This window comes from Maniola hyperantus, chromosome 21 (genome assembly GCF_902806685.2).
Source record: "Maniola hyperantus chromosome 21, iAphHyp1.2, whole genome shotgun sequence".
NCBI lineage: Eukaryota > Metazoa > Arthropoda > Insecta > Lepidoptera > Nymphalidae > Maniola > Maniola hyperantus.
In genome coordinates, this window is record NC_048556.1 from 920,630 (window position 1) to 1,043,955 (window position 123,326).

Sequence of the window (123,326 nt, forward strand, 5' to 3'; positions counted from 1 at the left end):
TCAAAGCCCTATTTCACTCCTTTTGGGGTTGAATTTTCAAAAATCCTTTCTTAGCATCTACATGCCAAATTTCAGCCCGATCCGCCCAGTAGTTTGAGCTGTGCGTTGATAGATCAGTCAGTCAGTCGGTCAGTCATCTTTTCCTTTTATATATTTAGATCATGTTCATCTCACCACCGTGAGCCGAACGCTGCATCCTTCCGTCCGACACGCCGCACTGCAGTGGTGTGCGTGCGTGCGCGAGTGTGCGCGCTGTAATAGAGCGATGACGTGATTTCCTGAGCTGAGTTATTGCTACTGTACCGGCGCTAAATGCCTCGCTCGCTGTGACTTTGTAAGGACGTACAGACGGTACAATTACTGAGTTTATCACCCTACTCATGTACCTCCAGTGAGACTGTACGGTGCAGAGCTGGTTAGGGTGCCTAAGTTCACATACCTGGGTCATGTGGTTACAGCAGACATGAAAGATAATTGTGACATTGATAGGGAACGGAGGGCGTTGGCGGTTAGAGGGAATATGATAGCTCGCAGATTTGCTCGTTGCACAAAAGAAGTTAAGGTCACTTTGTTCAAGTCCTTTTGTCAGAGCTTCTACACGTGCAGTCTGTGGGTTGACTATACCCAAAAATCTATAAACGCCCTTCGAGTCCAGTATAATAACATCTTCAGAATAATGTTGGGACTGCCTCGGTACTGTAGCGCGTCCGGTATGTTTGCGGATAACTGTGTAGACGGCTTCTTCGCAATCATACGGAAAAGGATCGCCTCAATCAAAAGTAGGTTGGAGAGAAGTCCGAACATTATCCTGAAGGTGATAGCAGACAGACAGGACAGCGCTCTCAAGGCGCACTGGATGTCTGCATTAGTTAATAAGTATATTAATTATATTAACTAACATAGAATAAGTTTCTTACTAACATACATTATATTATAATATAGTTACTAACATAGATTAAGATGGTTACTAACATAATATTGTGGGCCTTTGATGTCTGTGAAATAAAGATTATTTATTTATTTATTTATTTAAATAAATTAATATGTAAATAAATACTCATTTATTTAAGACCATAGCGCAAACATAGTACACAGTACAAAACACAACAAAAACATACAGACTTTAAAAAAAACTAAAATAAACTTTTAAAAAAACTACTGACTATTATATTACTCAGATATGCCCCCCAATTGTGTAAGAAAAACGTATTATTCGTTCATTTAACGTAGATTGCACACGGCTGTAGGTACGGTTTTAGAAAGCACCTTCAGCAATCAGCCGTTTGTGGTGTCACTAGCATCGGGCGTGCTGTATATTTGGCGATTGAAAAATCGGTAACCGATAAATAAGTTTGACATTTTAGCAGATTCCAATATGAAAACTGTCAAAACGTCAAAAATCAGCAACCATTAAGCATATTGACAATTGAAAAATCGGCAAGAGATATATTTAAGCAAAGTACCTAGGTACTTAGTAAAAGTTAGATTGCATTTTCAAATTAGATAAGGCCACGGAATTGCTGATTTGTAAACAACACACCCGTGTATTGCTTATCAGAAACCAATTTTTATAATGTTGTACCATAAATGATACATTATCTAACTTAAGTGATTATTCAGACGGACCTCACCATAAAAGTACCATGGCTGCAAAAATCTCGTCAGGCTGATCATGTGTCACTAGTCTCGCTGAAGCTGTCTGAAGTTGCATTGTAACAGCAACTATTAAGCCTTTTATAAAAAAAACACGTAGTTAGCATGCGTCAAGATGTCAAGAGTCGCGATGTGGTCTGCTACTTGTGTGCGTGTGTCGCAAGTGGTTGTGTTGATTACAACGATGCAATTACGCAATGTCGTAGGTATTGACCAAAAGTTCGTGTAAGCTGCTGAACATGGCTTCAAGTTGTGATACGTGTAAATGGACTGCTTCATTGTTCTAGTGACTAGCTTAGGGATGATTTATGCGAGACCATGCCGGGCCCAAGCCATGCCACGTCTGAGGCACGGCCGATGCGCAGACGATCCACAGATTGCAAGTTTGTATGAAGAAACGGATGAGGCTCGGAAGACTCGGACATGGCATGGTCTTGTGATCTCATACATTTTCCGATCTGTGTGTCTCGGACGTGGCACGGCTCCTCGCCGGCATGGTCTAGCACAAATCATGAGGTCCCAGGTTTGAGTCGAGCCAGAGTTTTGTCACAGAATTCTAACAGCCCTGAGATATAAAGTTGACGATGTTACGTCCCCATTCGTCCAGTACCTGATGTATTTCCGGTCGCATCGAATTTGACGTCCCATCAGACTATGAGAGTGGTGGAACAGACAGTGTATCTATGTTTGGATTTGCCCATAGATTAACGAACTATGTTTGGACACACACTTGAGATTGGCGTGGCTGTGATCAGGAGTATATTATTACGTGTGAATGGAACTACGTGATTTCATACAATTTTGTGCCTGGTGTTATTTTTGTCGCTGTAGTGTGGTTGTGGCGCGTATGAGACGACACTAAAACTGATATCAATTGAACGATTTCTAATTACTTATATCTTTCGTGGATTGGTATGGTATTGAGGTACTTGTCCAATGTTGATATCAATTTGGTGTTTCGATCATTTGGATAAGATATATTAATTTGATAAATATGTAACTTTAAAACATTATGTTTAATGACGACTTCAATTACTAAAATACAGAAAAATTTCGCTGACTCAACTATTGGCACATTAGCAAACAACCATATTAATGAAAGTTTCTATAAGGTAGAGTATAAAAACTGTACAATGTTTTTACGTATAACTTAATACCAATATCTTACTAAGCTCAGTAATTAATACTGATACGCTTTTTATTAATACCTAGGCTAGAAAAATTTACATAATGCTAATTATGTGAGAATTTAGTTCAAATAATCTAATCTTCAAATAATTTAATATCCGTCTATAATAATATTATACAAACCGTTACTTACAGTAATTCATTTGTCTATATCTGACTGTTAGTCTGCTAGCTTTTCACGGCCCATCCTTTTGATATTTAGTACAGAGATAGCATGCATCTCGGGGACGGACATACTATGCTATTCTTATCACGAAAAATCAAACAATTCCTACGGGATTTTCAAAGAATCTCAAGACACGTTTGTAGATAAAATATAGAAAACTTATTATTTGGTTATACTTGAAGAATAGTTAGTGTAGTTTGGCATTTTAAACCTTTGTATAAATTGTCAAACTACAATAATTAAAGTCCTACTTTTGAGATTCAATACATTATCTTGAAAGAAATTAGACAAATAACTGTTTCATGACAATTTAGTCAATGTGTTCGATTGTAATTGATTTAAGTCCTAGTTAATTTTGTTGGAATGATAATTATGATGTATTTTCGTAATAGCTATCTTTTTATGTTACTTTAATCTTTATTATATTGAACGTCGCGTCGTGCAAAGGTTACGTCAGCCGCCGCAACGAGGGGTGGAGAAGGCAACAACTCATAAAATTAAGCGATTTGGATGTGAGTTAGTCTAACTGTGAGGATCGTCGCGTTAACAGCTCTGCCGCTCATACAAGCGGGCTCACCCACACGCTTACACCCGCTCATTCGCTCGAGCGTCGTATTTTCGCTCGCGGGCGGTTCCGTGAACGTCCATTGTTCCCGCCACAATGCGTTGACATTACGAGTACGTTCGGAAACGATTAATTGACGCGATATTACCGCTGATTGTTTTTAAACGTTCCTTAATCTGTGACCTTTTTAAATTGGGTTCTTTTTAGTGAATTGTGATTGGATACGGATATATAACCGGTCAGGTGAGCTATTAATTCATTAGATTTAGTTTTTTATAGAGCATTGGTATTGGGATATTACATTAAAGCATTTTTTTAAATTAGCTGCATACACTTTCTTAATTTATATTTAGTTTATAAAAATAATAATCTACTTATTTACAAATAATTATGTTTATTATTTGGTACGTAGGTAGGTATATTTACATAGGTACTTAATTATTTTTATCTCAATGGCGAATAAAATAATCAGAATTCGGAAAGAGATAATATTGGTCAAATACAGACGTTATCGGGTAATCAAATTGATTGATTTGTTGTTAATTAAATAAAATTAGGAATTATAAAAGATTAAACTAAGGTAAACAAGTAAGTATTTTTATTTATTAAAAAGATGTTCTAGGTGATCTAGGTACCTTTGTATATACATTATATACAATTAAAGGAAATAGGGTAGGTACCTAATCCCCTTTTGTAAATAATTATCTCATGTTCTGTCAGATTTTCGCGGAAGAATTAACTTTTATCTGATGTTTACCAGTTTACCTACCTATATCATAGTAGGTAGGTATAGTTAATAAGCAGTCTTTATATTTACTACTCTTACTTTACATTCTTTAAACACTTTTAATGCAATTTTAAGGCAAAGCGTGTTAATAATAGCAATAATAATATACACTTTTATTCTCTAGTGCGGATAAAGTGAGAGCGGCAAAAGCTTTGGACGCTCTTTTCTATAAAAAATCTAATAATATAAATGCAAAAGTGTGTCTGTCTGTCTGCCTGTCTGCTAGTTTGATTTTACCGACATTTGGTATGAATCAGATATTGATGTCGAAACCACCTAGGTACCTACCTATAGATAAATGCAGAAATAGCACTCTTTGGTTTTAGGGGATTGTCTCCATTCCAAACAGCCAAATCCCTTCAGCAGTTTTACTGTGAAAGAGTAACAAACATACACACATACAAACTGTCGCCTTTATACCTACTCAAACTAGCTTATGCCTGCGACTTCGTCCGTGTGGACTACACAAATTTAAAACCCACTTAGGGGTTGAATTTTCAAAAATCCTTTCTTAGCGGATGTCTAGGACATAATAGCTATCTGCAGATTCGTTCAGTAGTTTGAGCTTTGCGTTGATAGATATCAGTCAGTCAGCTTTTCCATTTATAATACTTACTTAAATAAAATTATCTTATACTTATAGCTAGATCGCAATATAAAATGTGGACAGATAGGTATCTGCAGTGGCGTGCACAGGGTTTGAAGCCAGGGTAGGCATTAGTTAGGTAGGAACCTGTTTACTGGCAGGTCATAATGTAAAATTTGCCATGAGCTACTACAACTGGGGTAAGCAGTGCATTTATGCCTCTATGACCTGCACGCCACTAGGTATCTGATTGATAGAAAGTTGCGAAAGCCTACAAAACGTTTTTTTTTTTTTTTTTTTTTTTCCTTATTGTTGAGTGCCAATTAGCTACTCAATTATATTACGATCTAGCCTAATGTATGACTAATAAGTAATTTTATTTTAACCTAAACTTATAAATTATCTTATATACTAAGAAATTGTCCACTGACGCATCTTAGTCTTTCTTGATTTGAGATATGACACTTTGTTCACGTGTTCTTTCAGCACTTACACTATGTACACTATCACTAATCACTATACACTAACTCAAAATTTATGCCTCTATGACCTGCACGCCACTAGGTATCTGATTGATAGAAAGTTGCGAAAGCCTACAAAACGTGTAGGTTAAATTTTATGATATTGATGTAACTGAATACCGTCGCTTCTCGGCTCTATCGACTGAGCATAAACTTACTTTTTTTAAAAATAGAGATAGCGATCAAACGAGCAGGCGGGTCACCTGATGTTAAGTGATTACCGCCGCCCATGAACATTTGCAGCACCAGAGGAACCGCCGATGCGTTGCCGGCCTTTTAGGAATCTGTATACTATTATCGTCTGAGGCAAATATTAGAATCTCATTTCTAATCCGAACCGCTAAGATTTGGGAAACGCTTCCAGCATCAATTTTCCTCTCCAATTATAATATGGATACCTTCGAGACAAGAGTGAATAGGCATCTTCTAGCCTAGGCAAGCGCGCTCCATCTTGGGCTGCATCATCACTTGCCAACAGGTCTGATTGCAGCCAAGCGCTAGTCTGTAAATTAAAAAAAACCGGCCAAGTGCGAATCAGTCTCGCGCACTGAGGGTTCCGTACTACAGTCGTATTTTATCGACATTTTGCACGATAAATCAAAAACTACTTGCTAGAACCAATTATCGATGGAAGTTTGCATGGTAATGTACATCATTTATATTTTTTTAGTTTTATCATTCTTTTATTTTAGAAGTTACAGGGGGGGGGGAACACATTTTACCACTTTGGAAGTGTCTCTCGCGCAAACTATTCAGTTTAAAAAAAAAATATATTAGAAACCTCAATATTATTTTTGAAGACCTATCCATAGATACCCCACATGTAAGGCTTTGATGAAATTTTTTTTTTTTAGTTTCAGTTCTAAGAAAGGGGAACCCCCAAAATTTACCTATTGTTTTTTTTTATATTTATGTGTGAAAATCTTAATGCGTTTCACAGAATACATCTACTTACCAAGTTTCAACAGTAAAGCTCTTATAGTTTCGGAAAAAAGTGGCTGTGACATACGGACGGACAGACAGACAACAAAGTGATCCTATAAGGGTTCATTTTTCCTTTTGAGGTACGGAACCCTAAAAAAAGTGAATCTATGTACGCGACAAGTAGAGATGGTAGGGAACGCCCCGCTCACCGCAAGGCCCCCGCGCTAACCCGGTGCGGGCGAGCGCGGGGGACGTGCGGGGCGGGGCGTCCCCCCGCCTCATAAGTTAATCATGATCATGAATTGCTTTCGTAAATTAAAGCAATGATCGTGTTATTAAAACATGGCGACCTAATTGAATTACGAGTTACGAGACGAAATTATGACGTCAATTGAAGTGCGTCGTCAGCTAAATGTAAAATACATGCCTATTGGACTAAGAGCCAGCGCGTGCCGGTCCTTCGTTATTTTATAAAAGCTGAAAGTTTCTCTGCGTATTGTCCCCAACACAGGGAGGAACGATCAGTATGCATGACGTGATTTCTAATACTGTTCCGAGGAAAATATAAAAAAACTAGCTTATTCCCGCGACTTCGTCCGCGTGGACTACACAAATTTCAAACCCCTATTTCACCCCCTTAGGGGTTGAATTTTGGAAAATCCTTTCTTAGCCGATGTACCTACGTCATAATAGCTATCTGCGTCCCAAATTTCAGCCCAATCCAGTAGTTTGAGCTGTGCGTTGATAGATCAATCAGTCAGTCAGTCAATCACCTTTTCCTTTTATATATTATTTAGATAGATTAGACTTTATACTTGGACGTAAGATTTTGTACGCCTTTGTTACCTGTTATCTCTCAAAGCCACTAGGATCCAAACTTCATAGTCGCTGATCGTTCCTCCCTGTGTTAGTGACAGTTAATCAGAGAAACTTTCAGCTTTTATAAAACAACGAAGGTCTGGCACGCGCTGGCTCTCTCTCTATATACTGTAGGGCAGGTAAAACGCAAACAAAACACTTTTAAAGAGGTCTCATTAACATTAATAGTGGCGCTGAAAAGCCGTGATAGCTCAGTGGTTAAAAGGTCGGCCTTCCAATCCAGGTTCCGGGGGTTCACTTTTCGGTGCTATGTGCGTTTTAAGTAATTAAATATCACTTGCTATAAGAGAAAGGAAAACACCATGAGCAAACTTGCATGTCTGAGAGTTCTCTATAATGTTCTCGGCGGTGTGTGATGTCTGCCAATCCGCACATAGCCAGCGTGGTAGAATATAGTCTTTCTAGTCTCCTTTTCATGCTGATAGGCAACCCGTACTCATTGGTAGTTAACATTAACTCCCTTTTTCTTGCGACTTTTTCGCGTGGATTTAAAGATCCTGTGGGTTTTTAGGGTTCCGTACCTCAAAAGGAAAAACGGAACCCTTATTGGATCACTTTGTTGTCTGTCTGTCTGTCTGTCGGTCTGTCAAGAAACCTACAGGGTACTTCCCGTTGACCTAGAATCATGAAATTTGGCAGCTAGGTAGGTCTTATAGCAGACATTCGGGGAAAAATGAAAACTGAAACCATGAATTTGTGGTTACATCACACAAAAAAAATTAAATTGTGGTCATGAACAAATATTGCTATTTTCAACTTTCAAAGTAAGATTATTATACCAAGTGGGGTATCTATCATATGAAAGGGCTGTACTTGTACATTCTAAAACATATTTTTATTTATTTTTAGGCATAATATCATATCATAAAATTTGATTTATCGTGCAAAATGTCGAAAAAATACGACTGTAGTACAGAACCCTCAGTGGGCGAGCCTGACTCGCACTTGGCCGGTTTTTTTTCTTAGTGGCGTCTGGCGTCTACGTGAGGTGACGCAAATTAGTACTTAGTTAATTGTTATGCCGTGTAAATAATTTCGGTAATAGTGATTATTAGGCAAAATTTTATTAAAATATCTAGTTGCAATAAAAATAGCAAAATCTTAAGTTTTAAGACTAGAGTTTGAGCTGTACGTTGTCACTAATTGTCAGTCAGTCAGTCAGTTGCATAATAACTGTCCCATTTTCTAAATACCTTTACAAAATACGAAGTAGGTAATTAAAAGTTAATATTTTGCGTATATTGACATGGCATGTTTTTTAAAATATATTTTATTGGTAAAAGATAAGTGAAATGTTTAAAATAATAATAATTAATCAAAATTGTTAATCTTATCAAAACATTTTGTAATTAAAGATTACATAAAACGATTAATTCCGTATTGTTAACTAGTCTATGAAAATGATTAGGGTAAAAGGGGTTATAATTTACTAGCTAATGCCCGCGACTTCGTCTGCGTGGACTAGGTACACAAATTTCAAACCCCTATTTCACCTCTTGAGGAGTTGAATTTTCAAAAATACTTTCTTAGCGAATGCCTTCGTTATAATAGCTATCTGCATACCTTTTTATGTAAATTTTTGATGTAATAGTTGGTTAATAAAAATCCATTAATTTCTTATGTTTTTTAATGTAATTAAAAGTACCTAACGTAACCTCGTAGTCACATTATCAGTCTTCTCTTTATCATTTGGTAACGGGACTGCAGCCAAGGTCACCAAGGTATAGACAAATGGCGCCAAATTTAAACAAAAACTGAATTTTCGCATTCGCGAATGTTGGCAGTAGATATTCGCATTCGCATCCGCGAATGAGTGTTTTTTTTAGATTTAAGTTTATTAATAGTTTATTTGTTTCCATCTTCAAGTAATTATTAAATATTAACAAATTGTTATAATCAAGAACATAACTAATCATATTTTGTTGGTTCGCTCTCAGATCTCCGGCCAGACATCCTGTCGGTTGTCCCCGAACCAAATTAAATGTTAAATAATAAAAATCAAAGAGGAATATTAATAAAAAATTTATTAATCCAGGAAATGTAACTATTAAACCTAAGCTTTGAAAATGTCATGAAACCAACGCGTTTTGGATTCGCTACTCTTGACTTCCGTCGTCGTCTATTAAAATTATTATCACATCAAATCTAATTTGCTTCTCATTTTATAATAGGAGGACTTTATGTGAAGGGGATAAGGTATGTTTTGGTGCTTGTTTCGGTTTGTGGGTGGCATTTTGAGCTTGGTCGGTAATATCAAAGGGCCCACACACGTCGTGTACGGATTTCCGCAACATTGTACAACGTACGGGCAGTATCGATTAATATTATAATCTATAGGTATCGATAGATATAGGGTTCCTATTACCTACCTATTACCTATAGGTACGGATTGTTTAGCGATGCTATTATGTAAACTCCACACCTCTCTCTCTCATCAAACAAATCTCTTTTCCAAGATAGAGCTTTTTTCATAAAATTACTTAAAAGATAAGGAGTTTACGTAATGCACTCCAGTCTCCAAGCAACCGAAATAAAGTTTTGAATTCCTACCTACCTAGGTATTAACCAAACTCAATGACATTTTGTAGATACGTTCTAGGATCTAATAAATGTGTTGGTGGTTACCTGGATTTTCGTGAAAATATTTAGTTTGAAGGACTCAAGGGTTTACATAGGTAGGTTCAAAATATTTAAACCCGTGTAATTTAATTTTTTTTTACGGAAATATGGCAAACCACATACACAGATATTATTAGTTACTAGCTAATGCCCGCGACTGTCCGCGTTTCTAAAAACAAGTGGGAACTCTTTGATTTTCGCGTATAAAAAGTAACCCATGTCACCAGTGGCGTGCACAGGATTTCAAGCCAGGGTATGCATTTAGGTATGAACTTGTTTTACGGCAGGTTATAATGAAAAAGTAAGCATTGATTTTTTACAATGAGGGTAAGCAGTGCGTTTATTCTTCTATGAGCTGCACGCCACTGCATGTCACTCTCCAAGTCCTTATGTCTATAACCATGCAAAAATCATGCCGATTCGTTTTGCTCCTATGCGGCGTGATTGAAGGACAACAAACCAACAAATCAACCTGCGGAAAAGGATAAGATTGGAGATTGTGTACAAAAGAATTGGCCACAGTGTGTCAGCTATAAAAAAATTGTAGAGTACGTGCCTACCATCTACCTACAATAGAAGTAGATCTGAACTGTGGATGTCATTCTGTCCGGTGTAATATCCGAGTAGGTATTCCAATATTGTGTCGAATGTATCGCTCGTCGTGTGCGGATTGTGATGCGATGCCTCACAGCCCGCTTTGTTTCAATTAAGCTGCACTAGGGCTGCCATACGTGGAAGAAAACGGGATTAAAAAACCTAATTCCACGCGGACGAAGTCGCGGGCATCAGGTAGTTTTAAATTCATATGTCATTTCTCGTTTAAAGAGCTGCAGGGCGATTGTCTAAAACCTGCATCAATCATTATTACAATCTCAATTGTTCTGATTGGCTGAATTTGTGCGATTCTTGTTGCAACAATGCATTGTGGCCAATAGTGAGCGAGCATTAACCAATCAGAGATGATTGCGATTGATGCGTTTAAACTACCGTGAGTGATTTCCATTATAAATACTATCTGTCCCGGCTTACTCACGTGTGTAGTCGACGTTAGCCCGACTAGTTTCGAACCCATCCGGGGTCCTTTTTCAAGGGAGTCTGTCCGCGCACGCGCCGCGGTTTTGACTGCGGGACGCACGTGCGATCGTGAGATGATTGCGATCGTGACATTGTAGCTGTCAAACAACCGCGGTAGGGCCACAGCATCGTAATATGGGCCTTTGAAAGTAGTTTCGATAGCTGCAAAGTGTCGCTACTAGATGGCATTAACAGTCGCTTCAGTACTTACTGAGTGAACATACATATCACAAATTTCGTCACTGGCAGCAAGCGAGCCGGAGCTTAGTGGTCAGAGAGACGCGGGTTCGATTCCTACCGGTCCGCAATTTTCTAACAAATCATCGAGGCAACCGTCTAATGTTACCTACATTTGACGCTTAGGCTTTGAAACGACTAGGTTTCTTTGGTTGCACGTCACCCATAGCCTATTATTTGACAGATCGATAAGTCAGGATCAAACCGAGAGTTTTCTCAATTCAGTTCACTGCTATGGACCTCATAAGAACCCTCAGAGTCACTCAGAGAGCGATGGAGAGGACTATGCTTGGAGTTAGGAAAGGTGTGTTAAGTCTGGCATTCCGCATTGCCGGACTAAAGCCTAAACTCTCCTGTGAGGGGACCCGTGTTTAGTAGTGGGCCGGTGATGGGTTGATTATGATGATCAGAGCTCTCAACTTCCTGACAGAAAATAAATTAATTTAAAAACCAACGTGCCAGTGCAGCGTGCCAACCCTATGCCACCAATAAAAATCAATCAGCACTCAGTTATGATATTGTACATGTTTGTGTGCGTGCGATGAGCGTACAAGTCTAACAGGGTTGGCAATATTGTGATTATCATCATCAGCCTGTCGATGTCCACTGTTGGACATAGGCCTTCCCTAAAGAGCGCCACTACACCTGGTCCTCAGCCTTCCTCATCCAGCCACTTCCCGCCAGTCTCTTTATATCGTCGGTCCATCGTGCTGGAGGGCATCCCACACTACGCTTGCTTAAACGCAGTCTCCACTCAAGTACTTTTCAGTGACCTTGGTTCTCCTGCGGATCTCCTCAATATTGTTTTAAACCATGCCATTTAAGTTTTTTCTCAATCTAATTTATAGGTAAAATTTCTTTTGCGGCTACGATATCGGTACATAAATTTAATAGCCAAATAACTTATCAGAAATAATAAAAAACACTCAAGCTATATTTTTCGAAAATTGCCTAAAATCATAACCATTTTAAATAGCAATTACAAACAGATAGGCCCATACTCTACTCTTTGATTGTGAATTGTTGAATTTGTATAATCATTACCAAGCTTTCTTATCCTTTAAATAATAAGATTTTTTAAATACGTTTATGTTTCATGATTTTATGCTTATTTCGTGGTTTAACGACATATTTTAATGTAGATAACGGGTACATACCACGATTATTTTAACGTTTTTATTTGTCGCTATTTCAACCCAATTGCACGGGTCGTGCTCACGACGGGACTGCGGTGCTGCAAGAGATGAGATTCGAGCTGTCAAGGGTAATAGCGAACTACCCTTTTTCTTGTTCTTTTCGCTAGAACTTTACGAGCTGTCCGGCAAAATACACTCACTACCCGTAGTACAAGATTTTACGTCTCACCAAACCAAACCAAATTCGAGAGTCGAAATACTTCCGTGTTACAGTAAAATGGACCTAAACAGCCTTGAATTGAAGTCAAATATTCAATGCCACTGATTTTAATTTCGCAATGTTTCCGCTTGGAGCGCTGGCTGTAGAAGTGTAGACAAACTTGAGCTTGAAAACAAGGCATTTAAGATCCAGTTTACTGTAACGCGGAAGTATTTCGACTCTCGAATTTGGTTTGGTTTGGTGAGACGTAAAATCTTGTACTACGGGTACAGAACGTCACTATTAACTTTCGATGTCTCTCGCAGCACCGCAGTCCCGTCGTGACCACGACCCGTGCAATTGGGTTGAAATATTGACAAATAAAAACGCCAAATTAATCGTGGCATGTACCCGTTATCTACATTAAAATTTATGTTTTATGGTTTTCACGTTTAATGATTTCCCGAAATTTACGTCAGAATGAATTTATTATTTTGTTGTGGCAACCCTAATATACAGTGTACAGGGTCGATTGGGGGTGATCCAGGGACAATTCGAGGGGTGAATATTACGTGAGCAATGAACGGATAGATAGGGCACGTCGGTGGAGGAAATAGGGATTAGGGGAGAGATACTTTCATATCGACGACTCTATTACAGGCAAGAATCGCCACATTTCAGCTTTTGTTGTGGTTATCGCGAATTAATTTTCCAATCTGTCTCTAGCCAGTACCCATTATAAGTGCAAAAGTGTGTTTGTTTGTTCTTTAATCACGATGCAATGGATCAATGTGATTTTTTTCATGGGTAAATACTATAGTTAAAGACCGGGAGTGACATAGGCTACTTTTTATCCCGGAAAATCAGATCGACACGGGCCAAGTCGCGGGCAGTCAGCAGGCAGTTCTGAATAACAAAATTCTCAAAGAGTGATTGACTTAATGAACGTGTCGTATAAAGGTCTTTGCACATTACTCGTCACTTGATGCCGACTCGACTCACAGTCATGGAAATGTGTGCTTTATATCGTGATTCTTATTTCTCACAGGGAATTTGCAACATGTGCACGACGCGTAGTGCCTACTCTTATCCACATAGAAAGTTTAGTCAGAGTGGAGTCAGAGTAGAGTCTGTGTAATATGCGAAGACCTTAAACCACTAAGCCTAAAAACTCGTAGGTTCTCTCTGTAAGATAGACGATTTTGAAAATTCCACCTACCCACTGATTTTCTCCTCCCGAGCAAAGCTGGAGGGGGTTCGCTAGTGAAGTATACAAGTCTTACAACTAACACACCGCAATCAATATAATACACAAATAGGTCACAATAAAACGCCAAACACATGCACCAAACCGAAATAGCCAACACAGCCCTGCCCAATAACAGCTTACTCACTCAATTACACTCAAATCGTGCGTTTGTTGCAGGAAGCGGCCAAAACACGAGACTTCAAAGCGTCCTCCGACATCAAACGACGAACTAGTCAACCCCGAGTGGCTATTAAACGTTAATTCAATCATAAAAACAAACATGAGATATTTTAGTACGATTCGCGGTTAAAAGATACACATGAACGCAGACCAAGGCAACCAAGAACCGATAAATACTAAAGAAGACACTGGAGACATGCAAACTGTAGTGTCAAGTTACATGACTCCTAACTTAATTACGCAAGCGGACAGACTAATCGACTCTCATAGTTATTCTACTGATACGTATACGGAATACTATGGTGAAGACATAGATAGGTTTTCTCATGAAGGTAGAGATGATGTAGAAGAAAGAGATGAGAATATTAATGTCGATGAGGATGATAAAGAAGAAGAACTCGTTATTGCTGATGATGTCACAGATGATACAAATCTCGATATTGATAGAAGTTTTGAAGAAACTTCCGTAACCCAAGATAATTATAATGTAAATAGAAATCAGTTAGATAGAGGTGTAGAAGAAAGTATTGTACAAGCACAAAATAATGGTATTTCAAATAGCGATAGAAGTGAAGAAAGTGGTGAGCCGTCATGGCATCCACATGTCTACGGAAAACCTCCGAAAAAGCCTACACCACACACAATAGAGTACATACTAGGATTATCAAAATCAACAGTAAAAGAACAAAAGCGGTCGACAGTGAGTCAATTAATGAACGTGAAAAGAAACTTCGATACCAAAAAGACGTTTACATATCAGGAAAAGGGTACGCAAGTGCCAAACTTGGTAGAGAGGAAGGTATGTCTAAGTGTTCATAAAAACAAACTGCAGGAACAATTGTTGCAACGTGGTGTGAGAACTAGTGATAGTGATTATGACAAAGTGTTCGGGTTTAAGACTGACGACCAGCCGCTGAACCTGTCTGTGCCAAAGTCCAAAGACTCGACTGCCTGGAGTCCAAGTGTGGATGAAGACAAGTTTAATAAAGGTACGTAAATTAGTTTTAGAAAATTTAGAGAAACTGAATTATAAAATTTCTTATTAGAGTTTAGATACGAAGGTTCTATTTATTTAAAACAGGTTACGAAATTCTCGAAATTATCAAGATAAATTATTCTCAATAATTCTCTATTGCCGAATACTTATGAAACAGATATACATAGTATATATGTATAAAACTAGCAATCATAGTTATCAACATTTATTTAAATGAGAGTAGTTTTTTTATACTTTTAAATAAAATAAAAAATATCCTAATTAATTCCTAAGTAAATTGAATACTCAAGTTATTATACGACCATTCCAAAGTATTGGACATCGTTAGTGTTCAATCGATGACCTATGAAGTGCTTATAGCTCTGTTATAGCTTTATTCGCCTCCAGTTAATCGCTTCAAACGGTTCAGTTAATAAGCATTGCGATTTACATCAAAGCGAATGCGTTAAGGGATTACTGATATTTATAAACAACATAATATTATGGTAATTACGTATGTATTAGAATGTAAGCTGTGATAGCTTAGTGGTTAGGACGTCCACCTTCGTTTCGGGAGGTCGGGGATTCGACAATTAAAATATATCTTGCTCTTGCCACTTGCTTTAACGGTCAAGAAAAACATCGTGAGGAAACTTGCATGTCTGAGATTTTTCCATGATATACATAATACAATGAACTAAAAGCCTAATTTGCTATAATCCGCTGAATCACATAAAATCTGTATGGTGCAACATGCAGCATGCGATATGCACCGCCCGCCCTCCCACTGCTAAACATGCAGGAAAAACCAGCTACCAGGCAAGCAATACGCACTACCACCCACTCAGCACCACACAAATCCTAAAGCACACTCGACGCACGTTTCGCCCCGACACCGGAGGTGACCAGAGCATGCCTGGTAGCTGGTTTTTCCTGCATGTTTAGCAGTGGGAGGGCGGGCGGTGCATGTCGCATGTTGCACCATACAGATTTTATCTGTTTCAGCGGATTCTAGCAAATTAAGCTTTTATTTCATTGTACATGGCTTTCCGCAAAGTAACGCCTGCTTCTATAATCTATACACACACACACACACACAGAAATCACACACGTACACACACTCACTCTTATCTATAATTTTAGTATAACATTAGGTATAGTATTAGGTGAGGTATAATATTAGGTTAGTTTTTAGGAAACTTGTAACTGCCTTTTTGCAACACAGGTTTTTTCCTAGTGCAGAGGGTAGGAAACTCGTTCTCTTACCTATAATTTTAGTATAATATTAGATATAATATATTAAGTCCTTAGTTTAAAAAAAACTTGTAACTGCCTTCTGCAATACAGGGTTTTCCTAGTGCAGAGGGTAGGAAACTTGTTTCTTGTGTCTAAATTCTAAATTCTAAATTCAAAATAAATTATTCTTATTCTTATTCTTATTCTTATACAACAGTTTTCCATAGTGTTCTGAAAGGTCTGTGAAATCTGCCTATCCGCACATGGCAAGCATGGCGATCTATGGGCAAAATCCTTCTCCTTCTGAGAGGAGACCCGTGCACACTGCACGGGTCTATTTAACCGACTTCAAAAAAGGAGTGTTCAATTCGTCGGGATCTTTTTTTTATGTAAGTAATCAAGAGTGAATAGGTATCTTCTAGGCTGGCGCGCTTTATCTTAGGCTGCATCATAATTTGCTAGCAGATCAGATTACAGCCAAGCTCTAGTCTTGTCGATTCGGGGGATCTGTACGGAACCCTATAAAAAGTTAACAGTATGCTTCAAAGTTCAAACAATTACACCCCATGGGCTTAAACGTCGATATAATCATCAAAAAATCCCACACACGCAGACAAATAAACAATCATTCCACGAACCTTGCGGTTGGGAGGTCACCATTGGACCAACTCAATCCATAATCACACATCTCCAAAACACTTTCAATGTAAAATGTAACCTTTGTACTTAATTAGAGAGCTCATTTTTGTAGAGTAATGGTATAGATTTATGTTCGCGGGTTTCAAAGCAGATGGGCTATAAAGCGGAGGAGTTGTAAATCACAGTCAATTAGTCGAAAGAACTATAGATGTGGTGCTCATGTATTTTTGGCGGTGTAATGATATTAATATACATTGGATGCATGGGGACTAGGGATGTCAGGGTGGCTTTATCGAAGTCGAAGTCGGGACAAAAAAGGACCCAGTTATGTCAAAATGTACCAAGCCACATCCCATTTCCAGAAAATGACGTTTAACTTGTGGCTACTCGTGGTTCAACTAAACAATTATTATCAGACTAATATTAATAATGGGGCCGATTCTCTTGTACACAATCTCTAAACTAAACTAAATTAACAGGTCTAAATCTAGTGCTATCCTTTTCCGCAAGCAACATTATGAAAGGCATAGCAATATATTTAGACTTGCCATTTTAGTTTAGTTCAGAGATTGTGTACTACGGAATTAGCCACATTGTCATATTAAAGGCGAAAGTTCGTATGTTTGTTACTCGTTGACGCAAAAACTACTATTATAGACTAAACACATAGGCTACTTTTTATCCCGGAAAATAAATAAAAAATCGTGGACGAAATCACGGGATCATCTAATTACTTATTAATCCATACTAATATTATAAATGCGAAAGTGTGTCTGTCTGTCTGTCTGTCTGCTAGCCTTTCACGGCCTATCCGTTTAACCGATTTTGATGACATTTGGTACAGCCATAGATTGCATCCCGGGGAAGGACATAGGCTACTTTTTATCCCGGAAAATCAAAGAGTTCCCACGTGATTTTTAAAAACCTAAATCCACGCGGACGAAGTCGCGGGCATCATCTAGTATTAAAATAAAAAGATTCCAAAAATAAAAGATTTCTTTTCACAGCCCATTCATTTAAATAAAAAAAGTATGGCTGATTTCAGCCAGTAGTTTTCTGTCATAGTCCAATGCTGGGTACATCATTAGTAGCTGGCACGTGGTTTGTTTGTAGAGAATTGTTTATGCTTTGTAATTAGTTTTATTGATTGGCCGTTTAAAGGCCCGCCGTTATATCATCGGGCTTCAAACAATTGTGACTGTAAAATGTTTTACTGTTGTTCCCGGTTATCTTTTATTGTGATTTCCAGCTGGTGTTATTGTGGTAGCTTAAAAAGCTGTGCACGCATCTCTAACTTTTCGGAGTTATGTGTAATACGGTATTTGACGACTAGTCAAATCAGTAACTTTTTATCAAACGTCAAAACGCGCGCTTAGTATGCGAGATTCTATGAAATACCGGTGTGTGACGTCACAACCATTTGACGTGCCTTTTTTATTTTAATCGATAATTTGAAATGGTTATTACACTTAAAACCAACAAAGGACGTGGATTTTACGTATTTTGGAAGACCCTCTATTTAATAATTACTGAGAAATAATTTATATTTGATGTACCTAGTCAAATACCCAATTAAATATCAAGTGCTTTAACGGTGAAGGAAAACATGGTGAGGAAACCTGCATGCCTGAGAGTTCCCCATAATGTTCTCAAAGGTGTGTGAAGTCTACCAATCCGCACATGGCCAGCGTGGTAGACTATGGCCAAACCCTTCTCACTCTGAGAGGAGACCCGTGCTCTGTAGTGAGCCGGCGATGGGTTGATCATGATGATGATGATTACTGTGGTTCTTTATGTTTGATAGCGATGTCGCATACAGCCGTTCTGTTGCTATCGCCATGACTCATCGTCACCGACTAAGGTTGCTTTTCCACCAGAGATGTGCAGCTGCGTAACGAAGGGAAGGGATGCCCGCGAGTTCGCGATGCACGTGAACCCCTATTTTCCTCCCTAGGGTTGAATTTTCAAAAATCCTTTCTTAGCGGATGTCTACGTCATAATAGCTTTCAGTACCCGTAGTACAAGATTTTACGTCTCACCAAACCAAACCAAATTCGAGAGTCGAAATACTTCCGCGTTACAGTAAAATGGACCTAAACAGCCTTGAATTGAAGTCAAATATTCAATGTCACTGGTTTTAATTTCGCAATGTTTCCGCTTAGAGCGCTGGCTGTAGAAGTGTAGACAAACTTGAGCTTTAAAACAAGGCATTTAAGATCCAGTTTATTGTAACGCGGAAGTATTTCGAATTTGGTTTGGTTTGGTGAGACGTAAAATCTTGTACTACGGGTACTGCATGCCAATTTTCACGACGTTTCAATTTTTTCAATTTCACGATGACCCTTCAAAATAGGGACCTAACCTAACTACCTATGTAGTAGGCCAATTCGGTGCGCACTTGCCGCACTATTGCCTTGTCTAGACTAGACGGCTTCGTCGAACCTCTATATATCATATCCTTACTCTGTCTTTTTGTCATGGTAATCCTACCAATTACATAGGCATCTTCTAGGTAAACGCGTCCCATCTTAGGCCACATCATCACTTTTCATCAGGTGTGATTGTGGTCAAGCGTTTGCCCATAATGAATAAAAAAAACATCTTCTATCTAAATTCTAAACTGCTGGACACATGGATCCGAGACATGGTCGCTAACTATGGGCCTCATAAGAAAGCTCAGAGTCACTCAGCGGGAGATAAAGAGAGAGCTATGTGCGGAGTTTCTCTACGTGATCAAATCAGAAATGAGGAGATCCGTAGCAGAACTAGAGTAACCGACATAGCTCAACGGGTTGCGAAGCTGAAGTGGCAATGGGCAGGGCACATAGTTCGTACAACCAATAGACGTTGGGGTCCCAAGGTGCTGGAATGGCGACCTCGCACCGGAAGACGCAGCGTTAGAAGACCCCCCACTAGGTGGACGGACGACATCAGACGAGTCGCAGGGAGCCGCTGGATCCAAGCGGCGCAAGACCGTGGCGTGTGGAAGTCCCTACAAGAGACCTATGTCCAGCAGTGGACGTCTATTGGTTGATGATGATGATGATGATGATGGACACATGTCTCTTTTCGGTCACCCTAAGGTCTCATAGCGTAAGAGTATAACGTCACCGTCAGCCTCGTATTCTGGGTTCCAGGGTTTCTTTCCGAATATCTTGCGTAAAAATGCTATTCGCAAAGAAGTTAATACTATTAATACTAGCTTATGCTCGCGACTTCGTCCACGTGGACTACACAAATTTCAAATCCCTATTTCACCCTCTTAGAGATTGAATTTTCAAAAATCCTTTCTCAACGGATGCCTAAGTCATAATAGTTATCTGCATGCCAAATTTCAGCCCGATCCGTCCAGTAGTTTGAGCTGTGCGTTGATAGATCAGTCGGTCAGTCAATCCTACTTAATATTATAAATGTGAAAGTGTGGATGTTTGGATGTTTGGATGTTTGTTACTTAATCACGCAAAAACTGCTGAACGGATTTGGATGAAATTAGGAATGGAGATAGGTTATACCCTGGATTAACACATAGGCTACTTGTTATCCCGGAAAACCAAAGAGTTCCCGCGGGATTTTGAAAAATGTAAATCCACGCGGACGAAGTCGCGGAATATTTAGACTTACTTATTATCTACTGTACAAGAATAAAGTACGTACTTTAGCTCTAATAATTATAGCAATAACTGCTTGAATAAATAAGAAAATGTTACTTAAGTTTAGTTAAAACAAGACAGAGCTATATCTCTCACATAAATCTGTCTCGTTTTAACTTAAGTAACGATTAGCGACTCTGAGTACGGCAGTTAGTGCAGTATTTATTCCAAACTCCAAAGATAACACATCCAATAGGGTTGCCGACCCTCTAAAAGTAGACCCACTTTAATCTCAAGTCACTTGCATTTATACTGTAGCGTTTTAATAGAGTCCAATGTAATACAAACATACAAATTACCGTCTTGGAACCGAGTTTATGTTCGATTTGCACCCTTATTTGCCTGCGATAATGACTTTGATTGGTTTTATGAGTGGTTATTTATGTTTGCTAAGTATAATTTGAACGTCCAAGCAATAAGCTATCGGCTTACAGCTGCGTCCGTCGGTAGGGTTGCCAACTTGCCAATTTATTTTTAGAAAATAGATTTATTCGGATTATTCGTGACACGCTAACGTGGGATCATTGCGTCAATCGAATGCTCTCTGAATTAGGGCCACTAATGTGGGGCGCGTGCGCTTAGAGCTAATAGATTAATATTAATTGCTCTTTAACAACGTGCCTACTATCAGTTAATGCGTTTAAGATGTTAAAGTGTAGGTAATATCTTAACATTCCGCCTAGTCTTTATTTATTTATTTAAACATCTTTATTGCTAAATGCAATAATACAAAGGATAAAAATAAAGGACGACCTTATCACTACAGTGATCTCTCTCTTTGTTATTTTTATATCACTAAAAATAATGTAATATATTGTCAGCAACACTGACTAAATTACTAGTTATTTTTAGCTTATTTTAAAGAATTGGTTTGAATTCAAAGTAATGATCAAGATTATCAATTTATTTATTGAAGTTAGTTTAATGAATTGGACATTATTTGACTCATCCGATGTCACGCGATTTGTGGCAGGGCAGCCATTTTGAATCGATTTGTATAAATGCGGGTGTTTGACCGTTTTGAAAGCAGTCTCGCTCTGACTCGAGACTCGACGACTATTAAATACTTTTTGTGTTTAGGTCGTTATTTCAATCAAGTGGTTGAAATAGCATTTATTCCCCGATCAAGTTAATATTTCAGTTAGGTTAGTTAAAAGACTAAAACTCTCGATAAGCCTCTACGCGTTGTGATCCATATCCACGCGCAAGTTTAATATGAGAAGACATTTTAACCAAACTCATCTAAAAATACCGAATAATTCGCCTGCTTTTCTGACTGACTCTTTCAATATTCTAATGTTTTTTTTTTCTACTTATCATCGCGTACCACTTCCATTTAAATTTTAGTAGCTCTTCTCATTTCTCTTTTCTCTTTTATGAGAGAAATGAAATACATGTGTTGTCCTTGAGAGTTGACCTTTGCCCAGTATAGGGATTTGGGGCATTACCATAATATTATTGATTGGTTATTTATAATTTATAACACTTTGCACATAGAACTTATAGTATACCACCTATTTTATAACGTCTACATATTTGCAATATATAAACTATGATGAGGCAAAGGAACTAACGCTTATGCGACTCATTCGATTCTTTTTGAAACGAAGCTTCAAAAAGAACTTCGCAAAAAGTGAAATAAACCTTTTCGTTGGCACGACACATTGTAGACACTAGGTACTTATTTGTTGGATTAGCTTTTAAGGAATGTTTTTTTTGTAAATATTTGTGTTTATCGTGTGTTGGATCAACCAATAAATGTATTTCTATTCTATTCAATTCTTCTATAAACAAATGTGGCCCTAAGACATTTTAAATAAGACTTTGTATATGAATAATTTTTAATTTTCTTTTCCGCCACGTTCTTGTTTATATTGTAGACATCTTGTTCTATACTAGTTGGCAGCCCTGACATGGGGTAGTATTTGCTCGCGATCAGAAGTTTCGCGCCAGTTAATTTGTCCGCTCGTCTTGTTTATACTGGACTTAGCAGCTCCAACTTTAGATCGCCATTCGCCACTCAACTCCATCTTGTTACTTTTATTACTATTCGACTGTGTTCACACTTTACGTAGTTGAATACGAAATGTTAATGATTCGACTTCAGTGGCCCTACCGCGGTTGTTTGACAGCTACAATGTCACGATCGCAATCATCTCTGATTGTTTAATGCTCGCTCACTATTAGCCACAATGCATTGTTGCAACAAGAATCGCACAAATTCAGCCAATCAGAACAATTGAGATTGTAATAATGATTGATGCAGGTTTTAGACAGTCGCCCTACAGTTTCAACTTACCAAAAATCAAGTTAGTACCTACCCACTGTAGAAATTTCAGGGAGAAAATAGTAGATTTTTATTGAGGTAATATAAAGCCAAAGAGCGCTCGCTCCTTACTGTCTTCATTAAAAACCCTAACTCAGTCTTTCTTTTGAAAACGCGTCCTAAATCATTTTTTAAAATTCAGTTAAAATTATTTATTTATCAGCTGTCACAAATCACTTATGTGCAAACTGTTCAACAAAGTGCAGTTTCCAGAATAACGCGGCATTTACACATCAGTCTATATTTACCGGAACACTTAAGCCTGGCTTTCAGTGCGAGTAAATCATTACCGGCTTATACCGGATTACGTGACGACTCATGACATGATTTGTGCTTCTGAATCGATGCTCATGACGTTCTGTGGACAAGTATAATGCGTACATTTTGAGACAGGACTCGCCATTTTATCTTCTATATGTATCAAAATGGGTCAAGTCAATGAATGAAAATGAAAATCTTTTTGATTCGTATAAACTTTTACAAGTGCTTACGAATAGTCGGATGCATCTACCACTGGTTCGGAATGCCTTTCCTGCCGAGAAGAACCAGCAAGAAACTCGGCGGCTGCTCTTTTCAAATATTTGATACAGGTACAAGATTATGCCATGTATAAAATAGTATTTGCAGTCTTGTGCGTTGCTGGAACGAGCTGCAGGTCAAATCCACGCTCTTTTATCATTTAGATAATCTTCAATTGTGTAATATGCTTTTTTCAATAGTAGGATTAGTTTCCTTAATTTAAGAGTGCACCGGACCTACTTTAGACGTAACTGGTGTCACCACGGACGAGTGAAATAAGGATGACACATAGAGCAAATATTATGGCTAATGAGTTCTCCAATGCATTGTTTAACAAAGTGCAGTATCCAGAATAACGCGGCTCTTACACATCAGTCTATATTTACCGGAACACTTAAGCCTGGCTTTCATTTCAGTGCGAGTACATCATTATCGGTGGCCCTACCGCGGTTGTTTGACAGCTACAATGTCACGATCGCAATCATCTCTGATTGGTTAATGCTTGCTCACTATTGGCCACAATGCATTGTTGCACAAGAATCGCACGAACTCAGCCAATCAGAACAATTGAGATTGTAATAATGATTGATGCAGGTTTTAGACAATCGCCCTACTGATTACGTGACGACTCATGACATGATTTGCGCTTCTGAATCGACGGCCATGATGTTCTGCGGGCAATTATAATGCGTACATTTTGAGAAAGGACTCGCCATAGGCTCTAGGTACCTATGTGTCAAATTTACTGTCATGTCAAAAGTGTCACGATTGACCGCCCCTAATTATCTGGCCGCCCTAGGCCCGGGCCTGCTGTGCCTTAGGGCAAATCCGCCACTGGTCGTCAGTCCACATAGGGCGGAACAGCCAACACTAAACTTGTGCTGAGTTATTTTGTGATGCGCGGCTTTTCTGTGCGATGTTGCCGTTTTTAGCACTTTGGAGCCACAAAATCTTCAAGTTACAGATTCTATCCTGTGACACAATTTACCATCTATCTATCTAAACTAAAGCAACTTTCATTTCACATTATAAAATATAACAAGATGGCCATTTAATTTTATAGCGTCTTGCTGATAAGTGTGAAAGTGCACTGGAGAGGTTTAATGATGATTATTTAACATCCTCCTGCGGTCGGAAGCTGTAAAATGGTAATTACCTATGCGTTGCTGACGTTGGGACAGTAAATCAATCATCATCATCATCATCATCATCATCATCATCATCATCATCATCATCATGACCAACCCATAGCCGGCTCACTACTGAGACCAACGTGACTACGTAAAACGTTGCAGTAGCGACAGGCGACAGCAACGCGACATGCGACAGTTCATTTGCTGTGTCTCTTCTTCTTCTTATTTTGCTTTGTGGCTATTGCTGTCTCTCTCTAGCCGCTGTTACGTGTGACGTTTGACATTTTTGACCGTTTTTATCCCGGAAAATCAAAGAGTTCCCATGGGATTTCGACCCATGGGATTTCGACCCATGGGATTTCGACCCATAGGATTCGATTCATGGGACAAAGTCGCGGTCATCATCTAGTATATTATATAGTAGACAGGAGAGAACTGCGTGATCTAACACTAAACTAAAGAAAAAAACCACTAAAACAAGGAAAGAATAAATTTCTCTCCAAGATTATGCGCTTAAAGATGAAATGCAGCCGGTGCTTTTGCTTTTGGCAAGTTTACAGCGGAAGTGTATCCGTCTCTTTCTCTCATTATAGTGTTTGGTGAGTAAACAGCATGTCGATATCACCATGTGTGTTCCAGTGTCCCTGGATTGGTTCCGCGAAGGACATGTTGTGGTTCTGTGTAACCCTTTTATAATAGACATGGTATAATGGTTCTGCTTAAACGGTTCTGTTCAAAGAATTTGTAAAGCAAAGATTGTCTGTCAAGGCTTAGTGGTCTGTGGTTGCCTGATAAAAGAACGGCCAAGTGCGAGTCAGGTTCGCGGACCGAGGGTTCCGTACTACAGTCGTATTTTTTCGAAATTTTTGCACGAGAAATCAAATGATGCATAAAGATAAAAATATGTTTTAGAATGTACAAGAAACGCTATTTCATAATGATATACCCTACTTAGTATAGTTATCTTACTTTGAAAATTGAAAATACTAATTGTTTATTTACGAGCATATTTTAATATTTTTTTGTAATCACAAATTTACGGTTTTCGGATTTATTCCTTTACTTGTGCTATAAAAAATACCTACCTACCAAATTTCATGATTCAACTGGAAGTAGGTACCCTATAGGTTTTCTAGACAGACACGAAGGATAGACGGACAGATAGACAACAGAGTAATCCTATAAGGGTTCCTTTTTCCTTTTAAGGTACGGAACCCAAAAATATGCCTATGTTACTCTTTAGGTTTAAGACTATAACCATGCAAAAAATCATACTGTTCCGCTGCCCTGTTGCGACATGATTGACGAACTAACCAACAAACCAACCAACGAATAAAGCAACAAACCAACATACTAACCTTTCGCTTTCATAATATTGCGAACTAGCTTATGCTGGCGACTTCGTCCGCGTGGACTACACTATCAAACCCTTTCTTACCGAATTTTCAAAAATCCTTTCTTAGCCAATGCCTCCGTCATAATAGCTATTTGTATGCCAAATTTCAGCCCGATCCGTCCAGTAGTTTGAGCTGTGCGTTGATAGATCAGTTAGTCAGTCACCTTTTCCTTTTATATATTTAGATGATGAAAGGGCCTACACAATATTACACAAGAAAGCTTAAAAGAAATGAAATAAAACCATCACCAACCAAAAAATATTTAGCCACTCTTATTATAGGACTACAAACTACAGAACCCATTATTTTCCCCATCAAGCTTGTTTTCACAATCCTCGAATTAGTCGTCCATTAAAGTGCAACATAAATAACAATTAACACGAGAATCTAAAACAAGTGACATAAAGTCGACCGCGCACATCAAAGCTCGCTTCGCTCACGATTTATGGGCGCTGGGAAAAGTAAATAATCGCAGCGATTGATGCTGGTAATGACTATTGGGCTATTAAGCTTTTTTTTGTTCTGGATTAGTTTAATGGCTTTATTTTGTAGGTTATACCTACCTACCTATGTTTTATTCAGTCTCAGGTTTGCGTTGGAATGAAACTGAATTACTGTTTAGTGAAGAAGAGTCTGAAAGTGAAGTAAAATAAGCTTGTTAGATTTACTTATATAATAACAGTTTTATAGATTGCAAGCTTAAAATTCTGTTGAACTAGCTGATGCGACTTCGTCCGCGTGGATTCAGGTTTGTATAAATCCCGTGGGAACTATTTGATGTCTCGGGATAAAAAGTAGCTTATGTCACTCTCCAGGTCTTTAAATATAGGTAGGTACCAAGGCATTCCGAACCAGTGGTAGATGCATCCGACTATTCGAAAGTACTTGTAAAAGTTTATTCGAATAAAAAAGATTTTTATTTTATTTTTATTTTATTTTAATGCGAAAAATCACGTCGATCCTTAGCTCCGTTGCGACTTAATTGAAGGACACACCAACAAACAAACACACTTTCGCATTTATAATAAGGGTATTATAATAAGGGTATTATATAATAACCTACTAATGTATAGCGCAATTTTCAATTTAAAAAAATACAGAAATTGACAAATAAATGACTAGCTGTCATTTATTTGTCAATTTCTGTATTTATAAGGTATAATACCTACTTCTGCAAGCTTTATTGCTATTCCTTATCACTTACCATCAGGTGCATTCGTGGTCAAGTGCGAACCTGATACAAAACGAACAAAACAACAATAAGGTAAAGTGAGCTGCAGAGTTCTGTAACAGTATATGAACCTATTCCGAGTATTGTAATTATATCGTACAGCGACGTGCGATTCTTAAATCGCTAGCGTCAGTGATATGATGAAACGACAGAGGTTACGTGTATAAGCGGAGCGTTTTTAGGGTTCCGTACCTCAAAAGGAAAAACAGAACCCTTATAGGATCACTTTGTTGTCTGTCTGTCTGTCTGTCGGTCTGTCAAGTAACCTACAGGGTACTTCCCGTTGACCTAGAATCATGAAATTTGGCAGGTAGGTAGATCTTATAGCTGACATTTGGGGAAAAAATCTGAAAACCGTGAATTTAGGGTTAGATCACACAAAAAAAATTAAATTGTGGTCATGAACTAATAATTAGTATTTACAATTTTCTAAGTAAGATAACTATATCAAGTGGGGTATCATATTATGAAAGGGCTTCACTTGTGCATTCTAAAACAGATTTTTATTTATTTTTATGTATCATAGTTTTTGAATTATCCTGCAAAATGTCGAAAAAATACGACTGTAGTACGGAACCCTCATTGCGCGAGCCTGACTCGCACTTGGCCGGTTTTTTTTACATCTTTATTTTAAGAGCTTGGTCGCTTATACGTCGATCTGTTAAAGGTTAAGGTTACATTACAAAGCTTAGGTATATTATAATTTATTGATGCGATTTATTAATTTTTTTCGACTGAGTTTACATTTAGATTATTCTATTCGTAATACAATCACGTAGACGTAAAGATGGACCACCAAACTCGAAGATGTAGTAAAAATAAAAATGGCGAGCAAACGAGCAGGCGGGTACCTGTGCCCGTGAACATTTGCAGTACCAGAAGAACCACCAATGCGTTACCGGCATCGATGTGTTGCCGGGCTTTAAATCAAAAGGCCGGCATAATAAAAAGTAAAGGTAAAGTGTATAAAGCGTAAGCGAAAAGCAATGTGTCCTCACCCTAATGACAATCAACCGCTCACGACAATCATCGTGCTTTTCTCACGCAACGATACACCGCATTTCAGCGGCTATTATTTCGTTAATTAATCATTAATTAAACTAGCTTATGCTCGCGACTTCGCGTGCGTGGACTACGCAAATTTCAACCCCCTATTTTACCCCCTTAGGGGTTGAATTTTCAATAAATCCTTTTTTAGCAGATGTCTGCGTCACAATAGCTATCTGCACGCCAAATTTGAATTTGCCACGGGAACCGTCTTTTCTCGTGAATTTTCTAAAAAAAACTTTCCCCAAAATCTCAGAAACACGGCGGTGTAAGTTTGTCTATTGATATTATCATGATCAACCCATCGCCGGCTCACTACAGAGCACGGGTCTCCTCTCAGAATGAGAAGGGTTTGGCCATAGTTTACAACGCTGGCCATGTGCGGATTGGTAGACTTCACACACCTTTGAGAACATTATGGAGAACTCTCAGGCATGCAGGTTTCCTCACGATGTTTTCCTTCACCGTTAAAGCATTTATGTGCGTTTTAAGTGATATTCAGTTACTTAAAACGCACATAACTCCGAAAAGTTAGAGGTGCGTGCCCGGGATCGAACCCCCAACCTTCGATTAAAAGACACCTGTCTATTGATATGCTATAAAGTTTTTAATACAATTTTAAGTACATAAGTAGGTTTTAATCGTGTTAGTTAGTACTCAATTGCTTTGAAGAAACCCGACTTTACCTGGGTATGACACGGTACCATTTTAATTAGACTGTTTAATTAATCCTATCGTATTAAAAGTTAAGATAAGATAAAGTTAATTGGATTTATCACTTCAGTTTAAGTAGGAAAATAGGTTTGACTTCTATTTAATACTTAATCGAATTTTCATGTTTAACAATTAATTTATCTAATACATAGTTACGGATAAGTATTTTTTATAGCAATTAAGTAAATCGAATCATTATTGGGCGATTATCAGATTTAAAATGACTCGTAAAGTTTGATGGAGAGAGCTATGCTTGGAGTTTCTCTACGTGATCAAATCAGTAATGAGGAGATCCGTAGGAGAACTAGAGTAACCGACATTACATCCGACATACCAGTGGCGTGCAGGCCATAGAGGCATATAGGCACTGCTTACCCTACCACTTGGGATCTACAAAATCATACTATGTACCTAAGCCTTTTAAAAAAAAAAAAAAACCATTTTTTTATATCTAATTAGTATTACATAATTCTAAAAACATAACATTATGATAAAATTTGAAATTTGTTTATTTTGTACAGTTAGCGCCCTATTGAGGAGCGGACCGCCCCAAAAACTTTTCAGTTATCTCAAGTACTAACTAGATGGCAGCTGTTTAAAATTTATTTAGTAGCGTGCAGGTCATAGAGGCATAAATGCACTGCGTACCCCAGCTGTAATAGCTCAATGCATATTTTTCATTATGACCTGCCAGTAAACAGGTTCCTACCTAACTAATGCCTATCCTGGCTTAAAAGTAGTGCACGCCACTGCGACATACTTTTCTTTTTTAAATTTGTAGATTAGCGCTTGGCTGCAATCAAATCTGGTGGTAAGTGATCACTATTAAAGATCACCACATCACTATTAAAGGGCCGTAAAAACAGACAACACAAGAGACGTCATTTTGGTCTTCAGCATTAAAAATGGACTATAGATATTTTATAACACCTACATACATTGTAGGCATGAATGGGCCTATATTATTATCCCAGGTTCTATCCTGGGCGCACTCGATATGACATAGTTGTTTCGTCGCCAAATATTTTAATTGCCGTCGAACGCGCGTTAAAAGGGCGGTTTGACTTGATAGCGCTTTATCGCTTTACTTTTACTAGTAGGGTTGGCGACAGCGTTAAATCTAAAACTTTGCTCCAAAGTCAAAGTCAAATCATTTATTCAAAACTAGAGGATGCTGGCGACTTTGCGTGGATTTAGGTTTTTCAAAATCCCGTTAGAATCCTTTGATTTTCCAGGATAAAAAGTTGCCTATGCTAATTTCCGGGATGCAAGCTACCAAATTTCATATAAATTGGTTCAACGGATGGGCCTTTAAGAATCCCGTGCGAAAGCCTTGATTTTTCAGGATAAAAAGCCTATGTCCTTCCCTGGTACGTAAGCTAACTCTGTACCAAATTTCATCAGAATCGCTTAAGCTGTTGGCCCGTGAAAAGCTAGCAGACAGACTGACACACTTTCGGATTTATAAGATTAGTATGGATAGGTAACATTGTACACTTTTAGATTGTCACTTGTTGAATTTGTAAGATAATGATAACTAAATGGTGATAATTAATTACGTAAACTTAACACTAAATCTACAACTTACGAGGGTTCCAAACGCGCCCAGGTCTCTCCTTTTTATTAATCACTTAATAGGCGTAAATTAATGTTTTCTTAGGATAATAACTAAAGATAACAATTTCTGGACCTCTAACTTTTCGGAAAGCATCGTGAGAAAACCTGCTTGCTTAGTTCTTCATCTCAAAGGTGTGGATTGATAGCCGCACTTAGCCAGCGTGGCGGTCTATGACTTAAACCTTTCTCATTCTGAGAGGAGACCCATTTTCAGTAGTAAGCTGGCGATTGGTTGATCATAATGATGATGGTATGGCACTTAATAGTAACTTTGAGTTGCGACATCCCTAATTTCCAGTGCAAGGATTTATCGAGTGTTTACAGTGGTTAATTACAGCTATTTCGCGTGCTTTCAAAATAGGGGTGTCTTATTGATGTTTGAGTTACTGTTATGATTTGGCGGCGTGGCGCGGATAAATTTGCGTAATGAGTTTAGGAATAGATATTGCAAGAAATTGAACGATATAGATCACAGGGTACTTGAAAACTGTCATAATATTTCATTAGAATGTGATAGTCTGGATAGTGGTTAGTTACTAAGTGACTTGCTACTTGCTAGATATCGTGGGTAGATACTTAGACGTTGGTGGTGTGTTTATGAAAAAGACTGTATTCGAGGCACTGGTATATTTGTAATTAACTTTATAATAAACTGTATGACGTGTTCGCCCGTTGCACCGTGAATGAATTCTTCTTTCGACGCGAAGACAGATGTCGCGCGGGCACCCCGCGCCTCCCGCCGCCGGCTAGTTGAGTGCAGTTGCACTAAACAACGTTATTTGCAAAAAGGAAGATACATACCTAATAATTTTATCGTTGAAGAACTTGAAGATATAATCTTGTGGTAGACTAGAACTGATTTACTGTTGATTTTGTTTTCAGCTATAAAATAAAAGAAAAATATTTTTAGGGTCAAAAGGAAAAAAAGGACCCTTTATAGGATCACTTTGTTGTCTGTCTGTCCGTCTGTCGTGTCTGTCGAGAAAACCTATAGGGTAGGTACTTCCCGTTGATCTAGAATCATGAAATTTGGTAGGTAGGTAGGTCTTTTAGCACAAGTAAAGGAATAAATCCGAAAACCGTGAATTTGTGGTTACATCACAAAAAAATGTGTTCACAACAAATACACAATTAATATTTTCTGATTTTCAAAGAAAGATAAAGTACCAAGCGGGATATCATATGAAAGGGCTTTTCCTGTACATTCCTAAACAGATTTATTTTTATTTTTATTCATAATAGTTTTTGATTTATCGTAGAAAATGTCGAAAAAACTGAATGTAGTACTGAACCCTCGGCGCTCGAGTCTGACTCGCACTTGGCTGGTTTTATTACTAATAAAAGCATCCTATTCCAGATACAAAACAAATGAAACGCAAGAAGTCGACCGACGACGTCCGTTCTCCACTGGGCGGAGAAGGTTCCATGACCAGCGAGGAAGGCGAGGAGCTGGGCAGGCGCAAGAAGGCGCGCACCACCTTCACCGGGCGGCAGATCTTCGAGCTGGAGAAGCTGTTCGAGGTGAAGAAGTACCTGTCTTCGGGCGAGAGGGCGGACATGGCTAAACTGCTCAATGTTACGGAGACTCAGGTATGTATTCTTTTTTACTAGGTGATTGCGAGTCGTCTAAAGGCAATAGAATTGAACACATATCGACTCGGAAAGGGATCATCAACCTATCACATAATTCTTTGTATGAAACGACTCTTCTTCCTGCGTCGCTCCCACAATTTTGAGGATCGTGGCTCCCTTTTGATATAATCTTTGCTACGATGTTTTTCCATTTTCCTCTGTTTCGCGCCGCGTGGATTGCATTGCAGATAGGTGTGTCGACCGCCTCTTTTATTTGGTCTACGCAACGTCTCGGGCTACGTCCGCGGTGTCTCTTTCCTTCGATCTTCCCAGTGACCATGATTTTTTCAATATTGCTGGCGTCTTTTCTTGCGCTGTGACCGAAGTACTCGAGGGTCCTCCGCAGACAGATGTTAGATAGCCTCATTTTTATTTTTAGCTTGTTGAGTATTGAGACGTTGGTTCTATGTTCAGTCCACGATATGTTGAGCAAGCGTGGCCAACACCACATCTCGAAAGCATCAATTCTTTTCCTATCAGCGGCTTTAAGAGTCCACGTCTCAGCTCCGTAAAGAAATATGGAAAACACAAGAGTTCTTACTAAGCGCATTTTTGTCCGTTGTGATATGTTCTTGTCCGTCCATATTCTAGAGAGCTGAGACATAGCGCTCTTTGCCATGCCGATGCGACGGCGGACTTCCTGTTCGCAGCCACCCTTGTTGCTAATATTGGAGCCTAGGTAAACACAATCCTCAACCATTTCCAGACCTGTAGCGCCTCTGAGATCCAGTTTGCCTGTCCTATCCACAACCATGACTTTGGTCTTGGACCTATTGATAGAGAGCCCCAGAGCGTTGCTAACCGTCTCCAGTCTCTTCAGAAGAGATGCCATTTCATTTTCATCACATGCTATCAGAGTTGTATCGTCAGCGTAAGTTTGTTAATCTTTATATTATATATAATCTTTCTGTATGAAACGACTAACGAGAGTTAAGTTTTGTTATTTGATTTTTACACGACTGATCACATACGCGACGATAAGCTACGCTCATGTACCACTTCTAGGTATTCTGGATTCCGTGGACGTAAGATGTAGCACAACAAACAAAAGGTTTATCATTAAGATTACCAAGAACAAGTCCCGACCAACAAGTCTTTATTCCCAACTCCTAATACACGCCGTGTTGACAAATTCCCTCGCGCGAGTCATTAATGGGCCGAGTTCGGAGATTCCTCGAAATCTCCTCCAAATTAAGTGCTTAGCCGCCAGCTGGAAACTTACATGCTCTCTCAAATTTTAATTCGTAAGCGCCAGCGGGTTCGTTAAGTGGTGGTTGGCGCCTAGTGCCCAAGTTTAGGCACCCGAGTAAATATAAAGTGCACTGTTTCTCTACTAATTTAATGCGAGAACAATACCTATAGGAAATCGCATAATAATGATTAAAAAAAAATCGATTTTATTAAAATCTTAAGAGGCTTAGTAATAGGGTCCGGTTGTTCATTTGTTGTGATTGGCTGAATTTGTGCGATTGTTGTTGCAACAATGCATTGTAGCCAATAGTGAGCGAGCGTCAACCAATCAGTGGCCCTACCGCGGTTGTTTGACAGCTACAATGTCACGATCGCAATCATCTCTGATTGGTTAATGCTCGCTCACCATTGGCTACAATGCATTGTTGCAAAAAGAATGGCACAAATTCAGCCAATCAGAACAATTGAGATTGTAATAATGATTGATGCAGGTTTAAAACAATCGCCCTACTGAGGTGATTGCGATCGTGATAGTGTAGCTGTCATTCTCTCGCAATCGCGCAGCAGGTTACAATTAAAAAAAATCAATATGGCGGCTGTAGGGCTGCATTTTCAAATGTGATTTTTTTGCTTTTTAATATTGCAGGCGTGTTTTTAATTTTTTTTAAAATAATTAGTTTGTGTCGCCAGTCGCTTGTGGCTTGCGCGACTTGCGCAGCACAACGCGAGATAATTATACTATCCAAGGTGGCGTCCCCCGTGACGCGGCGCAGATGGCGACACTAATGACAGCGCGTCACCAGACTACGACGCGCTACACCAATTAATAGCTGGGAGCATGCAGCTAGCGATCTTTGTGACACCACTCCATCACCACCGACCCGTCGCCGGCTCACTACTGAGCACGGGTCTCCTCCTTGCGGAGCATGACGCGAGATTTACTATCAAAGCTGCGCAATACTATGCAAACGATCTTTGTAACACCACTTAGGTAGAGCATTGTGTCTCAACCATTTCCACTAAGGATTTTTGAAAATTCAACCCCTAAAGGGAGACGCAGTTCGCACCGGAAGACGCAGTGTTGGAAGACCCCCCTCTAGGAGGACGGATGGCATCAGACGAGTTGCAAGGAGCCGCTTGATTCAGGCGGCGCAAGACCGTAGCAGGTGGAAGTCCCTACAAGAGACCTAATGCAGCTCGGTTGATGATGACGATGAAAGGGAGTGAGATCGCTAGTCCCATTGACTTATGTATTACTTAGTATGGACAGGGCTATTGAACAAATAAAATGGCACCTATTCAGTGGTGCTTTAGCACCAATGCAACCTCAGTGACGTCTGGATTTCAAACGGGTCGTTCATTTGTATCTAAGAGGTGGCGCTGATTTATTTGGTTCCATAACCGTGGAAAAATTTGTTCGCTTGGGCATATCTTGTCATTTATATCGATGGCTAGTCCATAATAAATATTTAAAAAAATGTTTTTTTTAATAATCGTACCTACTTAAAAAAAACCTGAAGCAGCTTTAATGGGATTGCAAATCGTTGTATAAACTAAATCATACTAAGTGGAAAGTACAAAAACTTGTCAAACTTCTTGTAAAGTTTTTGCGGCTTTTGGTGGGTTTCCGGTGTTCGTTTTGTTTTGTTAATAAGATGTCATTTAAGAGAGTAAATTATGACACGTGCTACACGTGCTACTGTACAAACAAGGACTTATCAATGGGAGCTAATACCAGCGATATTAAGCAAAAACCATGCCATAAGTGCCTTGGTAAACCTTGCTTATACTTGAAATACTCGCAAAATACTTCTAACTCGCAAAGTAAAAACTTCTCTAGTAACTAGTTTTCTACGAACATAATGTACTTAGATAAGTTAAAACAGACTATAGAGTGATCAAATCAGAGATGAGGAGATAAGTAGGAGAACCAGAATGAGTGACCGACATAGCTCAACGGTAGACGTTGGGGTTCCGAAGGTGCTAGAATGGCGACCTCGCAGCGGAAAGCGCAGCATTGAAAGACCCCCCATCTCATAGCTCTACCACCGGTTCGGAAAGCAATCCTACTGAGAAGAGTCACTAAAAAGCTTAGCAGTTCAGTTACTCTTTTCAAAACGCGATAATATCAAAAAGGCCGACATCTAAATATATAAAAGGAAAAGGTGACTGACTGACTGACTGACTGACTGAATGACTGACTGACTGACTGACTGATCTATCAACGCACAGCTCAAACTACTGGACGGATCGGGCTGAAATTTGGCATGCAGATAGCTATTATGACGTAGGCATCCGCTAAGAAAGGATTTTTGAAAATTCAACTCCTAAGGGGGTGAAATAGGGTTTTGAAATTTTGTAGTCCACGCGGACGAAGTCGCGAGCATAAGCTAGTCTAAATATATAAACCGAAAAAAGGTGACTGACTGATTGACTGACTGATCTATCAACGCTCTACTGGATGAATCGGGCTGAAATTTGGCATGCAGATCGCTATTATGACGTAGGCATCCGCTTTGAATCCGATTTTGAAAATTCACGTTTCATTCAATTCAATTCTTAGACCCCTAAGGGGGTGATATAGGGGTTTGAAATTTGTATAGTCCACGCGGACGAAGTCGCGAGCATAAGCTAGTTTTTTATAAAGTCTAATGTTAAGTAAGTTAATTCATCAACAATAACCGTTTAGCTACATTACGAATGGCACTTGTTAATTTGCGATCATATTTCCAACCGTTTGTGTGTTTGTCTGCATCTAATGTTATCCTATACACCCATTATTACGACGCTAATTGACTCACCCTATACTTTTACACCAACCAAAACACTGCACACAAAACTGAACTTTATGTTATGTAATGTTAGAGTGGTTTGTGTTGTGCTGAAGAGTTGCACTTGTGTTGTTTTGTTATGATTTAGAGCGCGCAGTCCTCTGGGATTGAAACCTACTGGGGTGATTTTAATTTGATATGTTTTTGTTGACTTTGTTTCTACAAATTCATTGACTTTTCTTTTTAAAAGTGTGCCTACTAATATTTTTACCCGCGTCTTTGCATAGAATTTAGTTTTTTTGCATGGGTATAGATAAAGACCTGGAGAGTGACATAGGCTACTTTTTATCCCGGAAAATCTAAGAGTTCCCACGGGATTTTTAAAACCTGACTCCACGCGGAGGAAGTCGCAGGTATCAGCTAGTTATTTTAATACATCTTTCTGTTTTTTCCCGGCGAAATAAGAAAATCTGCCCATGATATCATTATCATGAATCATTTCATTTCATTATTAAAAAGTAGGCAATGTTTGTCTCCAGAATTGAATCTACGAATAATTTAATCACGCTTTTCATCAATATTAATTCAGAGGTTATGCCTTAAAAAGGCTAAGAGATAGGTTACAATGAATAATTCTACTTACGTTACAAACCTTCAAAGATTTGTTTCTAAGTAGGGTAGATACACATTACACACCCTTTTAAAAAGTTAATATTACGCGTATAATCTGAGAAAGGACTCGCCATATTATGGCGAGTCCTTTCTCAGACAGTAGGCGTAATAGTTCAATTTCACAAGTACAGCTAATTAGAGTGGATAAATACATATTATGATTGTTATCACATCACCCCGTATATAAGAAAAAGCATATGTCATACGTATGGCCGTTGTTTTTGCTGTCCCCCGCGGCGAAATGCTCTCTTCTATTTATCCAGAAAACTATAGATTTGTTTCTCGACTCCGCTCTGAAACTAGGGTCAATCAAGTGGCCTAGCATCAACATTGTGATAAGTAGGTTTTTTTTTAAATTCAGATACAAGTTAGCCCTTGACTGCAATCTCACCTGGTGGAAAGTGATGATGCAGTCTAAGATAGAAGAAGAACCTGGGAGGGGTATGGCAGTTTTTAATAAACCCATAACCCATGGCCCCTTTGGTTTCTACACGGCATCGTACTGGAACGCTAAATCGCTTGGCGGCACGGCTTCGCCGGTAGGACTTTAACTAGCCACGGCCGAAGCCTCCCAGCAGACCAGACCAGAAATTTAAAAATTCCAAATTAAGATTTTACATATTTGTTACAACAGGTAACAAACTAACCTGTTATCTCCCAAAGCCACCATGATCCAAACATACATTCCTCCCAGTGTTGGGCACAATACAATCAATCAATCAATCAATCAAATATTCTTTATTGCACATGTGGGTATGTATGTATATACAGATGTTACACTTATTATAGTTTCACCACAAATAGCCATATTATGGCATGCAAAAAAATAAAACTAACTCCTAAAAACTAAAACCAACTTACTGACTTAAATTACAATTGAATTATCTATTATTACTATTATTTAATACAGTTAATAATTATATTTTATACATACCTACTAGATTTAACAATATAATACAATACAATTTAAAGACTGCTAATAAAATAAATAAAAAATGCTACAACTTATTATAAATTTGTGTCTGTTAAATACTCTTTAATGGAATAGTATCTTTTATGTAGTAAAAATTCTTTAATTTTATATTTAAAAGTTTTAATGTTTAGCTTTCGGTCAGCCAATGATGCTGGTAGTTTATTGTACAACTGAGGTGCCATATTAAAGATACTATTACCAAAAAGTGCGGTTGTATGTTGCATAGGACACAGTTTATTCTGTCTACGCTCATTCTCAGAATATTTAAACAATTTAACATTTGTTTTAATGAATACAAGTACTTCATAAATGTATAAACTTGGACATGTAAGTAACTTAAATTTATCAAAATATGGTTTACACGAATCTGTGGAGCTCAAATGACATATGGCTCTTATACACTTCTTTTGACTTTTAAAAACCCTATCTTTGTCAGTCGAGTTTCCCCAAAATATGATACCGTATCGAATATTTGCTGTTACGTATGCATTGAAAGCTATTAACACTGCTGTCTGGTTTACAACTTTAGAGAGCATGTGTAGTGCAAAAGAAAACCTATTTAACTTCATACACAAATTATCAATATGGATTTTCCAATTTAAACCGTCGTCGATATGTAACCCTAAAAATTTTGTGTGTGTTATTTCTGATATTTTTTTACCTAAATAATTGATGTCCAATGATATTTTATTACGTCTATTTACAAAAGTCATTATTTTAGTTTTGTCCAGATTTATGATTAAATTGTTACATGTTAGCCAGTTTATAATATTTTCTATTGTATTATTAATATCATCTTCAAAAGTATTTAAATTGTCACCTATAAATATCACTGTGCTGTCATCAGCAAATAAAATCATCTGATGGTTTGTTACCTTGGGGAAATCATTTATATATGTTATGAACAGCAATGGACCCAATATACTTCCCTGCGGTACTCCAGTGGTTACGCTTTTTGACTCCGATATATATGCTGTTTCTGTTCTGCATGCTAATCTTGTTATTTGGGTCATTTGTTGCCTACCCATCAAGTACGAATTAATAAGTGATAAACTGTTGCCTCTAATCCCATATACACTAAGTTTATCAATCAATACTTGATGGGCCACATAGTCAAACGCCTTAGTAAGGTCCATATAAAGAACACATACATGTTTTCGTTTATCGACACTGCTCATAACGCCTTTTAGAAAGTGGTATATTGCCAAATTGATAGATTGGTTTTTCCTAAAGCCTTTTTGTTCTTCCGTTAATATTCCGTTCTTTTCAAAATACTCGTTAAAGTTGATAAAGATGTACTTTTCTATTATTTTAGAGAAAATTGGTATAAGTGACACTGGTCGATAGCAGTCCATATCTTCCTTATCGTTTTTTTTGAAAAGTGGCTTTACTATTGAGATTTTTAATTTATCCGGATATACACCACTTTCTACACAAAGATTTGTAATATAGCTTAAAACCGGCGATATTATTTCCGACACATATTTTACGACTTTGGTATTAATTTCATCGAAACCAGTGCTATTTGTATTTTTTAGTGATTTTATGATATTGTTTATTTGTGAAGGTGATGACGGTTTCATAAAAATTGAGTTAGATTAGAATAGAATACGCAGAGAAACTTTCAGCTTTTATAAAATACGAAGGTATGGCCCGCGCTGGCTCTTAGTCCATAAAAGTAAAACAAATAAAACTTCCGTAAACCGTAAACTAAACAAAATCACTCGACAAAATCGTGTAACGACGTGAAATTACGTGTTTCTAGTTCATGCGATATTAGACCTAATGACTATTAACATAAATCACATTACCTATCGTGTTTGTCCGCAGCCCGCGTCGCATCGGTAGATATTATAATTTCATATTCTGTTCGTAATACTAAAACAAATATAATATGGGCATTGGAAAGCTGCTCGTACATTAATGCTGTGAAATCTTCTAATCTTCTTCTATATATATAAAAAGAAAAGGTCACCTTTTCTTTTTACTGTCTGACAGTACCCGTGGTATAAGATTTTACGTCACACCAAACGTTGCTAGAATTCGAGAGTCGAAACACTTCTGCGTTATAGTAAACTTGATCTTAAGCTCAAGTTTGTCTACACATCTACAGCCAGCGCTCCAAGCGGAAACATTGCGAAATTAAAATCAGTGGCATTGAATATTTGATTCAAGGCTCTTTAGGTCCATTTAACTTTGATGTTATTGTGTATCGATTCTCGAATTCTAGCAACGTTTGGTGAGACGTAAAATCTTATACTACGGGTACTGATCTATCAACGCACTGCTCAAACTACTGGACGGATCGCGCTGAAATTCGGCATGCAGATAGCTATTGTGACGTAGGCATCCGCTAAGAAAGGATTTTTTAAAATTCAACCCCTAAGGGGGTGAAATAGGGGTTTGAAATTTGTATAGTCCACGCGGATGAAGTCGCGAGCATAAGCTAGTTGTAGATAAATGTGCGAACAGCATAATCCTAAAACAAATGGATAGGCCTTTGAACCGAATTTCACAAATAATTCCTATTAACTAGATAATACAATCAAAATAACACTTTATTTCACAATAATAAAGCTTATTTTGGCTCGGATAGCAATCGTAATGGATTAATAACACGAGTGATCGAACACAAGCTAAGCCAGGGTTGCCACGCGACGGGAATTGGTTTCTATATAACTTGCTACTTGATGTAATATCATCTTGAGATGGATGGAAATTTTTATATGAATAAACAGTATAATATTACCTTCATCATTATCATGATCAACCCATCGCCGGCTCACTACAGAGCACGGGTCTAGTCTCAGAGTGAGAAGAGTTTTGGCCATAGTCTACCACGCTGGCCATGTGCGGATTGGTAGACTTCACACACTTTTGAAAACATTATAGAGAACTCTCAGGCATACAGGTTTCCTCACGATGTTTTCCTTCACCGTTAAAGCAAGTGATATTTAATTAGGTAATTAAAACGCACATAACTCCGAAAAGTCAGAGGTGCGTGCCCGGGATCGAACCCCCGACCTCCGATTAGCAGGCGGACGTCCTAACCACTAGGCTATCACGGCTTACATAATCTGTAATATTACCTTGCTAGCTACAAAATCCATATCCATACTAATATTAAAAATGCGAAAGTGTGTCTGCCTGTCTGCTAGCCTTTCAGTTCACGGCTCAATCGATTTTGACGGAGTTTGGTACAGAGATAGCTTCGGAAGCAATCAACCGCGATGTACACTTTCTGATTGTCGATTGTTGAATTTGTAAATGATGTAGTGGTGATAAAACTAATTTAATACGTAAACTTAAAACTAAAGCTATGAGGGTTCCAAACGCACCCATGCCTGAGAAGAGCCCACAACGATATTACTTCGTATGGACAGGGTTATTGAACAAACAAAATGACACTCAGTGGTGCTTTAGCACCAATCTCAACTCATCCTCAGTGACGTCCGGATTTCAAACGGGTCGTTCATTAGTATCTAAGAGGTGGCGCTGATTTATTTGGTTCCTAAATAAATTTTGTTCGCTTGACCATATTATTATCTTGACTGTTGCATCTTGAAGCTGCGATAGCCTAGTGGTTAGGACGTCCGCCTTCTAATCGGAGGTTAGGGGTTCGATCCCGGGCACGCACCTCTAACTTTTCAGAGTTATTTGCGTTTTAGTTAATCAAATATCACTTGCTTTAACGGTGAAGGAAAACATCGTGAGGAAACCTGCATGCCTGAGAGTTCTCCATGTTCTCAAAGGTGTGTGAAGTCTACCAATCCGCACATGGCCAGCGTGGTAGACTATGGCGAAAACCCTTGCCACTCTGAGAGGAGATCCGTGCTCTGTAGTGAGTCGGTGATGGGTTGATCATGATGACCATAATATCTTGTCATATTATAATATATCGATTGTCTATGGATATTTAGGGCCAGGCCGACAAGATTATATTACCAGGTGCGTGGCAGCCCTGAGTTACGGTTAGTTAGCCAACTACCACTAAATGGGTCGTTGAATGGTCGATCGGCCATTGGAGACCCAATATAAATTAATAAACACCAATCGGGTCGGCCGCTGCTTAATGAAATGCCTAATCGAAATGCTCACTAAAGAGATCATTTACATAATCTGTAATCATTATCGTAATCAGTTAAGTACCTACTTATATTATTATTTTGAGTGTGGTTGGTGGTCCCACCAAGAGCCGTGATGGCCTAGTGGTTAAGTCATCCGCCTACAATTCGGGAGATCGCGGGCTCAATCCCGGGCACGCACCTCTAACTTTTCGGAGATGTGTGTGTTTTATTATATGTGACCTAGATAAGTGCAGTTATAGGAGTGCGTATAACAGCTGATTAAAACTGTGAAAGTTCCACTATATGCAGCATAAAGCGTTAATTGAATTCACAGAAGAACTAATAGCATTATAATAACTCACATGTGCTCTGTTAAAATGCAAACATTTGAAAGATACACTTGTGACCTTTTATTCAGAAAATAGCTGAGTTAGAGTCCACAAATGTACTTTATTATAGCTAACAGTGCTAAAAATTGCTAATAGCTGAATAACATGACCTGTGCACCTGCTAGTAACGCTCGCAGCATTACAGCGGTGCCTTCGTGGTGCTTAATAAAGTCAATATACAGGCGAAAGCGTAATATTAGGCTTTTGCAGTGACGGTGGACTCTAATAACTCTTCATAAACGCTTAAAGTACCGATGTGGACCTCATGTGACATCTTATAATGCAGTTTTGTGTTACTTGGGTCATCGTGAGACTGGGGGCACACGATGCGTTGCGGCGCCGCACCGCAAAGATTCACCGTATCAGCGGGCACACGAGCGGTGCGGCGCCGCAACGTTGTTATGTCGCATCGGCGCCGTAGCAGCGTTGGACAGTGTCCTTCCTTATGACGCATAAACAACTGAGCGGTGCCGCTCCGACGTCGCAACGCATTCACCCCTCCCCGCCTCGTGTCGGTGGTTGCAAGTCCGGTGCGGCGCCGGAGCGCATCGTGTGACATGCCACAGATATTTCTATGTGACGACGCAGCGACACCGCTCTGCCGCCGCAACGCATCGTGTGCCCCCGCTCTGAAAAAACCTGTATGCCTGAGAGTTCTCCATAATGACTCAAGGGTGTGTGAAGTCTGCCTATCCGCACTAGGCCAGTGTGGCAGACTATGGCTGAAACCCTTCCTAATCCGAGAGGAGACCTATGTTGAATAGTGAGCCGGCGCGCGGCGATGGGTTGATCATGATGATGATGATTTTATTGTGATATTAAGTGGCATTTTCCCGCGGCGCCTTCTTGACTCCCTACAAAATATTTTGTCTCTACCTTATCCCTTATGCTCACTCTCCCCCCTTGGGGGCTAGACGTCCGTCTCGACGTGTATCTCATGAACCGTAATAGGTAGAGAGTTGAAAAACAGAATGTGTAAATCTATTGCCGCTATAACAACAATAATTAACAAAAATTTAAAAATAGCCGCCATGAAAATTTTAAAAATTAAAAAAAAAAAATGTTATTTCTTGTACGATGGTACGGAACCATTCATGCGCAAGTCCATCTCGCACTTGACCAATTTAGCTTAGCGTTATTGTTTGGGTACAATGTGCGGTTGTCGACAGCCCTACATAAGCGAGTACTTTGTTGTATAACCGCCAAATCGTCGATTACGGCGGCCATTGGATACGTAATTTGAATTAATAAACATGCCGCCATTAAAGTTTGATGGATGGAGAGGCGATCGGGCGATCGGGCCGCGCCGTCAAACGGGACCGCCTCACTAAACGCACTCTCAATGTGGGGTGACCACAACTCATCCTAATCCTAATCCTACTATCCTAATATTATTATAAATGTGAAAGTGTGGATGTTTGGATGTTTGGATGTTTGTTACTCAATCACGCAAAAACTACTGGAGAAATTTGGCTGAAATTTGGAATGGGATAGATTATTCCCTGGATTGACACATACGCTACTTTTTATCCCGGAATATTAAAGAGTTCCCGCGGGATTTAAAAAAATATAAATCCACGCGGACGAAGTCGCGGGCATCAACTAGTTTCATGAGTGGGAACACCCGCTATGAAAATGCGCTGCGGGTTATATTTGCAACACAAAGAATTAGGTAATTGACTCCAATTTTTTTTATTACTTTTTATAAACTAGGATAAAAATAATGACGCAAACTGAAAAAACTAAATCGATCAAATAACAAAAAATTTATAAGCATTTAAATATTTCTGATTAGACAGAGATAGCGATATAGCATTTTGACGTCACACCTTACTAATGCCATAGTAGCTTCATGCGGTTTCATACAAATTCTCGTTTTGCGAGAAAGGGATAGAAGACCCTCGCACTCCAAAATTAAAATGCCTGTAACTTTGTAAATCTTTGTTAGATTTTATTATTTTTTTCAGTGTACGTTCTTATTTTTATAATAAAGTAATAATATTTATCAAATTCAAAAGTAGGAAAATACCCAATTCAACCTCAAGAGTAGTGTACGCATATACCTACAAGGTTTTGCATGAAAACAAAATTGTAAAAAGTTGGCGGGGGACAGGGGAGAATGCTTTGTTGTGATTGGTGGACTCAAAAGTCACATAATCAAGACAATGTGCGGAATGAGGGTACCGAACGGGCGTAAACCGACTTTTATGCTAAGCAACTGCCTGAGCTTGGCGATGGGGGGTGTCCCGTTATTAGGCGTCTAAAGGTATTAGGTCTGTGTTGTCACCCTAGCCAGAGGGCTCGGCGGGGGACCTGTTCGACTCTTGTTTGCGCTATGGCTTTTTTTAGGATAGGATTTATATTGAACTTGTCGAATCGGTCTTAACTCCAAAACATCCGATTTTTTGTGGTTTGGATTAGTTGGAAATAACCTTTTTTTTTAAAATTTTCAAATGTTGATTTCGTGATTCGAGATCATTTTGTTGATTTAGTGTTTTTAGAAAAATATTAGGACGTTTGCCGTCGTATCTTCATAGAAATGGATTTTTCTTTGTTTGAAAACACCGTTGCTTACCAATCCGTGTGACGTCATGAACCTAAAAAGATGGCGGGTAGCGATTTCGGGGCGAAATGTGAAATGTAAAATTTAAATCCATTTTATTGCACTTTTTGATAAATAAAATTTTTGTAAATTTTTGGTAGTTTATGATCACTTTAGGATCAAATTAAGTCACTTTTCCAAAAAGGGTAAAATACCCTGTTGCAAGCTGGAATATATCTTTCATGTCATACTATAGGTAGGTACTATATAATATGGTTCACGAAAATACCATGATTGTATCAACAATTTAGATACGTAAGATAATTACATTTATAAACATCTAATTAGTATTTTATGGACATCATCTACCATATTATAAGCAACTAGCTGATGCCCGCGACTTCGTCCGCGTGGAATTAAATTAAAATCCCGTGGGAACTCTTTGATTTTCCGGGATAAAAAGTAGCCTATTTCACTCTCCAGGTCTTCTTAAATATATAAAAGGAAACGGAGACTGACTGAATGACTGACTGATCTATCAACGCACAGCTCAAACTACTGGACGGATCGGGCTGAAATTTGGCATGCAGATAGTTATTATGACGTAGGCATTCGCTAAGAAAGGATTTTTTAAAATTCAACCCCTAAGGGGGTGAAATAGAGGTATGAAATTTATGTAGTCCACGCGGACGACATCGCGAGCATAAGCTAGTTATCTATAATTTCCATGCAAAAAATAAATCACGTCAATCCGTTGCACCGTTGCGGCGTGATTGAAGGACAAACCAACAAACAAACACACTTTCGCATTTATAATAAGAGTAATGATTATAATTAAATTTATAAACATCTAATTAGTATTTTATGACCATCATCTACCATATAATTAATTTAAGGCATCACATCAAATCTGCTTTGATGGGCCGAGCCTCGAACCACAGCCCTCAGACTATTAACCAAATATAATTAATTTAATTTATGATTCATTCTAAGGATCAGTAAGAGCTTTAGCAGACCAGCGACTTTTTAACGCACGACTTTTTGTTGTGTTGCTTTCTTCCCAACACATACCTATTGCAACGACACTACAGAGACAGATCATTAGAAAGTAGATGTAGGTATGTGTAGGTAAGAGTTAAAAGAAAGCAAATAAGTAAGAGACGTAGGTAACTAGATATCTTTTTGTTGCTTTTCTCAGAAGACTTTATTTTCCTTAGTAATTGATGTTAAAATCGGTACAAACAGACATCATCTCAATTTTCAACACTACTGGATGAGGGTTTGCAGCATTAAAATAATAATCAATCACGCTGTGTAAATGTGTATTACCAAACTTCACACACCGCAGAGAATATTATGTAGGTATAACTGCCGGACATGCAGATTTCCTCACGATATTTTCCTTTCACCGTGAAAGTACCTAAGTGATGTTATTTTAATTGCCTAAAACGCACATTATTCCGAAAAACTGGTATGTGCCCGGGATGGCAGCCTAAGCCCTTCGAATAGACAGTTATCAGATCAGTCTAAGTAAATTGTCTTGATAAAAGTTTTTAAGCTTGAAAAGCTAAGCTTGTCGCTAGTATGGCTTTAGTCTAAAAGGACGCAAAAAGTCGACGTTTTAATTTTAGGAGGCCGACTCCCGGACGACTATAAATTCCTCTTTTGATTTATACCCTATTATGTTATAAGGGCTACCGGAGCTAATGTGACCACATTGGATTTTAATTGGAAACCCCTATTTTATGTATTTTTTTCTTATGTAGAAATCACATTTTCGCGGGCGATGCTTGGAGTTTCGCTATGCGATCAATCAATGAGGAGATCCATAGGAGAACTAGAGTAACCGATATAGCTCTGCGGGTTGCGAAGCTGAAGTGGCAAAGGGCCTTACCCTTAACATTACATAATCCGAAAACCTGATAGACGTCTGCGTACCAAATTGTTAAAAAAAACGGCACCTCGCACCAGAAGCGCAGATAATTTTTAACGTAGCACAGCTATTTTATTTTCTAACTTATTATGCATAAAAATAAATAAACATCTGTTTTATAATTCACTGTTAAAGCCCTTTCAGATGATACTTGGTATAGTAATCTTACTTTGAAAGTTGAAAATACTAATTATTTGTTCACGAACACATTTTAATTTTTTTTGTGATGTAACCACAAATTCACGGTTTTCGGATTTAATCCTTTACTTGTGCTATAAGACCTACCTACCTACCTAATTTCATGATTCTAGGTCAACAGGAAGTACCCTATAGGTTTTCTTGACAGATACGACGGACAGACAGACAACAAAATGATCCTGTAAGGGTTCTTTTTTCCTTTTAAGGTACGGAACCCTAATAAAATAATGTTTACCCGCAATTTCGTTTTCCAATGAAATAAAAACCAACATGGTCACCCTAGCCCGGTGTTATTGTGTCACTAATGAAGATTTTTTGTCTCCTGTTAATATGTTGTTTGACGGATTAGGAAATATCTTTAACTACCCTCATACTTTACATTCTACACGTCCTTATATTAATCCCATTGAATAATAGTGACAATTTTAATTGCTTCGGGTTATTTACTTTATGGATGAAGGAAGGGATAGTGGGACTTTAGGATTGTATATAATTTTTTTTTGTGACGTTTTGAGACATTTTAAAACGACATCCGGGATCATTCTTGTATTTCTAGTTTAGAATAGAATAGAATAGAATAATGTTTATTCGAGGTATATAGGTGGTACATGGTGTAGGCAATATCGTCCTGTACAGCAGTGCAACACCTCGAACAGGTAGGCCACTCAGCTTGTGTTGCGACGTCGGGCCCCTCAGACACAAACCTCTAGAGCAAATATCTGAGGTACCAGATGCCCCAACGCTGATTTTCAGTGACCGCCTTTTAAATATTACCTAAACGTCAGTGGCATAGAATATATAAAGTTGGCGAGTAAATGGATAAATAAAATGAAATAAAGTGTTTAAAGTTATTAAATTTAAAGTGATATAGGACATAAAAGAAGAGATAAGAAATAATACATTGAAATAGATGTTGTAAATTGTAAGAATAGGAAAATTGTACGATAGTTTTTTTTTTGTATAATAAAGAAAAAATAAAATAAAATAAAATATAATAGCTGGCAAGGTGTGGATGAGAAAGTAAAGTTTGGTAAGATAAATAAATTAAATAAATTTTTACTAAATCTGTAACTTTTGAATATTTAAAAGATGTTTTTTGAATTTGACTTTAAAAGCGCCAGAAGTTTCTACGTTAGGAAAATACGGTGATAGCGTACCTATAGGTACCTAGATTACCTAGTGGTTAAAGACCTCGGGTCCACAGAATACATTTACTTGATGGGGTCCTATTGTAAGGGTCTGGAGTTCCTTCTGACTCCTCTAACATTGGACATCCTATCCAATGTTAGAGGGAGGGGTTGTTCCGTATTCATCCTATGACGTCTCATCCCAAACACATTTTTAGGGTTCCGTAGCCGAATGGCAAAACGGAACCCTTATAGATTCGTCATGACTGTCTGTCCGTCCGTATGTCACAGCCACTTTTTTCCGAAACTATAAGAGCTACACTGTTGAAACTTGGTAAGTAGATGTATTCTGTGAATCGCATTAAGATTTTTACACAAAAATAGAGAAAAAAACCGGCCAAGTGCGAGTCAGGCTCGCGCAATGAGGGTTCCGTACTCAGCGTATTTTTTCGACATTTTGCACGATAATTCAAAAACTATGATGCATAAAAATAAATAAAAATCTGTTTTAGAATGTACAGGTGAAGACCTTTCATATGATACCCCACTTGATATAGTCACTCACTTCGAAAGTTGAAAATACTAATTTTTAGTTCATGACCTCAATTTAATTTTTTTGTGTGATCTAACCCTAAATTCACGGTTTTCAGATTTTCCCCCAAATGTCAGCTATAAGATCTACCTACCTGCCAAATTTCATGATTCTAGGTCAACGGGAAGTACCCTGTAGGTTTCTTGACAGACAGACAGACAGACAACAAAGTGATCCTATAAGGGTTCCGTTTTTCTTTTTAGGTACGGAACCCTAATAAACAATAAATTTTGGGGTTTCCCATACTTAGAACTGAAACTCAATTACAGTCCAAGACCCTATTAATGTAGGTTTCTACACTATGGCTACAATATGTTGACTGAAATAATATAATGGTCGCTGAAATCTATTTAAAAAGCTTTCATTGATCGCAGTTCTAAATGTCAAGCCAAAATAAATTCTATGTATAGATTATTAAATGGGATGGCAAGTTTGCCAAAACGTTGTGTCATCCAAATATATGGATCCGTTTAGCTCCCAGTCATAACGAATACACCTACCTACCTGCAGCCTACAGGGTGTTTTGTAAATATGTAGATAGGTAATTGTAACATAGAGAGGTCACATCACATCTCTCCGGTCGTTCCTTCATTGCTGAAGATCGTGGTCCTGGCAAACTGCCCTCGAATGGCTTATCTATTTCCATCGGCTTCTGTCGGTGGCCATTTTTACAATGTGATGAAATCCACACCTGCTGGACTCGTTTAGCTGGTCGGACCACCTAGTTGGTGAGCGGCCTCTCGGTCTTTTGCCCTCAGTGTTGCCCGTCACTATGAGCTTTTCTAAGCTGTCCCCCCCCCGCCGTATGATGTGGCCGAAATATGAGAGCAATCGTTGGTAACATATGGAGGAGAGTCGAGCAGTGATTCCGAGTTGCGAAAGGATAGACACGTTTGTGCGCTTGGCAGTCCACGGAATCCGTAGCATCCGCCTCCAGCACCACATTTCAAACGCATCTATTCTTTGCCTTTCTCTTGCTTTGATCGTCCATGTCTCTACTCCATACATAAAAATTGGGAAGATTAAGGCACGAACGAGACGGGTCTTGGTTTTGAGTGATATGCCTCTGTTCTTCCAAATCCCAATTAATCCTGTCATGGCATTTTTCGCCATCGCAATGCGTCTCTTTATCTCTGGCACACAACTGCCATCATTGCAAATTTGGGATCCAAGGTAGATTTAATTCTCCACGACATCCACACACATCACATACACAATCTAAATTTATAAAAGGATAGGGTGACTGACCGACTGACTTACTGATCTATTAATGCACAGCTCTAACTACTAGACGTATCGGGCTGAAATTTAGCATGCAGATAGCTATTAAATTTTTTTTGAAAATTCAACCCCTAAGGGGGTGAAATTTGTGTAGTCCACGCGGACGAAGTCATGGGAATAAGCTAGTTACTAATACGGTAATTGGTTATTACACTTAAAACTCATAAAGGATGTAGATTTTACTTTGTTTGGAAGATCCTCTATTTAATAACCACTGAGAAATAATTTATTTTTGATGTAGTCAAAAACCGTATAGTCAAAACTTAGCCCGTTCCTTAACCGTTGGGCTATTGAGTATGTCGTGGTATTCAGAGCACCCTGTACATCAGATTCGCTAAGTGTATTTAATGCACAATAAAAGAGAGATCAAAGCGTGTACAAGAGTGACACTATAAAGAAACAATTTCAGTTTTAAATTACTTTTAAGTGCCATTATAGTGCCAATAATTTTGCCAACTACCTACCTACCTACCTACCTAGGTAGAGATGAGTGAAATATCTTCATCATCATCATGATCAACCCATCGCCGGCTCACTACAAAGCACGGGTCTCCTCTCACAGTGAGAAGGGTTTGGCCATAGTCTACCACGCTGGCCATGTGCGGATTGGTAGACTTCACACACCTTTGAGAACATTATGGAGAACTCTCAGGCATGCAGGTTTCCTCACGATGTTTTCCTTCACAGGCTATAACCTGGAAGGGGTATGGCGGTTTTTATTTAACCCATGCCCCTTTTGGTTTCTACATGGCATTGTACCGGATCGCTTGGCGGCACGGCTTTGCCGGTAGGGTGGTAACTAGCCACGGCCGGAGTCTCCCAACAGACCAGAAATTTAGAAATTATTAAATTTCAAATCCCTGCCAGGAATCGAACCCGGAACCTCCCACTAATACCACAGTGCTTACCACTGTGCCATTGAGGTTGTCAAACATAGATCACTAAGACATAGGGTGAGAAGTATCTAGAGATCTATAGAGCGCACTCTGACTTTGCTTAGACTTAAGACAGAGTTAAAACGAAACAGGTGTATATCTCTCACATAACTGTGTCTCGTTTTAACGCAATCTTAAGTCTGAGCAAAGTCAAAGTGCTCTATAGATCTCAGCATGAGTTGTTTTATCCACGCTCTAGGAAGGTAGATAGGTATGTGAAAAGAATGTCCATATAAGAAAATATGTTAAGACCGTCGGAGCATGTTCAGCAAACAATTCGATCCCGATTTAACCTTTCGCATTTATCGCCATTCGCCGAGAGGGCTCGATAACCCCGCATAAGCTTTAATTTCCGACTGCGAGCGAATCACACAAATAAACAATCAAATAAAATCACAAGAGCACTCATCGACCACTTAGCGAATCACCACATTCACCCAACACCCGTGAAAACATTAAACAACTCTTATTTCTATAGCAACAAAGTTCTGAATGTGTTTTTATGAACGCAAATAGAAGGTTGTCGCGCCGTACTTATTTAGGCACTAGTGATGTATATATAAAGTTGTTAGTCGATGTTTATTCTCATAATTGCGGTTTAATGGTCTCTGTGTAACAGATTGAAGCTTCTGAATTGTTTTGTTATAGCTACTTTTGGATGTAGATCTCGTTTCCATAGGAAATCATCATCATCATTATAATTACGTACAGAGCCCTGTTTATCAAACATTACAAGTCTACAAACTCACAAGTTACAAGAACTTTTTTACAAACTCTTGTAAATTATGTTTATCAACTAATTTCACAAGACTTGTAGGATTTTACAAAACTAGTAGAACTTGTATTTTTAATTTATAACACTTTATTTTTGCTAAATTGCAAAATAATTTTTCAACCGTAATAAATGTCGATAAAATAGAAATTATGGTTCCATAACTAGTCAAGTTATTGTTAAAAATAAAACTTTTCAAATAATTTAATTTTGTGTTAAATAACCTATTTGTAAAACCTATTGCTTCTTATTTTATTTACCTACCTACTTTTATTTATTCTATTTCGGTACACCAACAGGAAGTACGTAGGTACACAAAAATTTTAAATTAAAAATAAAATAATACATTCTTTTTCATGAATTAAGGTTAGACTTAAAATTTGGAAAAATAGATAGACTTTAAAAAGTTTCGCTATTCGAATTACACCGCAAAAAATGGCGAAATCTGATTCGAAAGTTACAATTATTCTTCAAATTCGTGACAAAAAAAGATATTTTATTTGGCGCATTTACTGATAAATTATCTAAAGACCAAAAAATAGCAGAGTGGAAAGAGATACTATGTCTATGTCAGTCGCTTGGACTTGTATCTGCCGAAAAAGATTATGCCAGCATACTCGTATGTATATGAGACACGTTTTGGTCAAATTTAAAAAGAGCAACATTGATAAGTTTAATAAAATTACACCTTTGAATTATTTTATAGTTATTTTACCTATTTACTACTAGGTACTAGATAATTTAATTATACTTTTATACAATATCATACTTGCATACAACTTGTAAAATAAATTCAATGGAGGCTCTCCAACTTTTTCTTTACAAGTTACAAGTTACAAGCTACAAAGGCATTTTGGTGAACAAAACCACAAATACAAGTGTGAAAAACACTTGTATTACAAGTGATATTACTTGTAGCTTGTAGTTTACAAGTGTAGTTTTGATAAACGCATTCTTGTAAAAATGCACAAATTTACAAGGGAAACGCTTGTAATACAAGACTTGTAACGTTTGATAAACGGGGCACAGGTAGGAATTAATAATAATAACTGTGTGGTTGACGTAGTGGGTAGCACGTATATTATTACTGTGTTATATTATTGTCACTGTTTTTTATCCAAGCACTGCGTGCTACTGTTTGTTGATCCGAATAAATAAAAATAAAATAAAAAATAGAAGTAAAATCTATCGATATAATATTTTCATGTCGATCATAATAACACCCCTAATGCTGTCAATCCCTAACAATTTTGAAAATACTCCCTTCACTTAGGAATCTCGTAAACCATATTCAGCAGTATTCCTCCCGCCGAGTGAAAGAGACACATAGCGCTATTACTGTGGGTGTGAGAGGGACAGCAACAAAACAGGATGATAAACGCTTTTATGGAGGCATAATGGGTTAAATTGGTGTTTTAATAAGCAACGGGCGATGTCATAACGAGTAGGAATAACTACATTTGTTGCTATTGTTTACGATTTGTAGAGAATTTGTGCTATTTTACGCCACTGATTCCACACGTTGGCCCCAACGCTGGTCCCAACATTGGTCGCCCAACGTGTAGATCGAAATTGGCTTTGGCCCCAACCGCCTGAATTCAGCGGCTCTCTGCTGCTCTTTTGGTGTCATCTGTCCACCTTGTGGGAGGGGCCTGCCAACGCTACGTATTCGAAATTCTTTGATCTTTTATCGTTTTGTATTTTATGTCTTTTTTCTTGTACCTTTATTTGTATTTAAATTTATTATTAATCATCTAGTTAATGTAAGTGGCACTGCCGTTCTAATAAGATATAAAATAAATAAATAAACGCTGTGCTGTGCGAAGTCGCCATTTTAGGCTACTTTTTTATCCTAAATTTTTATAATTTTTTATCCTAAATATTTAGTAATAAATCCTAGAGTTCCCACGAGATTTTTAAAAACCTAAATCCACGCGGACGAAGTCGCGGGCATCAGCTAGTTTATGATAAAATAAATTGAAAAGTAGGTACTTAATTAAATAAATATTGGATTAGCCATGATCCAAAACTATGCAAGCGACTGTCATTGTCACTCATAGTGGTAGGGGTTTTCTTGGGGTATTAATTCGGTGGGCTCCCAGATAATCCGCATACGACTCTGCTAAATAGGTATGAAGGTTAGTAACCGGGTCTTTAAAAGCATGAAAAACTCTAGCTCTAAAGTTGGTCACCCATCCGTTTACCGACATGGGCCCTTATAATATTTATGGCAATGGTTGGTTGAGAAGCAAATAGCGCAATACGGAATCAATCGTCCGGAGATGCCTTATATAAGTGAACACGCCTTCATCCAGACGTTAGTTCTTAGAACAGTGCACGCTAAGTAATTATATGATTGCGCGTGATTTATTTGGCCATTACGTGTAATATCTACGTACAGTATGTTCTATTTTTAGTTTCAAAACAAAATTTTAAAAATAAAAGTTGGGTATTCTACACCGTTCTCGCATTAAAACTTAGTTCTATTTTTTTAAACGGTTAATTAAGACAAAAATATTAAAAAATATAAATGAACATTAAAAATTCTAAATTGCGCTTTTATTGTTATTTGTTAGGTACCCCCTTTAAAGCGCAATATTGAATTTTTTTAATTTTATAAAACAAGCAGTTTTTTATACCGTCAACAAGCTTAAAACTATCTAGTCTAAACTAACTGGCTTGGTTAAGAAACTATCGATTTCCAAACTTAGTTTAGTTTAGTTAGTTTTAGTCCCTCGCAACCCTTATTTTTTCATGTTGTAAAATCTAAGCTTCCACCCTTTGTTCTGCGCTCTTCTTGTCAAAATATTTATTATGAAACTAAGTAAACTAATAAAAAAATTTAATTGTCCAAGTTTAGTAATAAATATTATTGTTACCAAAATAACCGTAATAAATATCTTAATAATGATGTCCTGCCGACCGAATTTCGGTCCCAGCGGCAGCGGCCAACCTCCAAGATTATAATCGTACTTTTGACATGACAATTGACACGTAAAGTTAAAATGGCGCGTAAGGGCGTTTGTGCACTCATCCGTGATTACATGGATCCGTCAAAAAATACTAATGAAATGTACGTCTTTGTATGACGACCACGTCTAAGAATCACGGATACGAACCGAATACGGATGAGTGCACAAACGCCCTAAGAAGTCATTTTGTACGCATAATACAAAATATTCCTCCTACATCAAGTGTGTTTATTTATATAACGTCGAGGTATCACACGCAATATTGAGAGCAAGTCGGAAATAATAGACCATCCGTGCTAACGACCTACACGCGGGGCCACAGCTTTGTACCAGGAGTGACACCTTTGTTCAGTGTGTCAGGTGCCAGAAATTACAATGACAATAAATAGCTCATTGCATAATGGCCACAGAAAGTTTTATGACTTATGCTGGCTTTTACCAGAAAATTAAACCGCGTGAAAAACTACCATTAACGACATAATGAGGCAATTATTGGTCGTAAAACATAAGTTGAAGTCGTAAGCTTAATTTCCCAGTCTCCAATTTTTTAACTTTAATTTAAGGGTATCTATATAATAGGCATAAACCCCATGTGAGGATATATCACCTCCCTTTGGAAATTGTCACTATTTTAATTTTATATATTTTTTTAAACATCTCTGCCAAAAAATAACGATATAAATGACCCCTACAAGGCATTGGGGTAGATAAAATTACGTTTATTATATTATGCCCCTAAACTTTTGCAAATAGTAATAGATTTGTTTTACCACATGTCACACCGCACCGCCTATCGCCTATGCAACAAGGTCGTGGCCCAGCTGAAACCTACACCGTCATTGAAGCCAGCTTCAATTTGACACATTTTGAAACAACCTGTATACAGCCCAGTCCATTTCGCGCCAATTACACTTTGTGTCAAATACACTGGGCTAAATTTGACTAAAACACAAAGCAAAATGCACTCTAACCTCATAAACTTAACGTTCATAACAGCTTGATGGATTTGATTGAGGAATAAAGTGATGCAGCTTACCTTACACAAAGGAATATAGACCTTAGGTCTATAAGTTTAGGGTTTAATATAGTTGGTGGGTGGTGTAGGAATAAAGTAAAGTAGTCTAGCAAAGGTTTTGGTTTAGGTTTCAGAGCCAAACGGCACTTTGGCAAAGCTTTTATGTGATTGTGATTTGTTTGCATGAGAGATCAAAGGGCAGGATGATGTACTACGCATTAATGTTATGGGTGATACTCCAAAATGGGTGTTAAGGGGAAGCAATAGCAAACGTCTTGCTGATATCTATAGAGCACACTTTGATTTTGCTCATGGCATTTTTGGTATAGCGGTATTAATTGTTAAACCCGTACCCGTTTGGTTTCTACACGGCATACCACTGGAACGATAAAATCGCTTCGCGGCACGGCTTTGCAGGTAGAGTGGTAACGAGCCACGGCCGAAGCCTCCCACCAAACAAGACCAGAAAGAAATTTTAAAATTCCAAACCTCTGCCGGAAATCGAACCCGGGACCTCCCACTAACAAGACCACAGCGCGAGGGAGGTCGTCAAAACCTCTATTCCTACTAAAATTTTGAAAAACACAGAAATTAGTGTGCATTTTAAATTACGTCTTTATGGCTAGCTTCTTCTTCCTTACCTTATGCCACGCTACGTGGGGTCGGCACTACATGTCTTCTTCCTTACCTTATGCCACGCTACGTGGGGTCGGCACTACATGTCTTCTTCCTTACCTTATGCCACGCTACGTGGGGTCGGCACTACATGTCTTCTTCCTTACCTTATGCCACGCTACGTGGGGTCAGCACTACATGTCTTCTTTTTTCACTCACTTCTGTCATCCGTCAACTTATTATCCACCCCTTTATCACGCATATCCTCTTTCTAAACTCCATCCACCTTTTCTTTGGTCGTCCTCTCCTCTTTTTTCCTTCCACATGCATATTTAACATTTCATCTTAATTTATATCTTGTTGGAGAGTCTTCCCCTTAAACCGTTACCGGAGAGCGGAGAGCGGAGAGCGGAGAGCGGAGAGCCACGTAGCGGAACATTTACCGCTACATTATAGATTTCGCAATTTGGCGCATCGCAGAGGAAGTCACTACGATAATGTAGTGTATCTATCTACCTACAGTAGGTACGCAGCAGAAAATAATGCACATCGGCCTTTCTGGTTTAAGACATCTATCTACTTAAATATAAGTTTAAGAGCCTCAATAGCTCAACCCAAAGGAGTGGACTGAAAACCGAAAGGTCGACGGTTCAAACCCCGCCCGTTGCACTATTGTCGTACCTACTCCTAGCACAAGCTTTACGCTTAGTTGGAGGGGAAAGGGGAATATTAGTCATTGAACATGGCTAATATTCTTAATATATATATATATATATATATATTAAAAGGTGACTGATTGACTGACTGACTGATCTATCAACGCACAGCTCAAACTACTGGACGGATCGGGCCAAAATTTGGCATGCAGATAGCTATCATGACGTAGGCATCCGCTAAGAAAGAATTTTTGAAAATTCAACCACAAAGGGGGTCAATTAGGGGTTTAAAGTGTAGTCCACGCGAACGAAGTCGCGAGCATAAGCTAGTTGTTCCATAAAAGAATTTCCACTTAAATGGAACTTACATGCTATTTTATAAAAAAAGGGTTTTTTTATTTTATTCAGATACAAGTCAGCCCTTGATTGCAATCTCACTTGGTGGTAAGTGATGATGCATGCATGATGTAAGTGGATTACAAAATTGCATCTCAAAGCTCACAGTAATGGCAGGTTCTAGAATGACGCGTTTACTTAGAGTCTAGGGCCTAGACGATGATCGTGATGATGATGATATTCCTCAGTACTATATTATATAACCAGTAAAACACTGACTCAATAAAAACGTTTCATAACTTGTGCAGCCCTACATCGCAGGGGGCTAATTAGCGCGCCCTCAGGCCCTTTGTCCCTCGCCCTCCGCTGCGTCACAACGTTTAATTATGTCTGCTCTGCTATCTGTGCCAATTACTGTCGGTGCGATCCCACCTGATGGTGAGTGGTGAGTTAATGCTGTAAGCATCATCATCATCATCATCATCATCATCATCATCATAATTCCATTGCCGGCCCACTACTGATCACTTTGTTAGACATAGATCATTCAATGTTCAATGATCATTCAATGATCATTCAAAAGATCATTCAATGTTAGACGCTGCAGCCATATAGATAGGTACTTAAATAGTACGCGACAGGTCAAGATGGCAATCGGGGCATCCCCCTGCCTCGTACCCCAATTGCCATCTCGACCTGTCCCGATCTATGCATTTAATTTGGATGTATGGAGTATCCTATCCATATTAATATTATAAATGCGAAAGTGTGTCTGTCTGTCTGCTAGCTTTTCACGGCCCAACAGTTTAACCGATTTTGATGAAATTTGGTACAGAGATAGCTTATATACCGGGGGACGGACATAGGCTACTTTTTATCCCGGAAAATCAAAGAGTTCCCACGGGATTTTTAAAAACCGAAATCAGACAGACTGACAGACAGGCAGACAACAAAGTTATCCTATAAGGGTTCCTTTTGAGGTACGGAACCCTAAAAAAGATCTACAATTAAAGCGGCAGATGACGGATGCACGGAGATCAATAGCGCGGGCGGGCGGCGCGTGTGTGTGCGTGTGTGTGCGTGTGTGTGCGTGTGTGTGCGTGTGTGCAGTAACTCGATCGCAGGAAGCTCGCACTGGCCGCTGCGCCCGCGCAGGATTCGCTATAAACGACTATAGATCATTTCGCTATATTTACCAGTGGATTCTGTACCCGTAGTACAAGATTTTACGTCTCACCAAACGAAACCAAATTCAAACCAAACCAAGTCGAAATACTTCCGTGTTACAGTAAAATGGACCTAAACAGCCTTGAATTGAAGTCAAATATTCAATGCCACTGATTTTAATTTCGCAATGTTTCCGCTTGGAGCGCTGGCTGTAGAAGTGTAGACAAACTTGAGCTTTAAAACAAGGCATTTAAGCCCAGTTTACTGTAACGCGGAAGTATTTCGACTCTCGAATTTGGTTTGGTTTGGTGAGACGTAAAATCTTGTACTACGGGTACGGATGGCAGAAATATTATAGTATATGGTATAGTAGTCTATCACTACCCCTATTATAAATGTGAAAGTGTGTTTGTTTGTTGGTTTGTTAGTTTGTCCTTCAATCACATCACAACGGAGCAACGGATCGACGTGATTTTTTGCATAGATAAAGACCTGGAGAGTGACATAGGCTACTTTTTAACCCGGAAAAACAAAGAGTTCTCACGGGTTTTTCAAAAGCTTAAAACCACGCGGACAAAGTCGCGGGCATCAGCTAGTCACTTATAAAGCTTAAGTTGTCATCAATAAAAAGCTTTTCCAAGTACACACCAAAATACATTCAACACTCAACATATGGGCTTATATAGTCACGGGATTTAATTAACAAATCCAGCCTGTAGGTACGCTTAGTACGAGATTTTATGTCTCACAACGACACCAACGACGTTGATAGTATTCGAGTCTCGAAATACTTCCGTGTCATAGTAAACTGAAGCTGTGATAGCCTAGTGGTTAGGACGTCCGCCTTCTAACCGGAGGCCCGGGGGTTCGATCCCGGGCACGCACCTCTAACTTTTTGGAGTTATGTGCGTTTTAATTAATTAAATATCACTTGCTTTTACGGTGAAGGAAAACATCGTGAGGAAACCTGCATGCCTGACAGTTCTCCATAATGTTCTCAAAGGTGTGTGAAGTCTACCAATCCGCACATGGCCAGCGTGGTAGACTATGGCCAAAACCCTTCTCGCTCTGAGAGGAGACCCGCGCTGTATAGTGAGCCGGTGATGGGTTGATCATGATGATGATGATGATAGTAAACTGGATCTTAAATACCTTGTTTTAAACATCAAGTTTGTCTAAACATCTACAGCCAGCGCTCCAAGCGGAAACGTTGCGAAATTAAAATCAGTGGTATTGAATTTTTCATTTTCAAAGCGCCTTAGGTCCATTTTACTTTGACATTATTGTGTTTCTACTCTCGAATTCTAGCAATGTTTGGTGCGACGTAAAAACTTATACTAAGCGTACAGGAGACTGAGAAGCCGTATACTCCGCGACAGGTTGAGATGGCAATCGGGGTATGAGGTGGAGTGTCGCTCCGCACACCCGCACGGCGCCCGCGCTCACCCGCACCAGGTTAGCGCTGGGGATGTGCGGGTGTGGGGGGCGTTTCTTCCTCGATTGGCATCTGGAAATGTCGCGTACTATAGATATAAAACACGGCACGAGTCTGATTTCGCGGAAATGTTTGTTGACATCGCGTCGTCGGCTGAAAAATGGCTTAGGAGACATCAGATCCTACTTTGTATGCTGAATGTTGGTTAGGCTTGTGGTGTAGAGTGAAGCGAGCGCGTTATGCAGCTATGATATGCGTAGTTTTTCTTCCAAGGATATTGCCACAGAATAGCTGCACTCACGCATATCGTCGTCTCTAGGGGTCTCCTTTGCTAAATGCTAAATTTTTAGGTGCCAGGTCGTCAAGCACCTTAGAAAATTATGCGTTACTAGCCAAGATTTATTTTCTTTTTTAACAATTAAAATACTTAACTTTTTTTCTATAGATACAGCGAATGAAAATACAAGATAAAATATTCAAACAAAACAAAAAGTTAAGATTTTTATTTGTTTGTTTTGGTACATAGGTACGTAAGCTACTAGCTATCATCATCATGATCACGTGCCTTCTTCGAAACGAAGTTTGTGGAGGTCATGCGAAAAACTTATCTATTTATTAGCTACTAGATGATGCCCGCGACTTCGTTGGCGTGAATTTAGGTTCTAAATAATCCTGTGGGAACTCTCTCATTTCCGGGATCAAAAGTAGCAAGATGCAAGCTAACTCTTTACCAAATTTCATCGAAATCGGTTTAACGGATGGGCCGTGAAAAGCTAGCAGATAGACACTCTTTCGCATTTATAATATTAGTATGGATACCTACTTATTTATGTTTTGTACTACAAAGTAATAACAAATTGGTTTCTATATAGCCATGATAACATTAGTACGTAAGCTGTTGTTTATAACACAGAATATATCAAGGTGGCGTGGGTCCATTACCAATAGCTTATAATGTGACTGTATCGCTAGCTCCACATGGACGGTCAGCTCTACAATTCATCTCGGCGTTTCTGTCGAATGTAATTTGACAACTGTCTGTCCGTTAATAGCCGTTTTCAGTGTAAAATACTATATCACATGTCGGTCGGTGGGTTCTCGTGAAATATGTTAGGATTTTCAACACTTTATTTCGTATGAAACACTCGAAATAGTCTTTCGTCGTAGAGATTAGGCGATTATGAGGTGTTATAAAGATCATAAAACAGTATTCTAATCTTCTTTTTTACATACTTTACAGAGATACTGATTTTTTTTTTCGTCGAACATATTTTATGTTTAAGTACCGCCAATTGCTAATGCGCGTTTCCGCCATTATAGTGACGTCAGCACTAGACTGAAGTTGCGAGCTGATGGTATATTTTTATTTCGGCTGACGTCAAATTGACGTCATTTCGATGTTAATGAGACATGGTTCCAGCGCAATAGCAATTTGCGGTACTTATATTACAATCTACTTTTTATCATTTAATCATCTAATTTATAAATGCTCAGATATGGAGAATTTTCTTTTTTTCCAGGAGAACCTTTTTTTTACCTGGAGAGCTTTTTGACTTTGACATGAGATCGGGAACAGAATGTTTGCACGTATTAAGTAGTCCAACTCCGTTAAAAGTAAAAAAACCGGCCACGTGCGAGTCAGAGTCGCGCACTGAGGGTTCTGTACTACAATCGTATATTATCGACATTTTGCACGATAAATCAAAAACTGTTACGCCTAAAAATAAATAAAAATCTTTTTTAGAATGTACATGTACCTACAGCCCTTTCATATGATATCCCACTTGGTATAGTAATCTTACTTTGAATGATGAAAATAGCAATATTTGTTCATGAACACGTTTTAATTTTTTTCTTAACCAAAAATCACGGTTTTCAGATTTTCCCTCTCATGTCTGATATAAGACCTACCTTCCTGCTTTTCATGATTCTAGGTCAAGGAGCAGTACCCTATAGGTTTCTTGACAGACAGACAGACAACAAAGTGATCCTAAAAGGGTTCCTTTTTCCCTTTTGAGGTACTGAACACTAAAAAGTGTCAACGCTAAAATGAAGTTAAAACATCTTTAGAAGAGAAATTAAAAATTCCCGACAATTATCCAATGAAACAATACAATACTGGCGACAAGTGCGCTCCTCTCGCCCCCGGCCTCCCCTCTGATGGCGATAACGCACGCTCGGGGGAGGCAGGGGACTCGTTACCTACGCTTTTATTTTAATGATGACTTGCCGTTTAAATTGTGTCTATTACGGGGATTTGTAGGGCTGCCACTCATATTTTTGTGTAAAAGATGACAATAAAAATACTAAGTAATTAATTAAATTGGTATTGTGGCTAATTCCGTTGTACACAATCTCTAAACTAAACTAAAATGACACGTCTAAATCTATTGCTATCCCTTTCATAATGTTGCTTGCGGAAACGATGCATTAGATTTAGATCTGTTAATTTAGTTTAGTTTAGAGATTGTGTACAAGAGAATCGGCCTCAATGTGCTGCGAAATTATGGCCGACAATCGAGCCGATTCTCTTGTACACAATCAGCTCTAAACTTAACTAAATTAACGGGTCTAAATCTAGTGCTATCCTTTTCCGTAAGTAACATTATGAAAGGGATAGCAATAGATTTGGACGTGTCATTTTAGTTTAGTTTAGAGTTTGTGTACAACAGAATTATCCACATTGTAAGCATGAATTTAAAGTCCCATGTGAAATCTTTGATTTACCAGGATAAAAAGTAACCATGTGACTCTTCAGGTTTTAAAATATGTATTTGCATGCAAAAAATACGTTTATCCGTTGGTCTGTTGCGACGTGATTGGAAGACAAACCAACAAACAAACACACTTTCGCATGTACCTACGTACCTACGTACACACAGATCTAATCAACATTTTATACAAGAACATAAGCCATACTTAGAAAAACTTTATAAGAGTTGCGACAACCCTATTCCAGCAATTCCTTTTGACGTAATAAAGTGTGTTGCGGGGATCAAATTACATTGTACCTCAGCGTTCGCTCGCGGGTCGGGGTTCGAATCTCGGCTAATTGATCAGTGCAGAAGTGCTTTTTAGGAAATACTCGAATCTTTGACGGAATTATTCTTACAGACAATTTTAGATCTTTTGTAGTGGAAGTTTTAACTTATTTGAATTATGATTTTGAGGATTCTTATGAGGCCTATAGTTAGCGACCATTTGTCTCGGATCAGTCGGAAATACGCACTGTTCGAAAACTTTGGTCTTAAGAGTTTGACACTAAGGAATTTTGGACGAGAAGAAGAGCTTGGCGCAGCTTTGCCAGTACGGCGGTAACTAGCCATGGCCGAAGTTTCCCACCACCACCACACAATCCATACATTACTAATTACTAATTAGCAATAGGTTAAGCAATTAATCAATACATGTACTTATTTGTTGTGCGACCGCGTGCCGTCGACCGCATTCAATGTGATTGACATGCGGTCGCGATCGATGCTATCTGCGGATGTCTGCGGATGTCTGCGGATGCGGACGTGGCGGGAATTTGCCGGGATAGCTTCATCTAGATAATATAGACCGTATTAGCTGTAAGCAAGCAAGTAGTACGTCTATGTGCAATAATGTAAGTGTGTAAAGTGTAAGTACCTAGTTACTAAAAATTATTTCTGTATAAGTATAGTTTAAAATATATATATATATATATATATATATATATATACTTATATATATATATATATTTTAAATTCTTTATTATCAATAAATATTTTACAAAACATATATAACGTTATATTGGGGCTAATTCCTTTGTACACAATATCTATACTAAACTAAAATGGCACGTCTAAATATATTGCTATCCCTTTCATAATGTTGCTTGCGGAAAAGGATAGCACTAGATTTAGACCTGTTAATTTAGTTTAGAATCGGCCCCATTATAATGTTAAACTTAAATTATTTAATACTTACAGGCTAAGTCGCGCCTCTTAAAGTTTATAAAGGAATATTATCTTACACGTTTAATCATAGATAGTTACATTTATATCAGAAAGCTAATTAATTGAATGCTATATACTTAATTGGTATATTCGCTTACAAAAAATGTTATTATTTATTTTAAAAAAACGTGGGTACAACTAACTTATGCCGACTCGTATTAGTAAACTGTCTCAGCTTGCATTACATATTGTATAAGTATATTGGTTTTCAGTCAATAAAAGGCTTATTTATTTATTAATTTTTAGCTGTAAGCATTAGCCTAGTGGTAAGGACGTCCGCCTCCTAATCGGTGTGTGAAGTCTATACCAATCCGCACTTGGCCAGCGTGGTAGACTATGGCCAAAACCCCTCTTACGCTGAGAGGAGACCCGTGCTCTGTAGTGAGCCGGCGATGGCTTGATCATGATTTAATTAAACGTTCTTTTGAAACATTTTCTCGGTATTCTCATAGATTGATGGAAAGGTAGATACAGTCCATAAGTGGAGCTTGAAATGGTTTTGAATGATTCTACGAAATGCTACGTCTATGCTACGAGTTAAGGGCACCCCCACCCATCAAGCTATTAAGGCTGATACTTGACTATTGAATAGACAGGTCCAATTAGTGTCCACTTGGCGATCTTAATTGTGCTTGTTTGTTTGGACTATTTACAAATGGCCGCCGCTCTCGGAGCACCGAAATTTGGCGACCGAATGCCCATTTGCCGATTTTTAATTGCATATTTTGTAATGGCGCTAACGACTAGCGACTGCGCCTTCCACGTCGCCAACTAATCTCAATTTTTACTCGTGCTTCCTATTTAATCGACTCTTTGCGAAATAAAAAGAAAAACGCGGGCTTTACCTCGTAAACCGTACGTAATACGAGAGAATTGTCACAAAAAATGTATATTTGGATTGCCGCTATAACAACTCTCAGTAGGCACCCTTATTATAAATGCGAAAGTGTGTTTGTTTGTTGGTTTGTCGTTCAATCACGTCGCAACGTTGCAACGGATTGACATGATTTTTTGCATGGGTATAGATAAAGACCTTATTCCGAAAAATCAAAGAGTTCCCACGGGATTTTAAAAAACCTAATTCCAAGCGGATGAAGTTGCGGGCATCAGCTAGTCTAATAATAAAAATTTCAAAATGGCCGCCATGAAAATTAAAAAATATTAAAAAGTGTTATTTCTTGTACGATGATTTCGTGTGAGAGCGTGAGTGTGAGAGTGTGAGGCAAAGAGCACGAATCTTTTGCAAATCTTGATGTAACAACAGATTCCAAACGCATTTATTGAAGGTTATTTATTTAATCGAGGGAATACCACTGACAAAAGTTAGCCGTAATAAAATAAAAATCAGTCCCCAATTAAACATTAGGCGTATATTTTGATATACGCCTTAGGGACGCAATTAAAGCTAAATAACTAAACAAACAAACTTAGTACGCACCACGTACAATCAATTAAGGCGCGTGTCTTCGCATTTTTATGCAAATGCAGCTCGCCGGTGGTCCCGTATTTACACCTCGGCGTCCCGGTGAACTGCCGGCCGCGTCCCGCGTCGCGGTGTATGCCACATTTTTAACCGACTTTAAAAAAGGAGGAGGTTCTCAATTCGTCGGAATCTTTTTTTTTTTTTTATGTATGTTCCGGCACCAAAAAGTATTATTATGGAACTATATTAACTCTTGTATACATAATAATATATTCGGTAATAAATTAAATTATTTTTCAATTTTTAGTGTTTGTGTATCTAAGTCGGCATTTATTTTTTTTGTAAAATTTTTTTGTAAGGGCCAGTGTATACAGACGAAGTGAATAGGCATCTTCTATACCCTATCTACGGAATGGAATGTAGTTAGAAAGAAAGAAAAAACGCTTATTTTTGAAACTTGTGACACAGATATCATCAGAACCTACCTAAGGAGTATGTCTAAGTTAGTCAAAAACTATCAAATTTTTTAAGTTAAGTAGACCTGTCATTTAAGTGAGTTTTCAGAATAGTTCATCTCTCTAAGTCTAATAAACGAATTTAAATTTTGGTAAACGCCAAAAGACGCCAGTACCTTTTTTTTTTTTTTTTTTTTTTTTTTTTTTTTTTTTTTTTTTTTTTTTTTTTTTTTTTTTTTTTTTATTAACTATCAAATATTGAACATTTTACAAATACTTTTAACACAACAAAAAAACCACTAAGGTTTAGTATGTTGCTTATCATTCCGTCCATTAATCGATTTTGGGTATAGTGCTTCCATAAATAATATACAATAATATACAATAATAATAATAATATACCTTTACAGCTTAAACCAACCCTACTACAAAATTACATAAAACAAGTTCAAATCGATTAAATACCCGAAGCTATTCATCCGATTAGGCTTAATTAGCACCTCGAATTATCTCACAAACTACTTAAATCGATTAAAAGCTACCGAACTCTATTTACCTCTTACATTCGCAGTGCTAAATTAAACTTTATTTCTTTCTTAACAACATTTACAATCAGTTAACAAAATCTCTACCTTAGATTTATTCTTTTATATTTGTCGATGTAATATGACCTTTGTTTTGTTCCAAATAGAGTGCATAATTGTCTACACTCTACATTAATGTAGATTACGTTTTCCTTATACATAAAAACATTAAAATCTATTCTCTAATAACAGTATTCGCCTTAAAGGATCCTATATTTAAGTGTTAAATAAGTTAATGCCTGATAGCATGATAATCCCGATTTTTTTATAAAGTTTATAAATAGATAATGAATTACCAACTTAACTAAAATCAAAATAAATTAAAAAAGTTACAGGAGTTTTGCTGATTACAATGCTGGCCATTCTAGTGAAATCTAGTGGTTCGACTTTGGTAGATTTTTTTTCTGTTTAAGAACACACATAGTAAAACCTACTATAAAACAAAAACTGTTTAAAAATTTTTTTGGGGGCATTAGTCTTTTTTTTTTAATGGAGATAGCGAGCAAACGAGCAGGCGGCGAGGTAGTCTAGTAAAATTGAGGTGTTTTTGTCTTTTTTCAACAAATTATCCCGTATAAGCGGCTTGAGCGGCATATAAATAGGTAGGTATGTCAGTTCATTTTTCCGCATCATGCGTTCAGAGGAAAATATTAAAAGTAGGTATAGATTTCAATTTTACAGCGATGAAATTACATTTGTGTGACAGGAACCTTATTTTATCACCGCGAAGTATGGCGCTGACATATCTATAGTTTTTTTAAACATTATCATTCGTAATATTAAGACAGAGACACATATATTAGCAACAAGCTCCACCCAGTTGATTTCTTGCCAAAATATTGTTGTGAAATCTCCAGCCAATCAGAGTGCGGGGTTTCACGGCCTAGATATCGCGGGCCAATGGGGTGCGAGCGCGGGCGCATGTTTTAGTTAGCAATTCATGAGGTTGCGTGTTTTTAAATGTCGATTAATTCAGTATTCGTCAAATGTTATTAAATTTTTTTGGGTGTCGGTTGATGATATGTTAATTGTTACTCATCATCATCATCATGATCAACCCATCGACGGCTCACTACAGAGCACGGGTCTCCTCTCAGAGTAAGAAGGGTTTTGGCCATAGTCTACCACGCTGGCCATATGCGGATTGGTAGACTTCATACACCTTTGAGAACATTATGAAGAACTCTCAGGCATGCAGGTTTCCTCACGATGTTTTCCTTCACCGTTAAAGCAAGTGATATTTAATCAAATAAAACGCACATAACTCCGAAAAGTTAGAGGTGCGTGCCCGGGATCGAACCCCCGACCTAAGCTGTGATAGCCTAGTGGTTAGGACTTAGGACGTCCGCCTTCTAGTTGTTACTACTTATATTAAGATAATTTATGAAAAAAGCTTGTTTAATATATTATCTTTGACTATACCTACCCATGCAAAAAATCACGTCGATCCGTTGCTCCGTTGCGACGTGATTGAAGGACAAACCAACAAACAAACACACTTTCACATTTATAATAGCGGTAGTGATCTCATGGAACTCTTGATTTTCCTGGATAAAAAGTAACCTGTGTCTTTCCCTGGGATGCAAGCTATAAAAACAGGTCTAGAAAAGCTAGCAGACAGACAGACATACACATTTTCGCATTTTTATTATTATAGTAAGTAGCATATGGAGGAATTGGTTTGGAATTGTCAGAATTTCTCTGTTCTGAGGTCATAGACAATTGATTCTATTAGAGAGCACAGATAAATGGAACGCATCTCAGTTATGAAGGAAGCCAGAAGTGGCAGCGTTTTATTAAGCGCTCTACTTTATATATAATTTGGTTTGGTGCCAACTGCCAATTGCCAGTCCGCGTTACTGGCGCGCCAAGTGCATACACTTGCAACTTGCAGATATTGTTGAGGTAGGGAGCTAGATTTTACTGGAAATGTCTCGAAACTACCGAGCGCACTTTAGGACGCTTCTTGAGCGTAGCAATGTGCCGTACGAAGAAAGCAGTGTACAAAACAGACTACAATAACTTACATACACTCAAAAGTAACTTACAAAGACTTATAGATGCGCCTTGCACTTGAATCACACTTGACTAAGTATATTTTTTTCAATGTGTTCTAAAATGTCAAAAGCGCCGTCGTAGCGTGCCGAAGGTTTAATCGAGATTTTCCTCTATATTAAAACTACAAGGGTATGTTGGAACTGGCTGTAAACTAAATTGTTTATATTTAAATATGTTCTTATTCTTATTGTTTGTAAGAGTTTTTTGTTTTACATTCGATGACATATTCACTTACTTCAAATATATATATCTCAAACAGGACGTCCAAGTTTTTCCTTTTACTGATATTTTTCCTATAAAATCAAAATATCCCAACAGTTCCAAACGCGCCTTAGTCGGAGAAGAAGCCTACAACAAACTCTTCTACTATCTATTCTTTTACTATTCTTTTACTATCAATACAAGTGATTTATAATATCACTTAAACATAATAGAAGTATTAGAGCTATCAAAATTTCACAATAAAATGTAGATATACATTACAGTGATGACATTTATGGATCCGAGACATAACATGGTCGCTAACTATGGGCCTCATAAGAAAGCTCAGTGACTCAGCGGGCGATGGAGAGAGCTATGTGCGGAGTTTCTCTACGTGATCAAATCAGAAATGAGGAGATCCGTAGGAGAACTAGAGTAACCGACATAGCTCAACGGGTTGCGAAGCTGAAGTGGCAATGGGCAGGGCACATAGTTCGTACAACCAATAGTTGGGGTCCCAAGGTGCTGGAATGGCGACCTCGCACCGGAAGGCCCCCCCCCCCCACTAGGTGGACGGACGACAGGAGCCGCTGGATTCACGCAGCGCAAGACCGTGGCGTGTGGAAGTCCATACAAGAGACCTATGTCCAGCAGTGGTCGTCTATCGGTTGATGATGATGATGATGATGATACATTACAAAAGCAATGTAAGTTCTAATCTCTTCCAGTTCCAGTAGATCTATATCCGTAGGCTAGTGTATTGAGAGTTGGAGAGCTAAGAGCAGCATCCGGAGCCCATATCAGTCGGGGCCTTTGATGTTATCGCGCGATATGGCCCCGATTCTCTAGTCTCTCTCTAAACTAAATTTAGAGTATCTGCATCCTTTTCTTTTTACTAATGCTAAAAAAGGAACGGAACATGACTTTCACATTTAAAGACTCTAAATTTTAGTGCACAATAGAAATTTAAACAGTAGGTTCGCGACTGCGCGCTAAAACCACGGGTTTTACCATCTAAAAATTAAATTTAGAACTGTCAAACTGTGTCTGTCCTTGTCATATTACATTAGTAAGAAGAGCATGCGAATAATAATGAACGTTTTCTTACCTACCTACATTATATAAATGATTGTGTTTTTTACCTATTATGTATATTAAGTTTAAAATAACCCACATTTAGCTTAATGTTGTTAGTTTATATTAAGTAATTGTTAGTTAGCTGTTAAGTATTAAGTATAACAATAAATTAATGTTGCGTGTAGGTACCTATCGACTGTCGACGGCACTGGTGTACGGAAAAACTTATTTAAAGTTTATGAATGCACCAAACTTATTGTAACCTGCAAATATTCTTCTTTAATAAATAAATAAATACAAAATACAAATACTCTAAAATTAGGTTGTGCTCAGAATCAGTGCCATTACTTATTTATACCCCATCCTATGTGTATGGCTATCTTGCAGCAGCTAGCCATTAGACCACTCTTCCTACATCTCTACGACTTGGCAACGGAAGTCAGGTTAATATTGAAACTTGTCTTTTAAAAAACTTTAGGAAAGCTATCTAAAAATACTATACATTTTGTGCTGCTCTCATTTCTTGTTAGGGTTCTGTACCCGAAGAGTACCAAGGGACCCTATTACCAGTGGCGTGCAGGTCATAGAGGCATAGATGCACTGCTTACCCCAGTTGTAAAAGCTCAATGTATATGTTTTATTATGACCTGCCAGTAAACAGGTTCCTACCTAACTAATGCCTACCCTGGCTTCAAACCCTGTGCACGCCACTGCCTATTACTTACACTAAGGCCTCCGCTGTCCGTCCGTCCGTCTGTCTGTCAGCGGGCTCACGAACCGTAATAGGTAGACTAAAGAGTTGATATTTTCAATAATATGTATTTCTATTGCCGCTATATAACAACAAAACAATAAAAATCCTCCATATACCTACATTGAAAAAATGAAAAAGTACATAGTGTTATAAATCATGTACGGAACCCGAGTCCGACTCGCACTTAACGGTTTTTTTATCTTTTAATAGCTTCTTTATCTTTTATCTGTTTATTGTTCTATACCTTCAAGAAAAGTCGAGAGAATAAGATAGATATAAGTAGGTAGTGTAGATAGATATGAATTTCATGGACTTCACGATGTTTCAATTTAGCTAAAACACGTAACGTTTACAAGCAGTTTATTTGCCAACATCTCGAGTGGCCCTGAGAGCTGGGCTGCTCTAACAAATGGGAATAAACATACACTGAAGGATACCTAGTTATTATACAAAACATGCCTAGATAAACGGTAAAATGTTGTTTTAACCGACTTCAAAAAAAGTAGGTTCTCAATTCGACTTATGTTTTTTTTTGTTACGCGATTACTCCGTCAATTATGAACCGATTTTGATGATTCTTTTTTGTTTTTTAGGAAATACTTCAGAGGTGGTCCCGTTTCAAAGGGCTCAAAAAATATTACTATAGGACTACAAATACTCTTGTATACATTGTGTATTGGGGAATAAATTAAATTATTTTTTACTTTTTAATGTTTGTGGTTATTGAAGTCGGTTTTTATTTTATTTTTGTATTCTTGTAACCATTTCCCAAATTGCCCCTGCCGGGAATCGAGCCTGGGACCTCCCATTTATAAAACCACAGCGCTCACCACTGCGCCAGGGAGGCCGTCAGAAATAAGTAGTACCTACCTAAGTCAGATATGCAGTCAGGTATGGTGGCAGATGACAGTGATAGCCTAGTGGTTAGGACGTCCAACTACTTATCCGAGGTCGGGGGTTCGATCCCGGGGACGCACCTCTAACTTTTGGAGTTATGTTCATTTTAAGTAATTAAATATCACTTGCTATAGCTATAACGGTGAAGGAAAACATCGTGAGGAAACCTGCATGCCTGAGAGTTCTCCATAATGTTCTCAAAGGTGTATGAAGTCTGCCAATCCGCACATGGCCATGCAGCGTATGGTAGACTTTGGCCAAAATAAATAAATAAATAAATAAAATAAAAATCTTTTTTATTCGTATAAACTTTTACAAGTACTTACGAATAGTCGGATGCATCTACCACTGGTTCGGAATGCCTTTCCTACCGAGAAGAACCAGCAAGAAACTCGGCGGTTGCTCTTTTCAAATATTTACACTCTGATCACTCTGCGAGGAGACCCGTGCTCTGTAGTGAGCCGGAGATGCGTTGATCATGATGATGATGATGAAGTCAGATAAAGTACCTACCTAAGTATGTAGATTGTAGGTACCTGCTGCCTTAGCCATTTAATGTATTTTTCGAATATCGCCGGCGGCGTTCGCAGATCACATGCGCCGATTCATTTGATTACACGCTTTCCTAATTAGCGAAACCTGTTCCTAATCTATATACCTATCTACCTGTACCTAAACCTGTATTCATTATATTTTTTACGTTGTAAAAACTTGGGATCTACTCTACATCTGAGAATAAAATTGTCGGGCAGAAGCCGTGCCGAAATTTCAAAGTCAAAGTCTATTCGAAATGGTTGGTAAATGAACCTAACTATAGTTGTTGTGGATGTCAATATTTTGACATCCGTAGATGCGGATGTCTGAATTCATGCGAATGTTCCGCATTTGCGGATGCGACTATCCGTAACACTCCTGTTGGGTACCATTGTACACTTTTTGATTGGTCAGTTAGGAAAAAAACGCGCGAGATACGCGCCACTCCCCACCCACTTTCTTTGCAGGTCGTATGAATCCGTATCCGTGAAAGCTTTCACGGATACGATAGATTTAATGATGCGGATGCGTATTCTTCGTCTTCTGCTACTGCCTTTGAAATTTTAAGTTTGGACTAAGCGCTCTGGACGCTTCGGAAGATTGCCTAGGCAAACGCTATGTGCCGGCATTTCAGCTTTTGACTATAACAATTATGCCAACTTTTTTTATTTCGACTTAATGAAAAGTGAACATTTTACACCACACTTTTAGACCAAAGCACTAGATAAAAACCGAGACTGGTGTTTGCAATTTGCCCAAATAGATCGTAGCTGAAAATCAGCGCTGCTTGTTCTTGTGCAACAAGGCATACAGCACAATGCTGAGCTGGGACCCTTTTTCGGGTTGTGCCACACATGACAGTTTGTTCCGGCGCTTCTTTTGCTTGTTCTCAGGTGGAAGAAGCGCCGGAATAACCAGCTCATAGTTTTAAGATGTGATGTGTGGCACAGTTTTGTAAATAAACGTCTTTTCTTTCTTTCCTTCTAGTCTGTGCCAGGGCTGACTAACTATGCCATACTCCTGTACATAATATATTAGGTATATATGACATACGTAACTTAAGTTTACATAACTGTAATAGTAATCAAGCTCCCGCAAGCTGCTAAGCCGCTTAATGCGCTTATGTCAAGTGGTTTAGGGTATAATCCCTTGATCGCGTCACGCTAGTACACCTTAGTGTTCGTGTAATTACTGCGCTCAGTGTATTGTATCAGCTCATACAATATTATTAGGTGGTGTTCAAGGTTTACAAGGTGACATGGTAGGGGAGCCCAAGAGGGGATTTTGGGATTTACTCGAGCGCGTCAGATTGAGACAAGACAAGTTTTAGATGCAGAAAAGTGTGCATTTCATTGATCTGACAATTTGAGCGTTACATTATATATATATATATATATATATATATATATATATATATATATATATATATATTTATTTATTCAAAAATGTTGTACAAGACAAAGACTCCTTAAAACAAGTACACATAAAAAAGGTAGAAACAATAAAAATATAAGAACCTGAAGGAGTGCTTTGGCGTCCGTGCTAGGTAAACCTGTGTTACGGGCGCCGCAGCCTTCCCTTGGATCCATCGATTAATATGGAGTGCAAATTTAAATTTAAATTAGGCTATTTTAGTGACAATATTGTGTGTGCGTGTGTGTGTGTGTGTGTGTGTGTGTGTGGGTGTGTGTGTGTGGGTGTGTGTGTGTGTGTATGTGTGTGTGTGACTGAAGTCAATCATAGCTAGTTGTTATTTAACTTAGTCTTAACTAAGTCTTAACCACTATGAAGTTGAGAAATTGTTCGCTGAAGCGAACAATTTCTCAACCCCACAGTAGTCAAGACTCCTTAGCCAAGCGTATATTGTTTTTTTTTAAATTTAGTTTGTTGAGCTTAGATATATTTAGCGTGTCATTTATTTTATTATAAAGTTTAGAACTAAGGAAGAAGTATTGTCGACCGGCAAGTGCGGTTCTACAAGTTCATAAGGAAATGGGAGAGTCACTTAGCTTCAGCCATGACTTTTGGTGGTCGTTCAAATCGTCAGTTTTTTGTATAGGAGCTAATTGAGTGTTCACTTAACATCCCTTCTCAAACTGGGAAGTGATTATGCAGCCTACGATGGTGCGCCCCCTTCTGCCCCTTCTACCCCTCCGTACCACCACCGCCACCATGCAAACCGGCAGATAAATATTTTTGTGATAAAAAAAATACGTGGGGCGCATTATACACTATTATTTATCTAAAGCGCGCGAGTATTTCTTTATGATTATATATTTTTTGAAACCTGTACGCGCTCTCCCCTTCGTCTGTCATCCACAACCTGCGCCCTTCCTCACGCCCGTCTCAGCGAAACAGTAGAGCTATAGTCAGTATGTAATTTAGCTAATTGTCACAATAATTAACTCGCCGAAGCGCGGGCTAAGCCGGGTAATGAGCTTATGTCGCACGATAATCCTTTGATCAAGCCGCTGCGTGACGTCACACTGTCATTATACTAATAAGTGTGTTACAATCTAAATATATACAAAGAAAAGGTGACTGACTGACTGATCTATCAATGCACAGCTACTGCGCTAGGATCGGGCTGAAAGGCATGCAGATAGCTACAATGACGTATACATCCACTAATAAAGGATTTTTTGAGAATTCAATCCCTAAAGGGGTTGTGGCGGTAGCCACAATTGCAACTAGATGGCGCTATTCAATCGATAACATTTCATGACGTAGTCCCGAACAAATGTACCGCTGACATTACTCGCACTAACGGAGTTTTCTGCAATCTGTAGGGCGATTGTCTAAAACCTGCATCAATCATTATTACAATCTCAATTGTTGTGATTGGCTGAATTTGTGCGATTCTTGTTGCAACAATGCATTGTAGCCAAAAGTGAGCGAGCGTCAACCAATCAGAGGTGATTGCGATCGTGACATTGTAGCTGTCAATCTCCTGTGGCTCTACCGCGGTTGTTTGACAGCTACAATGTCACGATCGCAATCATCTCTGATTGGTTAATGCTCGCTCACTATTGGCCACAATGCATTGTTGCAACAAGAATCGCACAAATTCAGCCAATCAGAACAATTGAGATTGTAATAATGATTGATGCAGGTTTTAGACAATCGCCCTACTGCAATCGCGCAGCTGGACTATATAGAGAAGGTTCGGTCCAGTTTGCGCTACCGAGTAAACCAACCGCTCGGTGGGAGATCTCCCTTTGGTACGGTCGAGCCCGCACACCGCTCCCGTACAGGGTAAGAAAATAGGGTTTGAAATTATTTGTGTACCTACCTAGTTCACTTGGATGAAGTTGCGGGATAAGCTAGTCCACAATAATACACACAATAATATTACGAGTAGAAATGCGAAAGTCTGTCTGTCTGGGCCAATCCGCTTAACCGATTTTGATAAAATTTGGTTAAGGTGATGTTTATTTAGGAATATTGAATCACATACCGGAATGTATTCAACGAATGAATAATAACGAAGCGTGAATAACTGCGGGGGGTTCCGTCTGTTTAACTGCGTTCGTAATTACGTTTCAGCGATCAAACGTCATGTAGAGTTACTGGAACAGACATCACAATTGGGATGATATATGACATGTCAAAAATAAATTATTTCTCAGTAATTATTAAAACAGAGGATCCACCAAGATACGTAAAATCTACGACCTTTGTTAGTTTTAAGTGTAATAACCATTTTAAATTATCGATTGAACTAAAAAAAGTACGCCATTATGATGTCACGTCACATTCCAGTATTTCATAGAATATCGCATACTATAAGCGCGCGTTTTGACGTTTGATAAAAAGCTACTGATTTGACTAGCTGTCAATTACCGTATTAGGATGATGACTAGTATGTCAAAAATAAATTATCTTAAATGTTAGGTCTTCCAAAATTCGTAAAATCCACGTCCACTGTTATTTGGGTTCCGTACTCAAATGGTAAAACGGACCCTATTACTAAGACTCTGCCGTCCGTCCGTCTGTTTGTCCGTCTGTCACCAGGCTGTATCTTATGAACTGTGATAGTCAGACAGTTGAAATTTTCACAGATAATGTATTTCTGTTGCCGCTATAAACAACAAATACTAAAAAAACAGATTAAAATAAATATTTAAGGGGGTTCCCATACAACAGACATATTTTTTTGCCGTTTTTATAGATAATGGTACGGATCCTTTCGTCCGCGAGTGTACGGCCTAACCACTAGGTTATCATCTACCTACTAGACTACTGTGAAGCTTGGGAATGAGTTGCTTAACGGCTTTGTGATAGTTCTAATAAGTTCAAGTGATCTTGTAAAGTGGTGATAATAAAAAGAAAATCCGGCTGAGTTTGTTGTGGGCTTTTCTCAGACCTAGGCGCGTTTGGATTTTGGAACCCTCTTTAGTTTAAGTTCGCGTAAAAATTATCGCCACTATATCATCTTACAAATGCAACAACCGACTTTCAAAAAGTGTAATTTATTACCTATTTTAAATAAACCATTTGATTTGATTATCTGTAGTAATAATATTCTGAAGTGATAGTATTAATTACTTGTCACATCCAGTAGTTATAACATTAATATTCTACATGATTGGGAGTCGGCATTATATTTCAGAGCATTATTTCAGCTCATTAGGCGCGCTGGTTAATAGGCATTACATGTGAATACCAATTTAAATTATCGATGATTTACCACTGCACTGGGTAAACTATTATTTTTGGCATAGACTATAGAGAACGTAACTCATTAATATGTAGAGGAATTAGCGCATTGTATACTTTTTAGGGTTCCGTACCTCAAAAGGAAAACGGAATCCTTACAGGATTACTTTGGTGTCTGTATGTCTGTCGGTCTGTCAAGAAACCTACAGGGCACTTACTTCCCGTTGACCTAGAATCATGAAATTTGGCAGGTAGGTAGGTCTTATAAAAGACATTAGGGGGAAAATCTGAAAACCGTGTATTTATGGTTACATCACACAAAAAATTAAATTGTGGTCATGAACTAACTAATAACTAATTAGTATTTCGATTTTCGAAAGTGGGGTATCATATGAAAGGGCTTTACCCATTGATGTTGGAATCCCCCTTACCTATATATTCTAAAACAGGTTTTAATTTATTTTTATGCATAACAGTTTTTGTTTTATCGTGCAAACTGTCGAAAAAAATACCCGAGTACGGACCTAATTATTATTTTGGAAATCCTGTGAGATCTCTTTGATTTTCCGGCATAAAAGTACCTATGTCACTCTCCAGTATAAGTACCTATGCAAAAATTCACGCCGATCTGTTTCTTTGTTGGGACGTGATTGACGAACAAACCAACAAATAAACACACTTTTATAATATTATGATATTCCTACCTATGTAGTCACCGGAAGGATACCTATACTATAGGTACAATGAAGATTTAACCATCTTTAATAAACCATTATAACCTCTCTCTTTTACTCTAGCTATAGATTAGTGTGAGAGTGATAAGGATAAGCTACATCGATTGGACCCTCTAGATGGCAAGTCGGGTCTTCAATGAATAATTGTTAGATTAACGAGCCTCAGTCATCGACTGCGATCTCAATGGAGATAAGCTTAGTGATGGCGAAACTTTTCTATCGATAAAACTCTTTTATCGAAAAAATAAATTTATTAGATTTTTCTTTCTACAACATCTAGATGTACAAAGCAAAATCAAGGTGAAAGTCAAATAATTTATTTATTTTATGTTGATGGTCGGTTGTTGGATTTGTAAGATGATATATAGTGGTGATAATTTTTACGAGAACTTAAAACTAATCCTATTCCTTTAACTACGTCTTAAATTGGTAACTTTAATCAAAGACGTTGTAATAATCCATACTAATATTATAAATGCGAAATTGTGCATGTCTGTAGACTGTCTGGCTGTCTGTCTGCTAACCTTTTATGGCCCAACCGTTCAACCAATTTTGACAAAAAGTACGGAGATAGCTTGCATCCCGGGGAATGACATAGGCTACTTTTTATCCCGGAAAATCAAAGAGTTCCCACGGGATCTTTTGAAAGTCGCGGGCATCATCTAGAAAATTAATAAGCGATAGCTGAGAGCCCAGTAAATAAGTGGGTTAGTGATGACGATGATGATGAAATAACAGCAATGTAGCGGAACATTGCTGCCTAGCTCGGAATGTAATGTCATATACGCTTATAGAGATTGTATGGGGACCAGTAGTGCTGCGACAGCACTGTGACAGCTGGTGACAGCACTGTTGCGGCAGCGCTGCTGCGTGCAGCGTGGTTCGGAATCATACCTTAAATGTTTTCCTGTCTTCTTTTATATTTTGCGATATATCGATATTCACCACTTCCCATCACTTGACAAATATTTCGTACGCCTGAGCTATCTATCGTGTTTGGGTAATTTAATAGAGCAGGCGGACGACTGGGGAGGTAATTCTGGCATATCTTATCGTTCAAAATTAATTAGACTATATAAACCACTATCAAAGTTAACTATTGGTAGAGCCTCAATAGCTCAACCGGTAAAGGAGTGGACTGAAAACCGAAAGGTTAAAGGTTCAAACCCCGCCCGTTGCACTATTGTCGTACCTACTCCTAGCACAAGCTTGACGCTTAGTTGGCGAGGAAAGGGGAATATTAGTCATTTAACATGGTTAATATTCTATTAACGTTCGTATAACAGAAAAGCGGTGATAGTCTAATGGTTAAGACTTCGGCTTTCCAGTCGAGGGTCTAGCTAGGTGATTCGCTAACTCAGTGTCTAACACTGAATGATAGCCACCGAGGTTGGGTGGTTCTACATTGCCGCTTTACTGGGTGTTACTAAAATATTTTTTCGTAGAAAACCTGCAACGGTTTTAAAAATGAGCTCGGTGGCTATCATTCAGTGTTAGACACTGAGTTAGCGAATCACCCTGCAGGGCTCGTTTTAAGCAATTTAAATATCTATAATGCTGAAGGACAATATCGTGAGGAAACTGCATACCTGCTATCATCAGTAACGGCATAGTTTATTATTTAAATCTATATGTGTATATATATCTATATAGTCTTATGTATGTCTATTATATTTTATCTGTATGTATTAGTGTATTAATAGTATATATTTTATATTCTTATTATATGGTTTAGTTTATTTAGCTATTGGTATTTAGGTTTATTTTACACCACCTCCCATTGTCCATTTGTTCGTTTCCTCCCTAGCGTGAAGGTTGTCTGGAAGAGATCGCTATTTAGCGATAACACCGCCTTTTTGTACCTACTTATTAAGATTTCTTTTTGTAACCTTTCATTTGTGTTTCTGTGGTGCAATAAAGTATATACATACATACATACATACCTGAGAGTTCTCCATAATCTCAAAGGTGTCTTTCGCCAATCCGTACTGGCCCACCGTGGCGGACTATGGCTGAGTGGAGAGTTGGAGAACCATGCTCAGTAAGGCGATGGGTTGATAATGGTGATGATGCTGATAGTACCTTTGCCCAGCGGTGGGATTATCAAGCTTGTGGGCTCCATGGCAACATCCGGTGACAGATGTGTGTCGCATGATGGCGTACTTCCGGGTAATTGGCTCGCAAATTAATCCGGCTAACTCTGACATTTGACCTGCTGCGGTCTACTGCTGAACTGGTAGGGGGACCATGGGTTTTGAATTTTAAGGGACTCTGTAACATAACAATTTGTTATTTTCTTCACCCGCGTATGAATTACTTAGAAACGTTTCTTATGACGACGCTTGGTTTTTAAGAGAACTTACATGCAAAATCTCAAGATCTAATCTCATCTAAACCCAGCGGATTGTTTCATATCAGTCAGTCAGATTCATACATTCATATATTATTATGGATTTCTATTATATGGAAATACTAGCAATACGCCATTGGTTTCGAGCGGCGAAAATATAATTCCTCTTTATGCCCTATCATTATTCCCTATTCTAAGGAAAATAATAAGTCACACACACAACCAGAGAAAGAGAGAGTGGAAGAGAGAGCAAGACATGCACACGCACATACAAACATACCCCGTACAACTTAATTTAACCTGAAATTAAGAACAATGCGGCCTTATTCCTCGGCCATTTTGGTGTCATTAAGTCAGAATTTTTGACTCCACTCTATTCAGTATCACTAAGAAGAAGAGATATTTTGTTTCAATTACCTACCCAGCCTGAATAAGGCATTGAACACGAAATATTTTATCAAAACAGTATTACTTTCGTTACAGTCCTCCTTACCAAAAGTAGTAGTACTTAGTAGTCCTTACCAAAAGTAGTAGTACTTAGTAGTCCTTACCAAAAGTTCATGGTCACCCTCAATACACCTTCAAATTACAACACAATGCAATCCACTTGGTCGCAAACACGAAGATAATTATTATTGATTGCGCATTAGTGCTGCGTTAGAGCGGGACAGCGTGTGTTTATGTAAGGGGTGCGAAGGGGAGGGGGAGAACAAGGGTTATAATATATGCAACATGTCAAAGCCGCGCTAATTGTGTCGGGGCGGATTAGCGATAGGCGATTAACTGTACATCAAATATCGATATAATGTAATATCTGTTCGACATGCTTATCTGTGCTTAAGATGTCATTGGTTCTAAATGTCGAGTGTCTTTATGCCACCTGAAAACACAGAGAATTCTCTAAAACACTATAAAATTATAAAAATATAGTAACAGGAAATATTATGTCTGTACCCGTAGTACAAGATTTTACGTCTCACCAAACCAAACCAAATTCGAGAGTCGAAATACTTCCGCGTTACAGTAAAATGGACCTAAACAGCCTTGAATTGAAGTCAAATATTCAATGCCACTGATTTTAATTTCGCAATGTTTCCGCTTGGAGCGCTGGCTGTAGAAGTGTAGACAAACTTGAGCTTTAAAACAAGGCAATTAAGATCCAGTTTACTGTAACGCGGAAGTATTTCGACTCTCGAATTTGGTTTGGTTTGGTGAGACGTAAAATCTTGTACTACGGGTACTGTAATAAAACGTATAATTACACTACAATGTCATTTCTCGTTCAAAGAGCTGCATAGTATTATGGGCCTTTGAAAGTAGTTTCGATAGATAAATATCATGATATTTTTTAATTATACTCTTTAATAATGAATTCTAGCCCCATAAACTACCGCTATACAAAAAATCACTTTATTTTATTTCTACAGTCCAAGACCCTATTAGGATGTTGTAGAATATAACTATTACAGCTACCATTCCAACTACTCTTTACGTTGACTAATGCCTGGTTTCTGAGGTACTTTTAACGACCGGTTTATCTATTCAATAGCGCTATTGGTCCGATAACTCGAGACAGTGCGTTTCTGAACGACGCAATGCAAGATAAACTCCGTTTAAACTTAACTGGCCAATGTGAGCCGTTTATCGGTTCCATAAAGTTATTTGACATTTCATCTGTCAGTAAGTAAGTAGTTCATGGTTTGCATATTTTTAGATATTTAGATATGATAATAAAATTATTTTAATAGTAAGTTGTTCGTTACTTAGCAAAAACAGTGTTTAGCCACTTATTTAGCATAGAAAAAATACTATTATTAATAAAACTAGTATTGATGGGCGATGGCGAAATAAAAGAGTAATATACATTTCAAACTCGTTTCCTGTAACAGACCCATCTAGCGACAGAATAATGAACTGGCTATCGGTTTCATAGTTATTGTTGTATTCAAAAATGCATGGACAGTTAACCGACGTTTATCGTATACATAACTTTATTGAATCAATAGCTAATGAGAACATAACTGGCGAGTTCAGAAACCGTGCATTAGACTAGTAGGTACACTTGGATAACTTACCCATAATGAGACAGCACTTCCAATATTTTCAACCAACCAAAAGGTCCAAAAGTTATTCCGAAAATATTTTATCGATACATTTTACTTATATTTACTGGCCATCCCTAGTCACAGCAATTGATCATTCACTTGCTACATGGATACATTCGAATACAGATATTGTTGATGTTTCATTATTTATGCAGATATTGGTCTTTTTGAAATTTTAGTTAGTCTGTGCGTTGCATATTCATTTTTAGGGTTTTGTTCACACCACCCAGGGTGTAGGGTTGGTACATACCTTTTAGAACATAAGTTCTCAAAGGTATGTACCAGTTTGAGAACATAAGTTCTCAAAGGTAGGTATGTGAAGTATGTAAGTAAATCTGCACTTGGCCAGCATGGCGGACTATGGCCTAAGCCCTTCTCATTCTGAGAGGAGACCTGTGACGGAGACCATCACTATCATCAACTGATAGACGTCCACCGCTGGACATAGGTCTCTGTAGGACTTCCACAGTCCACACGCCACGGTCTTGCGCCGCCTAAATCCAGCGGTTCCCTGCGACTCGCCTGATGTCGTCCGTCTTTGTATCTATTTTTATAAGCATTTGTAATATTTCTAACGTATAATTTTTTTTAATTCCAGGTAAAAATCTGGTTCCAAAACAGAAGAACGAAATGGAAGAAGAAGGATAACGTCTCCAATGCAGAAGTAGCAGAAATCAAGCAGCAGAACAAACCCGGCACAGAAGAGAAGATAGAAGAAGTCAAAGATCCCTTAGCTTTAGACATGTCCAAGAAAACATGCAACAAAATCCTTAGCGACAAATTAAAAAATACTCAAAAACTAACTAACGTTACTCAAAATATACCAAAACCTAGAAGAGTAGAGAAGGGGGTAGTCCTCGAATCGATATGCGATTCGAATGATATAGAAAGTAGGATATCGATAACTAAAATTACGAACAAACTATCGAGCACAGATCTATCGGAGGCTGTGTCGGTGAAAAGTTTTAATCCAGAAGAAGTTAAAGAGAAGTACGACTCTAGAGAGGTAGAGATGTGAATTTTAATTTACTTTTTTGTTTTTAGGTTAGGTTCTTGTGGTCTGGGGCCTATCATGAACTTGCCTTGCTATCTTATAGTGCTTAAATAGGCTCTTTTGCCGAAAAATTTGCGAACTTGAGAACTATAGAACTACATAGAAGCGCGCGCATTGCGGAATTAATTCCGCACCGGATTTTTATAGATTTAATTTTAAAACGCACCGCAACTCGCCGCACCGTGCACCGTGCACCGTGCACCGTGCACCGTGGTGCGCGCTAGCTCCAACAGTTAGGGTTCATGGTAAGTCTCGGAAAGATCTCTGATAGATTACTTTTGTAAGCGTGTGTGTGATTTAATTTTGTTAAACCCAAAAGTATACAACTATTTTAAAAGCATCTCGCATTTTTTTGCGTCAATTAATTTTTGTATGTTTAGTAAGAATTTTTTTATTAGAATGGTGAATTTAAAGACTAAACAGTCGTCGACTTCTGAAATGTATACGAGTAGATAGATATAAAAATTATTTTAAAGAAATCATAGATAATTTCTGTTTTCATGGATTTTTTAAGTTTTTTTTTTTGCAATTTTTAAACAAAATGTCAGAATAATATACCTAAATCTGTATTTTTTCTTATTGATTGATACTAAACGCTACACCATTGCAGACGAGCGACATTTCGTCTGAAAAAATATATCGCAAGACTCAAACATGTTCTGGCACTCTTAATGTTAAAGAATACAGAATAGAACACAACAGTATTTTATAGAATCAATAAAAATGTTATTACAATAGATAACTTCATATTATTTACAAATAGTACAGTGGTATTAATTTTAAGATCTCGTGAAAGCTTGATAATATTTTTGTGCAATACTTATTACCTTTAGACGTGTGAAACTAGCAGAGATTTTTTTAAAATGTTTTATTGTACTGAGAGCCAATGAAGATGTTGTGTTATTTTAGCGTCATAATTTTGTGTATGTATTTTATTTCAATGCTAATTCATGCGATTTGTTGTAAATAAATAATAATAGTTTGTCTGTGTTGGCTCTATATTACATAATATTTAGTATGTGTAAAGTTAAGTTTTAAGATGAAATATCAGGTTATATTTTTGACAATTTATTTTGAAATAAAAACAATCAAGATTTTATTTTCCTCGAGGGTTTTAACTTTTCAAGAAAATTATATGACTGATATAACTATCTACTGTTTAAAGTTAAAATAAAGAAAACTTGGAAAATATTAATTTTGCTAACTCAAATAGGTTATATTTATGAGAATTTTTGAAAACGCGTACCGTACCTATTCTTTTGATTTATGAAGTCCGTTCTGCCCAATAAATATTTAATACATATCTTATTTACCAGGTTTTAATAATACATCTATACTTTAGTTTTCCTTAGCTGACTAAATTGCAAAACAACGCGTAAGTGACGTGATTTTTCCGGCGCTTTAGACCTTCTGAAGTTTTAGGTTATTCACACATCATGATTACACTGTCAGATTGGTCCTAACTCCTACTGGCCTTTAAACAAGGACCTATGGGCTACGTATAGTGCGCCTCTTACGCATTTCAGCAAGAAGCTACGTTTGTTTACACTTTAATTCAGTTAAAGAAAAATATATTGTAATTACTACTTATATCAATTATCAATAGAACAACAATAATATTACCATAACATACTATATGCTAGAGACGTTTTGACACGTGCCATAACAAACACCTTTGACCTATTGGTGAACAACAGCTACCAAAATATTGCATCTATAGGTACATATTGAGCTCATATTTTGCAAAAAATATTGTAAGACCAATTAAGACCTGTCCGTGTCCGCATCGACGATCTTTAGTCGCGCAACAAAAAGTCTCTAGTGTAGTGTGGCCGACACAAAATATCGATATCACATAAGAATAATTTTGCTTCCTATAGAAATAAGATGGATAATTGTAAATTATTTATTGAAGTGCTGATATTAGATGATTTTGGAGAGCAAGTATTGTAGATTAGAGTTAGAGAGATCGGAATGAAAAATACAATAGTTTTTCATATTTTGGTTGTTTTATTTCTACTGCAAACAGCTCATTTTAACAGCGAATAAAAACATATTTTAGTTCTAGATGATGCCCGCGACTTCGTCCGCGTGAATTTAGGTTTTTGAAAATCCTGTGGGAACTCTTCACTTCCCCGGGATGCAAGCTATCTCTGTACCAAATTTCGTCAAAATCGGTTGAACGGTTAAATCGTGAAAAGCTAGCAGACAGACAGACACACTTTCGCATTTATAATATTAGTATGGATTAGAAATCCTTAAATATTTTGCCGTATTATCCATGCTAATGCGAAAATGTATAGTAGGTAGGGTCTATCTGTCTGTTCTGTTGGTTAGGTACTTTTACACGGTTCCACCATAACTCCATCGCTGAAGATCTAGAAAAGCACAGAGATAGATTGTATCCTGGAGATGGACATAGGATACGTTTTATCTCTGAAATAAAAGATTTCCCACAGGATTAAAAAGCATTATTCCATTTGGATGAAGTCGCGGCCATTTACCATTATAATAATCTCCATAAGTAGGTACCTAATGGATATCCACATTGATGATTCAGTATATCAAAATATCCACCAATAAGTTAATAAAATATGAATTACTAGGTACCTATTTTTCATGTCAACGGACGCGTAGATCGTTTTATAAAAGTTTTTAACCGACTTCAAAAAAAGGAGGAGGTTCTCAATTCGTCGGAATCTTTTTTTTTTTTTTTTTTTTTTTTTTTTTTTTATTTTTTATGTATGTTCCCCGATAACTCGAAAACGCCTAGACCGATTTTGAAAATTATTTTTTTGTTTGAAAGGGTATACTTCAAAGTTGGTCCCATTTCAATTTGGTGAAGATCTGATGAACATCTTCGAAGATAGATACTGGAACTCCTCAACGGATAAGAGTAAATTGCTCGCGATCAGTGTAATAGCTTAGTAAACAGTAGACTTTTAACCAGTCATAGCATAATTCCATGGGGCCACTAAAAATTGTGAAATAAAAAATTTTTACAAAAAAAATAAAAACCGACTTCGTTACACAAACACTAAAAATTGAAAAATAATTTAATTTATTACCGAATATATTATGTATACAAGAGTTAATATAGTTCCATAATAATATTTTTTGGGGTCGGTGCCAATGAGGTGCCATTGTGGAGTCCCATAAAAATATGAAGTCTAGACGATTCGCGCAGCTAAAGCTAATTGGCACCGGCACCAAAAAGTATTATTATGGAACTATATTAACTCTTGTATACATAATATATTCGGTAATAAATTAAATTATTTTTCAATTTTTAGTGTTTGTGTAACGAAGTCGGTTTTTATTTTTTTTGTAAAAATTTTTTAACTTGGCTTAAACGTTTTTAAAGAAAGCGCCATCTATTGTTGAAGTTAGAAACCAGCTTGTAACGTTAGATGACAGCGCCATCTTTGCATTCTACATTAAACTACGACGCGTTTCTAAATCCGACAGTCATTTCCCTCTTGAACCATAACCTGTTATGAAGTAGTGTTATGGAAATGGGATAGATGTCGGTACTAGTATAAGTATTTTGAATTTTGTAAACCGATTTTTATGAAGGGATTCTCAATTTACCGTTATGTAAATAGTTCGCGTATTACAGGTCTATGATAGTACCAATGTTTTTGTTCTTACAGATAAGTTGCCGACTTAGAAGTTACCAGCTTGAAAGCTAGATCACAGCTGCTAGAGTCTCTCTTCGTTAACGTTTCGGTTAAGAAAGTACCTACTTAGTAATTAAATACCTTCCTTTCTTCCTAAAGTTTATTGGTAGAGCATAACACGCAACAATAACAGGTAGGTACTTAATGACATACTTAATTATTATTTATATCACCATCATTCTAACCAACTTTATAATCGAATACCTCTACCTAGTCCTAAAAACTTGTATAATTATAGGTAGGTATTATGTAGTAATTTCCTAAGAAAACCACGAAAATTCCTTTCTAGTTTTTACCGAGGGATGGTTGCGGCATACCTACCCACTAATTTTTTTCGAAAATGATTAATAGGTATAGGTAGGTAGCTAAACAGGTAAAAAAATGATAAATGAGTTGATTAGGTATTTGAGGTCAATAATAGCGCTAAGACTTTTACTGTTTACGGTCTAGATCCATTTTAATTTAATAAATAAAAACGGTAAACACTTTAAAAAATCTTCTTTGGTTTTCTTGGCCCCTTTTAATAAAAGAAGTAAGATCTCTGTGTTAAATTTTTTGATGAATAAGTAAATTGCTAATATCAATTCTCGACCCATCGCACAATTTGAACAAAATTTGAACAATTTGAACAAATCCCGGCAACAAATGATTCGAAATAATCCGGGATGGGCATCATTCGCCATTATTCGGGGATTATGTTTGTTGTTCGTTATTTAGTTAGAGCGAGACAAAAAATGTAAGGGATGTAATGGGAAAGAGAGATGGGTGCTTTGACGCGTCGATTTGTCCCGCGTTCGTTAAACAAACACCTTGGAAGGTTTGCGCACACGTGCGATTTGGAAATGAGTTATATCACAAAAAAAATTGAACAAAAAAAGTATTTATCAACATGTAGGTACCCAGTTATCTTTTTTTCAGGGTTCCATACCCAAAGGGTAAAAACGGAATCCTATTAATCTCACTCTGCTGTTCGTCTGTCTATTCGTCGTCGTGTCACAGGTCTCTAACTCGTAGACGAAATGAGTAACAAACCTGAAATTTTAGAGCTTGAATAAGTATAGCATTAGAAATTCAAATAAATTATTTTCAGGGGGCTTCCATACATGAATTCCATAACGAATTCGTATAGCGTTGTCTCTGTCTTTGAGACCGACAAAACGTCACACAGATATCTATTGTCTAAGTGGTTACAAGAAAAAACGTACGACGAAACAGAATTACTTGTAGGAATATAAATAGGTAGGCTAAATTTGAAATTTGTTATTTGTTATTAAAAATATACACCTGTACACACTCACACACACTCACTCACACTCACATACAATACACACTGATACACATATGTACACACACACACTCATACACACACACACACACACACACACACACACACACACACACACACACATATTTTTAAGTGTCATATTCATATCATATCACTAAATTTAGTTTTGTATAAGTGTTTATTCGTTAATGATGGAGGAGGGAGAGCGGGGACCCTGAGATACAGGTTTTGCAAACTTACTTCAGGGTCCCTGGCACAATTTTAAAAAGACCTTTTAAAACAAATAAATCATTTCATAAATTTCATAAATTTCATAGATATGAGTGACAGAGACGGCGCTCTACGAAGCCGAAATCTCTTTCTAAAGCTCGACGTACAATATTTTCCGCCGGGCATTGTAGGTATGTGGATGTCTTACAAAATTCCTGGTTCATCCTTCACCCTTCTACTATCGTACTTCAAGGCATCGCCAAGGTCTGCACCCGTACGTAGTCGAAATTTCATGGATACGTTACGTACGAAGCGATTTTCCTCCTCATTTCTAATATGAACGGCTAAGATTTGGAACACCCTTCCAGCATCAGTTTTCCCCTCCAATTATAATATGGGTACCTTCAAGTCGAGAGTAAATAGGCATCTTCTAGGCAAGCGCACTCCATCTTATGCTGCATCAACACGTGCCGCCAGGTCTGATTGCAGCCAAGCGCTAGTCAGTACCCTTATTATAAATGCGAAAGTGTGTTTGCTTGTTGATTAGTCCTTCAATCACGTCGCAACGGTGCAACGGATTGACGTGATTTTTTGCATGTGTTTAGATAAAGACCTGGAGAGTGACATAGGCTACTTTTTATCCCGGAAAATCAAAGAGTTCCCGCGGGATTTAAAAAAAACCAAATTCCACGCGAACGAAGTCGCAGGCATCAGCTAGTCTATAATAAAAAATCGAAGATGTGTGCACACTTCAAGCTCTGGAATCTTGAGTGATCGTTCACGATTACGCCAAGCGTAGGATTAGCCCCAATTTTAAATTGTTGATTACTTTGCCCCTCCCCTAAACCTCCCACACCCCCATATCATCCCCCCGTGCTTTCTAGCTCTGAGATGTTATTGCCAATTAGATCTTAATCTAGACTGAAGTTTAGAACTGATTTAGATTTAGAAGCTTGTTTTAGACGTTACGTGCGTTAATGGCATAGGATAGTCTTGTTTGGACAGAGCTATATCTAAATATAATATAAAAGGAAAAGGTGACTGACTGACTGACTAATCTATCAATGCACAGCTCAAACTACTGGACGGATCAGGCTGAAAGACATGCAGATAGCTATTATGATGTAAGCATCCGCTAAGAAAGGATTTTTGAAAATTCTACCCCTAAGGAAGTGAAATAGGGGTTTGACATTTGTGTAGTCCATGCGGACGAAGACAAATTTCAAAATGGCCACAATGAAAATTAAAAACAAAATAAAAGTGTTATTTTTGTACGAAACCCTTCGTGTGCGAGTTCAACTCGCACTTGACCGATTTTAAGCTAAATAAGTACCTAGGTATATTCTAATAACGTTACATATGAAACTTTTCCTTAGTACCTTTATCAGAATAAAACCTAGCCCGTATTTTAGCAGTTAAGCTAAGGTTTACACGACCCTTATCAGGCCCCGTGGGGCACATTGCCTCGTTAGGGCAACTAATCGGCGGCCCTCGGTCTCGGGGCAACACGTACCTACATTATATAGCACCCTAATGAACACCACTATTTGTTTGAACCTTTAATTGCTAAGTTGTTTTGCTTAGTAGGTATTATAGGTCGTTATTTTTCCAAAATCTTTTAATCTCCCAAAATGACCACTACATTCTGGGAAGGGTTTTTAAAATTTACAGACCAGTGTGGCAATCATACATGCAGGAAAGTGATGATGCAGCCTAAAATCCTAAAAGAGCAACAGCCGAGTTTCTTGCTGGTTCTTCTCTGTAGGAAAAGGCATTCCGAACCAGTGGTAGATGCATCTGACGATTCAAGAGTACCTACTTGTAGAAGTTTAATTGAATAAAAAATATTTTAAATTTTTATCTATATTTATAAAGTGGACCAAGCTTGCCTATAAGATACCTATTCCCTCCTGATTCTTGATTTTAAGGTAGATAACTATAATGTTTTTAAAGTTAAAACAACTCTTTAAAACAAGAGTGAATAGGCATCTTCTAGGTAAACGCGTCCCATCTTAGGCCACATCATCACTTCCCATCAGATGTGATTGTGGTCAAGCGTATACCTATAATGAATTTAAAAAAAATGTTTTTAAAGTAACAAGTGCTTTATTTTCGAATGCTTTTATATATTTTACTTTAATAATTTTACATTAAACCTCTCGTACCTTTATCAAAACTAAAACGTATTTCAGTAGTTAAGCTAAGGTTTACACGACCCTTATCAGGCCCCGTGGGGCACACTGCCTCGTTAGGGCAACTAATCGAGGGCCGAAGCTCGGGGCAACACGTAAATTATATGGCCGGCTAATGAACACCGCTATTTGTTTTAACCTTCTATTGCGAAGTTGTTTTGCTTTATATTTACGTGATTGTTTGCTTGAGCACAAAGACTTGGAGAGCGACATAGGTAATGTTATCGGGATTTATAAAAACCTAAATCGACGCGTACGAAATCGCTAGCATCAACTAGTTGTAGGTACATATTATTTAGGTACTTATTAAAATATTACACAGAATATGCGTTTAATATAAACTCAACAAGCGTGAAACGTTAAATAGTTTTTTCTCAACAATTTGTCAGCGACACCATCTGTCGGGTCGTGGGTTCGATTCCCATTCAATCTGTAACGACTTGGCACAAATTGTGTGACAAATAACGCATTTATGCCTTATTCAATAATAAGGCTTATTATCCACGATGGGCGATTTGCCGAACATCTGTAATTGTAAAGGTGTAAACCCACTGAGCTGGAAAATCTGATTTTATCGAGCTTGCGTATTATACCTACGGGGGTGTTAATTAGGGGTGTAGATTGTGATTTGTTTTTTGCGAAAGTTATTTTGCAATTATTTTTTGCCAAATAGCTAAAAAAAAGCACTCTGTATTATGTAGGTATGTATTAAATCTCTTTTTTTAAGTACACCTAAGACTGTGTTTCTCCTACTTACCTAAGTAAAAACCTACGCAGCATTATTTTTCTGACTTTTTTATCGTTTGTGGTTATTATTATCTAGCTTTTTAGGTTAGTTATTGACAAAAACAAATAAAGTAGGTACCTACCTAGGTTAAATAAAAAAAAAATGACGGATTTTTTCTATCTTGAATCTCTAATTGAAATCTTGAACTAAGAAAAATCTTTTTGATGGATTTTGTGTAGGAAAACTATCAAAACGTCGTAATTAATTCTTTAAATAAAGATTAAGTATAAAATAAATAAATAAATAAATAAATAACCTTTTATTTGGGACCATAGCGCACAGTACAAAACAGAACAACACCAGACAAACGTACATAAACAAAACAAAAAAAAAACACAACAAAAAACAGAGCATGAAGACAAAAAGATCACAAATACTTAACTAATACGTACGGCTTTCCATGCATTTCAACCGAGAAAACAATCGCACTTACTTAGCTCCTATAGATAGTGTACGACTGTACGTGTATAGAGGCGGCGATTTTCCCAGCCGAATTGCATGGAATTACAGTAAAATTAATCTAAAATAAAATAAAATAAATGTCTGACATAAACCCGAATGCGTGTCTGTGGCGCATAGCTGTCCCAAAAAAGGGAATTGCCTCAGCGTAATGCTGTAGTAGTGTATGTGGGTACACTACCTCAGCGCTGTTTTTCAGGCATCCCCTGAAAAATTCCGCTCGACGTCCCGGACCGGTCCGGGTTTCATAATTTATCTGTGCGATTGACCCCTCGGCGTTAAATTGACATACTAATATCTATGGATGGGCGAAAAATTGTCTGAAACTGAGTATTTTTCTCGGTCGGTGGTCTGGCATAGTAACTAATACTTACTTAGTAAACTAACTGACTTTTTATTCAAAAAACAAGGCTTATGACGAGTCCCCCACGGTGTGCGAGGGTTAGATTCTTGGGTAGTCTCTAGAAACCTCCCAGTGCTAATTATTTAGGCCGCTTTCCAAGATACTGGAATGGTGGGTGATCGATACCTCAAGAACTCAAGCAAGTGCTTCCAAAGTCTTTTGCTTTTCTAAGAGTATCTTTTTGAGCTTAGACTTGAAAGCAAATACTGACTTAAGGTGCTGTACTGGAGGTGGGATAATGTTCCAGATCCTGGAAAAAAGCAAGCCTGAAACTCCCTCGGAATGCTGCTGTTCTATGCCTTGGCACGGCCATTTGACACGCTGAACCTCTTGGCGTAAACCTGCTCTGCTGTCTTGCCCATTTAATCTGTGTGAAAAGATATTCTGGTTTTCCAGTGGAGATCACCCCAAATAACATAGTAGCCAAGTGCAGATTCCTTCTAGCTGACATATTTAAGAGGTTTGCTTTGTTGAGGTAAGGACTAATATGTGAGCGAGGAGCAATGGGGAAACAGAACCGAGCACAGGCATTTTGGACTCTCTGTATTAGCTTTTTGGTTCTTCCAAGCAAACATGGTCCATATGCTGTGTCTGCGTAGTTTAACTTTGACAAAATAAGTGAATCACATATTCGTATTCTGACTTCTACGCTAAGGTAAGATCTTATCTTGTAAAGCACTTTTAATCTGTAGAAGCAGTTTTTGACTGTATTCGAAATATGTGATTCAAAGTGCAAGTTTGAATCAAAGATTACTCCCAAATTTCTTGCCTCAGTTACTTTTTCTACACTAGTATTTCCTATTCTGACTTGTGTACCCAGAGACTCAATTGTTTTTGTCATCTTATTTGTTCCTAGTATCATGTACTTAGACTTGAGAGGATTCAATAATAATGAGTTTTTCTCTGACCAGTTAGATACTCTATTTAAATCTTCATTGATTTTAAATTCTGCGTCTGCTGCGTCTTGTGGTTTGAAAGAGAGATATAGTTGCACGTCGTCAGCATATAGATGGTATTTGCAGTTGGAAAAACAGTGAACTATATCTGCTGTATAAATAGCAAAAAGCAATGGACTGAGCGCGGATCCTTGAGGTACACCTCGAAGTACCGGAGATGTTGACGAAATCAGTTTAGTACCATCACTTTTAATTATATGCACAGATTGGGCCCGGCCACTGAGGAAGCTATTGAACCACTTTAAGGTCGACATTCCAAATCCATAATATGACAGCTTTGAAAGTAATAGTGTGGTATCGATTGAGTCAAACGCACGAGAGAAATCAAGCAGCACCAGGATGGTTCCCATACCCTGATCTTGTGCTGTCAGGATGTTATCAATTACATCCATCATTGCAGTCGCTGTACTGTGGCATTTCCGAAATCCTGATTGGTGAGCTGGTAATATTTTGTTTTCCTCTACAAACGCTGTCATTTGGGCACATACAAGTTTTTCTAAGATCTTAGATATACATGGCAAGATACTGATAGGCCTAAGATCTTTCATACTGGTTGGATTATTTACTTTTGGAAGGGGTTTGACTATTGCAGTTTTCCATGCATTTGGGAATGTGCTGGTTGTTATAGATTTATTTATAATAGCTGTTATAGTACTTAAACTCTGTGGAAGTGTCCAATGCAACATCTGTAACGAGATTTCGTCTAGGCCTAGTGCGTTTGATTTTAATCCTTTGATTATTTTTATAACTTCTGCTTCAGTTACTGGTTTCAGGTTAAAAATATTAGGACCAAACCTGTTGAATTCATAGTATGTAAGATAAGAAAGTGAAGGCCTCTCTCTATATGGTATGTTCAAAAAATGATTATTTATTTTCTCCGGGTCACATAAGCCTGTTGGTATTTCATACTCTTGTTTTTTATTCATCCCTACATTCTTTTTTAGATTCTTCCATAACAACATAGGCTTATTAATACATTGATTTATATAAAATTTAAAATAGGCACTTTTTTCTGCTTCCATTGCCTCACACACAATCTTTTTAACATTCTTGTAGTACTCTTTATGTGACTCATTTTTTGATGCTTTATATCGAGAATGACTTTGATTACGCAGCTTAATCATTTTCTTAATAGTGTAAGTTATCCAGGGGCATGATTGTTCTTTTACCTTTATCTTTTTTGTTGGAGCGTGCATGTCAAATAAAGTTAAAATGTAACTATTAAATACCAACGTCATATCTGCAACATTTTTCAAACGGTTAATAGTTTCCCATGGAACTCTATTAAGGTCTGCATTAAAGTCTTCTGCAATAATATCTTTTAGTGATCTGATGGTAATCCACCGGGGAACTATTTTAGCCTTCTTTAGGTTTAATATGAGCGTGATTATGGCATGGCTACCTAACTCTTGTACATGCTTCACCTCTATATCTCGGGTTGAGGCATCTGTACAAACTACATCTATCAAAGTCTCACTGTGGTCAGTAAAATGAGTTGGCTCTGTGACTACTTGGTTAAGGTTTATATAGGTTAGGAAGTCATTAAAAAGTTTAGTTTTGTTATCGAGTGGTATTATTAAGTATTATTTGTAGATAAAAATAGGTCCTAAGTGAGATAGGTACAAAGTAAAATAAGTAAAATAAAAACTTGGATTATATTACTTTATACATAGTATAGGTATCTGTATTGAGAAAAACCGCGTGCACCTTTTGGTTTACAATAATCTTAACAGACGTTATTGCCTTATTGGCCAGACGCCAAGTTGCATGAATAGAGCATGATACTCAGGATTAGAGCAAGTTTGCTCAGCTCTGAGCCTCGGCTGCTCATTCCACCTCCACGTTAATCCCATTCAAACGACACGTCCCAGATCCGATTACTAGTAATAGATCGCCACTTTTCACGCCTGTGTCAATTGTCCCTACATATTACCAAAAACCGCCTTACTTTGACACTAATATAACCCGTAACACAACTAGATAAAGTCCAATTTACTCCGTCCATACACGTTTTTAACTTTGTTATAAAACAATAATAAGAAGCGATTACATTCGCTCTTATGCTCATATAGATAACAGTTATTTGTATAGTTTCGAATGTAGGTTTAAGTTGGTATTAAATAATGTAAAGTCTACACAATTGGTTAGGAGTAATGCGATTTCTGACAATGTGATTGACATGTGTGAATGACAGTTTTGGTTATTTACGTATTTAATGCAAAAAATGTCGTTGATCGTTGATTTTTATTTACTAGCACACATAACACACTATATATATAATTTACTATATCGGTATAGAATCTTTACTAAGTCATATTAATATCTGTCCTAGTGTACCTACTTAGGTACCTATCTTACTTACTTACTTTGCATGAATCGGTCAAAATTGTATGGAGATGCCATTTTTAGGGTTCCGTACCCGAAGGGTGCCAACGGGACCCTATTCATAAGCCTCCGCTGCCCATACTCTGTCCGTCCGTCTGTCTGTCAACGGGCTGGATCTCGTGAACCGCAATGGGTAGAGTTGAAATTTTCACAGAACTAGATATTAGTTTTTAGAATGTTCGACGACCTCCCTGGCGCAGTCGTGAGCGCTGGGTCTTATTAGTGGGAGGTCCCGGGTTCGATTCCTGGCAGGGGTTTGGAATTTTATAATTTCTAAATTTCTGGTCTGGTCTGGTGGGAGGCTTCGGCCGTGGCTAGTTACCACCCTACCGGCAAAGCCGTGCCGCCAAGCGATTTAGCGTTCCGGTACGATGCCGTGTAGAAACCAAAGGGGTACGGGTTTAATAAAAAAAAAAAAAAACTGCCATATCCCTTCCAGGTTAGCCCGCTATCATATTAGACTGCATCATCACGTACCATCTGGTGAGATTGCAGTCAAGGGCTAACTTGTATCTGAATAAAAAAAAAAATGTACTTATTAGCAAAATTTCGTAGACTTTGGTGGGTTGCTTCATATTCAAATGAGAATCAAACTACGATTGAATTGAGTAAGTGACCGAAGAAACCCCAGTTAAGTTCGACCTAATCAGCCCCCCAATTGTGTAAGAATAACCATTTCATAGCTATCGCAATCGTCAAGAAATTCTGCCATTTGATTGGTTGATTCGCTGTTTACATTTTTTCACAGCCAATCAAAGGGCAGAATTCTTGACGATTGCGATAGCCATGAAATGGTTATTCTTACACAATTGGGGGGCTGGTATCTTCTTTTTTACTCTATATCTTTACTTACCAAATTAGCTTCCAAAACTGTATCATTCGTCATATTATATTGTACTTTATAAAATCGTGAGCTAAAGTTTTTTAACTTGTCCAGTGGCCCTACCGCGGTTGTTTGACAGCTACAATGTCACGATCGCAATCATCTCTGATTGGTTAATGCTCGCTCACTATTGGCCACAATGCATTGTTGCAACAAGAATCGCACAAATTCAGCCAATCAGAACAATTGAGATTGTAATAATGATTGATGCAGGTTTTAGACAATCGCCCTACTGTGCTAAGAAATGAAGGCAGCCGATTAGGTCAAGTTTTATATTTCTTAAACCCTATTGAAATTGTGAATGAATGCAGTTGAAACAACAAAAAGGTATTAAAGTCGAGCGATAACGCGCGGCGTGATCTTCTTATCAGTAAGTTATGTGCGGCTTAGAGCAATAAAAACTTATTAAATATAATATATATTTGTTTACGTGCCATTGAGTATCGCTAACTGGGCACCAGGCGGCGCTAGTCGCGGTTACATGGCGGCTTTACATTCTTTGTAAATGCCTAATTCATGTAGGCACGTCTCAATTAGTTGATACTCTATTAGTAGGTACAAGTAATTATATATTTTCAATTTTCAAAGTAACATTAATATACCAAAAGATCAATATGAAACTTGTGCGTTCTAAAACAGATTTCTATTTAGGTACTTTTATGCATTACAGTTTTTGCTTTATCGTGCAAAATGTCGAAAAAATACGATTGTAGTACGGAGCCCTAGGTGCGGGAGTCTGACTCGCACTTGGACTTTGTTTTTTTATTACTCTAAGAATGTATTGTATTCTCAGTAGGTACCTACTGATTTTTGTTGTGTACAATAATTCATTCATTCCAGCGTGGTAGACTACGGCCAAACCCTTCTCACTCTGAGAGGAGACCCGTGCTCTGTAGTGAGCCGGTGATGGGTTGATCATGATGATCATGATGATGATGATAAATACTCTTAGCGGCATGTAAGCCTTCCTTTAAGATTAAGTGCGCTGAGTGTGATCCTGGCAAGCGGCTTATTAACTTATATTCCGAGGCTTATTTTAACACAATAAATAAAAACAAATATTTTGTTGTGCGACTACGCGGCCCGCAGTCCGCGCGCCTCGGGAGCCGAGCGTCGCGCGTCGCTTTAATTCCTATTCAATTGAACGTTTTATGATCATGATCACTTAGTATGAAATATGAACGACTTTTGGTAAGCTATGTCTAGAATCTTTCATACTTGACTAGAATCTTGATAGACTTGCAAAAATAGGGCCTTGGACTGCAGTAATAAAATGATGTGATTTTTTTGTATAGCGATAGTTTATGGGACTGGAATTGACTATCAAACTATTAAAGAGAATAATTTAAAAAAAAAAACCATGATTTTTATTTATTTTTAACATGAACGTCACGCTGTACGAAAGGTGAATAATGACGTCACAATCCGTAAACGACAACTTTTTTTCAATTTTTAAACAATTAAGAAGTCCGTTTAAAAATATTGCAGCCAAGCGCTATAGTCTATATATGTTCAAAAAAAACCTTTGACGAATGCGGTCGTTAATCTAAATATATAAAAGGATAAAGTGACTGACTGACTGACTGACTGACTGACTGACTGACTGATCTATCAACGCACAGCTCAAACTACTGGACGGATCGGGCTGAAATTTGGCATGATAGCTATCATGACGTAGGCATCCGCTAAGAAAGGATTTTTGAAAATACAATCCCCGAGGGGGTGAAATAGGGGTTTGAAACTTGTGTAGTCCACGCGGACGAAGTCGCGAGCATGAGCTAGTCTTAATATATAAAAGGAAAAGGTGACTGACTGACTGGTCTATCAACGCACAGCTCAAACTACTGGAGGGATCGGGCATGCAGATAGCTATTATAACGTAGACATCCGCTAAGAAAGGATTTTTGAAAATTCAACCTATAATAAAATAAATAAATAAAAAAGCCATTTATTCTCGTGTTCCTTAGTTAGTTACATAGTAGATTAGTTTTGTTAGTAAGTACAATTTTACTTATTTTCCTAGTTACCTAACCTATAAAGGAGTAAAATAGGGGTTTGAAATTTGTGTAGTTCATGCAAACAAAGTCGCGAGCATAAGCTAGTCGCCCTATATGAGAGTTATTGAGATGTTGGTACATGAACGAATACACAAAGTGTCAAGTCATTCCGCGGCTCTAACGAACAGGTCGGTTCGAGGCCGGCAAAGAGCTCAGCCGGCTGACAAATGAGCTGCATTGGCCCCGATTCTCTAGTCTCTCTCTAAACTAAATTTAGAGTATCTGCATCCTTTTCTTTTTACTAATGTTAAAAAAGGAACGGAACATGACTTTCACATTAAAAGACTCTAAATTTTAGTGCACAATGGGGCCGATTCTCTAGGCGGTTTTCTAATTTTAAAATGTCTAATATTAGACTTAGAAAGGTGTGTTATTCTGAAAACCCACTTAAATGACAGGTCTAACCTAAAATTGAATTTGACAGCACTAAACTATTCAATTTAGATTTTAAAGAGCAAAAGTTATTCTGTTGCACGAACTAAATGCCTAAATTAAGAAACGTCAACCTAAAATTTTCTAAAATTAGAGTGGACCTCGCGAGGTGCCCACTAAATTTAAAGAGTCTGCTTAAATGGCAAAATGGACGTGTGTTGAAAGAAACATTTTTATTTGAGTTTAGAATTGTTATATTTAAGATAAAAAAAAGTGTCTTTTAAGTGTTTTAATTTAATTTAAATTTTATAAAATGGAAATATACGTGGTTTCTCTGACTCGTCGTTAATTCGCAAAAAATAATTAGGTTGGTTATCTACTTTGTTGTCTAAGAGTATCAGACACCTCCACAGACATCCTGGCGGCTTCAGCAAGGCAAACCTAAGATCCTTAAGTCTCCTTATTTCTTAACTAGCAAGTGGCAGCTGTTCGAAAATCCTGTGGGACTAGGATACTTTTCTGTAGGTACTTAGCTTACCTACCTACCTAATAAAAGTAGCCTATAAGTATATCCTTCACTAGTATGTGTCCTTGTGAAAAATCTCTGTGCCCAACTAGGTTAGATGCATAAAGGAACATACCCAGAGACAAAAACTTGCATAGGTAGCTACCTAAATATTAGTGTGAACAAAATCTTTGCCAATTAGGTATGCCAAGGTAAAACTTGATGCCTTGTTATCATTATCAATGAGATTAATTCCTACTACCTACTACTTATTGCTAAACATATCAAAAATAAAGCAGAATAAGTGTGGTGGTAGAGTAGGTACTTATAATAAAGTTTAAGTTCTAAAATCTTAATGAGTTCACCTAAAGGTTTATTTATAGGCTAAATTAACAGATTTTACATTTAGTTATGTCTTATACTTACATACCCCTAGTATTGAACTAAGTACTTGAGTAGTACCCAGTTACTTCTTTATTTTCAACTCAGTAGATACCTGCTTGAAAGACTACCTATTACCTGCATAAGTAGGTACTTGCTAACTACAGTACAGTATAGATAACTACAACTAACTGACTTAGCCTGGGTTCACTTTAATCATCTGATAAGTTTTAGTTGAGAAGTACCTAGTAGATACATCTTGTAATTCCTAAACATATCATGATAGGATCTTGTTGAGTTTACCTATATAGGTATACCCATACCCATATGGGTATCACATTTCAGGTTAACTAGCTGACCTGCCTGAGTTGTACCTGCCCCAGCTTTGTTCGGGTGGAATAAGTATCTATGTAAGTATCTGAAAATTATGTCGTAGTGGTCTATATACCTACTTAAAGTAAACGTTCCTTACATGCAAATTCTCAAGTTTTTAAACTCAGGAGCTTAATAAATTACTAGACTCAGGAGTCAGCAGCTTATATGCTGATGTCAGTCAGTCAGTTTATATTTTTACATTTACATAATATGTACAGAAGAGAGAGAGAAAAGCTAGGACTTCTCCATAACGTCCTCAAAAATGTGTGAAGTCTGCCAATCCGCACTTGGTCAGTGTGCTAGATTTTGGCCAAAACACCTTATTCTGAGAGGTGACCCGTGCTCAGTAGTAGTGACCCGGCGATGGATTGATAATGATGATGATGATGTACTGACCTAGCTACCTGCCTTTAGATAGGGTACTTCCCGTTGACCTTTGGTTTCTTGACAGACCACAAAGTGATCCTATAATGGTTCCTTTTGAGGTATGGAACCCATAGTTAGAAGAGAAATAACGTCAAAAAATAATTTGATTTCTTTTATCTTTTCTGGATCTATTTTATTGAAAACTAGCTGACTAAAGTTTTCTACACATACCTATAATTCTAAAAATTAATACAGAAATCTATAGACTCAACCTTTATTTAGTTTGAAATCTATAGATCTCTGACTTTGCATAGACTTAAGATACTGATAAAAGAGACAGAGTTATATCATTGGCATAAATCTGTCTCGTTTTAACCGAAACTTAAGTCAGAGCAAAGTCAAAGTATGCTCTCTACACATATATGCTTAAATTATTATGTTTTAACTATGTCTAGTCTGAGCTAATTCAAAGTATAGGTACTCTATAGATTTTAGCCAAAGAACATGCAAACCTCAAAAAATGTTTTTATAATTGTTATGGCGAAGTCTGCATTGAAATTGATATAAATAGGGACTGAAAACTAATTTTGAACTATTTATACCTATAGATTATAAATTTCATTTTCAGGTAGTAGTACCTTAGTACGACTTAGTCATACTACAGCTGCTCAGTATGATGGAGGCAAGAATTTCCTAACAAAAGCAAGAAAACTTCAATCAGATGATTAACAATTACTTTTATTAAATAAAATAATAAAATAATAAACAAATGTTTCATTCTGTACTGTACATAATTAATATTTATTTCAATAACATTTAAATAAAAATTAAGTTTAGAAAACAACTGTTCATTTTTGGTAGATGAGTGACGGAACATCTTTTTAACTCGCAGACTCCATATACTTGGTTTCATGAAATGGGCTGAAATAAAAATTATCAACGTTGAAAGTTTGTTATGATGATGTGTTGAAAGGTGTAATGTATCCTACACTTCAATTTTTTGCTATGCATACTAGCTGTTTACTATGCAATTAAGCATCACTTTCTTTAACGGTGAACCAAACCATTGTGAGGAAACCTAAATGCCTGAGAGTTCTCCATAGTGTTCTCAAAGGTGTGTGAAATCTGTCAATGTGCACTCGGCCAGAGTGGTGGACAATGGCCAAACTCTTCCCGTTTTGAGAGGAGTCCCCTGCTCAGTAGTCAGCCGGCAATGAGTTGATCGTGTGATGATACTAACTGTTGCCTGTAATTATTATTTTTATATAGGTATGCTACACTTCCATTTTTTGCTATATTATAATATGTACTAGCTGTTTAATAACCAATTAAGTATCACTTTCTTTAACCGTGAAGGAAAACATTGTGAGGAAACCTACATGCCTGAGAGTTCTCCATAGTGTTCTCAAAGGTGTGTGAAGTCTGTCAATCTGCACTTGGACAGAGTGGTGGACTATGGCCAAACTACATTTTGAGAGGTGAGCTGGCAATGAGTTGATCATTATGATGATACCAGCTGTTACCTGTTATTATTATTATTATACACGTAGGTATATACATTCAATCTTGATCTTGTAGGTACTTTCATGCCTTAAATCACATTACCGCCTTAGTTTGTTGAATTCATAGCAGAATTCATGGATACCTCGTTCCACGTCCTTGCACGCCAGATTTGTAAGTATACCGCCAAGTTTCAGAACTTCCTCGCTGTATATTCCTTTACCTGTATATTCAATGTACTCTGTGGCAGTCAGTTATTTAGGATGATTGCTTTTCATCTGTTTGCATTGATTTCCTAGCAAGAGTTTGACAATTAGGTACCTCGGTGATTTCAAGGTAAGGTAGGTAGGTAAGATTCCAAGCAAAATTCTTTGCTTTTATCTATTTTATGCACATAACCACTATTTTCACAAAGTTTTGTAACAAAAACTAAGATTCTTTAACCACAAAACATAAAGAAATTAGGTTAGAAATTATATTTGCAACAAAAATAATAGATCTGTTTTTTTAACTAGTTTTACGGCTCTGGGTTCTAGCACTTTTGATCAAAGACTTAAGCCTACTTCACACGATAAAATGAACAAAACTTCAATTTTCGACACTTTTATTGTGATTCGACCTAAATAAATCAAGTAAAGTTATTATTTTTGTATTTCAAGTAACATCGTTCGATATTTTTCGCAAAAAATAGTTTTAAGATTAAAGGGGAAAATCAAACACAACATTAGTGCAGTTCTTGTTATCTTAAATAGCAACACTTACTATTCAATTCAAACGTCATTTTAGACGGCCATTTAGGATGTTTAAATTTAGTTGAAGCAAAATTGCGAATGCAGCTTAGAAATAGAAATCCTAAAATTAAAGAATCTAAAATTTAGTTTAGGTTTAGGTTAGGGTACAACAGAATTACCACCAATACAAATTTAAACAGTAGGTTCGCGAGTGCGTGCTAAAATCACGGGTTATACCATCTAAAAATTAAATTTAGAAGTGTCAAACTGCTTCTGTCCTTTTCATATTACAATAGTAAGAAGAGGGTGCGAATACTCTAAAATTAGGTTGTGCTTAGAATCGGTAGAATTGAGGCTAATTCCGTTGTACACAATCTCTAAACTAAACTAAAATGATACTAATACTACTAAAAATTATGAAAGGGATAGCAATAGATTTAGACCTATTGCTATCCCTTTCATAATTTTTCCTGCAGAAAAGGATAGCACTAGATTTAGATCTGTTATTTTGGTTTAGTTAAGAGATTGTGTACAAGAGAATCGGCCCCAATGTCAGCTACCGGTGTTGATGTAGCGCGAACCGGGAATTCGGTTGAAGGTTCGGTATGATAACGAATATTATATACAGACTAGTACAGACAAGACAAAGTGTGTGAAGTCTGCCTATTCCTAGTAGAGTCTTGGACTGTAGTTACGATAAATGCGACTGCGCAAACGACATAATATAGTTTAATTTTTTTAACATAAGAAATATTTTCCAACAGAAATTACTCTATTTTTATGTTAAAAATTGAAAAATATTTGTCGTTTATGGATTGAGACGTCATTAAATTACCCTCCTTACAGCGTGCCGTTCATGTTACAAATAAATACTCCTTCCATTTGATCGGATCCAAAGGCGGGCTGTTCGACTTGTGGACGATCCCAAACTAACCGGCTCGTTGGAAAGCCTGGAGCACCGCAGAGACGTTAGCTCTCTATGCGTGTTCTATCGCCTGTATAATGGGGAGTGCTCTGAAGAGCTTTTTGACCTCATTCCACCCTCTTTTTTCTACAACCGCTCCGCGCGCCACCGTAAGGAATTTCACCCTCACCATCTGGGTGTCTGGTGCACTTCGACCGTCCGCTGCGCCAGAACCTTCTTTCCACGCACGTGCAAACTGTGGAACCAACTCCCATCGGCGGTGTTCCCTCTAGTAACATGGGGTTATTCAAGGGGCGGACCAACAAATTCCTAAAAGGCTGGCAACGCATCGGCGGCTCCTCTGGTGCTGCAAATGTTCATGGGCGGCGGTAATCACTTAACATCAGGAGACCCGCCTGCTCGTTTGCTCGCTATATCTATTAAAAAAAAGAAAAAAAAGAAATCGTGATTTTTTAAAATTATTCTCTTTAATAATGAATTCTAGCCCCATAAGCTACTGCTATACAAAACATCACATCATATTATTACTATAGTTGTGAAAGAGTACCAACAAACACAAAAACTTTCACCTTATGATGTGATAGTTCTTTAGCTTTTGTCTTGCCTTTTACTTTTCTTCCCCTGGTTCATAAATTTTCCCGAAGAACCCTAAAAGCATATAAAAATAAAACAAGTCCACGTGACCGGTGGTGGTGTATTAATATTAAAAGTTGGTCGGCAGTTTATTGATGGTGTTTTATTATTTCCATATTTGTTGGCTCTCTCTCTCTTTTTATTTATATATGTTTTGTCTCTTTTACTCTGGCTGGTCATTAGTTGCGCCTGTTAGCAGACTAGTTTGTAGGTGTAGGTAGGTAGTACGCGGCAGAAAGTAATGTACATCGACCTTTAGAAGGAGATAGCAGATTTGTAGAGCATTGTGTCTGTCGTTGAGACCGACAAAACGTCATATAGGTATGAGTGACAGAGACAATGCTCTACAAAGCCGAAATTTCATTCTAAACGCGCCGATAACACCTTTGAAAATATTAAGTAGATACCTATAGAGAACTTTCAGACGAATCCGGCTGAAATTTGGTATACAGATAGCTATTATGACGTAGATTGCATAGACTGCAGAAAGGATTTTTGAAAATTCAACTTCCTAGGGGGTAAAAGTGGGATCTGAAATTTGTGTAGTCCACGCGGACGATGTCGCGGGCTCAGCTAGTCTAAATATATAAAAGGAAAAGGTGACTGACTGACTGATCTATCAACGCACTGCTCAAACTACTGGACGGATCGGGCATGCAGATAGCTATTATTATTATTAGGCGTCCGCTAAGAAAGGATGTTTGAAAATTCAACCCCTAAGGGGGTGAAATAGGGGTTTGGTGTAGTCCACGCGGAAGACGTCGCGGGCATAAGCTAGTCTAAAATAAAATTAATGACATCATATAAAATTAATGACATCATATAAAATAATGACATCAGAAGCATTAGCGTTATGAAAACAAGTGTGTGTGTCTGTTGTTTAGTTAGGACGGCGGCACTTGGCAGTTTGTCTGTCAAGCTGTATCTCTGTAACTGACTGACTGGTTTCCGTTCACCACTAATTGCGTGTTGATGCTTGTGTCAACACTATTAAGGGTAACACATTGTTTTTACGTCTAAAGTGAGTGTTTGAATTAATTCGTCATCATCATCATCAACCCATCGCCACCGCGCCGTCCCACTACTGAACACTATGTCTCCTCTCAAACCGAGAAGGGGTTAGGTCATGGTCCACCACGCTGGTCAAGTGCGGATTGGCAGACTTCATACACCTTTGAGAACATTAATTTTCCTCAAGATGTTTTCCTTCAGCGTTAAAGCAAGTGATATTTAACCACACATACCTAGCTAACTCCAAAAAGTTAGAGGTGCGTGCCCGGAATCGAACCCTCGACCCGTAGGAGGCCGACGTCTTAAGAGAGGACTCTATTGGGCCTTTTTCCATACAAACTCATTCCGCTGTTTCGTTCGTGGTTAAGTCTAGGGCAATGTTTTTTTTTTCAAAAAAAAAACCTAGGTCTGATTATTACGTGCCCCTATCATTTCCTTTTAGGCTTTTCCATTAGGCTATCAACGCTCTTCTAAGAGGAGACCTGTGCTCAGTAGTGAGCTGTGAGCCGGAAATGAATTGATCATGATGATGATAGCTATAAATCCCCATACTATCATCTTCACTGACATGTAATTTAAAATCCGATTTACAAAAATATAATTAATTCTCTCGAACTAAGTAGGTAATCCGCCCATAATGGCTAACCTTTGAATAGCAATAAATTAAACATGTCACTAAACAGACCAAATTAATCCTCGAATTGTATCACAAAATAGAAATCGAACTCCATTCAATCGGAAAACATTAAAAGTTAAGCCAATAATAGCTAACAATATCCGTCAATTTGACTTTTTTTCGAAAGCCAAATTTGCGAAAATATAACTAGATACACCCGAATTATATCACAGAAATATAACCTCTATTTAATTGAAATAATAGCTATAATCCTGTGTATATTTTATATGATTTTTGTTAGATATTAGTCAAGCCCTGTACTCTATTTCCTTTGAGATACAATAAAGGTGAGATACAAAGCGTTGGACCGGATACGCTCCATGCGATAAAAGTCAATTTTTTTCACTTACTCAATGGAGTAAGTCTATTGACGGTTACTAGTTTAAATGTCGCATAAAATACGTTTTTTTGCACGTTACTGTTGTTACGTGTTCTTGACAGTTATTTAGAGATTCGGGATATTGTGAAGAAAGATACTTAATACGATCTGAGACCGTTCTGAGACTGGTATACAGACTCTACTACCTACAGTTTTATGGATGGAAATTATCAATCAGTACCCTTATTATAAATGCGAAAGTGTGTTTGTTTATTGATTTGTTGGTTTGTCCTTCAATCACGTCGCAACGGTGCAACGGATTGACGTGATTTTTTGCATGGGTATAGATAAAGACCTGGAGAGTGACATAGGCTATTTTATTCCCACGGGATTTTTAAAAAACCAAATTCGGACGAAGTCGCGGGCACCAGCTAATATCTCAATAAAACAAATAAGTATAAGTTTCCAGAATGCTGCTCAGCCGAGTTGGATAGGGTAGGCCATATTTATACGGCTTATGGCCTATCCAACTCGACTGAGCTTTATAACATTTTTGTTATAAAATCTCTTCAAGTCATTAGTGTACCCTGCCAGTCATCAAGCTAAGATGTCATCAAGTATCATTAACCAAATTGGATATATTTTTGGGGGAAAAAAATCTTACAAAAACGGGCCGTCTCAGACAGCTTGGCACCGATCAACAATGATTCCTCGCTTACATCCCAAAATAACCAACAGTTTATAAACAACATGCGAAAGAAATTACAACCTTATATTTAGCCGAATAGAGTGGTAGGTAAAGTTTTCTACATGCAGGAATAAGTTGGTTACGTCAATACAGATTTGTCGGTTCAAAAGTTTTGTTAAAGGATTCTGAGCTTTATTGCTTTGTAATAAGAGGAGTTTATTTAATTTGTAAAGGTGTCAAGATATCCATTTAACTGTCAAAAGCCAAGGAATTCCATTCATGGTAATGGATAGTTGTAGGAAGGAAGTTGCAGGTATGCAGAAAAAACACTGAATAGATGCGCGCGCGCAGTATAGGGGGTGGCTCTGTGGTGTAGATGCTTTTATTATAGTATTTTGGGTATTTTTTGGGTAATTGGGTAGTTTTTATGGTGATCAACAATGGTTGCAAAGGTTAAAATTGATTAGTAAAGTCGGATATCGTTTTATTGCCAGCTTACCCAGACGAATTTGTTTTCTCTTAAACGACGTTTAAGAGGGGGGGAATTTATGTCAACGCTTCTTATTAAGTTGACAGTGCGTTCGCGGCCTATCGGAACTATTATGTAGATTATGCCTAAAATTAGTCTATGGTTAAAAATTGTACCTATATTAGAACTGTCAAAATAAACCGTTACATACACACTCTCCGCTGAAGTAAGTTGTTTTAATTGTTCCTTCTCCGAACCTAAAAATTAGAAGATCTGCCTATCGGGTCTTCGGTGTTAGTTCAAATAACTAACAGGCAGCATTAACTATTTAGTTACTAGCTGATGCCCGAGTCTGACTATGACTTCGTCCGCGTGGAATGAGTTTTTTAAAAATCCCGTGGGAACTTGGCAATTTTTTAAATTTTTCTCTAAAGAACCATCCTCGTACTTCAAGGAATATTATAAAAAAAATTAGCGAAATCGGTTCAGCGGTTCTCGAGATTTGCGATCAGCAACACGTTTAGTGATTCATTTTTATATTATAGATATGGAGAATGGAGAACTCTCAGGACGTATGCAGGTTTCCTTACCATGTTTTCCTTCATCCATTTGTACATGTACCTAAGCAGGTTATTGTTAATGAAATTGTTGCGAGTAGCTTAGGTGGCTTAGGACCAGTGGCGTGCACTGGAGTTCAAGCAGGGTATGCATTTAGGTATGAACTTATTTTACGGCAGGTTATAATGAAAAATAAGCATTGATTTATTACAATAAGGGTAAGCAGTGCGTTTATGCTTCTATGAGCTGCACGCCACTGCTTAGGACTTAGGAGCACACTGTATTCTGTCAGATTCCAAAACTCCCAAAATTACACAAATAATACAAAATTCCTCCATCTTTCTCGGCTTACAACAACAAGTTCTCACATTTCACTCCGACATGACGTGTGCGAGCGAGAGGGCCGCTCAGAGGGAGATGCAACACCTCCGACTGCGCTAATGATGTTACAATCATTTATAATTATTTTTATCGCGTTTAGTGATGCGAATGCAATGACATATCGATGTTTCATAGTCGATAAACACTCATCATCCATCAACGAAGCATCGATACGATCATCATCATCATCATCATAATCAACCCATCGCCGGCATAGTCTACCACGCGGACCACATAACTCCGAAAAGTTAGAGGTGCGTGCCTGGATCGAACCTCCAACCTCTGATTAGAAGCACTACAATAGCCGGCAGGAAATATTGTACATCAACCTTTAGAAAGAGATTTCTGCTTCGTAGAGTGTTGTCTCTGTCACTCACACCTATGTGACGAAACCGCTATCTATTTCTAAGGGTCGATGTACAATATTTCCTGCCGGGAACTGTACTAAAGCACAGCGCGTAGAGGGTTGATTCGCTTATTCAGTGTCTAACACTGAATGATAGCCACCTCATTTGACATTGGTTGGTTCTACATTGCTGCGTCATTGAGTGATATGAAAATATTTTTTCGTAGAAAACATTCAATGGGTTAAAATAAACGTCAAATTAACTCGGTGGCTATCATTCAGTGTAGACACTGAGTTAGCGAATCAGTAGGCTGCGTGGGCCTTGACTTGATCAAAGCAAACTTCGCCAAGGGAGTCGGTCAGAAGCAGCTTCCTTCCATCTCCAAACTTCCAAAACTCTCCTGTCATTCTCAACTCCATCCATCCACCAACTTCTAGGTCTTCCTCCGCCCTCTAATTTTCTGCCCAACAACTTCTTCTCGCTCGTTTGTCGCCCATGTGTTGCACATGTCCTGCCCATCTCGTTCTTAATTAATGACAACATTCAGTCCCTTCAAAAGTTCGTACAGTAAATCTAAGTACGTGATTGATACGAATGCTTCTTAAAACCTTCCTTCCTTTTTAATTCAAACCATAAACATTTCAATATTCAAACATTCTAGGCAGGCGCGGCTACACCTTAGCTGGTATTATCGAACCAGTGGTAGATGCACCCGACTATTCGTAAGTACTTGTAAAAGTTTATACGAATAAAAAAGATTTTTATTAATTTATTTATTTACTAGCTTATGCTCGCGACTTCGTCCGCGTGGACTACAAAATTACAAAACCCTATTTCACCCCCTTAGGAGTTGAATTTTCAAAAATCCTTTCTTAGCGGATGCCTACGTCATAATAGCTATCCGCATGCCAAATTTCAGCCCGATCCGTCCAGTAGTTTGAGCTGTGCGTTGATAGATCAGTCAGTCAGTCAGTCAGTCATTCAGTCAGTCAGTCACCTTTTCCTTTTATATATATAGAAAATATAAGATATTATCGATGAACTGTAAAAAATGCACATCACTATCAAACGCGTCAGCGCTATTGAATCAAAACCTAAGTTAATCCTTTTCGGCTACCGGTTGTGTTGACCGCATTTTTTATTGGAGGATTATAAAAACCGCTATAATCATGCATTTTTACCGCCTCTATAACTCTTAACGTTATAGTAATAGGGCATATTATAGCTATATGACTTTTTAGTTGAATTTAAGGTCTAACTCTGACCACCGACTTTTGTAAGACAGCGGGCGTACTCAAACACTACGGTTTTGATTGAAATATTCTGTTTCCGTTATAATACCTAACTATATTAACGGAACGGTGTTTTCTTTTATAATAGTTATGTATTTATGTATGATAGTTATTTTATTTTATTTTATTTGTTTTTTGCAATCAACAGCGATATATACAATATAATTTTACATAATAACAGACTGAAAATAAGGCCAAATAGGATTACAATTTTTTACAGATTAGGTACTTAAATAGATATTAAATATAAATTTATAACAGTACGTTTGATAATTTAAACAAGCTTTACAATACTATAATAATATGAAAATATAAAAGTCAATTAACTAGTAAAAATACCTAGTAGGTGATTCACAACATATGTATGTGTGTGTGTATGTGTGAGTGTATGTGTGTCTGTGTGTGAGTGGGTGTGTGTTTGTGTGTGGGAGAGAGAGTATGCGTGAGTGCGTGCTTGTGGGTTATGATATTATGCAGATTTATGTATGTATTACTGAAATAGTTAGTTAATTATATTATATAATATTATACTACTTCATTTTTCTGTATTGCGTGTAAGTACTATCCAACACACCTAGTTTCTCCTTTCACCAAAGGTTGCCTGGTAGAGATTGCTGTGAGCAATAAGGCCGCCTTTGCATACAATTATTTTTTAGTTTTAGTTTCTGTAATAGTTATGTAATATTTTTTGTGTGCAATAAAGTATTTCTATCTATCTATCTATCTATAATACATTGCGACAAGGCTATATTGGCGCGTGGTGAAAATCAGAACTAACGTTGCCATCAAGTGTCCCCCTTTGTTCTTGTTAAGCCTTTGTTCTCCAACAGCGCCCCCCTGTCAATGTCATTCAAGTGCCAAGAGAGCATTGTCGTACTGTATTGGTATGTTTAACGGAACAGAAACCTACTAACGTGGCTACAGAGTACAGTCTCGTCGTTAGTAATTACAAAATAGAAAAATTACCAGCCACAATTATTTTTAGAGGTTATTGACTATTATAAAACTCAAATGGTAACCAAATAGACGAAGGTCCTTGGATTGTCATTTTGAAGGCAAGAGCAGTTTTATAAAGCAGTTTCTTTGACTGAACTATAAACCGGTTTTTCTAAATTACCTTCTCTACATCATTTTGACTTCCTCTTCTTTCATAAGAGAGTGGGATCTTAGAAAAGAAATTCTCCTCCAGCGCCGTCTATGCTAGAATTTCTCCTGAGGCATGCAGTTTTTCTTTCTTGTTGTGTTTTCTTTTACCATGCAGCAAGCTTGTTTGGCATAATAAACCTATATTATATGCCAAAGCTCGGTAAAGGAAACAGACAGACAGTTTAGCATATTTTCTAATATTAGTATTTAGCTATTAGTATTGAAATTGCGTTAGTCTTGTTATAACTAAGTAAATCATCATCATCATGTTGAACTAATTGCCGGCTCAATACAGAGGTTTCCTCTCAGTATGACAAGGGTTTGGCCAAAGTCCACCGCGCTGACCAAGTGCGGATTGGCAGACTGCTTCTTAATTTTTTTTTATTGTTGTTAGTCTACAGTCGTTCGTCTGTGTGAGACCTTAGCTATATTTAGTTGAATTTAACAGTGAGTTTCTTGGGATGATGTTATTAATAGTCGATTTATTGGTCTTTCGGAGATTTAAATTATGTGCCCCATTGTATTCCCTGGGATACAGAGTACTGCCGGATGTGTATGGGATACCTGTAGAGGTTAATGAGGTGGATTTTGTTGCCTTTTCCTGGATATTGTGCTCTTTAGAATTTAGAGGTGTCAAAAAATAATGTACCTAATACATTTATTAAATATATAAATGTATTCAAGATATTCGTTTTTAGATTAAAACAAAATTGAATACAATATATAATAAGTAGTGAAAATTTGAGAAAATCCTTCCTAAAAAATAACTCAGGCGTTCGATCTTTGATACGCCGCGCGCGGCGCGACCGAGCGACGATATTAGAATAAAATATATTAGGTAGGTACAGCTGAATACAAATATCGTCGCGATTCGACGGTGAATAATTATTACATCGAATTTTCGTATTGGCCTGTTACATGTTGACTGTGATGATACGAGTATGCGGCTAGTATTTTTATCATTTTGTTTGTTTCGTAATAAATTTTGAATGCAGTTTTATTTATTTGTGAACTTGAGTGTCGATAAATATTTAATGCGAATAATTGTAATGTAGATTAGGCAAAATAATGTAGATTAGGTACATTTTTGTGTTGTGATAGATTTGTGTCGCGCGTTAATAATACCTATTATAGTAGATTTGTTCTTTTTGGAAATACTTGCGTCATTTTATAAATCGTATGAGAAAATGTTTTTCAAAGTGTAGGTATTATCATACATTTAAGTATTATAGGTAATAGGTTAGGTACGTGAAGTGGTATTGTTCTTTTTAGAAATCATCATCATCATTTTATAATTCGTATGATAATAAATATGTAGAAATGTATGATAATAAATATAGTACCTAGTTACCTACTAAAAAGATTTTTTTATAGGTAACTAGGTAAACTTACCTACCTATTGTATTGTAGGTATCTACTTGACATTGCTTTATCGTTCTACTTGTTTTTATTTTTACATACATAGGTAGGTACTAGGTACTGTATTCCGCGACAGGTTGAGATGGCAATCGGGGTATGAGGCGGGGGTGACACCCCGCACACCCGCACGTCACCCTCGCTCGCCCGCACTGGGTTAGCACAGGGGCCGTGCGGGTGTGCGGGGCATTCCCTCCCCGATTGCCATTTCGACCTGTCGCGAAGGTATGGATTGGGTACCTATTAAGAGTAAAATTTAAAATTTAAATCAATCGAGTTAAACACAAGCTATACCCTAGTTCTCGACCTTATTGACGGTTATGAGAAAGTTGTTTTTTGTCATATTCTTGTTCAGTAGGTATCATTCATAGATTGTTAAATGTTGTTCCCTATGTCAATAAGGTCGGAAATCGCTTGCACCCATTTATCTGCTTGCGCCTCATGGTGAAATCGGTGCAAGCAAATCTCGACCTTATTGACGGTTATGAGAAAGTTGTTTTTTGTCATATTCTTGCTCAGTATAATTCATAGATTGCTAAAATGCTGTTTTCTGACGTATGTCAATAAGGTCGAAAATCGATTGCACCCATTTTTCTGCTTGCGCCTCACGGTTCAAGCAATTTTTTTTTTGTAACAAAATAATGTAACGTTAATAATTATTAAATATTTGTCTGTAACACGTGATAATATTGTGATACACACATGAACCTGTATTTGACACCTCTACTTTAGATACATCATAGGCATCATTATTTTACTTGGACATAGCACAGAAACTTAGCACTTGTATACTTTAGTACTAAAATAGTACTTAATTCATATTATCTAGTATCTATATACTTGCTTGTTCTCAAAGAGCTCCCACGGAATATTTGATATATCCACGCACGTCTCGAAAAAAGGACCCCATAGGATCACTTCGTTATTTTTCTGTCTGTCTGTTCGTCTGTCTGTCTGTCGTGTCTGTCAAAGAAACCTATAGGGTACTTCCATGTGACCTAAAACCATCCAGGTAGGTAGGTCTTATAGCACAAGTAAAGGAAAAAATCTGAAATCCGTGAATTTGTGGTTGAATCACAAAAAAATGTGTTCATGAAAAAATAATTAGTTTTCAATTTTCAAAGTTATCTTAACTATACCACGGTAATAATAACATTACCGTGACTATAGCAAGTGGGGGGGATATGAAAGGACTTTTATCTGCACATTCTAAAACAGATTTTCATTTTTTTTTATGCATAATAAGTAGTTTATGATTTATCGTGCAAAATGTCGAAAAAGTACGGAACCCTCGGTGCGCGAATCTGACTCGCACTTGAGCGGTTTTTATTAGTATTGTAGAATGATTTCCATTGTTTTTCCTGTAAGTGTAACCATCATGGAGATGTCAAGAGTGAGTTGTTTTCGTACGATATCGTTTGTCGTTTGTCGTGCAGCAGGAAGCGGATATTTGAACTAAAACCAACAACACGTCGTGACGCGACGCCAAAAAATATCTGTTTTTGTAACCAAAACGATTCTTTTTGTTGAACAGCTTTTTGATATTATACTGTCAACGCGTATTGTTTTTAGAACTTAAAAAACCGGTCAAGTGCGAGTCAGACTCGCGCACTGAGGGTTCCGTACTACAATCGTATTTTGTCGACATTTTGCATGATAAAATCAAAATCTATTATGCCTAAAAATAAATAAAAATCTGTTTTAGAGTGTACAAGTAAAGCCCTGTTAAATGATACCCCACTTGGTATACTTAGTAATCTAACTTTGAAAGTTGAAAATAGCTATCCTATTTGTTCATGAACACATTTTAATTTTTTTCTTGTGATGTACCTAACCACAAATTCACGGTTTTCAGATTTTTCCTCTCATTTTTGCTATAAGAGAGACCTACCTTCCTGCCAAATTTCATGATTCTAGGTCAACGGGCAGTACCTACCCTATAGATTTCTTAACAGACAGACAGACAGACAACAAAGTGAAAAGTTCCATTTTTCCCTTTGAGGTACGGAACCCTAAAAACCTGAGATGAGAAGATTTTGATAAATTAAGCAGTTGCGAGCTAAAAATAAATTTGGATTTTTTTATTGTACTAAGTACCTACCTACCTATTTAACATGTGGTTATAAGACGGCGGCCTTCGATCCGTGATAACACGGTTCGATCCCGGGCTCAGTTAACTTTTCGAAGTTAAGTAATATATACCTATTGTGTTTAAACAATTAATTATTTCACTTGCTTTAACAATGAAGGGAAACATCGTGAAGAAACCTGCCAATCTGAGAATTTTCTATCACGGTCTCAAAGGTTAGAGCCTCAATAGCTCAACTGGTAAAGAAGTGGACTGAAAATCGAAAGGTCGACGGTTCAAACCCCGTCCGTTACACTATTGTCGTACCTACTCCTAGCACAAGCCTGACGCTTAGTTGGAGACGAAAGGGGAAATATTCTTTAAAAAAAGTGTGTAAAATCTGCCAATCCACACTTGGGCAGTGTGATAGATTATGGCCTACACCCTTCTCATTCTGAGGGAAGACCCGTGCTTAGTAGAGGGCTGTTGTCGCCGGCCCACTACTGAACACAGTGCGGCGATGGGTTGAGTTGATGATGGGTAGACTCAGTTATCAGGCGCATATGAAATACATAGGTAATAGGTACCTATAGTTCGCGACAGGTAGAGATGACCATCGGGGTATGAGGCGGGGGATGCCCCGCACATCCGCACAGCCCCTGCGGCCGAGCGTGGGGGACGGGCGGGTTTGTGGGGCATTCCCTCCCCGATTGCCATCTCAAACTATCGCGTATAGTGCGCGAGCGATCAACATTTTTTTTCCATAGAAATTTTATTTTCAGACTTTGGACTCTTAAAATCAAAGAAGAAAGGAAGGGTATTAAGTGGGTGTCTCTGTTTTTTTTCTTATTTCTTACAATAAAATAAACAAAGTTTAGAATATTTAGATTTAGTCATCGATAACTAAAAATTACGCATCAACTAAAAACTAATAAAGCCGACCGCAGACCGTCGGCCGAGCCATAAATAAGTGGAACATATAAATAAATAAATATAGGAATAAATCCGTCGTTATTTATGTCATTGTGGCGTGCAATGGCGATTTAATGACGCCTCGACAGACAGGCGGACGGATTATTGTCAGTGATATTAGTAATAAAATATACCAACGAGTATCAAGCCCAAAAGTCGTCTCATAGCACTCTTGACAGATACATAGTCTTACTAAAAAGCGTATGGCTGTGTAGAAACCAAGGGGGTATGTATGGGTTTAATAAAAACTGCCAATAAAAACTGCCATATCCCCTCCAGGTTAGCCCGCTTGCATCTTAGACTACTTCATCACTTATAATTTTTTTTTTTTGTTTATTTAAATGTAATCAACATTCAATTAATTAATTAATAACTTACCACCAGGTAAGATTGTCAAGGTCTAATTTTTATCAGAATACAAATAAATAAAAGAAAATGTATCTATTTAAGGATGAATTCTGATCATAAATTACATTTTGCCGACCTTGCAGAAGAAAGACGAAACATATTTTTGTGAATGTCAATTTTTATAACCAACCTTTTATTTGTTGAAAAATCAAAAGTATTTATTTCATGAAGGCCAATAATAATTGGTTCGGAAAGTAGATGCTACTGAAAATTCCGATGTACATGAAAGCAGATGAATAAATGAAATGAAATGAAAACCGTTGGCAAGCAATTACGTATTGTATTGCTAAGTAAAATAATTCAACGTTTGTTCATTCAAAATGATTTAGGATTTTTTTGCGTATGTTTAAACAACACAGTGAAAAAATCATAGCCACGACCACACAAGAAGAATGAAATAAAATAATGTCTACGGCACAAGAGTTAAGACATCGAAAATATAATAAGACCTTATGTTTCGCAATTATAATAAGGATACTTATGTTTATGGGTACTGATTTTGATGTGACGACTGGATTTCGTTTAAAACCAAGTGGTCTCATAGTTTGGCAAAGTGTAACCGTTACGTATAACTTCTCCTTCTCAAAGGGAGAGGCTGTGTGGCCTTTTGGATATTAGTAATAAAACATACCATCTGACCGTATTTCACTAAGCGGAGGTGTTATTGAATATCAAACGACTTCAAACCTTAACCTGCACAAACAAAGGTTATTTTTAACTGCAGGATCTTAATTACGCTTGTAAAAATTAGTCGTTTTAATTTTTTTATTGTCTAATTTTATTTTCTTCGGCCCTATTCTGTTGAGATGGAGTTAAGATACGGTTTAAGGAGATTATTTTAATTATCGTAATTTGGTTGATTCGATTAAAGATTATTTTTTTAGCCTGCCAACCTATGGAAAGCTAGTTGCCGACTGCTGTAGAGTGTAGAAGAACAAAAAACTATTGTAGAACACTATATTCTAATCCGAATCCTAATCCTAATATCCTAATAAAATAATATTATAAATGTGAAAGTGTGGATGTTTGGATGTTTGTTACTCAAGCACGCAAAAACGGCTGAATGGCTTTGGATGAAATTTGGAATGGAGATAGATTATACCCTGGATTAACACATAAGCTACTTTTTATCCCGGAAAATTAAAGAGTTCCCGCGGGATTTTGAAAAACGTAAATCCACGCGGATGAAGTCAAAGAATAAAGAATGCTATTCAGACGTCATTTGTGTTGAGTTACTTATTAACAAACTAGCTGATGCCCGCGACTTCGTACGCGTAAAATGTAGGTCACGCTCCAGGTCTTAAACTATACTCATGCAAAAATCTCGTCGATCCGTTGCTCCGTTGCGACGTGATAGAAAGACAAACCAACAAACCAATAAGCCAACAAACGAACAAATAAACACACTTACAATAAAGGTACCTACTGATTATATACTTACAGTTACACCTATGGACTATAGAAGTTGTACTAGCTTAGTGATTAGGACGTCCGCCTCCTAATCGGAGGTCGGGGGCTCGATCCCGGGCTCGCACCTCTTAACTTTTCGAAGTTATGTGCGTTTTAAGTAAATAAATATCACTTGCTTTAACGTTGAAGGAAAACATCGTGAGGAAACCTGCATGCCTGAGAGTTCTCCACAATGTTCTCAAAGGTGTCAAGTCTGCCAATCTGAACTTGGCCAGCGTGGTAGACAAAGTCTAAAAACCGCTCTGAGAGGGGAGACCCGTGCTCTGTAGTACTTATCGGCGTACTTAATTTATTTCTTATTCTTGGTATACCATCACAGAAGTATAGTGTCATATAGTGTCACTTGTTTGTTGTGGGCTCTTCTCAGACCTGGGCGCGTTTGGAACCCTCGTAGCTTTAGTTTTAAGTTTGCGTAATAATCATCACCACTATATCTTACAAATCTAACATCTGACTATCAAAAAGAGAAATTTGCTATCTATTTTGAATAAATCATTTGACTTTGACTTTGAAGACTATAACATATCTGTGACAATTTGCAAGAAATTGCATTCTATTTTTAAAAAGTATATTCAAATAGATTAAGAAATGTAGGTACTGCAGTCTCCCAAAACAACAACAGTCCATCCTTACATTCCGAACGCATCGGCACCAATAAAAACATTGATAATAATTCCGTTTTAGAGCCTCGAGCCGGCGATAAAGCCTCAGCGACTAGCGAGGCACTGAGGCGAGGCACGCATTAAAACATTTTAAAATGTCATAAATAACGCCCTTAACGGCTGAGACATGATCCGCTATTAATCACGACTTCAATTTAATGCTACTTTTTATTACATGTAAATGAGCGGTGTGCGCGTACCTTTATGTACGCGAGCCCTTTTATATTGTACGACTAGATATGCCCGCGACTTCGTTCGCGTAGAGTGTAAGACTACACAAATTTCAACCCCCTATTTTTTAGGGGGTTGAATTTTCAAAAATCTTTTCTTAACGGATGTCTACGTCATTATTAAGAGCTATCTGCATGCCAAATTTCAGCCCGCTCCGTCCAGTAGTTTGAGATGTGCGTTGATAGATCAGTCAGTCAGTCAGTCACCTTTTCCTTTTATATATTTAGATTATACTGTAAGGACAGTGTACATTATGGTAAAATAAATGGTGAATAAATGATAAATGTATATTGAGATTTATATGAAACTGTTGATGACAAATCGTAAAACACAATGCCAAATACATCTCTACCCATCTCTAGTTTGGTGGATACCAGACCTTAGTAGTGGATTTAGTGAACGATATCAAAGAAAAGGCAATAGTTTAGGTATGTATAACAAGTCAATAAGTAGACGTACAAAGTCTAGTTCGTCATTGCGTCGTCGACAAGTCGTCGTCTCATTCGACAAAAAGTCGTGAAGTATAAAAGATTCATTACGCATTGGTATTCGATAATTAACTTAACATGTACTACAACTTTAACTTAATTCATATACTTAGTAGGTACATAGTATGTAAAGCCATTCCGGAATATTTAGACTACTGATATTTTTATGAGAATAGAAAATAAGCTAAGTAAGTTAATAGCTTGGTGGTTAAGACGTCATCATCATCATCATCAACCGACAGACATCCACAGCTGGACATAGGTCTCTTGTAGGGACTTCCACACGCCACGGTCTTGCGCCGCCTGGATCCAGCGGCTCCCTGCTACTCGTCTGATGTCGTCCGTCCACCTAGTGGGGGGTCTTCTAACGCTGCGTCTTCCGGTGCGAGGTCGCCATTCCAGCACCTTGGTACCCCAACGTCTAACTGTTAAGACGTCGTCAGCCTCCAATTCGGGACCTTCTCCCGAAGGGGTTCCGATCACCTTTAACTTTTCGTAGAACCATGCCTAATGACTCAATAGGGTGAGTGAACTGTGAAGTTTAACAATCCGGATTTGGTCAGCTTGGTGGACTTAGTCACGTTAGTGTCTAGTGTCACTAGTGTCTACTACCTAATGCAATAGCCGGCAGAAAATATTGTACATCGACATTTAGAATGAGATTTCGGCTTCGTAGAGCGTGTCTCTGTCACTCATACCTACATATATGTGACGTTTTGTCGGTCTCAACGACAACGCTCTACAAAACCGTTATCTCTTTCTAATGTCAATGTACTTAATATTTCCAGCCGGGTACTGTAATAATTTTATAGACTTCGCAATCGTTCGCAAATGTGTCATTTTAGCCACATTTGCTCAGTTGGTGTTGTCGTATAATAAGTATTTTAATGACCGATAAATTTATTAAGTGGGTAATTAAAATAACCATTAAAATATAAAAACGCTGATAAATATAGAAAAGTTGTAACTAGACCACCTTGCAACATAAATCATACCTACTGCGAAAAGTTAAAGTTTCATTTTACTCGCACCCCCATTTGCCTACTCATTAATTGGACGCCTTATATATACTTTGATTGATTGGCAGGTGACGCGGTTATGTAAATATAATAAATAACTTTGAGTAATAAATCTAGTTTACTTTATTGCTATTTTAATTCGTATAATTCCCGCAAAATGCTATTGCGTTGGAACCATGTCTCATTAACATCGACATAACGTCATTTAACGTATATTTAAGTAAAAATATACCATCAGCTCGAAACTTCATTCCACCCGCCTTTTTCCACAACCACCTACATACCTCAATTTGTCATGTTGATTTATCAAACTGACTGTATGTAAAAGTGTCGTATGTTAGTTAGTGGCTATAGTGAACATAGATTGGCAGTAAAGCAGGCGCGAGTGGCGAGGCGGAGGAGCAATAAGTATAATTAACAATTAGCACACACTCGCGAAGCCTGCCTCTAAATAATTATTGCTGCTGCACTATATTATTAACTGAATATCCTTCTTTCTACTTACTAGCTGCTGTACACGGTTTCACGCGCATAAAATAGGATCTCAAAGAAATCTAAAAAAACATTTTTCCATGTACGACAACTAAGCAGTAAGCTACTCATAAACTGTCTTATGCTGTCTAACGTCTGTGAACTCTGCAAATAAATTTTAAGTAAGTAGGTATAGATAATTCTTAATAAGAATTATTACTTTCTAAATCCGAATCGGTACACTTTTAACAATTATAATGTGGCTCGGCAAACTCCTGACTCCTGAACAATAAAATTACGTTCATTTTGGACATATTTTAATCGTAACATACCTAGTTTTGATAGACAAAAATGGGGATGAAAAAATGATGCGTGCCTTGTGTGCCATCTTCGTACGCTAACTGACCAATCGAAAAGTGTGCAATGTTACCCAACAGGGGTGTTACGGATATTCGCATCCGCATCCGCAAATGCGGAACATTCGCATTAATTTAGACATCCGCAACCACGGGTGTCAAAATATTGGCACCCGCAACAACCCTGCTGCGCGATTGCGGTACAATGACAGCTACAATGTCACGATCGCAATCACCTCTGATTGGTTGACGCTTGCTCACTATTGGCTACAATGCATTGTTGCAACAAGAATCGCACAAATTCAGCCAATAACAACAATTGAGATTGTAATAATGATTGATGCAGGTTTTACGGAATCGCCCCACAGATATCTACCGACAGACTTGATGATTATTTTTACAAGAGACCGAAGTACGTCTGGGTGTTTATAGCGCTATCAGTTCACAAGCAAAGGCATCATTGCAATAAATTCGTCCGCCTGTAATGATTTTGATTGCGATTGTAAAGATGCATCTTTCATTGATTGATTGATTGAAATATCACACAACGACTGTTGTTTACAGCCGATGTTTTATGTTTGTGTGTGCACTATCAATATCTGTTCGGGCATATAGAAGATATGGTGAAAGAAACACATACCTATATGCACCCTGAAAAAATTGCAATGCATTGTTGCAACAAGAATCGCACAAATTCAGCCAATCAGCACAATTGAGATTATAATAATGACCGCTCTGTCAAAAACATACTTAATGCTGTTATTTTGTAGTAATTATTTGTGTTTAAAACAACAAAATAATAATAATATTAAAGGGTTAATCGTTAATCCAAAATCGATTTCAATAACAATATTTTAATCGGAATCGATCTGAATCGGTTTATTGCTGTCATAAATAAGTATTTTACTACTCGAAATGGATCAAATTACATTTATGAGGTAGATAAAGTGATTAACTGAGATTTTTCGATGTCAATCATTAAGTTTGTATCTACCTACAACTACCTAAATATAAAATTCTCAGTATACACCGTAGGTAATATACTTAGTTCACTCTGGTATAAGGTTCTTGAAAAGAAAAAATACTTAAAAATAAAAATGTTTTTATTCAATTAAACTTTTACAAGTATTTTCGAATCGTCAACTGCATCTACCACTGGTTCGGAATGCCTTTCCGACCGAGAAGAACCCGCTAGAAACTTGGCGGTTGCTCTTTTCAAAGACAACTCAGAGTCACCATTCCACGCGGACGAAGTCGCGTGTAAAAGCCAGTGGGTGCCTAATAAACACACGTTTCGACAGAGTCTCGTAGAGTCGATCAATCTGATTAGTATTTACGAGGCTTTGTTTTAGGCCGTCACTTTTATGGCACGTCTTATTTATAGGACATTAATAAAACTATTTGATCTCTCCACTTTGGGGTTATTTGATTTGTTTTTTTGTTACAAACAAATCGATATACAGTCGAACAATGTGTGTTCTTGTTAAGAAAGTGTATTTAATATTAACCGACTTAAAACAAGGGAGGTTAAATTACATTTTGACGACGACATCACAACACCTAGGTAGGTACCTTTTTCTTGCATAGCCGTCAAAATCGGTTAAACGAATGAGCTGTAAAAAGCTAGCAGACAGACAGGTACACAAACTTTTGCATTTATAATACTTACATACCTATTAGTATGGATTTTTTGATACAAGTAGGTAAGTTTGGTAAAAGTAATTTTTCTTGCATAACCTCTTTTTTCACATACAAGTTAGGCCTTGACTGTAATCTCACCTGGTGGTAAGTGATGATGCAATCTAAGATGGATGCGGGCTAACCTGGAAGAGGTATGGTAGTTTTTATTAAACCCATGCCCCTTTGGTTTCTACACGGCATCGTACCGGAACGCTAAATCGGTTGGCGGTACGGGTTTGCCGGTAGGGTGGTAACTAGCCACGGCCGAAGCCTCCCACAAGTCCAGACCAGAAATTCAGAAATTATTAAATTCCAAACCTCTGCCGGGAATCGAACCCGGGACCTCAAACTAACAAGACCACAGCGCTTACCACTGCGCCAGGGAGGTCGTCGAACCTAATCCATACCTCGATACTAATATTATATCGCGGTAGTCACCCGCATGCTCGTTTGCTCACAATTTTTTTTTTAAATTAAAAATGTTGCGTAACCACAAAATATACCTAATGTACCTAATAAACCAACTTTAAAACAATATTTTGAAAACCTAGATTTATGATGTCAAAACGTCAATATTTACGACAAATGTGGAACCCACGAGCTGCTATTAGGCTAAGCTCAACAATAAAGAATCTGATTTTAATTAGCCTCAGCGCGCGAGTGGGTGCGCACATAAATCACACCGACGGACAGACGGACGGACGGACGCAGTAAATCTGTTCAAGCGTGGATCACTCACCGGTAGGTATGCTGAGTTATTTTACGTCAGTGATGTGGTTAGTCTGTGAATTTGTTGAAATAGGTACCTAAATTTATTATTGTTATTATAAACTGTGCCAATTTCGACCAATTGGAATTTTCGAAATGTAATACGTAAGTATGCCTTGATTTTATATTGTTGTTTATAATTTTCTCCACTTGCTCGAAAATTGCGACAACTTATTTAAAAAAATAATCAGTCAAGTGCGAATAGGACTCGTAAATATGAGTACCTAGGTACTTAGTTTCGAGCTATTCATCTTACCTAACTGGTAGTACGGTAATGTTATCATACAGTATTGTAACTCGGCCGTATCTTTGAAATAGGTAAATACCTACAGCAGTTCGGTACGTAAACATGCGATAGGGCTGCCCGCCTTTCTAGGGTTTTTTTTTTTTTTTAATTTTATTCAGATACAAGTTAGCCCTTGATTGCATTCTCACCTGGTGGTAAGTGATGATGCAGTCTAAGATGATAGCGGGCTAACCTGGAAGGGGTATGACAGTTTTTATTAAACCCATACCCCTTTGGTTTCTACACGGCATCGTACCGGAACGCTAAATCGCTTGGCGGCACGGCTTTGCTGGTAGGGTGGTAACTAGCCACGGCCGAAGCCCAGAAATTCAGAAATTATAAAATTCCAAACCTCTGCCAGGAATCGAACCCGGGACCTCCCACTATTAAGACCACAGCGCTCACCACTGCGCCAGGGAGGTCGTCAAAAAGGTAGAGGTAAAGGAGGTAATTAAAAAAAAACTTATCTCCGGAT

At 37.8% G+C, this 123,326-nt stretch overlaps 1 protein-coding gene across 1 annotated transcript; it reads left to right on the forward strand.

The window, feature by feature from the left end:
* Window positions 1-3,222: 3,222 nt before the first annotated feature.
* NK7.1 lies at window positions 3,223-84,200 on the forward strand. The gene is made up of 4 exons (XM_034980005.2): window positions 3,223-3,815; window positions 13,961-14,952; window positions 31,806-32,038; window positions 82,129-84,200. The coding sequence occupies exons 2-4, from the start codon at window positions 14,103-14,105 to the stop codon at window positions 82,546-82,548; spliced, it is 1,503 nt and encodes a 500-aa protein (XP_034835896.1). The 5' UTR covers window positions 3,223-3,815; window positions 13,961-14,102; the 3' UTR covers window positions 82,549-84,200.
* The last annotated feature ends 39,126 nt before the right edge of the window (window positions 84,201-123,326 follow it).

Coding starts and splice junctions, on each gene's coding strand:
- NK7.1 (XM_034980005.2), top strand. CDS start 14,103: ATGAACGCAGACCAAGGCAACCAAGAACCGATAAATACTAAAGAAGAC. Junction 14,953..31,805: donor TGAAGACAAGTTTAATAAAG/GTACGTAAATTA, acceptor ATCCTATTCCAG/ATACAAAACAAATGAAACGC. Junction 32,039..82,128: donor TCAATGTTACGGAGACTCAG/GTATGTATTCTT, acceptor TTTTAATTCCAG/GTAAAAATCTGGTTCCAAAA.